Here is a 137,758-nt window from a genome sequence, read left to right on the forward strand (position 1 = left end):
GCAAAGAGAACAACATAAACAACACGAAGAAGAATTTGAAAAGGTCGTGTTCATGCACGACCGCAACAAAGAGGGTCACCCCGTCTGCTACAAAGTACGAAATTATTTGTTCTTTCTCTAGCATCTCTAGTACTCAAAACTATATTTGGGAGACATATTTAAGAGTTAGAAATTAGATTTTATTTTCAAGTTTTGCTTTTCTTTGGCTAAATATTATTATGCAATATTACCACTAACTATACCACTAATCCACTAAGTATGGAAATTAAATAACCAACTAACAAAAGCCATATTTAAGAGTTAGTAATACAATTTTTTAATAAGATGACAGTTACAAATATTATAATTAGGAATATTAAATATTTCGAATTGATTACAAATTAAATCATCGACAGTTTCATTTTATTGAAGGCATAACAAACTAATCCACATATTGGCTTTTCATATCTATACGTCTATTCCTATAATTTGCAAAATATTTATTTTTAATTTATTTAATATCTATTTTAAATGGCCATTTCCCTAAATACCCCCAAAACTCTCATTTTATATATTGTATAGATTAAGATATACTCCGTCCCATAATAGGAGTAATATATTTGGTGTGGGTATGTGTTTTAAGAAATGTAAAGAATAATGGGTTAGAAAAGTTAGTGGAATATGACATCCATTTTTTTATATTAGTTTTATAATAAAATGTGAGTGAAGTGAGTTAGTGGAATGTGTGACCTACTTATTATTTATGATAAAAGTGAAATAAGACTCTTCTTGTGGGACAGACCAAAATGGCTAAGAGCATTAGCAATGGTTGGCCGATGGGAAGGCCTTCCCCATCGGCTTCATCGGCCAACCATTGCAGCGAAAGGGTCGTTCAAGGGCTCCCTCCAATGGGCCGATATATCGGCCATGGTCGATGAAATGAGATCCCATTTTCTTTCATTTTTTTTGAATTTTTATTCCATATTTTGTAATATAAATACCCCATTCCCTTCATTCTATTTCCCACACCATCATCTTTTTCTTCTCTTATTTTTTTAAATAATTTTTCTCTCTCTAGTTTTATTTAAATTTGCATTTCGTTGTTTTTTTCTTTTCAATATTGTAATACAACGAATATTTTTGCGAATTAATATTTTTGCATTTAAATTTATTTTATTTGATAATATATTAAATATAGAAGTGCAAAAATATTTAAACAAAATAGTGATGATGTAAAAATTAAATGGAATGGGAGGGCCCTATGGGAAGGCCCTTCCATTGCAGGGAGATAAGCCATTTGGCAAAATGCTGATGTGGCATGGGAGGGCCGTATGGGAAGGTCCAACCATTGCTAATGCTCTAAATGTGACTTTTATTATGGGACGAATGGAGTATAAAGTTATATGAATCCAACATAGTACAACATATATACATATCTCTTTAACTTGCATGCTCATAGAATTCATATCAGTAAAACAACTCCACTGTTGCACATTGGGTCAGTGGAGCCAGCAAGACTTCATCCCAAGCCTATACACCACTAAACTTATCATTGGCATGCTTCTAAGATTTATATAGGTAACGTCATGGCACCATTTTGGTCATAGTTTTGAGAAAACAAAAGAAAATGAGGCAATATAACCTTAGGAATATGTTCTTCATTCAAACCTCCAAGCGTATATTAATTCCTTGTTGATGCCAAATCCTATACCAATTCACAATGAAACATGAGTTTTGTTAGCTTGTAGCCGTGTTTTTGGTGGACTATTGTAAACAGTCATATAGTACCATTTATTTCATAAATTGAAAACCATATAATTGCACTTAATTTCACTTTGTTATTTTCGTCGTGTTTTTCAGCATAAAAGTATGGTTAATGTACTCGATGATCCAAATTTGAATTAGCCCACTTTTTTGTACCTAGGTATGTGTTATTGTAAGTTACTATATTATTTGTTATGAATGTCATCCTTATAAATTGAATGTTAATTATATGTAGGTTGATTGGTGTTTCATTCTGCAAAAGCCTCAATGCATTCTGAATGTGCGAGACTAGGGATACACATGTAAAATTCTAAACTACGCCGATTTGATTAAGGTTTGGTTTTCGGTCGCCCAATAGTTGAAATTTTTGGTTTTAGTTTGATTTTGAGATTGTTTATCTGTTATTGATCATTTTAACCAAAATAACTGACAAAAGCCAAATTTTAGAATTCTATTAAACTATCAACCAATAAATTAATAACTTAGTTTATGGTTGGCAAATCCTCCAGATTGGGTCGTTATCGGTTTAACTTAATATTGACCCAATCCAATAAGGCCAAACACTAACCCAACCCAAAATCGTCTAGTTATCATCTCTGACATTGTTCACCTACTTAAATTACTTGATGATCAACCAATAGTTATTGTTTTCCAAGTGTTAAATGTGATTGAAGAAAACGTCCAATCAGCATATCTTTGTTCACGACGCGAGTTTGCTCGCTAACTAGTTAAAGACAACAGTTTATCCGAGAACATAACATCCAGAGTTTTACCGGCGAACTACATTGAAAATCATACCACATTATGTTTGATGATATTTCACCCAATGACCCTAATTTACATTCAAGGTTGGCTGAGGTTGAATTTATTGTCAGCAAGCTTTCAAGAAATGGCATGCTCCGCAATTTCTCTCCAAAAAGACCCTTGTCCCGTGAAGATCTCTTGAGTTGGACGAAGGGCCTTCAGCGTCAAATGCTACCCATAGTTGACCAAAATGTTGAGCAACAGGTCACTGGATTCAAAGATATTGAAATGATAAACTCAGATGCACTACCTGCAGTGGTAGCTAGCTGACAGAGAAGCCGGCGATAAGGGCATTATAGCTCGTGCCTTTGGAAGCACAAAATGGTTCCAGCCTTTAAAGTTATATCAAATCCGTACTCTATGTTAAATTCTATAATTTTTTTCAAAATGAGTACGTAAATTGTGGTTATAGAAAAAAATTGGGTAATTGGTCAGAGAAATCATGAACTATTGTCGAAATTTGGTATTTTTCACCACCTTTAAAGTTAGTCGGATAAATCACGAACTTTCATGACTGTGCGAATTTCCCACAATAATTATTTTCGGTCATGGCTAATACTGACGTGAATTAATTAATTTCATGTGATAGCATATGCATCATTTCTAAAATAGAGGTGTATTAATAAATCTCATGAGAGATTATTAATATCCAAGTAACAATCCTACTATTTAGCCTCTAATTCCCAAATATCAGTCGCTATGGGAAATTCACACCGTCGTTAAAGTTTGTGATTTGTTCGACCAACTTTAAAGGTTGTGGGAAATACCAAATTTCAGCAATAATTTATGATTTTTCTAACCAATTACCTAAAAAAATAATTAGAGAAAGAAGAAGAAGATATAATAATATATAAGAAAAAAGTTTTCCAGCTATTTGCCCAAGCATATACACAATTTAGGGAATCAAATATCCCTAATTTTAGGGTTAACAGTTTTTGATCCTACAACATAATCCGACACAAGCATGCACAAAGTGTACTAGACACTAACACAATTTTTTGGGTTTGGGTCATTATAGGGGTCAACCCAATAATATCGGATTGGGTTAGGATCGGGTTAGGGTTATCCATTAAGAAATAAAATTATTATTTTATTAATTAAAAAAATATTAAACTTTTAAATATTATTTAGATTGAAATCCTAGTACAATTTTAATCATTTTATAACATGTTTTAATTGTGTAATACTACTTTAATTGTGTAATATCATGTTTTGATCATTATCGAGTCATGTCAAGCTAAATTTATAGAGTAGTACTCACTTACTATCGTTAACGCTAGGACTGACATTTTATTGCAAGACACGATGATCCGCACGAACATGCATAAAGTTATTGGGTTGGGACCTATTGAGTTGGATCGATATCGGATTGACACGATAACTACTCAATCCACGTGATTTGCCGACCCTACCTAATTTATAAACCATTCTTTAGCAATAAATTGTATTTTAGTCTATAATCTAATTTATAGTATCTGATAGTTTACAGGATAATTACACTATACATACAAAATATTTTACCTATGTTTTAAATTAGCTACAAAATATTTTAAATTTACATATATCATACAAAAGGTTTAATTGGTGTTCCAAATTGATACATTATGTCTAAAACACTTAACACCGCCACTCTTCTTATTTTAAACTATAATTATACCCCGCAGTATAAAAGCATACATTGATAGATAGTATTATCTGATGTTTTTACTCATAGTTGCTGTCAAAAACTAAATTGGCTTAATAAAAAAATGATTGCAACCATGTTCAACCATGTTGTGACTTAGTTGGTTGTATTTATTTTATTTAAATTTGACTGCTGGTGGATGAATTAGCCATAACAGTAGAATACATCCTTAATTCGATTCATCCAGTGCCTTACGTCAATTAGTCATGACCAATTTAAATATTTAGAAGCAACAAATAATTATTTTACTGTTTAAATAGTAAATTCGACTTCTTGCTTGCTTGGTTGAATAAATAATTTTCCAATATCTAAACCAATCTACTGGAGTATTATTTAGACGGAATAAATAATTATATTTTTGAAAAAACAATTATTTATTTCTTGCTGCCATGAGTTAAAAGAAACAACGGTAAAATAAATAATTAATACAAAAAGAAAACTACCGGTGTTAAGTATTTTAGATGGAATGTAACAATTTTGAACACTAATTAAACTTTTTTTTATGATATTATGTAAATTTAAAATATTTTATAGTACTAATTTGAAATATAGGTAAAATCTTTTATATGTATTATGCAAATACCCCACAATTTTTTTTGTCTAAATTTGTAAAGGTAAAGCGCATTAGGGTTTTCGTCTCTTCCCTTTCGCAGTGCATCGAACTCCATCTCCATTTCGACTCTTCTTCCATCAGAATTTCAGCTAGTTTCCCTCCTTCATAACTCGTAAGTATTTAAGCTTTTCATGGTTGAATCGTTGCGTTTTTACTTGGCTTTTTGAGATGGAATTTGAATGGGAATCAGATATGTATCGTTTTTTTGTAAGAGTTTACTTGCGCCGTTGCTGGAGTCGCAGGTTTCTGAAACAGAGCAGAGAATGCAACAATTTTGAATATTGATTGGCATTTGCTGTAATCAAGGATGGTTTCTGCTTATTTGTCTCTCTAAGTTGGCACAATTGATGTTGGATATTGTAGTTTGGGTGTTTTCTTTCCATTTCTTAGCTCTTGTAACAATGCCATGCTAAAAAATTATGCTTCCAGAAGTAGGCTTATTGTGAGGATTGATGTATATAAGCTAAATTTAATACTATGTTGGAGAAAGGGTGTTATGCTTACTTTAAAGGCTTGTCACTGCCATCTTTCTCGTGAATATCCCTTTCTTGTATCTTAATTGTTATGAATACATTGGGCTCGTTTAGTTTTAGTGGCAATTTTTGTACAAGTTGAGAACCATTTACTTGTTTTTGTTTCAGAGTTATTCCCGAGAAGCATTATCGAACATTGAACCTGATGTGGAAGGTGGTGTGAAGTGTGAACGTAAACCCGTTTGATTACTGGTTTAGTTTGGTGCAGGGATGCATGGTCGAGGGAATTACAATATTCAGGTCGGCCAGGATCCTTATGCACGACCGCCTGCATTTCAGCAACACCCTGCAACCACTGCTCCTCCTACATCCCATTATGGCCCAATCCCTCCACAGCTGCAAGTTACTCAACACGGGCACCCATCTTTTCATCCAAGACCAGGTGCTGTTCCATATCAGCACGTCATGACGAATGTTCAACACCACGGTGGATCTGCACCAGTTATGTCAGGTGGAATGAGTACTGGTCAATCTTACGCACATCATCCAAGACCTCCGCAGATAAGCAACCAAATCTCTCATCCCTATTCAACAATTGAGCAACGGCCTTTACCCTGGAGTCAAAATGTACATCAACTTCCTCCTCCACCACCTCTTCAAGGCCAGAGTGCTTTTCAATTGACTTCCTCACAAGGGAATACTCTTGAAAGAGGGCATCCTTCTCATGCTCCCCCACCCCCGCTGCCACATTACTCTTCTAGTTCTAATGTTATGACGTCTGATCCGTGTGGGTCCTCTGTGAACCATATGCGGGAACATTCCTATCAACAGTCGATGACACCAGTGCTGCCTCTCCCTCCCCCTCCACCCCCTACAGTCCCACCTCTTCCACCATCTTCACCATCATCAAATTTTCTGTCAATGAGAGAAGGAAATCAGAGCCAGAAGGGACTCCCTGATGAAGAAAATTTGGAGTTAGACTGTCCACCTCATGGGAAGTCTATGGATGATCCAAAGGTTCAGTTTCAACACACTGATAGTGAATTCAAAGTGGGATCAGTGGATGCTGAGGTTGCTGATACCCACACTGATTCTGATATGGACATGGAAGGTTAGCCTAATGCTTTGCTGGATAGTTGCAATATACCATGCCATATACTACCTTAATTGCTACAATTTCCTTTTCTACGCATCCGCAAAAAAATTGCCACTTTCCATTTATAGTAGGAGGATCCACACAACTCACCACACTTTAAAAGTGGATCCTTACTCCACTCACACACCACCAACTGTTTTAAAAATCCCATGCTGTCTACAATGTGGCATTTTTTTTGTGGCCAGCGGGAGTATTGTTTAAAATTAATGTAATGAACTCTAGTATGCATACAAATGGTCTATATAGTAATGAACTAATGATTACTTTCTATATTGGCTTTTAGATGATATTACTTACCCTGATGAGGAGAAAAAGAATTGCCCACATGTTAATTCAAATGATGAGTGTGGTCCAATGTCTCAAGAAGATTATACAGCAGAGAAACTACAACCGCTGCAGCATACTAGCGGACATGGACTTTCTGAAATTTCAGTACATGGAAATTTATTGTTTGCCGAAGCCTCTGTAGCACATGCCAAAGAAGGAGGTATATCTAATCCTTCTGTAATTTTATGGCTCTGATGACTAACAGAATCTCCGTGCCTTTGCTACCTATTTTCCTTCTTCACACAATAACAAAACTGCATGTACCTTACTTGCTCATTTCACTGGTCTTTTTAAGCTGGTATTTGGCACACACTATTGATTTCTTGAAGTTCTTGGCAATCTATCCTGCTAATTGGCTGTTCTTTCTGTATTTCAAATGGTTGGGTTGTTCGTTTTGACTCACTTAATCTAAGATTTGTCTGCAGGTTCTGAAGTTGCATCTGATTGTAACTTACCCGTCACCATGAAGGTATTTTCTAGAGCTGAGTTAGGAAAGCCAGGAAACGGACATAAAGAAATCTCCTTGGATGCTAGCGTAAACAAGTCGCCCTCCAAGAATAAGTATTTTGGCGAATCTGGTGGACCAGTTATTCATCCAGAACCTGTTTATGGGGAACTTCCTGGTCAGGCCATGAATGAAGCAAATCCTGCCAAAATTGTACAGGACTATTCTTCCAACAGTACTTCTGAAAATGAGGAAGAAAATCTTGGAGACGTCAGCCTTCCATCTACAAGTGATGCAACTACAAATTATTATTCTGAGAAGGGGCATGATGTTGGGTCAGCAGACAGTTGTAAGAGTCTGTCAAAGTCTAATAAGCACGTGCTCCCTGAGTCTATTAATAGATCACCTATTAATGTGATGCAAGCTGATAAGTTGGATATTACAACTGGGGTTGTAGCTAAATTTTCAGATAGAAGCCATAAAGGCCAAAAACCTGTCAGCAGCGGTACTTATACAGCACGTCAGTCAAAAGATTCTTCCAGGAATTATGATGAAAGTGCTGGTATTGAGGAGGCCAATGCACACAAGCCAGATATGAAAGCTGAAAAACCAAAGGTAGATAAATTTGGTAGATTGATTAGGGAAGATGTTAGTGACAGTGACTTGAGTGATTCACCGCGTCATGTGCGGAGGCATGCAAGAAGAACTAGAAAAAGGAGTCGAAGTCAAAGCAGAAGTCGGTCTCCTTCTGATAGGAGGAGGCGGAGGAGGAGAAGTCCATGGAGGAGAAAAGAGAGGTGTGACCGATCTCGCTGGTTAGAGTTAGATTATTTGATTAAACACTTGTTTGACATATTTGTTTAATGCCATTTCATTGCTTATATACTAACTTTACATGACATAAGTTTCATATCCTTGCTATCTATTCCCAGTTTGTCTCCAAGGAGAAGAAGTAGGAGTCGATCACCTGTTTCAAGGCGTGATACTGAATTCAGTGGAGATAAACTGAGACGGGAGAAGGTTCAACCTGCAGTATGCTTTGACTTTCTCCAAGGCAAGTGTTACCGTGGAGCTGCTTGTCGCTATTCACACCATGAATCAGGCAAGAGTGACAGATCTAGGTACAGTAGGGGAAAACATCATAATTGGGATGCTCCACCTACTCTACGGAGTCCCAACTTTCAAGAGGAGGGCAAGGTTCTAACTGAAAAAGAAGTAAATGATAAGGGTAGGAGACTCTCTCAAGATGTGCCTGCTTTGTGGGAAGCAAAAGATGCAAAAAGACTGCCAGTTGTTTCCACTAGTCAGTCTCCTGATAAAATAGATATCGTTTCAGGTTATCCTGCTGATGACATACCCGCAGGTAAACACAATTATCTGATTCCAGAAACAGCATCAAAGCACTCTGACAAGATCCCCCAAATCCTTGATCAACAAGTTATAAGGACAGATGACAATTTGCCCTCCGAGTCTTCACTTGCGCAAGTATTAGCTGGCGCACAAACCCATCATCCAGCCGATGGACAGGACCCTAGTAGTCAACTTAGGTCTGTTGAAAGTCATTTGCTGATACCCTATTCCAATCAAGGAGTCCCATCCTGGTCCTTCAATCCACCAATTGTCAATCATCCTTATCAATTATCCATTCCTTTGCCTTCAGCATCTCAGCCCGTGAGCGCTTCATTTGATCCACCCATCTTGCAAAATTACTACTCAAATCCACCTACTTCACAGAACCATTTGACTCCTAAAAATTACTCCAGTTATGAAGCACCAGTAACATACCAGCACTCTCATTTTCCTGGTCCATTAAAATCTGTATCAAGCTTGCCTCCTCCACCTCCACCTCCACCTCTACCTCTACCTCTACCTCTACCTCAACCTCAACCTCTACATCTACCTCTACCTCCTCCAGCAGCAGCAGCAGCATCTCTAGAGCATAGCACTCCTTCACAACATATGCAGCAGTCTTTACTGCCTCCTTGCAATGACCTGTACTCTCATACATCTTTGAGAAACCATCAAACTGAAATGCGTAATCGATCTCAGATTGGTGAGTATCAGGCATACTCCTTTGCCCGAGAACCTGATCAAATGCTACATAGAACTGATGGTTCTGGATCAAGCAGTTTGCAAGTGAGCAGTCTAACAAGTCGAGAGGGTGGTCCCCGCATGATGGATGAAGGCCATTTATCTGGAGAACTAGCACAGGGCATTAGTTCTTCAAAATCATTTACTCAGGCTCAAACTAGTCCGTTATCGAGACAGTCTGCATTTAAGGGAATCCAAAGTTCTCTTGGTGCAGGTCTTCCTGCTGACAGTAATTCTTCTCATAGTCATTCTCATTTCCAGCAGGCTTCTTATGGCATGCAATATTCTGCTAGTGGTGATGTCCCCCCAAAACTTCCTGAGCCTGGGATTATGGGTTCCTCTGCTTCTAGAATTAGTCAAGATTTTCTTGAAAGGAACCGCTCTTATGTGCATTGCTTCGTTGGGTCAAAAATTTCAAATCATTTCAATCCTTATGCATCAACTTTTGATCTGCCCCTGAGCTCCAAACTGAGTTCAAACACTTTGTTACGGGAAAATGATGCAACCGCCAATACTACATATGTCACCCCAGTTGGTTTAAGCTCAGCCCCGGTTGATCCACATAGAAATCAGTGTGCTGGCTCAACAAATATGATGTCTTCTAGTTCTTTACTGCCACCTGAGAGTGTTTCAAGACCAGTCGGCGATCAGTATGATCCACTATTTGATAGCATTGAACAAAACTCAAATTCAACTAGTAAAGCTGATCGTCTAAAACATGAAATTACTGGTGATTCTGATGATCTGAAGTTTTATGAGTCCAGAGGGTCGTTAAATATGGAGGCTAACAAGCAGGGAAGGGAAACAGCTGTATCAGCTGATGATTCTTTAGAAAAAGAAGAATGCGGGGAGACAGCTGATGTGGCTATGGGGCCTGTCCTGAACAGTGACCCTAGTACTCCTAATGATGCACTTGACATGAATGTAGGAGAATTTGAGATTGATCAGGTTAAGAGTTCTGGAAAAAACAAGAAAAGCAAGGAGAAGTCTTCAAAACTATTTAAGATTTCCATTGCTGCTTTTGTGAAGGATGTTCTAAAGCCGTCATGGCGGCAGGGTAATATGAGCAAGGAGGCATTTAAGACCATTGTCAAGAAAACTGTTGATAAAGTATCTGGAGCAATGAAAAGTCACCAAGTACCCAAATCCCAGGCAAAAATAAATCACTACATTGATTCTTCAAGAGGAAAATTAACAAAGCTTGTCATGGTAGGCCATCTTTGAAACTAGTTCACTTCTGGCGTGATGTTTGCCAGTTACAGTATTCAATGATTATGAATTTATTGCATTTTCTTAAAAAATTGGTGGATGAGACTATCTATGTTACCAGCTCCTTGGCTGAGTGTATGCTCTATTACTGTTATTTAATTATGGCTTATCAATTGATTTTCTCTAACTATTCTTTCTATGTTTTCCTTGTAGGGATATGTTGACAAATATGTTAAGGTGTAAGATCTGACTGGAGTCTGCATCAAAGGTTCGACTTGCCTGCCTGGACCTCTAAATCATGCCCCAGATTTGCAGGATTAAGATGACTAGGCCTTTTTAATTGCATTGGAGTTCTGGTGGCTTGAAGAAGATTTGTAGACCGGAGTTCTTTGGTCAATTAAATCAAACATCTCCAACAGTTCTTAAGTAAAGCCTACTGCAGTGTAAATATCAGAATGCTGATATGAATGTAAATTTAGCTGTAAGTTATGGGGGAGTTGCAAAATTTGTACGTAATGCATTCCTCTTCTTGAGCTAGGTCTTCTAAATTTTTAGTTATACCTTAATCTGTATCTGTTTCGTCTTTCATGAGATATTTATTGTTTATCTTTCTTGCTTTAGTAATGTACATTATCCATTACAAAATCTCGTTAAAGAAATTTCTAACTTGCAGTATTCTCCCTCTCTATTATCCTAGCTGTCACATTGTCATACATTTTCTTTTTACTCTGTGCACCAGTGTCAATATATGCATAGTCTGATTCTGTTTACACATTGCTTTCTGGTTGAGGTATGGTATTACTTGTTAAGGGCAGGGCGGTCTTAGATTATTCTGGTTCCGTTTGCATTTATGTTTATATCAGTATTGCATGTTGCGATAAAACATTTACTACAGGGATCACTTACTCTGCTGGTGTGGTATATATACTGCAGGCTTTGCTGTTGCAACTTGAGGCTCAAGGTGCTTAAAGGGCTAGTGCCAAACCACTAGTTCGGGATTATGAGGTAATTTTGGTTAAAAACATGTCTAGATCTTGAAATAGCTACTTATTTTATGCCTAAGTAGTGTAAAATTTGATAATGGGCATTTCTCTAGGTTAGATATGTTACCTTTCACATTGGGAAACTGTATCCAGAGTGAGTATGCTGATATATACAGCTGAAGAGTGTACCTCTTTTGAATTTGAGGTACAATTTTAATTTCTTAGGTTTGATGTTAGAATTATATCCAGTTTTATGTTATAAATTTCGTTTGTAATATTTCCTCATGTTTAAGTATTACTGATTTTTTATACTTTTATTCTTATTCACCAAGGTTTTTGTACTATTCTTATTTCTGTTTTTTTTGTTAGCACAGATCATTAGTGAATACAGGTTGAGATATTTACCAATGCTTCTGTTAACTGCTAGAACATTTCAAGGTTTTTTTCCCCTCTGTTCCGTGTGTATAATTTTTCATATTGTCAACCTCTTCAACTCAGTATTTTGCTTGTTGCTATTGGATTGTTGTGCAAACTTATAAGATCTTATTATTAATAATAAGATTGGTAATGATAATTTTTCAGGATTTGTAATTAAACACTACTGATATCGCAGATGAATCACATCCAATACAATTCAAGTAGTACTAATTTTAATTCTTGATTCAAATTATAAGAGGATAAATATATAGTTCCAAATTTCCAATTATCTGAGCACAAATTCTAGAAATGTAAATTTAGAGTATCATACTAAGGCACCTAAATAATCACCAAGATTGTGATCTTTGTGCACTTGTAAATGATTGCTTAACCAAGGGGCCGGAGTGACTACAAATCACCGAGTTTGTTAGAAATCATCGACTTTGCTTCGAAAAAGCATGCGTGACGAGGGGATGGAGTGACTGTAAATCATCTTGTTTGTTGGAAATCAAAAAGGAATTATGGAAGCACAGAGAAGGGAGGACTTCTCAGACACCACAGCCAAAAGCTACGATGGGTGCAGCATAGGCCGAGACTGCATTCCTTTCCGTTTACAGAGAGATCGAGAAGAGATTGAAGAATCTCGAGTTCACACAGTCTTGGAAGCAATGCGAACTACAAAGTTTCTGCAAAATCCAAAACTAGAGCATGAGGAGAAACAGTTGAGGCCCAAACACGAGGCGAGATCAGTAGAGCATCGGAAGCCATGCTCAGGGGGCTCTTGCTTCCACACAAAGTCTTGACGTGCTGAGTCTCAAATAGTGATCATGAAACCTGCTAAAGATCTGAGCTTTAAACATCATTGGAGAAATTCCTTTACACAGTTGGAAGGAATACAAGCTTCAAAACATCGACAACTTAGTCGAGAAGTTCAGACGACTCAGCTCCAACCACGACGAGGAAGGCACAGACTACGTAGCCTCCACGAAAGAGAAATATATAAAAATCCAAGAAATCTTCTAAGCATATAAATCTAAGATGTTTGCTTGGGTAATTTGCAAAAAGAATTTATTCTATTTGGAATGGGAAATGAACAACTGGCTTCCATAGCATAGTGGTATTGCGTTCGCTTCGTAAGCGAAAGGTCGCGAGTTCGATCCTCGCTGGGAGCTTTCCTTGTTTTTGAATTCTGTGTCAATTTTGCTTAATTCTCTACTGTTTTTTTAATACGAAAAATGAGTTGGATAGTTGAAAACTTAAAAATTATTGGTGATCTCACGTGATTTCCCTCTTTCCTCTTGTACCCAAAATTTGAAAAAACGGATAATCATCAATAGGTACTCCCTCCATTTCTTCATAGTTGAGGCGTAACTTTTCGGCACGGAGTTTTAGAAAGGAATGTTGAGTGTGTTAAATAAATAGATAAAAAAATAAGCGAGATGAAAAGGCAAAGAGAATAAAGTATAAAGTGAATAAAGTTGAGAGAATAAAGTAAGATAGAGTAAAGTAAAAAAGGGGAAAAAAGTTACCATATATGAAAATGACTCAACTATGAGAAATTTTTCGAAATGGAAAAATGATTCAACTATGAAGAAACGGATGGATTACTATGCATGTAAAAAAAGTGATGCATTAGGGCATCCGCATCGCGTCTCGATGCGGGCGATGCGGGAAGCCATCTCGTCCCCAGCTCGTCTCCAGCCCGTCGCGCGTCTCGCACGGAAGAGGAAGTTCGCGAGCTGTCTCGCCACACGCCATGGCGACGTGGTGCTCTCCCATTCGTCTATGACGCCCACTCGCCGGCCCGCAAGTGGGCGTCGTTTATATCCGTTAAAATTGTTTTTTTTTATATTTAGAAAAAAATCAAAAATTAAAATAAAATTTTTTAAAAAAATCCCTAAAATTATACTCCCTCCGTCCCATAGAAGTTGAGTCGTATTCTTTTTTAGTTCGTCCCAACAAAGTTGAGTCATTTCCTTTTTTAACAAAAGACAAAACATCTAATCACTCTTATTTTATTCTATCATTTACTTTACTCTCTCTTATCTTTTCTACTTTTTTTATCTCTCCTATTTATTTAATATAAATTCTTAATATCCGTGCCCAAAAGTTTTGTCTCAACTTTTATGGGACGGAGGGAGTACTAGTCGTTTATAGCCATTTTTTATTCAAATTTATAACTTTTTTTCAATTTTATTAAAGCCTCCAATCACTTCTATAAATACCAAATCATTCCCACAAATTATCCACCATAAAAAAACTCTCTATTCTCACTCAAACACTCTACATTCTTCATCTTAAAAACGTTATTCTTCTTCCAAATTTAATCCATTCATGGATCCATTTGAGCAAATGCGTCGAATAATGGAAAAAACGCTAGAAGAAGATCGACGTAGGAAGGAGGAAGCCGCGACGCCTCCTCAAAGGCGATCCCAGATTTACATCCATCGTGATCGGGAGGAAGCCGCCGCAAGGTTGGTACGCGATTACTTCTGTCAGAACCTGGTATGGATAGATACATACTTCCGTCGCCGTTTCCATATGCGGAAACGACTATTTCTGCATATCGCAAATACATTGGCGGCCCGAGAAGAGTACTTCCAAGAAGGGTTCGATGCTATTGGCCGTCCTAGTCACATGACCCTCCAGAAATGTACTGCAGCAATCCGTCAGCTTGCTACTAGACAATCGGCGGATTTGTTCGACGAATACCTGCACATCGAAGAAAGCGCTAAGAGACTTTGTTTGATGAACTTCTGCAAAGGCGTCCGGGCAGCCTTCACCGACGAATTTTTGAAGAAGCCAACCACCGCAGATTGTTAGTTTCTGCTCCGACTTCACGAAGACGTGTTCGGGAGCGTCGATTGGATGCATTAACAATGGAAGAATTGCCGCCCTGTGGCGTGGAAGGGATCGTACACGAGCGGCCACAAAGGCACCCACCCCACCGTTATACTCGAGGCCATTGCCGACTTCCGGTTATGGATCTGGCATGCGTATTTCGTGGTCCCCGGATCGAACAACGACGTCAACGTGCTCAACGCATCCGACCTCTTCAGCGAAGTTCTGAATGGTAAAGCACCGGCCATCAACTTCATCGCTAACAACCGCTAGTATAAAATGGGGTACTATCTTGTCGACGACATCTATTCGAAGTGGCCAACCTTCGTGAAGACGTTCAACAGGCCGATGAACGAAAAACATGCTCTTTTTGCGCAGAAGCAAGAGGCTGCTTGCAAGGATGTGGAGAGAGTGTTCGGGGTTCTCCAAGCTCGATTCAACATTATCAAAGCCCTGACTCGTTCGTGGTTTATCGACAATATGGTCGACATCATGTATACGTGCATAATCTTGCACAATATGATTGTCGCCGACGAAAGACCTGAGGCGGGAAATTGGTTCGACCCTAAAACCACGAGAAGCTCTGCCGCAAGTAGTCCGCCTTGAAGTCGAGTGCATCCGTCTTTGCAAGAGCGGTTGTGTGTACAGGCAAGGACACGTGATTCTACCGCCCACGCCCAACTCCTGGGCAAAATTTGTCAATCGTTAGGTGATCGTCACTAGAGAACTCCTTCTTCTGCTTCTTTGCCTCCATTTTTTTATGATTTGAGTTTTAAGATTTTGAATTTAAGTATGCAATTTTTAATTTCTACTATTTTAAATTATGTCTTTTTTATTTTTTTAGGATTTTAAATTGTAATTTTCTTTTAATTAATAAAGGGTGTTTTTATTAATTGAATTTGTTGGAAATAAAAATAAAAAATGAAATTGAATGAATAGTTAAGGGATGAGATGATTAAGAAATGAAGAGATACAGATGTTGTCTCTTAGTTAAGAGATGAGATGAAAAATATAATGAAGCTCATGAATAATGAACAGATGAGATAGTTAAGAGATGGATGAGAGACATGGATGTGGATGACCTTATAACGTACCATCATCATCAGAAGTTAATTATACTCCTACAATATATGTCTGCAGTCTGAAGAAGAAGTTAATTATACTCCTACAATGTATGTCTGCGGTCTGAAGAAGATCGATAATCAACTGGTATATATGTATAGCAACAATTAAGTTTTCAAGCTCTTGATAATGGGTTTCACTTTCATATGTATCTATATTTTAGGTTTAATTCTTCCAAATTATTGGGATCCCAATTAATTTTGCAATCATAAAGCGCGCAGCCGAATTTATGTTCGTCTTATTTTCAGTTTTATTATCTATTTGCAATCTGGTCGTATACAATTAAGGCTTTAGCTAAAGCATCTGTAAATATTTTCAAATCCATTACTTTAATATGCATGCTTTTCTGTTATAAATTCGAAAACTTGCAGCATGGGATCTGCGACTTAATTAATTCCATACCTTAATTTTGCAGTCTTATATTTTTAATGCAAAATGACTAAAAATATACTTCATATGTAATGTTCAATAAAAAGTAGTGGTAATTCTGATTTCTGACCTTATAAGATTTCAAATTAAAATGCGATAATTTTTGTCCTAAATGATACATTAATTAGATATATATATTAAGCTCCTCATTGGTGTACTCTAATCACTTGTAAGTTGTAAACTTCTTTGGTAATTCCTGCATATATAAGTATAGATCATGAATTATATGCTACTCACGTTATATGGGCTCCTTATGTGAACACCACTTCCGTTTGACACACGTTTAACATTGTTCGTTTCGATTTATATATTTAGTTTGATTCTAATTAATATGTTAAAAAATGTTATTGAAGTTTTTAATTTCACAAAAAATGTTATCAAAGCTTGATTTGTTATTTTATTAATTTATTTGAATTTATAGAGAAAACGAGCAAATCAAGCTTTGGTTTTTATGAATTTTGTGACATTGAACATTTCAATAACAATTTTTAATGTATTAGAATCAAACTAAATATATAAATCGAAACGAACAACGCTAAACATGTGTCAAATGAGAGTGGTTCTCACATAAGATATGTAGCATATCATTACTCTATAAGTATATGACTTTTCTCCAACTACATTACTCGAAACTGAAACATTAGTAAAGACCATATATATGTGTGACATTGTGAATTTATCCGCACAAACATTACAATACTTCCATTAATATCATCAAGTTCTGAAAGCATTGTTGGAAGAGTAATGAATTCACCCGTAGATAACTAATTATTTACTATACATACATCTCCTGCTCAATAAAATTCTCTAAATCAATCCACAGTTATACATATTCTATAATCCAACAATTATACGAAATCAAGTCATAATTAGTCAATACAAAGGGTATATATGTATTACCATAATACCCAAAAAAATATATATATATACAGCGAGCTTGCTTTACTATAACAACTCTCATTGTATATATGCTTTTCACTTATTCAACGATATAATGCTAAGTCTCATTGTTTTTATCATTCTCAGTTGAATGAAAAGATGCATTCAAACTGAAAGATCTCATTGGGGTTACTGATGAATCCTGCCATTGCAAGTGATCATTATTCTCCACAAAGTAAGGCTGAAAATGAGGAGTATAATTCTGTGAACTCGAAGCTTGAGACGACGACGAGAGCTCTTTCGAGAAGGGAAACCCTAAACCTCCAAACTGAGACAATGACAAATTTGGAGGCTCCATTGATTGGAAGTAGTTAGGATTGTTGTAAGGTGTTGCAAACTCACTACTGTTTTGTGGGAAGAAATTCTGTGCCAGAAATCCACCAAAACCCTCTCTCTCCTTTAACAAATGTGGAGAGAGAAACTCAGAAGCATATGCTTGATTAGGAATTGATGATATTGGTGCAATTGGCTGATGAAATTGGAGGTAATTTGTAGGCATGGTTGGGAGAGGAGGGAGTTTGTCAATCTCAAATTTTGTAGCATCAATCAACCAATCTATGACCTTGCTTGGCTGGCTAAGGCCGAGCTTTTCTTGCAAATCATAGAGCTGTATTGCAGTAGGCACCGATAGCCGGATCCTCCTGTCCCTCAAGCCCTTCACTGTGAACACCTTGCTGTGCCTGTCCTTGCCTCCGAAGCTGTTTGACACGCGCACGATTCTAGGGTTCTTCGAGGCCGATGATGACCAGTGCCTTGATGAAGGATAGGGGGAGAATAATGGGGCCATTTTGGGGATTTTGATGAATTCTCCCTCCTCTTCTTTCTTTCCTCCCAAATCTCTATCTCTTGAAATCTTTGGCATGCTTGCTTCTTCTATTCTGCATTCAGAAACATGAAAAGATTTGATTGATTCTTGCATGATTGTATATATGGGAATTGATTAATTTAGGGATAAGGGAAAAACATATATGGATAGGTCTAGGATAAAGTATCCTTTTTTGTCACTGAAATTAAATTAACTTAAAATATGCTACAAAACTGTCTGGTTAGATAAAGTAATAACAATTGTTTTGCATAAAAATTGAATCTTTGTGAAGATAGGACATGCAGTTTTCAATAATTCAATGAACAAAAACCTAATAAAATGATTAGCAAAGAAGGGACAGAAGACAAGATATAATATGTGCTGACAAGAGTGGGGAAAATACAAACTTTGTCACTTGTAATAAACAAGTTCCAATCTTTGTCTGCAGAAAGCTATGTCAGTTTTGGTCAAGATATATAGTCAAGTTTAATAATGTGAGAGGCCAAAAGGGGAGGAAAGAGAGTAAAATAAGAGGAAATGAAAAGTTATGTGTGGCTATAATGAGAGAGGAGATTTAGGAACTACTTGTTGAATCCTAGTTGGCTGAATTGAATTCAATTGGTAATGTTAGTGTTATTTTTAGAGGTAATAACAAGACTTTTAAATACAATGCTTGGGACCAACACTACTTGCAATTGCATGCTATAAAAGAAGGGTAACTAACTAACTACTCTATTGACAACTGACAACTACAAGTAGCTAGCTTTGTTAGCACAACGTTTCAATGACAGTTTATGTTAGTTAATTGGTAATAAATTGTTGACATTGTGTATAGTTCCTGGTACTTAGAACACATCGAGTAATCAAAATTGGATAATTAAAAATATGAAATGGTGATTAACAATTTAAAACGTGTGAATGTACTGTAGAAGTGAGGTAAGAAAATTGAATTAAGTAGTAGTACTAGTATTAATTAATGAGATAAGGTAGGAAAAGAGTTATGGTTATATGTAGATAAAATAGGTGATTGAGATGAGATTATTATAGGTGAGGGACCAATATTCGTATGCAGCTTCTTTAAAGCTATTTGCTTATTGCTGAGGACCACTCTAATATTTTGTACTACATCAACAAATTTGTTCTCTCTTAGCAATTTTTCTGTACGATCGAAAATTTGGATCCTTGATATTTGTATGATCTACGGTTGTAATAAAAGAATGCATTATTAGTAGTACTTAATATTGGTAATTGGATTTTAATTTTAGAAGGCCATAATTGCGACACGTGGCACCGCTGAATATTTTCATTGAAGAGACTGGGGAGATTTATTAAATTTGTGTTGTGTTGAAGTATGATTCAAAGTTGAGGGAAAATATGCTTTCTTGTTGTACTGAAATTTGAGTGTATTAATCTTGCTTTCCGTTTCTGTGATTTTGCACAACTGAAGAGTATTTTGTCAATTTTTTGAAGATTTGTTTTTTTAAGTTCTCTCATTCATCATGGAATTCATATTGACGGCATAGATGTTTCCACTGATATCATTGAGTATTGGCAAGATGAGGACACGTTTGTTACTTTGAGACCAGATGAGGGAAGTGCAGTCAAAATGTTAAGAGTTAATGTAGTAAAAATTTTTACTCACTTAATTTGATCCATTAGTCAATATTTTTACACTATTTTGTGTCTGTACATTTATGTCATGCATTTATATTTATAAGCAAAAAAAGTCTAGGTTTTTTGCATTGTAGACTAATAGTGGAACATGTCATCATATTCGGTGACATAGTCAATTCCTTGCAGAAGAAAAACAATACTATTTCACAACGTAAACAGATTTCACAATAATAGAGTTTGGCTACGTATCGCAGAAATGTTGTAGTGTTATCCGAAAGTTTCCTTACCATGAGAAATTAACTTCACTAGTGTGGTATAATATTGAAAGGACTAACAATGAGATTAATGTTTAGTGGTTCTAGGATTGTTATTGCACTGAATCGCGTCTCGAGAGAGTCTGTTCTGATAATATCCTTCAGAAAATTATTTTATTTATTCGAAAACCAAGCCGATTGAAATTTATTCCAGGAATAATAAATAATGGTTTTAAGCTAGAGCACTCTTCAAAAAAAAACTCCATTAATTAAAGTCAAATATCATACTTAAATTATTTAATAGATATTTATGTGCTAAACACATGAAATAATTAATTAAAGAGAAAGTCTAGATCACTTGTAAATTCAGGAATTGAATGGACCGTCAATATTATTTGTTGTAGCGACCGAGATAATACTTTGTTAGAATCCTAACCTCCAACAGAAGGATTTTGAAAATCTTGCATATGTAATTGTCAAAAAACTCTTCAGTATTCAAGAGAGAGTTATGTCCCTTTCTAGATATCCAGTTGTCAAGTTTGATAAATCTGTCACTACAAAAATTAAAAATAGAAAACAAAATTAAAAAATGACCTTCATTCAAGGATACTATGATATGTACGGAAAGCTTAATCTCTCTCTGATAAAATTGCATAAATATGTCATTTACAGAAGAGAAGTATATATGTTAGTTAGGGTTAGGGCACGCATGTACTATTCATAACATATATAAACATGGCATTTATTTGTATAACTCATTAACAACTACCTTCATCAAAGCCTGTTAATTAAGGGGAACAAATAATTATGTATATAGGGTCTGGAACTGGTTTCTCAATTACTAATTTTTATTACTCCCATTAATTCTCATCAATTTTCCTGCAACACCACTTCTCTATATGTCTCCCAACACACGCACATGACATACATACGTTCCAAATTTTTAATTATTTACCTGGTTGGATTGGTGACATTACCATGTATGACCAAACCAGCTGTCACATTGTGAGGGCAATTTAAAACTCAGTAGTGTTTAATTAAGTTTTAAAAATTTAAAATCTTACGACATCGTTTCGTGTCTTCTTTACTTAATAAAAACTGCAGGTAGGGGTCGTGACCATAGGGTTTTCGACCGATCCTAAAGAAAAGTTAAGCCCTCCAAAAGGGTTTAGGACGAGTGGACGACTTAAGTCACATTTCATAAAAATTTGTACTTTGATTTTTGATAGGCTCTAAATCGAACGCGCAAATATAAATAAGAATTAAATCCAATATAAATGAATGTATGAATGATAGCAAGTTGAGAAAAAAATAGTTAGTTCTCCGTCCGCGAATAGGAGTCCCAGTTGTTTCCGGCACGGGTTTTAAGAAATGTTAAGAAAAGTGGGTGGAAGAAAGTTAATGAAATAATGGTCCCACTTATATATATTAGTTTTAAATGATACGTGAGTGAAATGAGTTAGGTGAATGTGGGGTTTCTTTACTATTTATGGTAATTATGAACCGAAACTCTTATTCGCATATGGACCAAAATGGAAAAACGGGATTCCTATTCGCGGACAAAGGGGTATAAAGAATACTGATATCACTTCAAACGAAAAATAACTAACATTGATATGTCTCTATCATCATCATCAATTCACTCTCACCAATCACAAACTTATCATCATAAGTCTTAAGTAGGTATGTGTAGCCATCTTCACCTCTCTCTCTCTCTCTATCTCTCAAGAATTACTTTAGTTGGAGTGAGAAAATTAAACAGTACAGAACAATTGCAACTACTATCAATTACAGAAAATTATTGCATCCAGAAATGAAATTCTGCAACTTTGGATGATGTCTTTTTCTGGCAAAACAGCTATTTTTCTTACCTTTTGCCCATATGCATACAGTTATTTTGGCTGCTAGTTTAAATTCTGAATTCAAGAAATAATGATTGAAATTGGAAGGACAAAAGTTGAAGTTTTATTTCATTTCTTACTTTCATTTATTTGCAACCCTTTAATTTGGAACTGAGAATTTTTTTTGGCAATTTCAGGATTTATAATTGGATTTCTATTTCTACTGAATTTAATTCATAGTATAAGACTAATACCTATTTTAATGCATTTAGTGGGGCTTTATATAAAGTATGAATATGAATTGTGGGATAAAATAGGTAGATCGGTATTTTTTATTGTTAATTTTAAGGGGTTATAATAAGTAAAATGGAGACCATAAATAGAATAACCTGTAAACCTATTGATTCTTAAATACAAAATTAATGATAAAAAAGTACAGAAACAGTCCATACAAGGTTAGGTCACATCACCAGTTAACTTATATAGTGATAGAAAAATTATGGAGAGACAACTAGGTCAAATGGGCCAGTTTCCCTACCATATTTAAGAATAAAAATAAGTCTCCAACCCATTCTATTAAATTCATTTATGTTTGGGCCAAAAGATTTAAGACTAGTACTAATGATTAAATTATCGATAGACTATAGTTAAAAAGGATCTAAATATAATATACTAACGGCAAGCAGAATGCACTCCACATCTTATTTTGATGATTTAATCATTGATTAGCATAGAAGACAGAACTGTTGTCTCTTTAATTTGGATTTAAAAATTTTTTAGTCCTTTTCTATTCTTCCTGCTATGTCGTGGGGTTAGAAAAAAATGTGACATGACGTAATTAAATCGTAAAATAAAAATAATTCTAAATATATTTATAAGTATAAAAAGAGATAATTACTTCCCCCGTCTCAAATAAGTGTTACATTTTGCTATTTCAGTTCAGTCCATCTCATAATAAGAGTCATATTTTACTTTTACTATAAATGATAAGAGCATCCGCAATGGTCGGCTAGCGACCGGCTAGCCGATTCGTCGCGCTGGCCGATCGGCTAGCCGAACCATTGCAGTCGGCGAGCGCTTCGGCGTGGGCTGGCCGATCGGCTAGCCGCCATTGTGGCAGCCCGATCGGCCAGCGCCGATTTTTGTTTTTAAAAAAAAAAAAAAAAAACTATATAAACGCGATTTTCGTTTCATTTTCATTTGCACCACTTGTTTTAACGAGTTTTCTCTCTCTTTAACTTTCTGTACAAGAGCATCATCGAGCGATGGATCACAACAACGAGTCCAGTCCAGCGACGAGTGGATCTCAGACTCCCACGGTACCTGTGGGATCTGGATGGGGGCAGATGGGCCCGGGGTTTAACATCCCTTGGAATCAGATGATGGGGATGATGGCCGGTGCGCCGGGGGGGGGGGGGGGGGGGGGGCACAGGGGGGGGTATGCCGTGGGGGATGCCGGGCGGCGGGCAGTCAGCGCCCGGGTGGGGGGATATGCCCCAGATGCAGCAGCAGATGATGGGGATGATGTGGCAGGGCGAGATGCAGGGGGGGTGCAGGGGTCACCGGGAGGGGACACGGTATATCGGCCCTCGCTTGATTTTTTGACGGCTTCGTCTCACACGTCGACCCCAGTGGAGACGCAGTTCACTGGCGATGACCTTCTGTCATTGCATGATATGAGGATCGATCTCGGGGAAGATGATACTCCCGTTCCAGCGAGGCGGGCCGCGCCGAAGAAGAAGATGAGGGGGAAGGGGAAGGCCAAGGCGGTCGGCGAGTCATCGCAGCCCGCTGTTGATGACACCCCTGGCCGGAGGAAGTGGACGGAGGATGAGTATGTCGGGGTGGCCAGGGGGTGGTTGGAGGTGTGCGACGATCCGCTGGTTGCGAACAACCAGCGGATCGTCAACATGTGGGCGAAGATCAGAGCTGCCTATAGGAGGCACTGCCCGCACAGGAAGAACTTCAGGCCGGAGGAGGTCCGGAAGGGGTGGGAGCGCACCAGGGCCGCGGTGGGCCGTTTTTCGAATTTGTACACCAACGCCCTCCGTCAGCTCAGGAGTGGGCAGAATGAGGACGACGCCCGGAGGATCGCCGCGAGTCAGTTCCCCTTGCAGGGGAAGTATAAGGAGTTCACCTTCTGGGAGTGCTTCTTGTTGCTGAAGGACTCCAAGAAGTTCCGGGCGGGGTGCGACGCTGGGTGGCCGAAGAAGCAGCGACTGAACTATAGCGGCGACTGCAGCGGCGGATCCCACGACCTCCCCCCGGATGCTGAGGAGTTTCCATCCCCTCCTTCATTTACTGGTCGCCCCCGCCCGGTTGGACAGAAGCGGGCGCAGCGGGCTGCGAGGGGCGGATCCCCCCTATCGCCCCGCGAGGTCCAGTCCTCCGCCCTCCCACCCGCCCCACTCGAGTACACTCTCCATTCGCGTAACCATACGCGGGATCAGATGTACAAGGTCTTCCAAGAGTGGAAGACCGCCACTGACCCCACGGAGAAGATGTTTCTTCACGAGATGCTCGAGAGCATGCGAGTTGATTTGGAAATCGCGAGGGCACGGCTAGCGAGTTCCGACGTGGGCTCAGATACCAGGGGTGGAGGCGGCAGCGGCGGCGGCGGCGACGACGAGGACGACGGCGACGGCGATGAGGAGTAGAGAGTGGCGGGGCTCGTGTGTTGAAGCCCCTTTTTTTTAAAAAAAAAATCATGTACTTTTTTTTAAAAATCTTTGTATTTTTTTTTAATGGAATGGATTAATTTTCCCGTATATGTGTCGTAAATTTAATTCCGTATTTTAATCGTAATTTTCATTCCGTAAATATAGTATATTTTGAATTATTTTTATTGCGGCTGGCCTATGGCTGGCCTAAATCTGATGTGGCAGGTGGATTTTTTAGTGTTGCTGACGTGGCCGGGGAGAGAATGGCTGGCCTATTGCTGGCCTAAGCACCATTGCGGATGCTCTAAATAGGTTTCACATTCCACTAACTCACTTTAGTCACATTCTATTATAAAATCAACATCATATTCCTCTATCTTTTCTAATCCACTATTCTTTACATTTTTTAAAATTCGTACCCACAACAAATGTGACTGCTATTGTCACACCCCAACCCGCCTGACGTATATTCTTATGATAATTAGTCCAAAACAATTAACTCACATGTCAATATACGTAAAAAGACTTATCAAATAGGTTAAATAAACAAACCAACATTATTGGGTACACCTATCCAAACATTCTGAAATGTAGTAGTCTCTCATCACTCTATATGTTATACATCTATCCATAATACAAAATTATAAATTTCACACTTAATTTCAATCCCACAGCAAACATATTCTTTGGACCAACAAGTTGAAGTAAACAATTCACGTATCAATTACATCACCGTCCGAATACTATAGTTACAAAATCCACATTTGTTAGCTTATTTATAAATATTATAAATCATCGCACGTAACCATAAACATTAAATATCATCAATATTTTCATATCCATATGCATATGCCTCTCTATTCCTTTTTATTATTCTATGACAGATCAAGCCTTGTATCTGTTCGGGATTCCGCTATGACCCGAAGGTCCCTCTGTAATTGGACTCATAGATATTGATCTTATAGGTCCCTTTGTAATTGGCTCATAGGAATTGAATTGAAAGGTCCCTCTGTAATTGGCTCATACGCCACTTTGTATTTGACCCGTAGGTCCTCTGTAATTCAACCCGTAGGTCCCTCTATGATTTCAGATTCAGGGCATTACCGTCACAGATCTTCTTTAATCATATGATTCACATACTTTCAACACCATCAATAAAACATATCAATTCGATCAACTACATATCCATATTATATTCAATCAAATAATTTCAATACGGTATTTAAATATATCATTTGCACCAATCATATATAATATCATATTCCACCATATCCATATATTCACTTTAATTTAAGACATAGACATTAACTATATAGCACATGTAAAATTAAAAATATGATTTATACACACCTTAAATAGTGTATATACGCGAGTTCTGATAAGCTTTTCCTTTCCTCTCAATTTCTTTTTTCATTATTTTCTCATCTCTTCAACTGTATTTCCCTCTACTATTTTGCACGTACTCTTTTTTCTCTCCCCTCTTCTTCTTCTTCTTTTTTTTTTTTTTGGTTACTATGCTGTCCATGTGTACATATAAAAATGAGCATACTCCTACGTGGGCTAACTAAACCACTTGTAAATGATTTCAAATAAATACACGTATATAGGTGCAAGACATGCACTGTATTATATCACTATACCTGTCCTCTCATATTTTATATATAAAAAATGCACTTATTATTTTAAAGTAAAGAAAATACAAATAAAGTCAATTTATAAATTCACATATATCTACTTGGTACACATATTCTATGCATGTAGTTTAATGAAAGTGTACACGCACTTCACTAATCTTTCTTTTCCTTTTCTTGGTACACATATTCTATACTTGTAGTTTAATGAAAGTGTACACGCATTTCACTAATCTTTCTTTTCCTTTTCCTTTTTGATTTACATTCTTGAAAGAAATGAAACATTACGGATATCAAAAGTAGTACTCCTATTTTTATTGTTTAAAAATCGACGACACGCATTTACATGCTTATATATATTTAGCCATTTAAAACTTGGCGCTCATACGTACACAATACCTCTAGCATGTACTTATATTTCTCTGCTACTTTCATTTGATTATAAAGTCTAATAAATAACTATATTTATATGCTTTACAAATATTAATCTTACGTGTGTATATATATACCTTTTTACTATACTCATAGTAATTTATTAAATATTTCTTATACATTATTCACTGACTATAATATCAATAATAATATCTAATGATTAGAAATTATAAAATTATACAAACTGATAATAATTTGAGTTAGGGATATTACAACTATTGTTGGAAAGAGGAAGTACTATATTTGAAAAAAGAAGTTAAGTTTTGATATAAAATTTTACAAACACTTAGTTTGGTAACCTTTTGAGAAATTAACCATATATTATATGAGTTGTAGACTTGTAGCTAAAATAAGAAAATAGCTTATAATCTGCGAGTTGGCTAAGTGGCAGAGAGGTTAATAATGCCTGAGGTCAAAAGTCTTGGATTCGAGTTTTCTGCGTCACGACCTTTAAATGAACATAGCTTAGAGCATCCCCAGTGGAGAAGGACTTCCCATAGCCTTCCCGACGAACTTCCCAAAAGCACCTCCTGCCACGTCATAAGGACTTCCCATAGCCTTCCCAGCACTGCCACGTCATAAGGACTTCCCATAGCCTTCCTTGCACAGTGGCGGACATCCCATAGCCTTCCCGCGCGGACTTCTCGCAATAAAAAAATTCACAAATTCACCAAATAAAACAATTTACGGAATTAATAAACAATATACGGTATTAAATTTTCGGCACGAATACGGAATTAAACAAAATGCAAAATAATTTCATTAGATAAAAAAAAATAAAAAAAATCATAGGACGTCCGCCGCCGACGCCCGTCCGCATGCCACAACGGCGGAGGTCCCGTAGGCTTCGCGACGGACGTCGCGCCAACGCCGTGGAACTCCCGTGTCCGCACGGTTCGTCCGCCTCACTTCCTCCCCCAATGGCAGACGCCGGGCACGCCTGACCGACGCCCGGCGAACGTCCAGCGGTGATGATGCTCTTAGGAACTCACTCGTTGATTGTTGGTCTTGAACATACTAAAGGTTGATATTCTTCATATTCTATAACAAATAAATTGAACATAGAATTCCCAAAACTGTACTGAGAAAACCATTTTTTTATAATTTATTTGATTTTCCAAGAAATTGAAATCCATAAATTTGAAGATATCGAAAATTGTGTGTACATGATTTAACTCTGCTAGAGCGATAATCGATTATATTAATACAGGGTGTGTTAATTTTATTCAAATTTTTATTAAAGACTTTATAATTTTATTCAAATTTTAAAATATTGGTCAAGGGTGATTCAGTAATTTACGAAACAAGAAGAGCAAAACAGAGGTCGAGCACCATTTGACAATGTGCGCTTCTAGGGTTTTAGAAGTAGTCTTCAAACCTTCACAGAGTTGTACTCAGTGGATATTCGGTTGTGCGTTGAAGAAACTCATCGACAATGGACAAAAGTATGCTTGGAGATTTGGACGCTCTCCCCGATGAAGACAAGCTCCGAATGTCTTCCATGATCGACCAGCTCCAAATCCGCGACAGGTAATTTACATTTGCTAGTCTACGCGCGTCGATTTACGATTTTATGAAGTAGTATTTCGAAATGGAAAACGATTTCGTGGTGTTTTAATTTAATGCTATAGGATCTTGCAGATTATATTACTAACTGTTAACATCTCATCAGAATCGAAGTTTGCTTGAGATTTAAATATAAAAAATGTGTATTGTGTTAAATTATTGTGGATTTACTGATTGATTTTAGTTTGACCGAGCTTGATCTTGATATGGAAGTAATTAGTTAGTTGAATTTTGCTTAATGCTTCTGAATTTCCAACTAATTAAGTGGACTTGTTCAGCAGTGGTATCAATTCATTTCGGTTATCCCATTTTGCGAACTCAAGGCTAGATTATTTGCTCTTTTCATTTATTTTGATTGCTGAATGGGGTTCGATGGCTGATTCATCGTCGCATATGCTAGGGATGTTGGGGAGGGTTTGCTAACAATAATTATCGAATGGAAGTCTAGATCTATCCTTATATAATATTAGAGAATGTAACTCTGACATATGTTAGTAACTGTTCTACTTGATTTTGATTGAGATGGTTAACTCTAATTGATTTAAAGTCATTGCATCTGTTATGCAGCCTTGATTTAAGAAATGCTGATTGCTTGATGGGTGATAATTGTATTAAGTATTGATTCTAATGGAGTGGGACTGTGGGAGTGGTCATGACTCATGAGCATTGTGATATGGTTGGACGGGTGAGAGTTGTCTAGTATGCAAGCCTTATTTGATCAATCAAACATACTATAATCATTTCACCAAGTATTCGAAAATGCATATCTTATCCCTTTCTTTACCATGCATTAGTTACTTTTTTTATTACTATCCCCGGCATCCCGTTCTACAATCTATGTTTGACTACTTGAGTTTCTTCATTAATCCTCTTACATAGTTGGCCCTGCTTTATTCTCATTTCTAAATGTATATTATCCTTTTGTCCTGGATTTGATGTTAGTAGAAAGCCCATTTTCTTTCTATACCATAATATGGATGGAGAGCCCTAACTTGTTTTAAAAAAGCTGCTTTAGGGAGCAAGCAATGCTAGTATTAATGCTCTGTTTCAAGCCTATTTGATAAGCCATCCGGCATCCAATTTTTTAACTTTATTTAGTTGTACTACTCTTCTAAGGATCTAGTTTTATATCATTATGTTTATTACCGGTTTATGTAGTAGAAGATGTTTAGATGTTGCTGTTTTCCTTGTGTAACTTAACTCTATACGAAGTGTGGGAATCTCTCCCTACAATCATGCTAAAATGACTTGGAAAATTTCATGGTCTTACAGATCCCACATTGTTTTCACATAAAAGTGTGGAATGACATATAAGTGGGACTCAAACTATTACCTTTGACCATGGTCTTGAGTTGAGTTATGGCTCCCTAATTTATAGACTTATGAGGTTGGGACATATTTGTTGATGATTATGCTTTGAATCCATTGGGAACAATTGTGATTACAAGGACTTGAGAGTGATCTCTGTCATTAGCATAGCATCAAGGAATTATAAGAGGGTTAATTACAGTTTGTTGGATAAGGATTGCCTAGTTTTATGGTACAGCATCATATGTATGTATGCGTTTTTGTAATGGGAGAGGATAAATTTATTGCTGCTAAATAAATTGTTAAAGCCACTCTTTTCAAGCTATATAATTTACTAGCTCAAGTATTACTATTGTTGTGCCCATGTGGAATCTAAAAAATAAATAACACTCCCTCTGTCCTGCCTGCGATGACCCAAGATTTAAGAAAAGGATGTTTAGAGGGTTAAGTGGGGTGATAATAAAGCAGGAGAAAGAAGATAGAATAAAGTAAGAGAGGAATTGTGTCATATTTCCATTCCATTCACTTGCTTGGTATGTTGGAACGAATGAGGGAATTGAATGAAAATGTAAAGGGAATCCAAAAAAAGTTGTCATTTTATTCCCACCTTCATTCCATCATACCAAGCATGGCCTTAGGCTTTTAGATGAGGTGTTCACTTGGCATGATAACATTACTAGGCCATACATTATGTTTAAGTCTCATCTCATCTCACATCCAGTCATATATTTTAACACTTTCATGTGCAAGGGTTTGACAAAGTTCTCATATTAGGTTTCCACCAAGATTATTAGTAGGATTTTAAAATTTATCTTAAATTTGCAACTTAGGTGTTCTTTCATTTCTGAATAATTGGCTTATTTATAGATTAGTATGCAATAATAACCCATCTTTTCGTCCTGCAGTTTAAGGATGTATAATACACTGGTGGAAAGATGCTTCACCGACTGCGTGGACACATTCCGACGCAAAACTCTGGATAAGCAAGAAGAGACTTGTGTTCGCAGGTGTGCGGAGAAGTTCTTGAAGCACTCTATGCGCGTCGGCATGAGATTCGCTGAGCTGAACCAAGGTGCTGCCACACCAGACTAAAATGCGCTTTCTAGATGTGAAGTCGAGGGCATTCCCTTTAATAGTTTTGAAGATTTGTTTTTGTTAGAGTTGTTACTAATGCTACTATATTTGGATGCAATAAGGTGAAGATATCGTTCCCTTTACAAGACTCCCTGCAGCTTAATCTTTGCAGTTTTTGTTATGTCAAATATTGGTTACGACCATATAAATTCATCTATATTTGGTTTTTAGGTGCATTTTTTACAGCTGGCACAACCACTCTCAAGTCTTTCAGAGTCCTTATTCATACGATATTTTTTTATTTATCGAACAATAGTAGTTTTCTCTAAGATTTGAAATGAGTTGCAATTAAAAAATTCATTATTATTGACAATAAACAACAGAAATCCATAGTTTTCTGTGTATCGTAAGCTTTCAAGAATAGATGCATTTAAGATGTGGAATACACTTGAGCTTTTTTATTTTTCGTAATAGTTTGAGGTTAAAGTTGAGCTCATGTTTTTTTTTGCAGTGCCAGTGATATTTAGCTATTTAGCTAGGAATGTCAAGTGGGTCGGCCCATCGGGTTTCAGGCCAACCCTAGACAGATTGCAGGTCACTCGGGTGCCGGCTAAGTGGATTGTGATTTTTTCTGGTTATAAAATTTCAACCCTAACCTTAAAAGCTTGGGTTTCGGGCTAGCTCAACGGGTTAATCGGGTTGCTATTGATAAAATTAACTTGCGATCAATCCAATAAATAATGATGAACATTAGTTATATTTATAAAATGTAAAATATTTCATTATGATAAATTTGAGATAAATGCTTAAACTCAAACATAAATATGATCAAATACTAATATTTGAGATTTGTGCAAAATGAAACATAATATTTCGAGAAATATTAAAGCATGTTTTAGAAATTTATATGTAGTATTTTTTTTAGTGAACTTAAAGTTTTCAATTTATTTGTCTTATTATATTAATAAAAGTTAAATATATAATTTGTATATTTAATATAAAATTGAAAGTTATTTTTTAGTTATCTATATTATAAAAATAATCAATGAAGTGTCGAATTAAGAGTCAAACAAATAGAACATTAAAAATTTATTGGATTTTTTGGCCAGCCCATCGAATTTTTGGGTCTGGCCCTAATGGATTGCGGGCTGATCGGGTTGTAATTTTATCGGGCTATACATTTTCAATCCTAATGCTATAAGTTTAGAAATGTAACGAAAATTAAATTTACTTACTGATTCAATTAAATTTATATTTTTGATAATTTAGCTTTACATTCTTAACTCTCTTCATTTATATTTTATTACAAAACTAATTTCATATATAAAAATAAGATCTATATTCTATTAATTATTTTCCAGTTTTTAATTTATTAAAATCTGAGTAGATTCCGAGACAATTAATTAGCAAAGGAGTGAATATAATTTTAGGAAATAAGAAAATAACTTGCTTTTATGTAGTACTACAGTCCCGAAACTACCCCTGCCCGCCGTCGTACGCAAACGCCACAGCACACCCGGGCTAAAGGATATTACCGGTATTACTGGAAATTCTATAAAACCTCTCCCTTCAAAATTCCAAAACCCAGAGCAACTTCACAAGTCCAAACCCTAGCCCCAAAATCCAAATTCAACTCATTCGATTTTCCTCTCAAGAAGAAGATTTAATGGCGGATAAAGCGATTTCTCTGGACAGTATCAAGGCTTTTTGGAACTCCCAGATTCACGATCCTGCTAAGTGGGATCACAACGTGGTAATTTACTGCAATTGCTTCTTTTTTCAATGTTTATCTGTTTTTTCAATAATTTTTCTGCTACGCTGTTAATGTTTTGATTGCATAAGTGCATTTACCGTAAATTTCGTTGTTATTTTAAATTTTTCCTGATTCGATTCCTCCCGGTAGGTGGAGAAATGAGGTTCATTGGTGAATTTGATTCTTTGAGTTCAGTATATGTCGATCAGTATTTGGGGTTTATTGATCTTGTTTTTAAATTTTGTTTAAGTGTTGAATTTGGCATTTTAATGATTCTGCATTTCTGCTAGTGACTTGGGCTTGACTTATGTGTTTCTACAATTAGAATTGGTTGGCTGGCTTGTGCAGGGATGAAATACAATTTGGAATTGGGATATTGTATCTTAGTGTTCCCAATATATAGATTAATGAAGTGATAGTTTGACAATTGAAGACAGAAAGAGAATGCATTTGAGTTCTAAATATGATCTTTATGAGTTGTTCACTTGCTTGCAAACGACCATATCTGCATTTATATCAGCTAAACATAAAGGGAACTTTATAAGCCACATTATCTACGGATGCATAGTATTTTGTGTATGAGTTTGAGTCTGGAAATAATGAGTAGACATAGTCTTCTGTGTATGAGTTTTTCTTAGAATTATGAGAAGGTATCTGTAGATACACTGTTTCATTTCATGTATCAGTTTTAGAGTTAGCATAATGAGAAGGTATAACTATAGTTAGAGTGTTTTCTGTATGAATTTTGGATTATCCTGTGAATGTGAGAGGTCAAGTGAATCTGTGAATGGAATTTTGCGGTTAGTGAGTTAATATTGCTCTTGTTCAAGTCCTCGCCTTTCTGCAGCTTAATCTTAGGCCTTCGGCTGTAGACCTTTATGCTGATTAAAACTTTGTTCTTGTTAGTCTTGTTCTATTTAGACAGCACTGTTTCATTGCTTATGCCATTTGTGTTACAAATTGCAGAAATTACTCCGTGCAGTAGGTATTTTCGCTGGATCTATTGTGTTGATGCGCCAGTATGGTGATATGATGGGTATTTGAGAGATCAGGCAAGGAGTTTGAGCTTCTTGTTAGTAGGATGGAGTAGTTGGGCGCATGTTTGCTTTATCTTCACCGTACCCCTCTGTTTACGATCTTTGAATGGATCGCCTTTTAGACTAGCAAATGCATGGAAGAAGTGCTTCACTTGTAAAAGTTTGATTCGTCTACTGGGGTTTTATGTGACATTGTAGTATTTTCCTTGCATTTACGTCCTCTCCTCCATCCAAAGAGAATGAGCAAAAAACAAATTTTCTACTATCCCTTTAATTTGTCTCACCTTGGGTAAAGTATTTATGTCATTGAGTCAATCCATTCACTAGTTGGTTTATGGTCAATCCACGCACTGCTTCATTTATATGGTATAGTTGCAATGTCGCCTCCAACCAACATTTGAACTTGCATTTAATAATTTAATTCTAGTTGATGAAATAGTTAAATTTATGTATTATGAGTACTTTTTTCTTCCATACCACAATCATCTTATTTGATGCCCACAATACATTCTAGTTCTAGGATAATTACCCATCACTCTTCTTTGTATAATAACCTTGTAAATACTTTTCTTTTATAAAAAGTTTACATCTTCTTTACGTAGTTCATTTACACACCCACCAATTCTCACCAACTATTTTCTTAAAATATATGTTGATCAAACGTCATATAGTACTTATCATGGATTGGGGAGTATCCTTATGAGAAGAATCGGCAATGACGTGTTGTGACTTAAAATGTGAGTATAGTTAAATGTATTAGTTGGTGTCACTACTTGGTGGTTCAGATTTCTCATGTAGTATGATTCACAAGTTTGCTTAAAGTAATTGCACACCCTCAATAGTAGATGATACTAATTACTCTCTCAGTTTCATAATAGATGTCAGACTTTCCTTTTTAGTTTGTCCCACAAAAGATGTCACATTTCTCTTTTACTCACATCAATTATAAATTAATTTTCTCTCACCACCTAACATACAAAATAACATTTTCTAAAATCTTATGTCACATCTATTATAGGACCGAGAGAGTATTTTAAAGGAGATGCTAACTAAAAATGTGCTAGTTTGTGTAGAAATACTACTAATTGTGTATATACGAAAACGGATTATCCCATTGTGAATTGTGGATGTAAGGATAATCCAGTCGAATAAAACAAATTGAAGAATTAATCACCCATGAGTCAGCATTACTCATTATTGGAGCCTTATGGTAGGTCCCACACAAATCTTATCAAAGTCAAACTCACACTATAAAATGATTATGTATCCCAAACGACATGATTAAAGTCGACTATAAATCAGAGCCGTTGAAATCAATCAACGCCCTTCAATCGCACGGTCAGTCCACTCCAGTCACCTCAATAGGCATCGTTGGATTATCGAAACAAAGAATATTCGGATCGCCTCGTGTAAATCGATGCCTAATTGCCTATATCTGGGTGAAGCGCGATTAGCTAAAGATTTGAAATTTAATGTGTGCGGTTGAAACAGATCAAATCCGAAAAACACGCATATATTAATGAGGTGAAGGAAAGATTTTCCCCTCATTAATTCATTTGGATTGCAGAACAAGGTGCTGGTGTCTCAACGGATCAGCACCCCAATGGCTTCTCCCCGTCAGTCTCATCAACAATTCTTCCAAAGATTATGTTTTTTTTTTTTGTTTTATCACGAATAGATATTGCATGGATTTCGATGTGCCTCTTTGATTTTTCATTTTTTTTATAAAGATCAGCTTTTTGTTGTTTTTTTTGTGAAATGGTATGGATAATGTTGTTTATGATATTATGTAGCTGCAGAGGGAGGTGGATTGCTGGTTATCTGACTAAATGATTCTGATTTTTGGGCATGATTTATTTGCATATGTTGTTGTTTTATTGCAATTGGCTGTTTTACTTCAGTTTTAGCATAGGGCACTAGAAATGATGCAATTTCAATGAGATGGGAGAAGGAATCATTGAGCAAGATATTGTAGTTCTCCATTTGATTGCTGTTTGTAATTGTGAATGAGGTCTAGGTTTTTCCCTAGACAAATCACATTATGCTAGTTCACCTAAGATTCATTATAGGAGTATATTGTTTTGATCTATACATTTTATTTTAATTCCCACAGATATACCATAATAACTGTTGTAGCTTTCCGTTTATATGTAGTAGATTCACCCCGGATGATCTGTGTATTCTCTCATTTATTACTCTGATGCTTGTCTTATGACCTCTTTGCATGCCATAAGTGTTGATCTTTATTGTACGTGTGAGATTTAGGTAATGTTTTTGGAATTCATGCATCGTATGCACGTGTCGTGCTTTAATACTGAAAAACGGGAGAAATGTGTTTTTACTGTTTTAGAATGTTGATATTGGTTTCGTCTATGCTTTGCAGGCCTTGTTCCTTTTGTTTTTCTGCTACTTATTGTTGGGTGCTCTGCTAGAGCTCTTTACCCACTCCCAAGCAGGAGAAACGATAGAAATAGGCAACCATTACAAACATTTCGTGCATATAACATTGCACATCGTGGTTCCAATGGAGAAATTCCTGAAGAAACCACTGCCGCCTACTTGGTATGGATTTTCAGTGTTATACGCAAATATTTTATTAGTAGTAAGTACTTGATGCTGCCTAGCATTTTACTCCTGCAAGATTTTATTCTCACTAGAATAATCAATACTGCAAAATGTGTTACTTGAAACAGTAGTATGCTATGTTGCATCCACGATATTGACTTAGAATGGTTAAGTAATGTTTTTTTTTTAAATTAAAATTGCATTGTATTTACAGTGCTTGAATGTTGATTACTGAATTGAATTTGAAGTCAGGCTCATTTCCTGTCCACCTCCTTATTCAATGTGCTAAAATAAACTTTGCAGAAAGCTATTGAAGAAGGTGCTGATTTCATAGAGACAGATATTTTAGCCTCCAAAGATGGTGTTCTTATATGCTTCCATGACGTAGTCCTCGATCAAACTACTGATGTATTCAATCATACAGAGTTTGCCATACGTAAAAGGACCTATGAGGTTCAGGGGACCAATATCACAGGCTTTTTTCCAGGTATAAATACCAAAAACAGGCTTCTTAGCTGTAAATGGCATAGAAATAGTGATGATCTTCATCTACATGTTTTTGTATTGCTTCGCTTTATTTCTAACTATCAATATCAATGATTAAAAATGCAGTTGATTTCACTTTAAGAGAGTTAAAGACGTTGCGAGTGAAGCAGAGATATGCGTTCCGTGATCAGCAGTACAACGGTTAGTGCTTGACATTCATGGCTTCTCTAATGATCAGCTTCTTTTATTCAGTCCAAAGCTTTGAAATATCCCTATAATTACCTCTTTTCTGCAACCGCATAATGCTCATATAAATGAAGGATTACTATCTTTGGATGCTGGACAAAGAATAAACCATTTGTTGTCTGATCGAGCTTTTATTTTCTATTACAATGCAGGAAAATTTTCTATTATCACATTCGAAGAATTCATTAAGATTGCTCTGGATGCACCCAGGGTTGTTGGAATATATCCAGAGATAAAGAATCCAGTATTCATCAATCAACGTGTGAGCTACCCACCTCTTGCTGCTCACCCAATTTTGAGAATATTTCATCAATGATTTTTTATTATGAGACAAGTTCTACGATACAATATGTACAAGACAGCCTGTAATTTAATTACATGTGTTTTTCAACAGGTGAAATGGCCAGGTGGCAAAAAGTTTGAGGATGTGTTCGTTGACACGCTAAAAAAACATGGATATGAAGGCACTTATTTGTCCAAGCAATGGATGAAACAACCTGCTTTTATTCAGTCATTTGCTCCCACATCCCTTACCTATGTATCAAAACTGACCAACCTTCCCAAGATATTTCTTATCGATGACACAACAGTGCCAACTCAAGACACAAATCAGGTTTGTAGTTTCAGTATATCCATCTACCATAGCTTTCTATAATGTTAAACTAACTTGTTGCTGGAATGCAGTCATACTGGGAGATCACTTCGGATAAATATCTCGAGTATATCAGGGAATATGTCGTGGGAATTGGGCCCTGGAAGGATACCATTATTCCTGCATCAAATAATTACATGCAAACTCCAACTGATCTTGTAGCCAGAGCTCATGCCCGTAACCTTCAGGTATCCTTGTCTTTTTTACTTTTTTGAGAAACAGTTGTGATCTCTTAAATTAGTATTTCGTCTCAACAACTGATGATGTTGGTTACATAATTTGCTTCATGTTACATGATTATACATAGCACATGTCCCTTCTTCGAAAAATCAATGATAAATTGCTTCCCTGCTCTTGTTCAAGTAGCTTACGACAACCTGCAGACAGTATGTACGGATGTGTTTGTGTCCAGTACTTAACAGTATTCCCAGTTTTTGTGCATGGAATCGTCACGTCTAGTTTATTTATGGTCTCAAATTCAACACATAGAAATGTCAGGAAAATGAGGATCAAATCAATTGCATCAAAATTCTAACTTTATTGCTGCACTGTTGATCAGGTACATCCATACACTTTCCGGAATGAGTATACGTATCTGCACTTCAACTTCAGCCAAGACCCATATAGTGAATACGCGTACTGGATAAATGAGGTCGGTGTTGACGGACTCTTTACAGATTTCACAGGGAGCCTCCATCATTACCAGCAATGGACTAGTCCCCTCTCGGTAGGAGAAGAGGATGCATATAACCTGCTCGATAAAATCGTAGCTATGATCACCAAGTTTAGACACCCATAGTGTCTCATTCTTTGGATTGGCTTATCTGCCATGTAGATTTTTCTGTTTCTTTGATAGAAAATTAGGAAGGGAGAATTTGTCATTGCCAGAGAAAAAAATAGTTGGTTAATGGTTTCTCTTTTAGAGATGGTCCCTTTTTAATTTCATTGTATATGTATACTAGTGTGTAATGCTTTGACATTATCCTAACGAACCTTCATCTCTCTGGCAAGTAAATTAAAATTTGAATTAGCCTTTTCTGTTTCAAGTTAAACTTTAATTCATACAAAATGTGAAGATACTTCCAAACTGAGCTTTGCTGATCAAAACAAAACTTTGCTGATCATAATATATTTATATTACAATAATTCCTAACCACATCTCTCTTCATTCAAGCCTTGACAAATATAAAAAACAAGCTCAAAGGCAGGCAGGTCATCAATTAAGCAGATTCTTAGATATTTTGATCTTTGTCATGTCTTCAACCAGATACTTGGATTCAGTTGCATAATCAATTGGAGCAACAGCCCTGGCTGTTATCCTCTGTCTCTTCTCATTGTTGTACTCATTTGTAGTGACACTGATGCGGAAAAGGTGAGGAACCCATGTTGCCTCCTTTAATTTCTTCTGATAACTAGCTTCTCCATCCTGCAAATATATGCATCAACAAAACAAATTTATCAGATGTTATTACTGCAACCAAGCACATATATATGTGAATGGTTTTTCTAAATGGATGAGATGCTGACATGAAGCTTTATCTCGTTTAGTTCATCAGCCGTGCATCCAATCATTTTATCTGCTTGATCATTGAAAACTGAGATAAATGCTTCACCACTTGCATCAGAGACCTTTACTGCCATTATGTATCTGCACCAAGCAAAGAATTGATGTGTGTGAATAAATTTGGTGAGGTGACTGATATTGCGATGAAATGTATTCAATGTGCAGACCAACCTTAAACTGCAGACATCTTCATTCTTCTGGCATCCTTCGCACCAATAGCCAGAGCCTACAGCTTCAGTAACCTTCTTGCTGCATGTCTTGCAAGCACGGTACCACATTGCTTGATCGGGTTTGATGGCACTGATGTATGCTTTGATGGAGAAGTATGCAGGCTGTAAAGAAGAAACATACGCACCATGTTAAATTAAGATGATAGATCAAGATTAACATGTTAAAATATCAGAATTGCAAGATAGATACCTTGTCCTCTCCCAAGGAAGGGTTACTGGTGATATGAGATAAGGAAACTCTGTCAGAGTACATGGAACGTGCTCCATTTCTGTTGGATGGGCTTGGTCCAATAGCAGCCAAAGAAGTGTCTTTGCCTTCAGAATCATACCTATTCACCAAAAGATCAGAATATCACATAGAGTTAGATAAGCTGAGTTGTATGTACAAGTTTTCAGATTGAGATAGTTACTCTTCCTTACCAAAATCTCAACTTTTTGGCTTCTGGCATGTCAGGGTCGACTACCATAATGCTTTTACTCAGTGCTGATAATGATACACCTGAATAGTATAACCGAGGCTGGTGATCAGATGACTTTATCTAAGATAATAAACAACAAAGTGTGCATTACTTTCAGTACCTTGAAATTCACCAACTTTAAGAGATTTCATCGCAACTACAGGAGATTTATCAGCCATATCAAGAAGTTCCTGCCCAAAGCTCGTGGCAAGATCGTTCCATAGAGACACCACCACAGTTTTCTTCCTGAAATCGCAAAAGATGGCGCAAGTTTAACTATATGTATACAAATATATATGACTAAACTTCGATAACACATGGTTGGAGCATACGTCTCATCAGCAATGACTATATCACGCTTTGGGATAGTCTCATTGTTGCTCTTCCGTCTAATACTCATTGTAGGAGACACACTCTGAACCACGCCAATAACATCTGCAACAGTTAAAACTTACATTACAATGCTGACATTAGAGCATCAAGCATTCATTAGATTTAATATAGTCACCTACCAACAAGCTCCCTTCCATTGACATATGGACCTAACTCATCAATTGGAGTAAAACTGAATTTTGTTTCAGGAAGAAAGGTTGCCTCATTGTTGTCTTCCTCCACTTCCGAATTTTCATTTAAGGTCATCTCATAATCATTTTCTACAGTTTTGAATTGCTTGTTTGCTAATTTCAAGGTTCCCTTCGATATGAAGTAAACCTTCCCCATCTGAAACGTATCAAAGAATTTCTTTGCAGCATCATTAAACATCGTTGCTTGTATTTGAGTGCCCTGAAAAAATCGACAATCACAACTCTCAGTTACTACATAACTAACACTATTGACAAAATCTTAACATTTTCAAGTAACCTAATGCTTTACTTACATCTTCATCTGTCAACTCTACATTGAATACACAGCCTTCTCCCCTAGCATTCCTGTAAGACCGCATGTTTCCCTTTCCTGTAACCCGGACTTTAATGGTCCAGTTTCCTTGATAAGGATTCAAAGAAGCAAGTGGATGGACTTGACGTGTCATTGACATTCGTGCAGCTGGCGCCATACTGCCATCAATCACATTTCACACATAAGATACAAATCCCTCAAAAAGACATTCCAGTGCTCTTGTAGTTAACAAGGACATTATATCTTACTTTCCATGCTGATCATTAACAATTTGAGCAGCAGATTTAGCCATAACTTCCTGGTTTGGCTTCAACAGAATACCAGCAGATATAGTTTTCACATCAACATCCATTGCCTGGTTCGGTTTCAAATCAGTCCCACTACCCTCAACCTTCACCTCGACCTTATACTCAGCCTCAAGCGCAGGCGACTCAGCATCACACTTGGACACAATCAAGAACCTATAGCAAAACAAAAATCATTTTTACATTAAAAAAAAAGGTGTGGCAGGAAATTAAGCTAAGCAGAGCAACAAGCAAAATCAATACTTTTCCTTCTTCGTTGGGATATCATTGAGAGTGTAATCAAGAACACGAATGAGCCCCAAATTCTGAATGTTTCCAGATATCACTTCAGACGCTAGAGTTGACTGCAACAAAGCCCTCACCTTCATTTTGCCATCACTCGCCATAAACCTGTAACAATTCCACAAACCAAACAAAATTCAAAAAATTTCGATGATCATTTCTACATAAATCCTAACTATTGACTCAAATCTAAGCATCAAAAATCAAACCATACCGAATAAGATCCAGTCATATGCTTAAACACAAAATAACATTTGACAAAATATAAAATTGAATCAAGGGTTTGAATGCGGTGCGATCCACAAATATGCAAAGATAAAAATGAAATCTGAGGGCGTACATGTATTTGTTGCCTGTGGCCTTGAGATCGAGGACTTGTACAATGATTTCCGGGAAATCAGAGGAAGAATCTGGGCATGGATTTGCCAGAATAACTGATACAGCATTTGGGGTTACCGATTTAGCCATTTTATCCACTCTGGGCAATCGTTTACAGCAAAAAAACAAGGTAGGTGGCGAAGCAGATCACTGATGTTGGGGAAAGGGTGAGAATTAGATAGGGATTTGAAGAAAGAAGGAGAAGAAATGAGGGTTTTGTAGCTGTTGAGAAGTGAAGCGGGAGAGAGTTGTCATCAACAATAGGAAACTTTTTTGATTTCAATGGCGCCAAGGATTTAATGCTATAATTATGATTTTAACTAATTTGAAAATAAATATGTATGATTTTTATTTGTTTACTTTATTTCTTCCTTTTCCATTACAATTGAGTTAATGTGATGCAAATATCAAAACATTTAATATTTCTTATTTTACTTTCTCTTTAATTATTTATTTTATTATGTTCCCTATCTTATTGTTTCTCTCCTTATTTGCTTTGTTTTCTCCACATACTTTATTCTTATTTTACTTTAACTAATTAAATATGTATTCTCTAATTTCCATGCCCGATATAAACACCTCCGCCAATAAATACATTTAATTTCAATTTGTTTTTTTTTTCTTATTTTGGGATTACAATATAATTTTACTCCCTTCATCCCATAGAAATAAGGACATTTTTTCCATTTTGGGATGTCACATGAAAAAATCCTTTCTATTTTTGGTAACTTACTTCTCTAATAAGGTGGACCTCATTCTCCACTAATAATAGTATAATTATTTTTTTCTTTCAATCTCCCTATTACTTTACCAATTGTGTATATTCTCGTGCCATCCCAAATGCAAGATCTGTCCCTCCTTTGCCAACTGCGCTGCTCCGGCGGGCTTCATCCCAAATGTCCATATTTTTATGGGATGGGGAGTGTTATTTTTAATTATATATTTTTTGCTTTTTTTAATGATAATCAAGTTTTTTCATAAATAAATTTGATTTGAACTGCAAATATTTCGTTCTTTCATTACTAAAGATGATTTCTTTTACATGTTGAGAGTAGAAACCATACAAGATATTTGCAAGTAACATTTGAAATATGAGCAACCAACTTAGAAAAAGTACTTATTTCGATTTATAAAGATAAACAGATGCACTGAAGTTTTTATCATGATCGGAATTAAACAAGTACGCAAATTTCAATTTAATTTATGATAACAAAATTTGTAAGTCCTAATTAGTGGAGTAGTAAAAACCTGTGACTAAATATTTCGAACATCCAGAGTTCAGCCTTCATGCAATCATACAGCATGACATCAAATCATATGGATTAGTTAGGTACCCTTCTCCAAATATTACCATGCATTTTACAACCATTTATATAAGCAATGTTGAATCATATTACTGTCTGTGTACTCTTCCAAAACAACTTAATTAACAAATTGAATTTCAAAACAATTCTGCCAAAATCTAGGTTAGTAAAAACTCATGCCACATAACAAAACTTGTTTAAACGAATAGCTTGCAAGTAGTAAACAGCATTGAGATGATTGATCCATATGTTGCAAACAAAACTTAGAGCTTTAATCTAATGTTTAGCTAGATCAGCTAAGCAAAAGTTAAGACGAAAATAACAGCAGAGCAAAGCAGTAAACACAAGAATCCTTCCAAATCGACAAGCTTAGAAAAGCGATGTTCCTTTGCCCTTCTTATCTCCACCGATTTCAAAGTGTTTGCACCTCTGCAAAAGAAAAGGCACAAATCATTTTTAAGCAAGGATAGGTGATATTGCTGCCATAACAAAAAAATGCAACAACAAAACACCAACCTTGATTGGGTGCTGGGAAACATGTTTGCAACCCTGGCACTGCAACCTCAGCACAATCTTCTTCGTCGTTTTAGCCTAACCAGAATATGATAAGAAGTCAGCTATTTGTGAAACTCACAGTACATAACCACCACTAATTGATTGCTACACCGCATTCACTAAACTGACATTAATTTGGATAATTATTTCTACCTTCTTGTGGAAGACTGGCTTGGTCTGACCACCATAACCTGACTGCTTGCGGTCGTAACGACGCTTCCCCTGAGCTGCCAAGCTATCCTTACCCTTCTTGTACTGAGTGACCTTGTGCAAGGTGTGCTTTTTGCATTCCTTTGACTTGCAGTAAGTCTTCTTAGTTTTTGGAACATTCACCTGAAAACACATAACAATAAATAAGTTAGCATCATCCAAGAACAAAAACAAAATGTAGTAGTATAATCAAAAACACTACATCCATCTCGAAAGCACAACCTACTACTACTCTAAAGTAACAGCCTCACACCAAAATAATTGGAACTTTAGATAATACAGCATTCATCATGTTCAACAACAAAGAACGAATGAGTTATGAATACCCTTAGATCGTCAATGAAATGTTATATCACCTAGAAAGAAATCAATGCACTAAACTGGCATAACCTTTCTTTCTCCTCTAAGTGTAAAGAGCCAAAAATCATACAGCCAACTAAACATGCTGACATCTATCATAATCCAATTCCAAGAAACCTCGAGATTTTCCTTCCATTCACACAAGCTCTCATTTCAGCTCGAAACACAACACAAATTACAAAAGAAAAAGGAAACAGAAGTCGAGCACAGAACAAGGGTTCGTGAATCAGAAAAAAAAAACAGAACAAAAAACAATATAGTATAATAAAAAAACGGCAAATTCATCACAAAAATCTTAAAATTATCACCTACTACTTCATTAGTAATAGCCCAAAAATACTACCTGCCTACAATCTCGAGATAATACAGCATTTATCAAGCTCAACAACAAACAACAACGAATGAATTATGAACATCCTAAGCTCATTGCTGCAGCGAGATTAATGGAATGTTACTCTTAACCATAAACAAATCGATGCACCAAACTGACCTAATCCAGGTATCAATTACACACATTTGCATCCACACACAAAATCACCACTCCCTAAAATCAAATAAATGACATCTATCCAATTCCAAGCAACCTCGAGATTTTCCTTCAGCTTCCACAAATAAATACAGCTTTAAATTGAGAGTGAGAAAATTACCCACAAAAAACCGACGTTGGCGGCAAAACTAGGGTTTATCAATCAGAAATGTTCACAGAAGTATGCATATAAAAATTCTAGAGGTGAATCAATTGGGGGTTTTTTCTGCTGAAAATAAGCGACAGTAGAAAAAATCATCAAAACCTTAGTATCACAATGAATCCATAAATCATGCAGAAAGCAAAGCTAGTTGTAGAGAGAATCGGAGAGATTACCATGGCTGACGGCGGAGAGAAGAGCTCTGGGGATATGTGATTCGGTTTCTGCAAGTGCCGCGTCTGTTAAGGAGAAACTAGGGTTAGTTAATGTATAGCTTTGTCTTAATGGGCCGGCCCAGTTCCACCAGGATTTATTAATTTATAGCTCTACCTTAATGGCCCGCCCCAATTCCGATACATGAAACGAATAATAACATTACCTTTCCTTTTTGCATGCCCAATACCTTCTTGGCTGGGATGCCATTGCCAAGTTTTGATTAGTATATTGTTCTATTTATTAACACAATTTTAGTCATATCAATCCAGCTATAAAAATGGTGTATTTGTTTTACAATTTTAGTGATATCAATAAAAAACATGGCAACACAATTTGTATTCGCGAACTTTCAACATTATCTGACTTTTCCCAAAACTTTCTTATATCTAATTACATGATCTTTTAAACTTTTTAATTTTAGCAATTCCTAACAAATCGTACTTAATTCGTGTTGTACGAACTATTTCACTAGTTAGAGGAGTGAGATAAAAGAAACAATTGTCGTACGTACTTTCTTCCACGTTTACACCAATGTAATTTTCTTGCAAGAGGTAGCAAATTTAAGAGCAATTTTTATTTGGCTACTATATAATAGTAGTATTATTAAAACTAATATCAAACGTCCAAAATCGCACGAGGCCGCCGCCCCTCCTTTAAATTAGTAACATTATTATTTCTACAATTGAACATAATAAACATACACTAATCATTAATCATTCCAGCAAAAAATACGATTTTGTCGTCTTGGCAGCCCCCATACTCCGGTCCGATATCATATGAGAGAGTTCAATCAGGATATTCAATAGTCCGCTAATGGAGAGACCTTAACCTACTGACTGCTAGAAATCCATCTCCCAATGACGCACACGTGTACCTGAGAGATGGAAACAATGTACACTTATCATATTAATAACTAAAGGGTAAATGGGCCACGAAAAAACTAAAGTACTACTCCCTCCGTCCCCGATTAATTGTCACTATTTTCCATTTCGGTCCGTTCCTCAATAATTGTCACACTCCATTTTTATTATAAATGGTAAGTAGGTCTCACATTCCACTAACTCACTTCACTCACATTTTATTATAAAATCAATATAAAAAAGTGGGTATCACATTCCACTAGCTTTTTCAACCAACTTTTCTTTATACTCTTAAAACTCGTGTCTGGTCAAAGAGTGAAAATTAATCGTGGACGGAGGGAGTAATAATTATGGAAATTATGCGTTTTTTCAGTCATGTATGTTGGTTGTAGGATCAAACATATTCTCACTTCTAATAAAATCCTAATTGTATATATCAAACTATCGGCATAGCATTACAATATATTCATCATTAAATAAAATATAAAACTACATATATGAAAAGAGATATGGTTGACGTATTGAAAATAGAAATTCTATATATCTCATTTTCTCATTAGAATGAAATATTTATTATAAATAGATAAATGGAGTAATAATTTTGGTGGGTGGATTAAAATGAAAAATTATTATATTTGTATCTAATTAGATAGATTATTTTTGTGTATTCGCCGTATGTAACATTTCCTTCAGTTAATAGTTGGTCTACTTAATTTCTTTGAAAGCGAAGGTGTATTTGATTTAAATCGCTTCGCAAAATGAATGGTTGGTTATAGTGCGTTGGTGAATTTGAAAATGATATTTAGTTTGACTGAAATAGAAACTTGTTTTCGAAATTAATAATGGTTTTGTGACTTTTGTCGACGTAGGTGAATGCAAGATTTTGATTATATTTTAAATCTATGGTAAATACTAGTATTATGCATTAGTTATTCATTTAGCTATGTAGATTGCTATTTAATCATATTATAATAATTATATTGTAACATTAAGATGAATATAATGTAATGTTACGTAGAATTATTGGTTAAACTATTCGGATTGTTACTTATACTATATTAATTATGACTAGCTAAATAGTAAATATTTATTTTATCTCGTATCGCATTTATAATTAGGTCCAACAAATTATGCGGATTGGATCATTATCGGATGAATCCAATATCAACTCAACCTAATAAAGTCAAATCTTAATACCTCAATAGTCATAGATCTCAAATTCACGAGACATAGAGTCTTTAATTAGCTCTGTTCTCCGTTATGCCACCAACCGAAATTATATGATGAATACATTTTAAAGCAAAACTACTTATTTAACTATGCATAATGTACACATATATTGATTCAAAATTATGATTTTGAACTATTTCTTTATTAGTTATTAGTATGAACTTTTTAATTTTTAGAATAATTAAACAATACATTATTTCTCCATGTCATTATATTTACAACTTATAATATTACACTACACTATTAATGATGTGGAGCTTACTCTCTCCACTAATACTATTTACACTATCCTTGATCTTTCTTATACTTTACTATTATATTAAAATTCATGTTGAACCAAATGTTCATATTTTTTAAGAATGGAGAAAGTATATATATTATATGAAAAGTAGTTTAAATCAATAGAGTTACACGATAGGACATAATGCTTTGAGGTATTTTAGTAGACAGAAAGTAGATTCCACAAAATGATCAATGATTTAGATTTACTCCACGTAACTTTCAACTAATTTAATATAGAACTAAATGTCATATCGAAACTTAGTTTTAATAAATAGTGTTATCAATTGTTTTTATAATAAATGAATATGCACACTCTCCATTAATTTCTTATTTTCGGAAATCATCCAAAAAAGAATTGTTAACCCCTAATCTGGAGAAAGAGAACTAATTAAACCATCATAATATTTCAATTAAAGAAAAAAGAAAAATAAGAAAAAAAAGGAAAACTACTAAACTAAGTAAACCAAGTAATAATATACAAATAATTGAAACTGGTCAGTGGTCAACGTAGAAAAATTGTTGATTTCTGTCCAATGACTTACTAGTCTTTCTCTTACTTGGTGATGGAGTTTTGCCCCTTTTCCATTTCCCCTTTTCTTTTTTTCTTTTTTTATCTGTAGTAGTATTAATTATAATTAGGTTATCGGTGAACGACATTAACATGGTTGATTTCATGATTTGCATTGTGCAATCGAAATTAGACCATGAATGAGTGGAAGACAAATGAAAACATAAGGGTGATGGAGTACTTTATTAATAGGGGTGTCAAAATGGATATCGGAAATTGGATACTCGATATCCAAACCCGAAATATCGGGTAATTGGATATCCGATATCCGATTTTTCGGGTTTCGGGATCGGGTTCGGGTATAAGATTTTTTGGATTATCGGGTATCGGGTTATCCGATACCCAATCGGGTATACCCATATTACCCGAATTACCCGATTTTTTAATTAAATTTAATAAATTATGTATTTATTTTAAAATTTTAATTAAAAGTTTATAGTTAATTTTCTTAAAAAATAATAAAAAAAATTAAAATCCAAAATCGGGATTGGATACCCGATTTTTCGGGACTGGATACCCGAGTCGGGTATTTGGGTACCCAAAATTATTTTCGGATCGGGTATTGGGTATTAGATTTTAGGAAATTCAGGATCGGGTACCCGAAATTTTCGGATCGGGTACCCGCGGGTATCCAATTTGACAGGCGTAATTAATATTATGGTCGTGTAATATATATTTTGAGGATGAGTAATTCCTTTTCATATTCAGATTAGATTTCTTTTTTATATTTTGAGAATTCAACTAAGAAATTTAATAGTGATGAGTGTTAGCAAATTTGTAAGGATGATGCATGGGATGGAGGAATAAGGAAAACTGATTCCCTTATATATTTAAAGAGACCATTGTGATATTTCGAGAATTTAAATACTCCATAAATAGCATGATGAAAGAAAACTCACCAACATAAATAACAACTAAACCATAGCCTTAAACGGCATCAGTGATAGGTTTCTGAATTTAAATATGTTGTATGTATGATTCTAGTAGACAAGAACTAGAGCATTTAAAAGTGAAAATTATTTAGCCAATTTACTATATATATCGATACCTAAACCCTGAACTAGGCGGCGGCTGATCAAGATTTGGCGGCGGGGGGTCTATGGTGATTTAACGAGATTGAATTTTGCGTTAGTTAGTTTGAGGTCTTTAGGAGAAACCCGAAATCAAATCCATGTGGACTCAACCCAAAAGGAACATTATCACACTAGTATACAGTCGACAATTCTAACATCGTGATAGTTTTTTTTAGGTTAGAAAAATAAAATAATTTAAAGAATGTGCCATAAAACACTCGAATTACCACTCTACCGATATTAATATTAAGACGGATGCCTGAACCTGGGGAAAAAAAACATGGATCTGAACTTTGACCGTACAGAAATTGACATATCCGAATATTAAAACATTAATTAACAAGTCAAAGTCAAGAGTCATAAAAACGAATTGAAAATGGTGAAAAAACACCAATAAAAATGGGGAGAAAAGAGAGGAAAAGGAGAAAAATCACCAATAAAAATGGAGAGAAAAGAGAAATAGAATATAATCAAGTTGAGTCTTTGACAAGAAACAATTAATGTAGAGAGAAGTGGTTGTAAATAAAATACATGTACCAATCCCAAACAACCTCATTTTCTCTTCCCCTCTCAAATTTCAACCTCACTTGATAGTTCAGTTTACAATATCTTCTCCCTCTCTCAGTGTTGCTAAAACGCGTTATAAATTTTCTCCATTTTTGTATCTTCATCAAAATAATCCCCCTTTGTTCATGTCCATTTCTGCTCATGATTATACAAGTATTTGTTGCTGATCATCAAGAGAATCACACATTCAATTCACTGCAAAAACATCTAGATTCTCTGATTCTTCTCTTGCACAAGTCTTGATTCTCCCATCAACAAAAGATTGAATCTTTGCTCTCCGATCAAGAACGACCGATGGCAAACATCACGGAAGCCGAACGCCACCTCGTTGCTGCGTCGTATCACCTGCTGAAGGCCCTTCAAGCATCAAGGGTCATAGGCAACGATGCCGGGGGGATTCTAGACGAGCTCGGCCTCCGTTTGTCCACGGTGATCAAGCTCAATGATGATCAGGCAGAGAACATCAAAGAAATCGAGACGAGGCTCATCACGTCCCACCAAGCCATCACCTCTCTGCACTTGAGCTACTCGAGGATCTGGGCTTCCGGTCCGGTGATAATCTTGGAATACTTGCAAGCGGTCCGCGAGGTGCAGGGATTGACCGAGACTCTCGAAGGTATGGCGCTGAATCGGACGAGTAAGGGAGTTCTTGATCAAGCGAAAACTACTCTGTATATGGCTATGGAGAGGCTCCAGAATGAGCTGATCCAGATACTTGTGCAGAACAGACAGTGCTTCGAGCACGAGTACACGTCCTCGCTCCCAGTTTTCGAAGTGTATCCGATATACGAGGAGTCTGTCATCTCCAACGACGATGATTCGGCCGAGGACGCGTCTCTCAAGGGACGCAGCAGCTCGGAGACCGAGGATTGCGGGATGGATCTGATCCACCCGGACGTTGTCCCTCAAATCAAGTCAATCGCGGATACGATGTTCTCCTCGGGCTATGCTCCAGAGTTCTGCTTGGCCTTCACCGCCTTCTGGAAGGATGTATTCGCGGAGCACTCGATGATCCTCTACGTGGAGCAGCTCAGCATCGAAGACGTGAAGCAGATGGAGTGGAAGCAGATGAACTCGAAAATCAGGAAATGGCGTGTGGCGATGAGGAGAATCATCAGTGTCTATCTTGGCAGTGCCAAACGGCTGTTTGACCAAGTTCTCGGAGAATACGGCCATGTCAGCTCAGCTTGCTTGCTCGAGGCTTCAAGGGGGCCTCTCTTCTGTCTCTTGAATTTCGGCCACGCTGTTGTGATTGGACCCCACAAGCCCGAATGGCTCTTCTGCTTGCTCAATATGTACGAGGTTTTAGCTGATCTCATCCCGGATTTGGATGCTCTGTTCCCACAAGAGGCGGAGTCGTTGATCAGGATTGAGTTCCACGAGCTTCTGTCGCAACTAGGAGAATCTGTTCGAACCATTATCGAAGAGCTAGGAAACCGCATTGCAACATGCACTTCTGCTACCCCTTTCCAAAATGGAGGGATTCACCACTTAACAAAGTACCTCATCAACTACATCTTGTGCTTCGCTGAATACGAAGATACGCTTCATTTCCTTCTTCAAGATCAAGAGCACAACCGAGAGCATGGAGATGAAGAGCGGAGCACGGTTGCCCGGGTGGATCCCAATCCCTCTTGTGCCTTGGCAGCATACCTGCAGTCACTCACATCGATTTTAGAAGCAGCCTTAGACAAGAAATCGAGTTTATACAGAGATTCTTCCTTGAAGCATATTTTTTTGATGAACAATATCCACTACATGGTTGAGAAGATCAAGAATTCTAAAATCTGCCCATACTTTGGGGATGATTGGATCAGAAAACACATTGTGATGTTCCGGCAGCATGCAATGTACTACCAAAGAACGACGTGGAGCTCTTTACTAACCTTTCTTCGTGATGATGGGAAAACCGGGAAGGCAGCTCTAAAGGCGAGATGCCAAGAGTTCAACGCTGCTTTTGAGGATCTGTACAAGAGCCAGACAAGATGGGTTGTCCCGGATCCTCAACTCCGTGAAGATGTGACAATAGCATCTTCCAAGACGGTTATCCAAGTGTATCGCAACTTTGTCAATAAGATCATCAATTCTATTGGCGAAAAGCACATCAAGTACACCGAACAGGAGTTGGGAATGTACGTCATGGATCTTCTTGAAGGATCATCGAAGTCATTGAGCCATTCTTGGAAGAGGTGACATGGATGGTTTCAAATGCTTACATTCTTCATAGTTTTTACAAAGCTTTTGTCTGTTGTTCTGTAGTATGCATGTTGTCTCGACTGCTAACATTCTGCATTTTGTAACATTAGCTGTGCATTATATTCTGTCGACAAAAGATTTGTAGGGAAATAACAGCATAGAATTACCATCATGAGCTTACTCTCGATATGCTTCTGAATGAGATGGCCTTCTGACTATCGTTCTGCTCCATCGCCAATCAAGTCTGCAATATGTAATTATTTGTCGAGTGTTAAAAAACAGAATTCGTCAAAAGAAATGGGTGAAGAATCTCCCACTCTTCCAACATAGCAGAGAAACCATCAGAATCAAATCTACATACCTGAAAACATCAATCAATGGACCATTTCCTTGCAGTATCAAGTTACAAGTACAAGGTGAGATGTATTAGCATGTGTATTAACATTTAAACATCATTCTTAAAGCAAAGCATAAGTTCCAAAGTTTTCATTCCTAGTTAATTCTAATTTGATTGTTCCTGCACCATTCTGTAACTTCATCCCGTTCATCGCCATGTCACAATTATCAGTCTTCTACAATATTGGGATTCAATAAAGAAAAAGAGCCAATAATGAGAGTGGTCTCGCATTTCCTGATTCTGACGAACATGTCCTAGATTGATCGTTTCATTTCAATGTCAAGGAAGTATAGCACAGAACTCACAACCATTAAAGTCAGAACATTATGCTACTAATTCGAACGTCTCATATGTTTCCTCATACCACATATCAATTATATAGAAAGGGTGTTGAATTAATTGTTATGCGGCATTACTAAGATATTATCACCATAATTTGATAAGACAATGTCACGGTACCATAAATTTATTGCACCTCAGCTTCCTGGCAACAGAACTGGTCATTTATAATGACAAAACCCAAGCTATGTATAACTCAGTAACTAAATATGCTAATTGTGCATATGGTAATATTTCACAATAAATTTTCATATAGCAACTGCATACTCATTGTCAGAAACATATATTCTTCAACACCAGCAAAATAAACAAGAGAAATGGTTCGTTTATTCAGAAACTACAGTGCACCTTACCACCATCAAAAGAGGTACTGAAATATGAAATTTATCAGTTTTCTTGAGATTCGTGTATCTGGACAACCTTGTAATAAAACGTATACGAATTATACACTCGATGTGGACAACACACCGCTGGTCCTTAGCACTCACATAGAACTTTTCACAAGATAGCATTTAATGCAAAAAGGGTATTACTAACATTTCCTGAATGGATCTAGAAGAGGTGGCACCGAAATACAAAATGTCAATATTTTTGAGATTCATGTATCTTGACAAGCACGTTGATAAAACGTACCACGAATTATATACTTGATGTGGATGACACACTATCGGTCCTTAGTACCCACATCGAACTTTTCACAAGATATATACTACTAGCATTTAATACAAAAAGTGTATTTATAACATTTCCTGAATGGGTAGTAGATTCTAGAAGTGCTCCAACCATATGAAGCTGCAATCCATGGCATTTAATGCAATAAAGTTACCAGAGGAAAAGTATGCAAACTGCTGCTAAAAATACTTGGATCAAGTTGATGCAGTAGTCAAGCAGTTCAAAAAGGTACATAAGATGTTATACTCGTACACAAAGAGGATAAGGCTTGATAATGAGACACAATAGAAAAGCCCACTGGTCAATCAGCAACACGAAAAAAGGGCTTTTAGTGTTCACTGTGCCAGATACGGCCTAACGTATATTTAGACATGGCCACTTTCTATACATATAGACAGCAGCAAGGAATCAATGTCCGTTATAGAACTTCTGAAGATAGTTTATATACTATAATTTAGCTACTAATAGAAACAAAGAAAGTTTATTGAATATAGAGATCCCAATGGTGCCTGGTGTTGGGGCTGTGTAAAGGTAAAGAAAATTCAAGCAGGGCGTATTTAAAGTTTGAGATAGAGGAATTCTATCTCTGAACGGTGAAATGATTCCCATGTTTGTATAACCCACATTGTTCCTCCTTCAACTTAATATGATTATCGTGTAACAGCTGATGTACACAGCACACAGATGCTTTTGAGTGAAATAAAAATGAATTCTCGAGAGGGGAAAAGAAGCCTGATGGAGTTTGGATAACCAGATTCTTATATAATGGTATTAAACAGAGGAAAATGTGAATTTAGATATTTTCTGCTAGTTCCAGGATTGGTAGTAATCTTATTGGCTGAGTGGACGATGCGGGGGCTCAGTTCCAAACAGAAATGTAAATATGCTAGGATAAATGAGTTGCAAAGTTTTGATAGAGTTAGAAGAAAGAGGAATTCTATCTCTAAACAGTGAAATGATTCCCGCGTTTGTCTAATCCATGTTGTTCCTCCTTCAAATAAACATATGGTTATCTTGTAACAGCTGATGTACACGACATAGAAATGCTCACGAGTAAAATGATAATGAATTCTCGAGAAAGGAATGAAGCCTGGTGGAGTATGGAAAATCAGATATTCACATATAATGGTATCTAAACAGAGGAAATGTGAATTTAAATATTTATTGCTAGTTTCTGGATTGCTAAGAATCTTACTGCCTGAGTGGACAACGCGGGGGATCAGTTCCAAACAGAAATGTAAATGTGATAGAATAAATAAGTTGCAAAGTTATTATAAATAGAGTCGACAAGCTAAATTGGTATTTCATTTTCAGTATTGCTTCTTCTCTTGTTTTTAGCTATATAATAAATCTAAATCATAGCATTAGTAGGGGAGTCCGGTGGTGATGTTTCAAGTAGGATAGTATTTGAAAATGTAGTGGAAAACAGGTTATTTTGTTCAATCTCTTAGTCGAAGAGAGAAAAAGCGACTTAACAAACAAAAAAGTTATCAGGCAGTTCCATTCCCAAAAACGACTTACATTACCAGGTAAATACTTCCCCAATAGCCACCATTCTGATCTAGGATCTTTTGCTATGACACCATCAATTCCTGACTAGTCGGAAATATGTTAAATTCATGTCCAAGCAATCTATTATAGATACTTCTATGCAATGTGACTGCGACTAGTTTGTTCGAATAGTGCGGCCTTAAGATCCATACATACTACATCAGGAGATTACCAGAAGGTGTTTGCCATTAGGCATCACCATTAAAAGTATGATAGCGCGCTAGTTAGCAACATCTACATTCTTCAATTAACCACCAATAGGGCTTTCAGTAATGGCACACAAGGGGGAGAAATGATAAGACGACACAGCACTAGTCTTACTAAGGAATCTCAGTTTGTTTCTAATAACATATACGCCAATGTACTCGTAGTGAGAGCGGTGACCGCCTCACTTGCAACCAAGGTGATTTCACTTCAGCTTATGTACAATAAAAGAAATCACAGAATCAACAAATAAATGTTCTAATTGAACACAAAGTCACAAACAAATATCATAGACAATGTCTTATGAATCTAAAGCATCAATAGGTTTATAGAACATTGTACAACAAAAGTTTCAAGCAACAGCCTCGTCAATAAATAAAACAAGACGCCTAAAAGGACAGAGAAGGGAAGAGCAGGTAAAGCCTTTCGATAAAATGCAAGGAGCATCAGAGTTATACCAAGACCAGCTATGACAGCAAGGTAGCAAGCATACACCGTCATGAAGTCGTACATAGCAGCTCTTCCAACTAAAACGCTGTAAAAGATAAAATCACCAAGTCCAAGCTTGATTGCACCAGATGATCCCAAGCCAATTCCTTCAAGCGCCAAATTCTCACTCGAAACAGCATTGTCCAAAGAATTCATTCTAATATTAATATGTTGTATGAGAGGAGCAGCAAGCTCAGAATCCCCTCCCAAGGCCCTTCCCTCTTCAGCATCGACAATATTTCTTTCACTCCCACTCTCACCATAAGTCCTCAAACTAGAATCCGAAACAATATCAGACCTAAGCCTTTGATCTTCAACCAAATCACCCCTTCCCTCTCTCCAAACCCTTCTCCTCACCACACCATCACCCAAACCAGCATCACTAATAACTGGCCGCGCCTCATAAACGAGAGCAGGGATATCTTCATCCCTAGCCATGGCAAGCTCCACTAACAGCCTCAACGGCCCGCCAGGCAACAAAACCGCAGCTAGATCGTACAACGACATAGCAACCAAGAGCCCCCACGTCGTCCACTCGGGCAACAAGGTAAACCAATAAGCAACCAACATCCCAATCACAACCAAGTAAGCCTGAGTGACAAAAATAGCCATTTTGGACATGAACACAGCCATAACACCAACAACAGTGAAATTGTACAAGGAGACAGCAAAAGTAAAGCAATCAATCGGAAAGTTCCAAACTTTGATCAAGAAAATGGCAATCTCGCCCCCCATAAACCCCAAAACGAGCAGAGAAGAGAAACCCATGTAGTATTTCAAGAATTTGGTGCAATTGAGGTAGAAGAGGAGCACTAATAGGAAAGTGGCGACCGTGACAACAGCAACGAAGACGAGAGAGTTCAAGAGGGCGCCTTTGAGCTTGTCCCAGATGGAGTCGGAGCTGCTCTCGGAGTAGGCCATGGTGCCCATGGTTGCAAATGAGAGGCCATCGTCCAAGGAGGAACCGCCGTTGAGAATAGATACGAGAATTACGACCAATAGCATACATATCGAAACTGGGGTTACGATTCTGATGATTTCTTCGCCGCATGTTTCGAGGATTGTTCTGGGTCTGGGATTTTGCTCCATTTCGGATCGGTAATTAGAGAGGTGAGAGAGAGTGATGAAGCGTTTACTCCCGGAAAATTTTACCGGATTTTATGGAGCCCCAATCGCATCATTCTTGGGTTCAATACCAACAGTGGTAAACGTAAAAAATTTGAGTATTTTTTTTTTGCGATTAATAATCAATTTATATTGTTTTTATGATCATAACACATGAAATATGTGATATAGTATTGTTTAATAAATTTAAATTGATAATAATTTAAATTATACTTATCAGTCTTAACTATTTTTTGCTAATTAGATTTTAGTTTTCAGTTGAGAAAATAAAATTATACTCCTAATTCTATTGATGTTTTCAATTGAAGAACTATTATACGTAAAAAGTTTTGTGTGGGCTTAAAAAACTCAAAAAAGAAAAGAAAATTACGATGCAATTCAACACACTCAACTTTGACGCAAAATTCCGCTTTCCACATCCCACCTACCAACATAGTTTCATCACGTATGTTATTTCGGAACATAAACTTGTTACTTTTTTGTTATTCCTTAATTAGACATACATAATATATCAACATTATTCATAGCTGTCTTCTTCTACACCATTTTTCCCTACTTGAAAGATGCAAAAAAGTCGATGGTGTCGGAGAGGGCATTGATGAAATCATCCACGTCCTCCTTTGTGTTGTAGAAATGAATGCTAGCGCGAGCACTCGAGCTCACCCCAAGATACCGGTGAAGAGGCTGAGCACAATGGTGACCTGATCTAATTGCGACGGCATGCTGGAGAGAGTGGAGAAGGAAAACAACTAGTACAAGGTAGAAGAATGGAGATATATAAATGCAGGAGAGTCGAAATACGACAGTTTAGAGTGTCTGTACCTGTTGGTCGAGAAAAGTTGCAATGTCGGTTGGATGAACACCTTCCACATTGAAAGAGCATAATGCTGCTCTGGTCACGCTTCTAGAAGGTTTAGGGCCATAGACACGGACGCTGGGTACTGAGCTCAGTCGATCATACAGATAATTCGCTAGCTCTACCTGCAAAGCGAAAACGAAAAACTTAGTGCTCATTGTTGATGGTGCTTGCACTTGGGTCCTAGTAGTCTTGAAGACATGATCAACTTGAAATGAAAATAAAATACTCGACTCCTAAATAGCGGAGTTGAAGTGTGTAGCTCACGAGTCACGACGATAGCTAATAGACAAGGCTAAGCACTCATGTGGTCGAATATTACTTAGTGAGTCTTTCAACCTGAATGGCGTGGTAAAGGATATGCAAATAAGTAATACTTAATCAAGTATTCCAGTGCGAGTGGGTTTTTACTTGTGGAAGAAAACAGCGAAATCAGCAAACGTGAGCAAGGTGATGGGAAAACAAATGGCCACTTTTACCTCATATGTATGAATCTTTTGCATCCCAATGGCTGACAAATAATCGATTGCTGCCCCCAATCCAATGGCTTCTCCAATAGCAGGAGTTCCAGCTTCAAATCTATCACATTGGGAAGTAGATTAGGTTAGTAACTTATGTAGTAGTGAATAAGCATGCAAGTACGATATCAAGGAGTTACAGACTACATCTATAATATTAATCTATCGACACATAAGACACTCACTTAGATGGAGGTTCAGCATAGGTTGAGTGATCCAAAAATACATCTGATATCATTTCACCACCACCTGATATTATTGTAAGAAGTTTAGAGAGAAATTCTAAAAATACTAAAAGAGAAATTCATGACTCAATGGAAAGGGAAAAGAGATAACTCACCTAAGAAAGGAGGCATGGAAGACAAGAGCTCACTTTTGCCATATAAGAACCCAATGCCTGTAGGCCCACACATCTGAAGCATGATTAATTCTTCATTTCAAACACTGACTTATAAGACTGAGAGCTACTCTAAATTCTAATGCAGTGGGAAGGTCTGAAAGGACTTCACCTTATGGGACGAAGCAACCAGAAAATCAGCATCAAGGCTCCTCACGTCAACCACCATATGAGGAACACTTTGACAAGCATCAACAAGCACTTTGGCTCCAACATCATGAGCCCAGCTTACCACTTGATCAATTGGGAGAATAGAAGCTGCGGGAAAGGCGGAAGCAAGAAGAATTAGGAGAAATTATCATGCATAAGAGCTGTTATTTAGGCTCTTGAACAGAAATAGCATCTTGTCAGAGTAAACTTTATACTATAATTTTAAGTATTTAAAAAATGTCCAGATGCAAACAATTACAAAATCTGGCCTTGATTTCAGTATGCCATGTTGACTCCAAGGAAATAGAAGTGATCCTAGCTGACCAAAATTTTTAAAACAGGACCAGAAATCAAGGAGACCAAAAAAGTTGCTCTAGTAAGAATCCTACATTAGCAAGCAAGCCAACAGCTATGCATTGATATTAGAGGTCTAATGTACAAGCACAAAAAATGACACTACAATTAGATCAAGATCATGCAGACAATTAAAAGAATTCTGGTCATAACACCAATTAAAGGTGGTTTCTTTCATGCATATGAGTTGATGAAGTCCAAAAAATTCCATGAACCGTGCAAACACAAAATAGTGGAGTCAAGGAAATAATTTATTTTACTAGTTAAATAAGCTCCACGTCACAGTCGACAGTTATTCCCTCTTCACATGGTAGCAATTCACTAACCCAGCACATTGGAGACGTGATGAACAACGACAAGTTTGGCCCGCTTTGAGATCATTTCTCTTAGCTTTTCTACATCTGGAACTTCATCCTCTCCTAAATTTACAAACTTCAATACTGCACCAGTCTTTTGAGCAACAAATTGCCAAGGAACAATAGCACTGTGATGTTCAGCGATGGTAAGTATAACCTGAAAATTACGAATCATTAGTACTTATTAGCTAGTCTAAATAATAGCAAAAAAATAAATAAATAAAAGGTTCTATTAACGAGAAAAAAAGGGTACGAGCAAAAAGGTAAACCGGCTTATGAATTGCAATATTTTGATGTAGTTTCGCAAGCGTATCTTACTTTGCTTATTCCATTATTCTCAATGTTTCTATTCCTTCCAAAAAGAAAATGACAAACAGTTCTAAAAGGTAAAAACACACAAGGATCAAACCTTTATTACTTTTCGAAAGCCTGAATAGACTACATGATAATAAACAAATGTTTTACCCCACTTGATATATTTGAACGAGTAATTCTCAAGTGCTACAAGCCCACACATACACGAAACTTGCTGCAGCACCTATAAAGAGTCATTCTCAAATGACAGTTCAAGGCATTGAGATGAGAAAATAACAACATAATCTGGGAATTTAACAATTCCAGCACTCAGTTCCTATCTATAGGAGTATAAATTTTCAGTCTAGCAACCATCTAAATCAACTCAAATTCACAATCATCAATGTGCTGAATTATGAAAAAGGAAACAAACAATCGCAGAAGAAAACTTGTATACCTCATCTCCCTCCTTGAGATTCGAGAGCCCCCAACTATAAGCCACCAAATTGATCGCCTCAGTCGCATTTCTCGTAAACACAATCTCTCTACAATCAGACGCGTTTATAAAATTCGCCACCTTCTGCCTCGCCAGCTCATATTCATCCGTCGCCTTCGCACTACACAACAACACCAAAACAAACTAACTGAAAAACCCCAAACAATCCACACACCTCCGCCGATAAAATTCCCCCAAAAACTCACCTCAGATAATGAATTCCGCGATGAACGTTGGAATTATAGAATTCGTAATAATTCCGCAGGGCGTTCACCACCGCCGCCGGCTTCTGCGACGTGGCGGCGTTATCCAAATACACCAGCCTCTTCCCATTCACCTCCTGCGCGATAAAAACGAAAATTGAAACAAGTGCTGATAAATTGGGGGTTGAGGAAGGGGAAGTAGTACCTGGTGAAGGATGGGGAAGTCGGGGCGGGTGAGGTGCGCGAGGGATCCGGGGGCGAGGTGCGGGTCGGCTGAGAGAGGTGAGGGAGCGGCGGAGGAGGAAGCGAAGGGGACGGTGCGGAGAGTGCGGTTAGGGTTGGGGTGGATGGAGCGGAGGGAGGAGGGGAGTTTGATGACGACGGCCTCCATCGATATCATTATCATCGCCGCCGCCGTCGAAAGTCCCGGTAGCGGTGGTAGCAGTTAGCACCACAAAATGATAACAAAAAAACAACCAAACAAAACATAAATTAATTTAGCCCAATTTCTAATTGACTAATTTTTCAGCACTAATCATATAATTTTAGTGGATTATCTACTAAAATCATATAATTTTAGTACATTAAAAGTAATGTTTCCAAATCAGGTAAGATTTAAGTTATTTAATCGAATTACTAAGCGGCAACAAAATTGACTGTTAATTAAATAATGGACGGACTGTCTTTTATAATTAATTTGATGATTTTCACAAAACCGTTATAACACATATTTTTAGTCTTTTACTACTTACTATAGTTAATTAAGGTTATAGGGCATTCCCGTTATAAAACTGTGACCTTCTTACTATTACAAGCGACCATACTACTATAAACTTTGAGTTGAAGCAACAGCTATATTTTCTAGTCAAAGATTTAGTCATACAGTGCATTAATTAATCTCACAAATTATCAGGTAATTTTATGCTATTACTTTCCATACTTACTAATAATGAAACCCTATATATACACCTTATTATTCGCGGGATTGATCAAACTAACATTCCCGTGTCTCGAAACTTTCCTTGTCAATCATCTCCTCTCTTTTCTCAGAAATCAACTCGATGGGGCGAAGAAAGTTGAAAGTGGAGTTTATTGAGAAGCAGAAATCACGGCTCCTAACTCTGAAGAACAGAAAGGAGGGGTTGAAGAAGAAACTCCACCAACTCACTACTCTCTGCGACGTCCCCGCCTTCATGATCGTCCGCGACCCCACCACCGACTCCACCTTCCTCTGGCCGGAGGATTCCGCCCAAATCCGCCGCCTAATCGACTCCTACAAGGCCGATCCCGGCGCCGTTAGAACCTACAGGGTTTCCGATTTCTTCAACGAGCGGCAGGGGGAACTCGCGAAGCTGCAGAAGAAGAAATTGGAGACCGAATTAGGCACCTGGGACGATCGCCTCCACCTCATGGACGAGTCCCAGTTGCGGGAATTGGGCGCGGCGGTGCGATCAAGAATCGCCTTCGCGATGATCAACAAGGAGAAGGAGAGCAATGAGATGCTTTATTTGGGCGAATTTGTTGATCAAGATGGAATCTTTGAGATTGCTGATGGTATGGCTGGGATAAGCGCCGATGATCTACTTCCGGTGCCGGAATTCTACTGCCCGCCGCCTCTGAACATCGACAGCAACAATGTGGTGCCTGATTTGGAAAAGTTTGAAGGCATTGTTGATCAAGATGGCGGATATTCTATTGCTGATGTTATGGATTTTGCGATGAGGGCTAATGCTCCTCTGAATCTGCCTCAAGATGGAAACTTTTCTGTTGCTGATGTTATGGATGCGATGAGCGCCAACGGTCAGCTTCCGTTGCCCGGATACTACTGCCCGCCGATGTTCATGGATCACAGTTATCTCAACCAAGGCTACTGCTCTTCAATGGATCAGAATGTGGATTGGTTTGGTGGGGATGATGGTGGTGACTTAGTTACCTAGCATAGATTTCTCTGCCACCAGATGCTGCTACTTTGGAATTTTGTCATGTAGTAACTGTTTATAGCCAACAATTCTTTGGAGTTTTGTCAATGTAATTGTTTATGTTTTTGAGGGCCATGAATTAATTCTTTGCCCCTTTGAAATTGTGTCAGTGTAACTGATTATGTTGTTAATCCTTACTTTGGCTCAACTTTTGTCAGTAAACTTTGTTTCTACACAATTTCTTTGTAAATTCAGGCCATTGGTAGTCTGCAGCAGTTTCTGTAACCATTTTCAGCTATTCTTCTTTCAACTTATTGAATAGCCCTTGGTTTCAGCTGTTCTCATCAATGGGTAGAATTAGCCCAATAATTCTCCTAATGATAATGATAGTGATTTTTTCCAACTTGGATTACTACAGCTTGTGATTAGGTGTGTGATGAAGAGGCCATCATTTTCCTCAATCTCTGCTTCTCACACATTCCAGAGGCAGCTGCATGACTCCGGCCTCGACCAGTCTCTGATCGATGCTCTGCCACTTTTTTACCACAAAAACATCATAGGATTAAGGCGCCATTAGATCGTGTAGTACATGTTTGTCTATCTGAATTCTCATTTCTTGACAAGCTCAAGGTTGTGCCTTCGACATCCACAGCATTGAAACATGGCTGCTGTTGAATTCGACAAGGTTATTTCTGCAATTTCACTGACACTGATAAATCTGAATCTACATATCATAACAAAGTGTACAATCATAAGCAAGAAAGATGAGTAAACATCCTTCTCTCATCGATCTAAAATGAGAAAACATATCAGTAATGCCAATGTGCATCCTAGTCTAGTCTGAGAGATTAGGCTTATTTGAAGCCAAAGAAAAGAAAAAAGTGACAAAAGATAAGAGGAGAAAAAGCTTTAATCAAACGTTACAACTGATGGATTCCTGTGAGTTATAGTATAACTTAGTGCACTTGGAGTGTGTACTCAACATCAAGCTATCTGCTCCTAGTCTACAAGTGTACCTCAACGTTTCTACTACCAACGTCATACTCAATGTTTCTACTATCAACATCAAATTCTGAGACACAGACCGACCAAATATGTTTTAGGACATGAGTTGCATAGGGCCTTTCCCAGCAACCATGATTGCCATGCTTTCACAAAGTGGGAGAAAAGATCTTTTAGAGCTGAGAAAATCAAGAACAAGTTTCCCATTAGCGAGTAAAACCAGAATAATATCGGTACAAAGCATTTAAATTTTAAATTGTAATTTTCCATTTGAAGCTACATGTTGTGACTTGTGAAGGCATGCACTGCAATCCATAGTTGTAAAAAGACAGCATAAATGTGAACAAGCATTTGAAGTGGCATATGAGAATCAGAGAGAAATGAAGTTAGCAGCAACATTGATGGTAGGAGATGTTATTCTGTAGGTACTTTTCAATATGTTGTTGGTGACACCAACCTTAAAGTGGCGTTGCCAAGAAAGACAAGTTCCATTTTTTGGCAACAGGCATGCCAATTCACAAATTAGGATTGTAATTTTTTTGAGATATAAATATAATTGGGGTAATTTGTAAGTAATAATTAACAAAATTGATAAAATAATAAAATCGGTTCAGTCTAATTAAAACTTGAGGGGAATTTTGTATGTATAGAAATTATATGTGTTTATATTTATTCTATTACTTATTTCAAATTGATAGTATATTTTAATAATTTATAAAAAGTTCTTAAATTACAAAATTCGAATTAAAAAATAATCTAACTTTTTTTAGTGTGGACGATATCTCTAGATCTGCATGAAAATTCATATTTTTGGGTGCTTATACATTAATTTAAAAGATGTTTGAGCTTCCTAAATGTTTGACATACGTAAGAGTACTAGTTAGCAGAGCAGGTGTGGGTGTGCTACAATCACTCAAACAATCCTTTTATATTTCAAAGACCCTATAAAATATAAGTGCACAAAATAATTAATAATGATGCGTAATAGTATGAGATAAATTAATTAAAATAGAGTTTGTCTAAAATTAAATTCTATAGTCATAAAGATCAGGTGAGATGGTTAATCATGAAATATAAATTTTAATGTTATGGAGATAGACCAAGATATATTTCCAGGTCAAGCTTTTAAAGAAAAAAACAACTGAACAAGAGATAAATTAGACACGATCGACATTTAGTTACAAGTAAACACTGATCCCATAATTAATCATAAACCCATGAAACAAAAGTACTAAGAAACAAAAGTGCTAAGGAAATGGACAATTTTCGAAGCATTCCAATTAACTAATAAGTGTCAATATATACATCAATCTGCTATATATGCATACATATTCATACCTAGAAATGAATATCCCAAATACTGATTCAGTGAAAATAAAATACAAAAAGCTTAGAACATATATTTACAATAACTTACAACATGTTGAACTAATCATGGAATATCTCCTTCAGAAGAAGACTCTGAGAAAAACCTAACCCCAGCTTTGGATGTACAAGAATTAATGGTGTTATTATTCACTAATCCCCATTGATTATCCGAGTAATCTCCATCAACAACACCACTGCTCTGCATCAAACTACTGTCACTAAAATATGATACTAATTGCTGCTCATTCCCATACTGCTCCACCATTTCACCTGCACACCACAAATTCATCAATCTAAATTAAAAATTCAATTATAGAGTCGTAGTCAAAAGAGAAATTAAAATTCAATAAATCAAGGGATTTAAATTACAATCTGAGTCAAGTAGTCGTGGCACTTTTCTTTTGCAACACGGCCAAGTTGACATGAAGTCAACTTGATTTTCGTAAGAATAAATTAATATTAATACATTTATTTAAAAATAAAAAAAAGTTGGAACACGTCAATATACGTAAAATAAATACACCTGGCCCATGAATCTACGCAACGCGAAAATAAATAAATGAATGTCTCTTGCTATTTGACTCGAAACTATACCTATAATAGATTATGACTGTTGAATAAGTCCAATGTTTGATTCAACATTAATGAAAATTTAATCTGAAAGAGAAGTGTTTCATTTAGTTAAACAGATTCAGTTAATAATAATATCATCTAGCGCCTAATCCCGTAAAAGAGGCTACAAAAGTTTGATTGTAATTAAAATAAAGAGTTAAAAAATATTGAATGATTAAAATGATATAGGATTGTACCTTGGGTTAAAAGTGGGATACCCTCCAATTCCTCTAAGGAATTCCATTTTGCATATGCATCTTTCACCAAGCTTTCAATATAAGCCTGCATCACACCCATATATAATAAAACAAATCAATATAATGAAAATAATGCAAATCACCTAGAAATGCAAATCAAAATAATGCAAATGAGAGTGTCTCGTTTGTGCGCGTGCATAGCTAATTAAACGCGCAAGATGCGCACCCAAGAATCTTCTTGTATAAGTGGTAATGATCGAGTAAAAGTATTGTGAAATTTGTAGTGATTTTAAGACTGTGAGGTCATACGTTTCACAAAGGCAGGATGTATAAGACGTATGTAAATAAGATCAGATCGTTGTGAAAAATAGACGGTCGTATAATTTATACCATTTGCATAGTCTTGAAGTCGGACTGGTGGTAGACGTTGCCATTGAACTCAGCCTGGATGAGTTGACAAATAGGATTGAAAATGAGAGTATAGTTGTTGCCATGGCATCTATACACTTTGGTGCCCATCACACAATTCTTAGCATGCTTAAGAGTCACATTCCACATTTTCTCCGACATCCCATTTCCAAGTATCTGCTAATCACAACAATATTGTTATTATTTGAAGTTAATATTCATGAAAAAATATGTACTGGAGTAATATATACCTCTACTATACCTTTTTAAGTTTGGGAGAATCAACAATGTATAGCTTGAGGAAATCTTGAACGGTGTTGATTCCGTTAGATGAGAGTTTCTGATGGAAAGCTCCCGATTTTCCGATCTTCTCAAGGCGCCACACTTCGTCGTCTAGGGCAGGAGGGTGGTGCTTCTTGTACACTACAACACCATTGCAGAACAAATTAATTTACTATTTTTCATTCATAATGCTATATAGTAGTATTAATGAGTTTGTTTAAATTTTTGTTTAGAGTAATTGAGTTTGACTGAGAAACTGGATCTTAATTAAATCAATTCCCAAGTTGGCTTGATTCTACTTCAATGATTGAACACCTTAGATTAACTTAATCACTTCCTTTTGTGGGCGCCAACTAACTTGTCATAAAATTTATTGCCACCAAATTCTGAATTTAAAATTTATTGCCACATGTGAAACGTAACGACAACCTCCCCTTAAATCTTATTCTATGCCATGATATATTGGTATTAATATTGTAATAACGATTAGTTATTTAGGTCAATCTGTAAGTGTCTCAAGCGTCGAAAGAATGTTTCCTCGTCATCAAGTAGAACACTATACATAGTAATATTAATATTAGTAATATTCCATTTTCAAATCTTACTATCTGAATTTAATCAAATTTCGTGATTTAAATTACTATTATCCATTATAATTATATCCACAACAACCTAAGTTAAAAGATTATAATCCCTACCCTTCTATTATCATAGAATTAAGCAACATTTAGCTAGAAATATTATGATATAAGTAGAGAGAGAAACTCACATTCCCCACGGTGATCTTTAACGACGAAGGGTTCGGTGACAGCCTCTTGTATGACTTGCGGCTGAGCTTGGCCGTGCTGCGCTACCACCCTTGCCGCGAGCCGGAACTTCCTGCCTCGAATCCAGCTTGAATTGTCGGTGAATTCCACATCTCCGACGAAGCAAACCCCATCCCTCATAGTGATGCTCAGCTGATCCCCGGCCAGTAGCGGCCTCTTCCCGGCCCTCTCCTTCACGATGCTCGATGAAAACTCGTCGCTGCTCCACGCGTCTTTTCCAGCGTGGAAGTCCCCGTCCACGACCAAGATCTCCACCTTGATCGGGTACGCGAGACAAGTGGGGACCTATTGGCAGATAAAATAAAAAATTAAATATAATAATATCCCGAGTCGATGTAAAAAGAAAATATAAATTATTTTTCTATTACCAGTTGGTTTTAAGATAGAAACTATTGTTGGGTTTGTCCAAATATAAATTTGCACGTCTTAGCCTAAAATAGACAATATCAAACTAATATGCAGTCGATGATACTAACAATTAACGATTTCTAACTAATGGACCTTGTTGTGATCGGTGAGCACGATTTGGAGGGGACCGCCTTCCTTGTCGACGATCTTGGTGCCGGTGAAGATGGGGAGGCTGAGCCTCTTGACGAAGGCGAGGCGGAGGGCGGGGGCGTGGCCGTGGCCGTGGCGGATCATTTTGAGCGAGGGAGAGCGCTGGATTGGGCCCATGCAACGCTGCTTCAGCCCATTTTCCACTTCTTCACTCACCTATAAATAATAAATGTAAGTCTTGATGTTTTTACATTCCCTAATAAATTAATATACTACTAAAATATAAATGTTTTACCACTCTACGAAGCATTGGCTCCAAAGATGAGCAGAAATTCTCAAAGAAATTCACCATAACGACTTCTTTTATGACACTGCAAAGAAGCAAAATCAGACATCTTCATTCATATATATAAACACGAACACAAAAAATCTTACGAAGCAAAAGACGGCCTAGTTTTTATCCGTTTCTGGTTAGGTTGATCCTCCTCATCGCCGCCGAAAAACCGTTTAGCTGCCATTTTTGGAAAGGGTTTTTTCTGATTGAAGATCTTCCTATTTTTATAATTAATTTAGTTCTTTATATATAGATATTAATATCTTATTTATAGATCTAGCTAGAGATAGAGAGAGGGAGAGAGAGGGGTAGTGTGTAGATTGGTTAGATGGAGAAGGAAATGAGAGGGTTTGAATTTGGAGAAAAAGAGAGGTGGAAAGGATTCCTTATATAGAAAAATTAAAGGTATGTAAAGTAGGAAGCGCGTAAGAAATTTCATGGAAAGATGTAAGAAGCAACGCGGTAAGGGAGTTGTTTCATACAGTGATGTAATGGTTTTGACGTCAACTATGTGTAAATATATGTAGGTCAATTTATATTACTTTTAAACGACATATATTCGTTTTAATCTTGTTATCATGTTATGAAATTATTCTATAAAAGAGATTAGAGTGAATTGTTTTTCTCATCTCATAATATATTTTTGACTTCGTCGTAGGACTAATTACTAATATACAAAATTTCAGCATCTTATAGTTTTGTCTGAATTTTTAATAGAAATACATGAATTTTGAAATATTTTGTCTATTGATAAAATGTGGCTTGGCAATATCACATTTATTTGCCTGTAAATATACGGACTTTCATTATTTTTTTGGGTAGTGATAAATGTACATAATTGTACGTGCATAATCGAACTTTCTTTAATATATTACACTGAAAATTGATTTATAAACATTAATTGATTTACAATAAATTTCATACTAATCCCTTTGCAACACTTCAAAAAAAAATCTAACTTAATATTTGTAAATTTAAGAGAAAAAATATTTTTTATAGAAATATTGTATAGTTAATTCTAATCAAGCTCGAAATAGATAACGCAAGACAAAAAAATAGAAAGAATAAAGTAGAAAATTGAATAAAGTAACTGATAAAAAATAATAAGAAAGAAAAAGTGAGTTAATGAGCCTATTTAAGAGGAACTTCCGGGAAAAAAAATTATTCAACTATGAAGGGACATGGGAGGCAATATCATCTTATTAAAAGTAGTACTATCATTTAAGTGATTATCATTATTTGCCACACTAGTACTTTGCAACTTACATGTTAAGACTTTAACTTGAAGAAAAATCAACAGATGGAGAAGATTACGAAAGACTACAAAATTGATATATACTTATAATATTTAAAAATAATTTCAAATATAAAATTACGAAATATCAAAAATTCATGTATCAACATGCATATAATCCTTTTATTAATCGATTTTATTTATTTTATGGTTGCAACTGGAAACCGATTGAAGCATACCGGTATATATATCATAATCTAAACGGTATTTATACACTATTCTTTATGAGTAAGAGTGTTGTACTATGATGATAGCTATCTATGTCAAAACTAATAAAAAATTGCATACTAGTAATCATTTTTATAAAAAAGGAGAAAAATAAATAAATATTGGTATGACTAATATATACGCGTTAAGAAAATGGTACTTGTGACACTGACCCTATAGTTTTCGCGTAGATGTTTGTATTTATAAGAAGATAAATCAAACCACAATTAAATACTCCCTCCGTCCCACATAATTTTATCCAATATTCCATTTTGGACCGTCCCAAATAATTTTACCCATTTCACTTTTACCATTTTTGACAGTGGACCTCATATTCTACTAACTCATTCCTACTCACATTTTATTATAAAACTAATACTACTTTAAAAGTAGGACCCACATCCCACCAATTATTTCAACTCACTTTCCATTTCTTAAAACCCGTGCCGGATCAAAGTGTGTAAAATTATGTGGAACGGAGGGAATAGCAGTAAAACTGTAATTGTTCTCTTTCTTGTTTTACGTGACACCTCTGTATATATCATTGATTTTAGCCCATAAAATTTGGTCAAATTCTAGTATTTCCCACGAACTTTAAAATTTATCACAAACTTAACATTTTGTTTGTTATTTCTTATGGCAGCCCAAATAAGATATTTTCGGCAAAATTTTATTATACGTGGGCAACCATAAAATGTTTATGATATTTTAGATTATTTTGTAAGTTCGTGACAAATAGGATAAAAAGCTACGTAGAAAATTACGTTGATTGAGTAGTCTCAAGTATGATTAAAAATGCGCAGAAGTTGGTTGGATATGGTGAAATTGACTTGCCATGGGAAATAACAAACAAAATGTAAAGTTTGTGATATTTTAGATCAATTTTAAAGTTCGTGGAAAATACCAAAAGACCAAAGTTTATGGTTTTAGAGACCAATATCCCTTTATTTTAATAAGCCGTAGACGCATATAATTATTACCACTATTATTATTGAAATATAATAAGTTTGGGAATAAGTTTCGATAGTTAAAAAATTGCTCCAATACGTTATTTGAAATGATTGTGACTCAATAAAATGTTTTGCAGAAAACGCAAGTGAAGTGAAATTAAATATCTGTCATTTAACTCCATACAAATTGGAAAAGAGGGGTTAACGTAATTGTTAAACCAACATTCAAGTCATCAATCTCATTCATCCAAACAATCAGAAACCAAGCAGTTCTACACATTGTAAGATAAAAAATTCCTACACATTGTGATGTAAATCAAAAGAATTATTTTACTACTACAAATCTACAACCAAATCCAGTATGGAAAAAGCAAAGATGTTAATAATTACAATTTACAACAGCAGAACTTAACATTTTGTAATGGAAGACCTTGCTATAAAAGAAAATCAGGAATGACTGGTGCTTGAGCTTCCAATGCTTTATCTGCTCTGTGCCGCGACCTGTGCTTACCATGCCCCGCGCTATCACTTTTCTGATTGTCTTTGCGACTTCGACGTTTCCTCTCTTTACCATGACCATGGTGTTTGCTACCAGCTTTACTGTGCTCGGATTGATCAATTTCAGCTATGCCAGCACTTGACTCATCAGTCACCCTTCTTGATTTCGGTGGTTTTCTTCTTGATGACGATGAAGTTGTGGCTTCATCGCCTAGAAGCACTTTATTGACAGCACCCGATATTAGATCTGCCTTAATCACAGTTCTATCTGTCGTGACATTAGTTACTTCCCCATCATCAAACTTCACAACCACTGGCCTAGGCTTGGATTGACTAGGCTTTTTCCCAGTGCTGAGCGATCTCTCTGTTAACTTCACAAGATCTTCAGCCTCATTGGTAACCTTATCTTTGGGGTCATGAGCAGGCGGGTAGTCATTGGGAGTCACCATTGTATTTCCTGGAGCAAGGTAATACAAACCGTGCCTCTTCCTATGCTCTGCAAGTAACGATGTTGATTCAGAAGATGGTTCGGACTCTTCCTTCGCCTGGGAATCCGCATTACTAGAGGCTTCCGTGTATTGAGGTCTGACGAGGGAAAATGAAGTTAATAATGGCAATTTAACATCACCACAGATTTCTTCCAAATCATCAAGATTTTCCTTGAGCACCAACCCATCGGGTATCAGTACCCTCTCTTGTGCATTAACTGAGACCGGACCAAGATCTTCTGAACATGAATCAAAAATCAGCTTTACTGTTTCAGAAGCTTTCAGTTCTCCCTTAGTTTGGTCTCCTTCATCATCGCCGAGGGAACCAAGAAGCATTGGTTTTATCAATTTAATCAATCCAAGGACATTGGTCGATCTCTCCAGCACTTCTACTTCATTACTTCCAGCTAAAGGTCCCAAATTAATTTCAGCAAGATTGACTAGAGCCAAGATGGATTCTTGAGTAAGATGATCCATTACTGACGAAGCTGATGATGGCTGGCCATTGGTAACAATCATATTTCGATCATCCAATTCAACATCAGATACTAATTCTGAATCTATCAATGTGGAGGGAATTGAAGAATCATCTCCGTTCAACCTGAGATACGAGTACATACAGAACATCAACACCTTAAATGCGGAGTGTATATAGACAGCTCGCACGGATGGACTAAGGAGACTAGTCCGTGGCTGTAACAGTGCTTCCATGATCTCAAAAGGGTTTCTTGAAAGCTTAATGTACTCTCCTGAAACCCAGGCAGCAGCAGCAAGCACTGCATGCATAAAAGGATTGCCAAGTAATGCAGGATCAATCACCAGGTCACGAGTAACGTGAACAAGCTGAGATCTAGCATCTTTAACCCTGATGCCAATATCAATAAGTTGGGTTGCAATTTCATCCCCCTTTTGACAATGTGGCAACCTTGCCATTTCCCCAAGAAACAACACATACCAATCGAAGTCAAAAATCACTTCATAATAATTCCTACCACAAGTCAATAAGATGAATCCCAAGATCTCATTACAGAACTCCGGGTCAGATTTCAGAGAATGGCTGATCAAGATCCTACAAATTTCCATCACATTATCCTCAGAGACGATACACATGACAAGCCTCAAGGCCTCAAGCCTAATATTTACATCAGAATCACTCAAGGCTTTAACCACTAAATCCTTGTTCTCAACTACTGCCGAAATATTATTCTGTGCAACAATAGCAAGCGCTTGCAAGCCTAGATACTTAAGATTTGGATCATCTTCTAAAAGAAACTCCCGCACCTTGCCCACTGCTAGCTTCACCGCCGAATCATGCTCACTCAAACTAGTCAATATCGTCCTCACACACTCAAACACCAGCGACTTTGCTCCCATCGTCCTCATGATCTCACAGATAGGCTCCACCACTCGCTTACCCAACCTCGGCTCCAGAGGAGCCAATTTCGCAAATATTTTAAGCACTTTGATCAGAATCCAATTATTCTTGCAGTCCACCAAAATCTTGTAAAATTCAGGCGCCAATGGCAAATATGACCTAGGCTCATTTTCGGTGAGCTCACAAAACAACCCTACAACCGCGGACAAAATCCCCAAATCCGAATTCTCTATATTTTCTACAACTCTCTTGAAACAAACACGCACCGCATCAGGATAATGTTCGAAAACCCCCAAAACCGTGGCGATCGCCTTCTTTCTCACAGTAATTTTACTACTACTAAGCAGAGTAAACAGGTCGGGCGTCAAATCACGCGCTAAATCGGGGTTACAAATGGAGGAGAGAGTGGAGAGGGCGAGACTCACATCGTGGACGTTCGGCGAGGAGAGATCCTTGCGCAGCTGGTGAGTGAGGAGGAGGATGACGTCGGTGGTGGCGGGGTTGAAGGAGAGGGCGGCGGAGAGGTAGGCCGTGCGCTTGTGGGAGTGGGCGGAGGAGGAGGAGAGCTCGACGGAGTGGAAGGCGGCCCACGACATGTCGAGGCCGTGGAGGGAGTGGAGGTAGGTGAGTTTCTGGAGGGCGGAGGATTTGGTGTGCGGGTCGGTGGATTTGATCTCGCGGCGGATCTCTTCGATGGATTTGGCGATGAAGGCGGGCTCGGTGCCCGGCGGGGTGAGGCGGAGGGACTTGATTAGGTCGTCGATGGAGCGCTGGAAGAGAGAGTCCATCAGTGAAGGACCTTTCATTGGATCGATGTTGCGATTCTGCGATTCGATGTGTGTGAATTCATGCGGCGGGTGAATGAGCCTCTGTGAAATTTTGGAGAGAGAAAATGGTTAGGAGAGAAGATGAAGATGAAGATGATTTTGGGGAAACTGCCCTGGGCGAAGGGGCGGAGGCCGGCTGACTGTGCAACGCACGTAATGATTTTGTTGTAAATTTAATTTTTAGTTTGGGCTAACTGCCTTAAAAATCATTAACTTTCGCATTTTTCGGTTTATTGTAGCATACAAAATCATAAACTTTATCGGAGTGTGCAAATTTCCCTTTCGATCCAACCCATAAATTTTCCGGCTGAAATAACGCGGACGTGGCATGCCTGAGTTCTTACGTGGAATACGCCGGAAATTTATAAAACTACGTCGTTTTATACATACAAAACGACGTCATTTTACAGATGAAAACCTTCAATATCAAATCCCCAAATTAAACCCGAATTGGGGATTAAAACCTTCAATTTCAATTTCATTTTTATTTTTAGAAAATGGAGATGTACTGTATATCATTTGAAAAAAGAAGTGCTAAATAATTTTTAGTTTTATTGCCAAACAATTTTATAACTTCCCAATTTTATGAATTAATTAATACTTCCTCTCTTAAAAAAAATAGTCTCCGGTATGAATGATGAGTTTTTAAGAGAGAGAATGCAAAAATTAGGTAAAGTAAGAAAAATAGAGAGAAAAAATGGTAAAGTATATAAAAGAAATTTTTCATTTTTAGAATTGAAATTATTTATTGTGGATATATTAGAATAAAATAATAAAGTTATTTTTGTACTAGTAAAAAAGAATACTACTAGTAATCCCTCCGTCCCAAGGTATTAGACCAATTTTCCTTTTTGAGATATTCCAACATATTAGACTCATTTCCTTTTTTAGCAAAAAAACATTCATCTTATTTCATTCTCCACCTACTTTTTTCTCTCTTCTCTCCCCTACTTTTTCCCTCTCTCATACTTTACTCTCTCCACTTTAACTATTTAAATATCAATTTCTTAAATTATGTGCCCAAAAGAAGTGAGTCTAATACTCCGGAACGGAGGGAGTATAATTTAATTGCAATTCGCAATTATCCTATAAAACTAAATTTTTTTGGTGAATTGATGGTGACGTGGATGCCAAATTTTCCAACATAAACAAATTGTATGTTCTTCAAATCATAGAGTTGAAACGGGGAATGGATCACCTGCTGTGCTTAAAAGCACAGCAGCAAATGCTGTGGTCAAAACGCAGGTTTTTTAACACAAAACGCAGCCCATTTCTTCCTTTTCTCTTGTTTTCTATTTTCTTTTCTTTTTATATTTTCATTTCCTGCTCACAAATTGACAGTTAGTATTTTTAGTTTATAATTCACATGTTTTTTATTAATTAAGCAAATCATGGTGATTGAATGGAGTATATATGATCCGATCATAATCACAGTTAGTATTTTCATAATTGAATTTAATAACATTTATATAATATGGATATATAATACAAAAAGAATATAAAATAGAAAACGAAGAGAAGAGGAAGAAATGGGCTGCGTTTTGTGTTATAAAACTGCATTTTGACCACAACATCCATTCCCGTTGAAACGATGCCATTTTCATTTTTTAAAATTAATTTTATAATTTAGTTTCTATTTATATTATTGGCATTTAAATAAATAGAAGGTCTTCAGTTGCTGTTTCGATTCATGAGGTTCAGAACTTATTACATCATGAAAGTCGATGTAGTCCACAACTTCCAAATAGTGATTAAGGCATTCGCAAATTTGGCAATTCGCCTGAATAATTGCGAATTGTATTAAAACCATGATTTAGTCCTCAGATTAATTACGAGTTTGACAAAAATAAAGAAACTTTATGAGTTAATAGCAATTTCGTGTAGCAGTCGCATCTATTTACAAAAAGAGCTTAATTACAAAAATATATATTGGTGTATGGATTTCATTGCATCATGTGATTTGTATCTTTATATTTACGTGTTTCTAAAAATATTAATAAATTAGCTAATAGGGTTAAAATCAATGTCGAAATAATTTCTAGTGCCGAACTGGAATATGTCATTGTTAGTTTGTTTTAGGTAATTTTAGAACATTATTAGTTTGCTTTAGGTAATTGTTCGTTTATTTTAGGTCATTTTATAAAATCCAAATTTGAAAAATACAGATGTCATTGTTAGATGATTTTAAGTCATACTTACTATCATGATCTAAATACGGACTAAGAATGACCTCCATATTATTTAAAAATTATTTACTAGTGTGGTTTTTTTTAATTCTGCAATAAAATTGAATTTTACGTATATCAAAACTCCTTAGTTAATGAGTACAAGTACCATATAAATTGGAGTATTTACTGTATAACATTTTCACTATCAATTATGTACCAAATCTATTAATAACACGTATTGATAAGTAAATTAATTGGAGTATTTACTGTATAACATTTTCACTATCAATTATGTACCAAATCTATTAATAACACGTATTGATAAGTAAATTAGAGCTCATATTTCAGTGTATAAATGATCACAACTTTAAATAAAATTCTTATTATTACAACTACACTACAGTCTACAAGAATACACTTCCAGTTTCGTGTGTAGTCTAATGCAAATAAACAAAATATCAGTACAAAATATTTTACAAAATATTTTTGATTGTGTTAAATAGAATATTATGTTGAAATTCAGGGAGATTTAGGCCATCCGCAAAGCTGTCTCTTATCCGTCTCTTAACCGTCTCATCTTTTCACTATTCATGGACCCCACTGTACTTTTCAGCTCATCTCTTAACTAAGAGACAACACCTGCATCCCTCCATCCAATGACGGACGCAGGAGTAGAAACTCGTGGGGTCGAATATAATAGAAAATCATAATTAATATAATATTTAAATAATTATATTTTTAAAAAATATCTACTTTAAATAGTTTATTTTATAGCGTAAATATTTGTTTTTGAAGTTATCTATAAAATGTTTATCAATAATTTTACAAATAAAAGTTAGATAAAAATAAAATGAAATTATCATTAATATAATAAACATTATAATTATAACTACTCTTAATTTATCTATTAACTTATTTTAATCTCGTAACTTTTTTAGAGTAGGCCCAATTGTTTGGCTCATTTCATACAAGAGTAGTAGTAACAATTAGAGCAGTCTTCTTCTCCATCGTTCTTTCCACAGCGTCGACCTCTCCTTTTCCTCTCCGTCTCTCTCATCCAATGACGGACCCAAAAAATATAGCTCGTGGGGTCGGACCGAAAATTTAATACCACTATATAATATTTAAATAATAATTATATAATATATATTAAATAATTAATTTTATCATTTTTGTTGTCCTTATTATGTTTTGTTACAATTGAATACAAAATTTATAAAACTTGAATTAAATCAATTAACTATGCTAGTTAAATTTTTTTAATATTTAACATAGGATCTACGAAAGCTAAATTAGTTACACAAAATAAACAAGCACATAGTATTAAATATATTAATTACTAGTTTACAACATAAAACTAAAAAATAATGAAATAAAAATCATAAATAAAAAATTATTCCTAAACTTACTAAATCACCGCCCCCTACCTTCTTCCAAGCAACCCCTCTTTTCTTCCAAGCAACATTTTTACAGTTTTCTTCAAATTCACAATTCATGGAGCTTCCTCTTCTCTAAATTATTGCAGTATCTTTAAATTCATTATTCTTTTCTAAATATCCTTCCTATTATAATCCACAACAGTTTGTCTATATTTTTCTACTTTCTTCTCATTTATTCTCTAATTTTCCGTAGAGGCGGAGTTGTCGGACGTGGGGTCGGGAGGCGGAGTTGCCATGGGTCGTAGGGCGGATTATAGAGCTTAACAAGCAGTACTCACGGACCAACGGTGGGGTCGGCCGACCCCGCCCGACCGCACCTGGGTCCGTCGTTGCCTCCATCTCTTAACCATCTCTTAACTATTCATTCAATTTCATTTTTTATTTTTAATTCCAACAAATTCAATTAATAAAAAACACACTTCATTATAAATAAAATAAAATTACAATTTAAATACCTAAAAAAATAAAAAAGACATAATTAAAAAACTAGAAATTACAAATTGCACACTTAAACTCAAATAAAAAAAATGGAGGCAAATAAGCAGAAGAAGGAGTTCTCTAGTGACGATCATCTAACGGTTGCCAAATTTTGCTCAAATGTGCTCCATTAGATCCTCCTGGAGTTGGGCGTGGGCGGTAGAATCACGTGTCCTTGCCCGAATAGACAACCGCTCTTGCAAAGACGGATGCATTCCCGTTAGAGGCGGACTACTTGCGGTTGAGCTTCCCGGGGTTTCAGGGTCGAACCAATTTCCCGCCTCAGGTCCTTCGTCGGCGACAATCATGTTGTGCAAGATTATGCACGTATACATGATGTCGACCATATTCTCCATAAACCACTGTCGAGCCGGGGCTTTGATAATGCTCCATCGAGCTTGGAGAACCCCGAACGCTCTCTCCACATCCTTGCGAGCAGACTCTTGCTTCTGTGCAACAAGAGACTGCTTTTCGTCCGCAGGCCTGTTGAACGTCTTCACGAAGGTTGGCCACTTCGGATAGATGCCGTCGGCAAGATAGTACCCCATTTTATACTGGCGATTGTTAGCGACGAAGTTGATGGCCGACGCTTTACCATTCAGAACTTCAGCGAAGAGGTCGAAGTTGTTGAGCACGTTGACGTCGTTGTTCGAGTCGGGGACACCGAAATACGCATGCCAAATCCATAGCCGGTAGTCGGCGACGGCCTCGACTATAACGGTGGGGTGAGTGCCTTTGTGGCCGCTCGTGTATGACCCCCTCAACGCCACAGGGCAATTCTTCCATTGCCAATGCATGCAATCGACACTCCCGAGCATCCCGGGGAATCCGTGCACTTGTTCGTGAAGACGGAGCAGAAACTGACAATCTGCGGTGGTTGGCTTCTTCAGAAATTCGGCGGAGAAGGTTGCCCGGACGCCTTTGCAGAAGTTCAACAAACAAAGTCGCCTAGTGGATTCTCCGACGTGCAGGTATTCGTCGAACGCATCCGCCGTTTGTCCAGTAGCAAGCTGACGGATCGCCGCAATACATTTTTGGAGCATCGTGTGGCTAGGACGGCCAACAGCGTTGAACCCTTCTCTAAAGAACTCTTCCCGTGCCGCCAATGTACTCGCGATATGCAAAAATAGCGGGCGTGACATACGAAAACGGCGACGGAAGTAGATATCTCCCCACACCGGGTTTGGACTGAAGTAATCACGTTCCAACCTTGCGGCGGCTTCCTCCCGGTTACGGTGGATGTATGTTCGGCGTCGCCTAGGAGGCGCGGCAGCTTCCTCCTCCCTACGTCGATCTTCTTCTAGCGATTCTTCCATTATTCGACGCATTTGCTCAAATGGATCCATAATTGATTAAATTTGGGAGAAGAAAAAAATAAAGGAATGATTTTATAGAAGTGATTGGAGAGGAAAGAAAGAGAGATGAGAGAAAAGATGTGTGTTTGTGTGTAAAATGGAGAATGGAGAAGAGTATATATAGAATATAAAAAAAATAAAAATATGACCGTTCAACGGTCATATTACCGTTTTTTTTTTTTTCGAAAAATCTGTTTTTTTTTTTTAAAAAAAATTGAATTATGACGTCATAAATCCGACGCCCACTCGCGGGTCGGTGAGTGGGCGTCACGCCAGCCGCGCGCGCGCGCCACGTGGCGCCGAGCGCGTGTCTCGCCAGCTCGAGGCTGGCCTCGCCGGGACGCGTCGGGCGTCGAGACATCTCGTCTCGTCGAGACGAGACCGAGACCGCAATGAGGCAGCGTTGCGGATGCTCTTAGCGTTGAAGATGTTGGCTCGTCCCTTGAGAAACTACAATTGATGTGAAATCTTCTTCACCCTTGAATATTCCATCTTATTCCCCAGTTTCTCTGTAATTTACGTCTCTTTTGTGTGTGGAAAGATGTGAAAAAACGTTCCAAAAATAAGATAAAAACTAAAATTCCTATTAAATGCTTTGTTCTTATGTTTGGGTACCACATAGGAGTTTTTGGACAATTTACCCTACCGTGTGGATTATCATGACAATTTCACCCGGCCACGTAGTTTATTTACTATGACAATTTCACACAAAAACTTCTCTTTCTTTTTCTTCCAATTTTGTTCCAGCTCTGTTTTCACTTTAATTTTTGACCAGCAAAAGAAAAATACACAATTAAGAAACTATGATAAAAAAAAATGCTTGAAATTCATGGAAAAGATGGAATATTTGATTGGCACTATATTAAATTAATTGTATTATATGTTTAAATAATATGATAAAAGTTAGAATCACTTTTTTTTGCTTTAAATGGGTTCATCTTTAAAATGAGCTACTAGTAAGACCAAAAACAACATGAGCAACCTATAGTGATGAGTATGTATGTTGTAAATTTATGGGAAATGCAAAAATGTACGCTACGTAAGTACATTACTTTTTCACTATTAGAGCATCTCCAAGGGGAGGAAGAGGTAAATAAAAAGGTAAATTAATATAATTATTATATTTATCTTTTTTTTTTATGAAAAATCATTCTCAGGGGAGAAGTATTTGAGAAGGTATTATACCTTTTCCCATTTTAAAGATGTATCTTTACCTCACTATCAATGGAGAAGTAAAATCTTATAATTACCATATTTGCCTTCTTTTCTTGAAAAACCCTTCTCCAAAGGAGAAGGTATCACACTTTATGTTCTTTTAATGCATTTTGTACTACTCCCTCTGTCCCGCTTTAGCAGTCCCATTGATTTTTTTGTCCTCTTTTTGTAAAAATGATAAAAAAATAGTTAAAGTGGAGAAATGGTAAATTAACAGAGACAATAATGTAAATAAGACTCTTCTCTATATTATTTTCTCTCTTAATTTACCATTTCTCCTCTTTAACTATTTTTTATCATTTTTACAAAAAGATGGCAGAAAAGTCAATGGGACTGCTAAAGCAGAACGAAAGGAATATTATTTTATGTTTAAAAAATCATCTACCCTTCTATATACCCTTTTCCTTTGGAGTATATTTCTTTATAGAAGAGTATATTTCACTTTTTGAGAAGGTATATAGATGATATAACTTTTCTATATACCTTCTTCCTTGGAGATGCTCGGATCTCCTCGTATAAACCAAATCATTGAATCTTTTATTAAAATAAAGAAGTCCGTGATGAGTTCCGCTCCTGCTATACGCTAGAAAAGTTTATAGTTTAATAATTCAAATTCAATCAAACTTTTTAATCCATCTTTCACGATTCAGATCTTGAATTGACGATGATGCTTTGTCAATTTTTATGAACTAGAATTTAGAATGTTTTGAAAGTTATATATAGAGGTACATTAACATTTTGGTAATAATGATTTCAATTTTCAACTACACTAGAAGTCTATATATTTTAGTTAACATGAAAATGATGTTCTTCTCACACCGCAATAAATATTTCTGTTAGCAAAGCATACTACTATTGTTAAATTTGATGGTATTAGAAATGTAAAGCCTCTAATAAGTTTGGTAACTTTTATGTTATATGTCAGATATTAAAATCGTGATAAAAAATTAAGAAAAAACTAATACTATTTCTTATAGGGAGGTGATCAATTGCTAACTTTCTTAAGTTGTTAACTTGCTAACTCATCACGCAGTGTATTAAAAATGTCAACACGATGAGTCGATGACATTAAAATATCAACACATAATTTTGTTAAACTTCAATATTATGCGTTGACATTTTAATGTCACCGTGTTGACATTTTTAATACACAACATTGATGAGTTGACAGAATTAACAATTTAAATAGTTAACAATATAACACACCCCACTCCTTACATATGTTATTCTATGATGAATAATATTGAAATCATGATAAAAAAGCGAGTTGTTTGGTAGTACATTAAAATGAATAAACGATTGAAATAAGGGGAGGGGTAAAAATTGGCAGCCTAAGCAGAGTTTGATTTTTGAATGGTGATGGAAGAATATTATTTATAGCAACTTAATGAACAAATTCTCAAACCGTTTGAAGATTCTAAAAATAACATAAAATAAAACATTATTAAATAATCCATTTAAATGACTAAATTCATTGGAATTGTCATTATTAGTTTACGGCTACAATATTTTCGAAATTACTTGAAATTTTGGCTTTCATAATTTCACACAGCAAGACATGAGATTTAAAATAGCCGTTGCGCAATTAAAGTAGCCGTTGTATGTTTTGAACTCAAAATCCAATCACCACTTCTCTCAGTCTCTCTCTCCACATTAGCCCAATCCCTCTTTCTCTCGCTCTCATTTCGCTTTCCATTTTTATTTCTTCATTTCTGGATAAACTCAGGTATGCGGACTTTGTTTAGTTCCTCTATTTTTGTTAAATTCGCTGTGTTTTGGTAACAATTTCATATGCGGCTCCGCATCTACGGATCTGTGTGATTTTGCTTCGATTGAGTTGGGGCAATTTTCCAAAATTAATATGAGCGTGGTTTTGTTAAGTTTTATTTATGGTAAGATGGATCTATGATTGTGCTCTGATTCGGTCGGCATTCTTCTATTTGCGTTGATTTGATTGAGTTCGTAATATTTGGGCTTTTTGTAGCTTTCGTCTTAATCTGTCTTGTTAACAGTTCCATGCTTGCAAATTTCATCGTCTTGCTCAAAGATCTCAGTCTTCATTCCATTTCTGCAAAATGAAAATCTCATCGTTTTACTCACAGCGTCCAGCTTGTTGCCTGAGTTTCATTTCAGCATATCCAAATTTGAATCAGCTTCTGAAATTAAGATAAGCTGATTGATATGATTTATACAACGAGATGCCGATTTTAATTAGATGATGTTAATTTTATTTCAAATTGAAGCCGACCTGGTAAATAACTGGAAATTAGTGAACACTGGACTTTGTCAATAGGGAAAATCGTTTTTGGTCTATAAGCTTGGGGTTTCAGCTTCCTTTCCATGAATTTTCTTTTTGATCGAGTGACTGTGAATTGTTCACAGACTAAATGGTTCATTTGTTGGCTCAATCCACTCATTCACCTTATGAATATCAATATCCTTATTCCTTAGGTTATGTCATTAATATGGCCTCCTAATATGCAGATTGTTGTGTGTGGATCTTTTCAATCAAGGTCTGACAAGGACTACAGAGCAGCTTCAATACAACAATCTATTATCTATTCTTATAATATTATAGAGCCTCTGGTGAGGGGGCCTTACTTCGTGCTTCAGGTGGTGTTAGAAATTTATTCGGATAAGATGACTGTTAGAACACCAGGCACACCCGCCTCAAAAGTGGACAGGACACAAGCAGCCGCCGCCACTCCAGGTGGAAACACAAATAGAGCAAAGGAAGAAAAAATTGTTGTAACTGTAAGATTAAGGCCTCTGAGCAAGAGAGAGCAATCATCTAAAGATCAGATAGCCTGGGAATGCATTGACGATCATACAATTGTGTACAATCCTAGTCCGCAGGAACGTGCAGCTCTACCTGCATCTTTTTCATTTGGTAATTACTAACCAAAACGTGGTATCATTCTTGCACAAGATTTTGGATGCCCTCTCCTGTTGTTTATAACTTAGTTGACAGCAAATACATGTTCTTTGCAGATAAAGTGTTCGGTCCTGATTGTTCGACTGAAAATGTCTATGAGGATGGAGTGAAAATGGTGGCATTATCTGCACTCAATGGAATCAATGGTAATTACTTTTCCTTATTCGATAGGAAATTTTATTTGCATATCTTACTTAATTTTCGCCTGATAAATTTCTGCAGCTACAATATTTGCATACGGACAAACTAGCAGTGGGAAAACTTATACGATGAGAGGAATCACGGAGAAGGCTGTTAATGATATTTACATGCATATAATTAATGTAAGTTTACACAACATTTTCTTTTAGCTATTTCATAACTGGTAGAATAATATATACTGTATCACATACTTGCCAAAATTGGAGCTCAACACAAATTGGTTAGAAACTAAAAGAAGTTGAAAATTTCACCGAAGAACTAGTTTTAATCTTTTTATGCTTGGCTAACTGTTCTAATGAGTATTCATGAGTATTTGACTACCATACAGACACCAGAAAGAGATTTCCGAATAAAGATATCTGGTCTTGAAATCTATAACGAGAATGTCAGGGACCTGCTGAACTCTGAATCTGGTCGAAGTCTTAAACTACTAGATGATCCAGAGGTAAAACTCTCTGCTGTTTTCACTATATTAAGTCTTACTAAGATTCAAGTGCATACTTCCTCTATTGGTTCCTGATGTCAACTTATTTGCAGAAAGGGACAGTGGTTGAGAAATTGGTGGAAGAGACAGCAAAAGATGATCAACACTTGAGACATTTAATCCATGTCTGTGATGGTATGAAAAAATTCTCTTATGTATACAACTTTATGTGGATTAGATGAAGTACATTACTTACGAAATACTCTACTCCTTGCAGCTCAAAGACAAGTGGGTGAAACTGCACTAAATGATACTAGCTCCAGATCACACCAAATCATAAGATTGGTATGTTTGCTTTTGTCATATCTATTGAATTAGAACAGATATTTAGAAGGCACTATAATTTTTCTTAACTGGAAATATTCTCACCTTAATGCAGACAATCGAAAGCACTCTCCGTGAAAGCTCAAATTGCGTGAGATCATATGTTGCCAGCCTGGTAAAAACCAAACACCAGATTTTCCTTATATTTTAATTATGTTTTATCAGCAAACTGCAAATCGTCTGATTTCTTTCTCTCATTCTACAGAACTTTGTAGATCTAGCTGGCAGTGAAAGAACCTCACAAACAAACGCAGAGGGTATCAGGCTTAGGGAAGGGTGTCATATTAATTTAAGCTTGATGACCCTTACAACAGTAATCAGGAAGCTAAGGTCGGTGTTATCATCTGCTTTCCATCATTCCCCTAGTTACGCTGCTTGGATAGTTATAACTGCAACTAATCCATTTCTATGCTCATCTTGTATCTTTGAAGTTTAATGCAGGAATTTCTGGCATTAGTTATTAAATAGTACTCCATAAAACTTGAACACCATTTATGTGTGGAACTATGTTTTTTTTTCTGTAATTTACTTTTCCTAGCCACTGATTTTCTTTAATTTTTTGCATCCAGTGTGGGAAAAAGAAGTGGTCACATACCCTACCGAGATTCAAAGCTCACACGAATCTTGCAGCATTCACTGGGAGGAAATGCTCGCACTGCCATCATATGTACATTGAGTCCAGCAACAAGTCACGCTGAACAATCTCGTAATACACTTTTATTTGCTACTAGGGCGAAGGAAGTGACAAACAACGCTCAAGTGAACATGGTATTTATTTTCTATTATCATATGTTATACAAGTAAACATAGTTGTGCAGATGCATAATAATTTCTTTTTATGGCACAAAATCATTCAATTATATTACTTGTTTGAATGATTCCATCAGGTAATTTCGGACAAACAGCTTGTTAAGCATTTGCAAAAGGAAGTAGCGCGACTTGAAGCAGAGTTACGCACTCCAGAGCCATCCAATGAGAGAGACATAAAACTTCTGCAGGTTAGCTAACACTTATTGCTGTATTATAGTTCAAGTGTATGTCTACTACGGTAATTCTCATACTTCGTTTTGTTTAGATGGAGAAGGAGATGGAAGAATTGAGACGCCAAAGAGATCTGGCACAGTCTCAAGTAGAGGAGTTGCGTAGAAAGCTCGAGGATGAAAAGGTTTGCATTTCTTCTCTCCCCCCCCCCCCCCCAACACACACACATACACACACACTAATCTATGTTCTGTTACACTGCATCAAAACAATTTTATTTACCTGGGTTCTCCCTTTTTGTGTGCAGAAATTAAAACCATCTGATTCACATAGCCCTTCTGTGAAGAAGTGTCTGTCATTTTCTGGTACTTTATTACCCAAAATTGATGGAAAGGAAAGAGTACGAACTCTGGGACGGCAGTCACTGAGGCAATCATCAACTGCCCCTTTCACGTTGATGCATGAGATCCGGAAACTTGAACATCTTCAGGAGCAGCTGGGTGAAGAGGCTACTCGAGCCCTTGATGTACTACAAAAGGAGGTTTCTTGTCATAGACTAGGCAACCAAGATGCAGCAGAGACTATAGCTAAGCTTCAAGCGGAGATAAGGGAAATGCGCTGTATTCAGCCTTCTGCTAAGGATGTAACTGATGTTGAAAATGTCTTACCAGTCAACAAGAGTATCAGTGCAAACCTGAAAGAAGAGATTACAAGACTTCATTCACAAGGAAGCACCATAGCCGATCTTGAGGAGAAACTAGAGAATGTCCAGAAGTCAATAGACAAATTAGTAATGTCTCTTCCAACCAAGAGAGATCAACCATCTACTGATAATAGTCCAAAGACAAAGAATCCCGACAAGAGGAAGAAAATACTGCCGTTGGCTTCAAATAGTGGTTTGAACATGCAAAACCTCATAAAGTCTCCATGTTCTCCCTTAACTGCTTCTGACCAAGTATTGGACCGCGATATTGAAAACAGACCTCCAGTTTCTGATGCTCTATCCGGTGAAACTCACTCAGTTTCTGATAAAGATACTCCCACCAAAAGTGAATGTGGAGATGCCTCATCAAAGGAAAACACCCCATATAGACGTTCAAGTTCTGTCAATATGAGAAAAATGCAGAAAATGTTTCAAAATGCAGCAGAAGAGAATGTAAGGAGCATAAAAGCGTATGTCACTGAACTTAAAGAACGCGTAGCCAAGCTGCAATATCAGAAACAGCTTCTTGTGTGCCAGGTACATTAACTCTCCTTGGTTATATATAGTGGTCTACAGAAATAGTATCACATGCGCCCCCGCCCTCACATTTGAATCTTTATTATCCCTTCAGGTGCTTGAATTGGAAGCAAACGAGGCAGCGGGATATAATTTGGAGGAATGTGAGGATATCCCTGAGATCGAGGAGGAGCCACAAGCTCCATGGCATTTGGTTTTCAGAGAGCAGCAGCAGCAGATCATCGAGTTATGGGACATATGCCATGTCTCCATCATTCACCGAACCCAATTTTATCTGTTGTTCAAGGGGGACCCTGCTGATCAAATATACATGGAAGTGGAGCTCAGGCGCCTGACATGGCTGCAACAGCACCTCACTGAGATGGGAAATGCAAGTCCTGCCCCTCAGGCAGGAAACGAAGCCGTAGTCTCATTATCTTCAAGGTCTGATCTCTCTACAAAAAACATGTTCAGTTTTTTTACTTCATTGGGTTATCATTTCCAGATGCCTAACTGTCATTGCAATCTGTGGTGGTTCAGTATCAGAGCTTTGAAGCGTGAGAGAGAGTTTCTTGCAAGGAGGATGAACACACGCATGACAGCTGAAGAAAGAGAAGCATTGTTCATAAAATGGGACGTGCCATTGGATGGAAAGCAAAGGAGGTTGCAGTTTGTGAACAAGTTGTGGACCGATCCCCACAACGAGATGCATATACAAGAGAGCGCAGCGATAGTGGAGAAGCTTGTAGGCGTTGGTGGAGGAGGAAATTTGACAAAGGAGATGGTTGAGCTCAATTTTGCACTTCCAAGTGATAGAAGGCAATGGCATATGGACTGGAACCAGATACTCAAACCACCATCTTTTGTGAAGAATATTCTGTAAGTAAAGATAATTTGATTACTCCATTTATTGTTTGCAGTTGCGGGAGACTCCTATTTCTTGGAGTCTCTCTCTGTCTGTCTCTTAGTTTTGTTGGATGTGTATAAACGATGTGACTGCAGATTGTTTTGCTTCACTCACATTGTGATGCAATTTGTAAGAACTCAGCTGCTGCTCGCATTGGCTATTTTGTTCCAATTTTAGCTTTTTCATATTGTATTACTTTGTCTTACTGGAGATTTGAAACACTGTACAATTATTGAATGCTAAACATCATTAAATAGGGAGGTAAAGAGATAAGTATTATACCTCTTCCTCATAAAAACTTTCTAAAATGGGAATGACATTTGAGAAGGTATTATACCTTTCTCAATTTTTAAGAGGTGTATATTTACACCTCTTCTCCATACAAAGAGGTGTATATTTATATCTTCTTGTTGATACTAAACATCATTAAATAGGGAAGTAAAGAGATAAATATAAATTTCTCTCTCATTTGGAAAAACTTTATCTGATAGGAAAGGTATTTGAGAAGGTCTTATACATTTTTCAACTTTGAAGAGGTGTATATTTACCCTTCTTCTCCACACAAAGATAATATGGCAGTTATTTAACTATCATATGTACCTCTTCTTCATAAAAACTCATTTTCCGATGAAAAGAGTATTTGAGAAGGTATTAATATCTTCCTCAATTTTAAATAGGTATACCTCTTCTCCAAACAAAATGTAATATGGAGTAGTTATTTTGTAGGAGTATATTTTTTTTCAATTTACCTTCTTCCATTGGAATTCACTAGTTTTTAGTATATTTACCTTTTTGAAGACCCAAACGAGAAATATACATTTTCAATGCATTTTTAGAGAGATATATATAGAGGTAAACAAAAATAACCTACCATATTAAGTTTTTGTTCATAAAAACTCATTCTCCAATAAAAATAGTTTGAGAAAACATTATACATTCTTCAATTTGAAGAGGTAAATATACCTCTTCAATTTACTTTTTTTCCTATGGGGATGAGATCAAACCATTGACATCGGAGAATAAGAAAATGAGCAAGACATGTATATAAGTGCAACAATCCCTACTCAATGTATGGGCCATTTTGGAAGGTTTCCCAAGAACAAAAAGCAAACTCGTGAGAGTTTAGCCCAAAGAGGAAAAATATCACACCAATGTGAGTTTAGGTGTGTATCGTCGACCCTCGCAGTACTATCAGAACCGAAGTTGGATGTACGACGGACTTTTGTCCGAGGTTTGGTCACTTGCATGCATGTTCCGTGATGTTTTTGTATTAGCTCCAAAGTTCGACGGACTTGTGTGGTCCGAGGTTCGGTCAATTGCTTGCACGTTCTCGGGTGTTTTTGTATGAGCTTTATCAAGAACAAATATATATTATAAGTTTTACTATGGAGGTCAATTGCTTGCATGTTCTCCGGTTTTTTGTATGAGCTCGATCAAGAACACATATGAATAATGAGTACTAATATGGAGTTCAAGTGTATTTCGACGGACCCTCACAATCTCATGATAGAATCTTTTGTCTAAACGATTGAATATCTTCAATGCTTGTTTGGTAGCTTAGATAAGCCCTAGATAGATGAGTTATTTGTGTTTATTTGAGTGTTTGATAGATAAGATAATTTATCTATATGGCCTATGTTTAAGCCTTAGGCCCGTCTTGGCCTGCCGGGGCCCGAAGAAATTTAGTTCATCTAATCAGCTATGTTATCAGCCCAAAAAGGTGAGTTAACTTATCAGCCCAATACCCATCACCCAGACAAAACATAAAATTACCAAAATACCCTATTCTTACCCATGATTCAGAAAAGAATTGAGAGAAGCGATTTTTCAGCTCTAATTTATGGAAAATCTCCTATTCTTCCACCTAAATCGAGCTCTAATTTCTGAGAAAGCATATCCGACTTCAATCTCGCCGTCGATCAACTATCTCCGACCTATTAGCACGTCAGCTCGCCGCCGCTGCTGCCGTGTAGACTACGATCTCCTTCGGCATTCACTCATTCAAGTATTTTTCGATTTTGAGTTTAGAAATAGCGTGTGGCTGTGTCATCTTGAAAATGGCATGTGAATAGCTTTCTACCTCTATTGCTCTTCTTTCATCACTAAATCTACTTAATAAATTCATTTTAGATTTTACTTTCCTCGTGAGTCGTGAGGAGCGATACTATTTTCTTTTCTTTTTCTTCTTCAATTATGGCTCTTGAAGTTGTCAGCATTTGGGTGGGAGTTTGGGATGTATCTTCTTCTATCAGATACTTGCATTTCTTTCAATTTGATTTATCTTTTATTTTTTTTGTTATGTTCTTGATTGTGTAACTCGTTGTTTTGTGGTTTTGTCATCGTTTTACTTCTTCTTCAGCTTTGTTATGATTAGCAAGAACATCCTATTGTAGTGTATGTGAATGAAATGAGAGAGAAATAGCATAGGTGCTTTAGGGATATTTTTGAAATAAAATTTAATTTAATAGGGTTATATTAGTAATTTTAGTTCTTTATCCTAATTTTTATCTTAGTTACCAAACATACTCAATAAATTATTTATACCGAATTTTATTTTAATCCTTATCTTAAAGCCCGTCTTACTTTAGTTATCTTGGATTATCTAAATATCCTACTAAATGGGCACATTAGTATTATTGAATGTAAACCACACAAGCAATTTTTCTTAAAATACTATCAAATCTTAATCATCAGGTTCAAAAGTTATTAGATTATTAAACCGACTAAGTTTGAATGTTGTATAGAGACTTCATCAACTGAACTTTTAAATTCTCTCAACCATAAACTATACTCCATATCTTTTGTTCAAGTGCATTTAATATTTATCAAAAGCAAGGCTAAATGCGAACTCTCAACTCATCAAGTTATATATATAGCCAAAGTTACTACAGTGATCATCGTCATCATTCACAGCCCATTCCTGCTACTACACAAATGGAAATTCCATACATTAACTATGTCATATTACATATTTATGTATTCTAAAGTTAACAACACAATATTACTAATAACTATCCCACCATCCAACCAAGGCCAGAGCAGTGAGCTTCATCATCTTATCTGCAACACAAACACATAAACTCAAATATATGTATGTGTAAACTCTACTCCGTCATGCTTTAGGGCAGTGCAGAATTCAATAGTCCTCCAACGAGCTGTGTGTCTCGTTGATTGTGCAATTATATTACGACCAAAATGTCGAAAAGTGAAACCTACATGGACAGTCTGTTGTATAAGTAAAAGTAGTTGAGTTCAATATAGTAACTTACCAGCAAATATTGTCCCAATGCAGAAAACCGCCATGACCTCTAGTATTAGTGAACTTGTAAACCGGGCCACAAACTAAGCCAGGGAACGCATTGAGTTAGTAATTCATTAAGAAATGAATCCGTGATGCTAACTACAAGCACGAACTAGAAAACGATAAAGTACCTTCATAGCCTCCGAGAACAGGATCCTCTGCTAGTAAGAGGGGAGTGTCGAGGTCAATGAATCTGCAAACAAATGAGTGAAGATATGCTTTTTTTCACATAACATTGCTTGAATTAAAACACTAGTATTGCTTACTTGAAACACCCGAGACCAGCTGCCAAATGACCGGCAAAGCCCATAGCAAGCCTTGTTTCGACCATACCACCGATCATCAAATCCAATCCGGAATCCCTTGCTAGATCAATGATCTCGAGAGCCCCAATCACTCCCATTTTGGCGAGCTTGATGTTGACTACGTGTGCAAGGTCTTCCTTCACTATTTTCTTCACATCATCTAAACTACGGCAACTTTCATCAGCAGCAACAGATACCCCATACTTGGTCCTGGCAACGCGACTAACGTGACCAAGGCCTTTCCAGTCATCTCTGTGAACTGGTTGTTCGAAAAGAATAGGCGTCACCTCCATTTCTGCAGGAAAAGAGAAAGGTTACGATGATCTTTCAAGAAAATATATGCAGGTAGACGGAACATATATTTACCGTGTAACTTTTGGAGAACTTGAATGGCTTCTTCAGAGCTATAACCTTCGTTAGCATCTAAAATGAACAAGCAGTCGGGATGGACTGTGCGTATAGCTTTAAGAACTTCGATGTCAGCAGACAAGTTCTTCCCCACTTTGAGCTTCAAATGCTTGAAACCTTGAACGCGATACTTTGAAGCCAGCTCTGCTGCTTCGGTTGGGGAAACTATTGGAATCTGTACGTGTGATAATAGCTATTACTACCTGCTAATGATTTTCTTCACATGAACAGAGAAGTATGTATGAACAGAGAAGTATCTAACTGTTATATCTGTTGTTATCGCGTTTGAGAATCCACCGAACAGTCTCCATAGAGGTACTCCGATGCTGTTTGCAACTGCATCGATCAATGCCATCTCGATCCCTGCTCTGACCTTCATCAATCAGATGTATACATTCAATTAGCATCCGACTCATGTTGGGTTGCAAATCCATCCCACATCGAAGAATGAGGGAAGGTGGGAGTAGTATATGTTGAGGCCTTTTAGCAGTGACACAAAAAATACAGAATCTTCAAATTCAAAGACTATTTAACATTGTAGTTTGTTAAACAACATGAAAACAGAGTGAAAACCAAGAAACGAGGATAGTCACAATCAACATCACCAAAATAGTGTCAAATTGGGATTATGAACCCTAATTAACAAAATCCCAAATACACCCCCAAACATGATTAATTCAGTATTAAGACAATTAGAATCCAACAAACCATCTAAAACTATGTCAAATCCAAACCAGATTTTAATTTATTTATCAAGTGAGAATTACAAAGAATTGTATGAAACTCACAGAAGCAAAAGAATGGCCAGGAAGCATCCCACCAATCTCAGCAAGAACAATGGCCAAGCTCTTGCCAGGGCTCTCAAGCAGAGCCCGGCAAGCCACGGCCACCGCGGCCAGGGCCGCGGCCTGATCCTCCGCCGGCGACTCCCCCCACCCGACGCAGCCGTTGCGGAGCTCCACCCGCACGGCCACATTCTCCACGCCGTCCAGCCGCGCCGACGCCAGCAGCGGCACGTTCAGCGCGCGCCCCTCCGCGCGCTGAACGCTCACCGCATACGTCTCCAGCAGGTTCTTGAACCCCAGGCACGCCGGCGCCGCCGCCATGCAGGCGGTGGGGCTCTTGGAGAAGCGGAGAGGCGGCGGTTGCAGGGACAGGAAGGCGGCGGAAGGGACCATTTTTTTTCCTCTGTTTTAGTGAGTGTGAACAGAAACAGTTTGCTTCAAATTTTTCAATGGTGATTTGAGGAGAGTGAGAGAGAAGAAGATGCAGCCATTTTTATTTTGTTTATGTTGATGAGAGAGAAATAGAAACCCAGTTGTTTTTGAAACGTGTTTGTATTCAATAATTAATTATTTGCATGTGTGATGTATCTGTTTATCTTCAACCTCGCCAAAATTTCCATTTCAGGCTATTTTTCGATTTTCACCCATGCAATATTTCGACCAAAATTTCCATTTCAGGCTATTTTTGAAAAGATAAAGAAGAGATTAAATTGTTATGATTGCAGTATCCACCTAAATTTGTGGCAGTTCAAATTTCAAGAATTGTTAAACACGGAAAGAATTACTATGAGTCACATTTTTTTCTGCTTCTTATACTATAAAAACAAAACGAATCTAAAATAGGACAATGGCAAAATGAGAAAGGTGTTGATTCTGTATAAAATTTACTAACATAATGTGAGCTTTAATTTGCTTATCATATATATAGCATATCTGCTTATTATACAGTAAAAACAAAATGAAACAAAAATAGCAAAATGCTAAAATGGGTACTCCGTTAATTGATGCCGGAGATAGTATTCAGCTTTCTTATTCTTTTGCTACTTTGCATTAAAATACTAATTAAACAATTAAATCAAGGATGTGGTCGAGTGGCACGTGACTCGTCCATATTTAATCAAATAACCATGTCAGTTGTCTCACCTTTCGAGATACCTATAATCAACACGGAGAATAGTCACTTAGTCCGCCGATGGATATCTTTGGTCTAACAACAACAAAAATTAAACTTGACATAATTGCAATATCCACGTGATTTATCTTTTCGATTATAATATTTTCGAAACTCCCACTAAATTTTCCGGCACTTTTAATGTCGAAATCTTTATATTAATATTTTTACTGTAGTTCAATTCTTACCCAATAAGTTGTCTTAATACTATTAATTACCCATTGCTCTCTGTATTTTGGATTTTGATCTTTTAAATTTATGTTTCCTACTATTATCATTATAATTATTAGTATTATTTTTGTGATGGAGTACTTGTTTTATGGCAGTCTTTAATTATTAGTGTAATTAAATAAAATTTCAGTATATGAATGTAGCAATCCATTTACTCAATTTAATAAAAATAAAAGTCATTGTTTTGTCGAACGTGCTTATAAAGTTGTTTCAAATATCAATTTGTGATGATTATTATTTTATTAATGTCAAATAAGCTTTTTTGGCAGCATGTGTTAGCGTAGATAAATACTACAAATTAGAAAACATTGCTCCTATCAATAATTTATTTCTATATATTTGGTCTCTACCAAAATAGGTAATGGTTGTTAGATGAGACTGTCATTTAGTTTGGGAGATTCAGAACAAGTTGTTATCATTGAATGACTAATTAAACAGAATATATATGTCTTTTCGAATATGCTTAGTGACCCTCGAATGCCCCTAATGGCTGCTTTTGGATAACAAAACTATTATTAATAATTTAGGCCACAAAAAGTTCATGTGTGATGCTGCATTGGAGATGTAAATGTTGACATGAAACGGTATATGTTCACATATTCTCAAAATGCACTGTTTTTTTTAGATAAATACTTACAAAATACACCTAATACTAACACATCGAAACGGCTTCTTGTTCTTGTATTAATGTTAATATATCACTAATGTTAAGCCTACTTAAATTCCATACATCAGCATAGAAAATCTAAAGTAAAATAAAATCGACATTTTTTGTATTTGATTGTTTTTTGTCTTATTCACAAAACATATTTTTATTTGGAAATATGATTAACATAAATAACTCCAACAAAACATGGGCCTACGTTCAGGAGGAAAACTCTCAAACCTGTGTGGGCCTGAGTGAACACCGGCCCAGGACTTGGTTGGACTGTTTTAGATTATCCAAATAATAATTTCTTCTTTGTTATTACTTGTAAAACACTTTATAGCAATTTTTTTTTATTTTGAGTTGGCTGCCTAGTAATATTTTGGTTGACAATTCTAGTTCTGAGTAATTCACTAGGAAAATAAGTTGTTTAATAAGTAAAAAGTGAAGAAGATAAGATAATGTTTGGGCAAAATCTTGAAACTTTTTACATGGATAGCTTTTCTATACACAAAGTTGCATTAATTAACTTTTTCTTCATAATTTTTTAAAAATAGTTATATTTGTTGAGTCATTGGAGTCTCTTTCAGCATGATAAAAGTAGCAAATCAAACGCCACTCTCCACTACAATTCTATAGCTTTCTAATTCTTTCAATATATGAGGATGATCACAATTCAGTAAATAAATGATTTCTTGCTCACTAATGAAATAGGTGTAGTAATTGTTTTCTTCCACATTATCTACTATATATGTGGTAGCATAGGCCTCTTCACAATCCATACAAAAATGTAGCATTAAGTGGGATTTTAATGGAAATCACACTCAAAACTCATACATTTGTGGATCTAATGGCTATAACTTTCATGTCCAACATTTCAATACTTTTTTTTACCCTTTTTGTGATCATAATCCATATATGGAGTACTATAGAAAAGTGGATCAAGTTCATAAGGAAATCAACCTTCAACAATTTCATGAAAAATATATTTATCTTCCTCATTGGACAATATAATTCATTCTATCAATTTTGAAGATTGATAGTATGAATTATATTGATATTTGAACTTACCACTATAAAAAACACACTGACAGATTCTTATCGATCCGTTACTGATTACAAATGGATTTAAAGACTCAGCCAAAGTAATTAAACATGATTTCTATGTAATACTAATTTGCTAAATATAGAATAATGAAAACCTTATACTATTACATAAAATTGTTAAAGAGGGAAACAGTGGAATATGATAAGCAAAATGGTTTTGGCCCTTGGAGGAGGTGGGGAGTCGACGACTTTTACTGTAACACAGGTCAATTTAATCTAATTCTATTCTTACAAGTGGGAAGAAGAGAATAGATTCATTTCATTAATCTCAAACACAACCAAACACACTAGCAAGGATGTTGATAAATTTGAAAAAGTTGATAGGTGATCAAAATGAATTTCAAGTTCAACCCATATTTTCAATTTCAATGGTGTGGCTAGTTTTGGCCTCAGCTTCAATCATGTCTCTCATTATATGGAAATGTGCACATGGTGTTCAACAAAAAGAAGCCGACGCCGCTGAAGTCTACGGCGGAAGCAGTTGCGCCGCCGCCTGTGGTGCTGGTTGCGGTGCATGATTATCGTATTGCATGTTTTCATAACATTGAAGGGTTAGTTTTGTATGAGTTTCGACTCATAACATTAACATATTAAAGTTGGGTAATAATGCACTAATGCTAATGATTTTGATCCATCTCTTAAAAATAGCTAATCTTTAACTATTTTATTCGTTTAATTAGAGTTTAATTCCCCACTGCGCGTTGGTTTATTTAATCAATTTTTCATGTTTGGATTTTTTTCAGTTACATTCTCAAATTCAAAAGCTATCAAAATACAATTGTGTAGTCCAAGGATCAAGCTCCTAATTTTGAGATACAAATGAACATTACTAATACACGTATGCATCTTCCTACTATTAGCATTTAGCACCAACTTAATTTTATTATGTTTCTTTTGATTTTGAAGCATTAAGAATCAGAAATTTATCACTAGTGAAATTAAAATTAGGTCAAAATCATTCCTGTCTTAATCCGTCAATTTTACTACAAAATGTGAGTTAAAGATTTTCAGTAATGATTACACATTTGATTAAATTTTACGAGTTTGGTCATAAATATTTAAATAGCGTGGATATTATAGTATTTGAAAAAAAAAGAATTTACATTAGTTCAACTTTTAACGCTATGTCAATGTGACTATATCCGCGCATGCCATAATCCTAATCGACTTGTCTTTACATTACACAAGAAAAGGGAGTTCAACAGAGCTGGCTCACTATTGAGCACACGTAAGCAAGGTGAAGCTTAGCTCGGTGCTGCAGATGCACTTCGTGAGCTCGCGGGCTTGAAATAAATGCCTGCACATGCATTAGCACGAGCACGACTAACACACACGCTGCTGTTACCCAATGGCATTGCACCATGTGGCAATTAGGTTGTTTTTTAAAATTTGAAAATCGGGTTATTGTGTAATGCAATGGCTCTTTTTTAAATTCTCAGCGGATACCTCTTTTTCATCTATATATAATATATATGTCCACAGTCCACATTCCCACTCTATTTTATTTTTCTCTAAAGTCACTCTTAATCCTCTCAAAATTATCTTTTTTTTCTCTAAATTCACTCTTAATCATCTCAAAATTCTCTCCAAGTTGTACAATGGATCCAAACAACACAACCTGCCCAATCCAACTAGAAAAGTATCTTAGATATATTAAAGTGAATCCTAATATTTTCAACTTCGAAGATAATTTTCTAACTCTTCCAAGCCCCGTAGTTGGAACACAATCACTACGCATTATGTCTCATAGGACCAATAGAACATATAACTCATATGCTCTGACTTTGTGCGGGATAATATGAAGTCCATAAATTATGCTTCATCTACAAGGCTACAACCATGTCGAATCATAATAGAAGATCAGCTATAGTATAAGATCGAAATGATAACGTCTATCGAAGTGAGAACGTGTGATCCTTCGAGATCCTCATGCCTAGGAAGAAGGTGAGCATACAAATGGGCAACAAAGAGGCACCAATGCACAGAAGCGATCTAAGAATACCTCCGATCCAATGTAAGATCAGACGGGGTGAATAATAACTCAACTAGAGCACATAGTCATATGGGTCACAATACCATTTTTTGCTTTAGAGATGAACAATATGAGAGTAAGTAAAGGTAGAGCGAACGGAAAAGCCAATAAGAATGGATTATTGCACTGTCATATTTTTGCTTTATCTAAAAAATTCTAAAACACATACTAGTATTTAAAACAATTATGAAACTATAGTAGTACTAGTAGTACACTATATTTTAAAAAAAAAATTGGCTTAAAAATGTATCCAAAATTAAAAAGAGAGTGACTGAGTGAGTGTCCATTGGCGAAGCTTCAACAATGGCTGCCTTCTTCTACTCATCTCTCAAACCCTCCACCATTCCTCTCCATCACCTCCCCTTCTCCCCCCAACCACGAGCTGTCTCCACCGCCGCCACCTCTCCCGCCCAAAACCTCCGAATAGTATTCGCCGCCGGTGGCACAGGCGGCCACATCTACCCCGCCATCGCCATAGCAGACCACCTCAAAACCCTCCACCCCAACGCCCAATTCCTCTTCGTCGGAACCCCCACCGGAATGGAGGCCACAGCCGTCCCCTCCGCCGGATTCCCCTTCACCCCCGCCCCCGCCGTCCCTCTCCGCCGCCCCTTCCTCTCTCTCCACAATCTCTTCCTCCTCCCCTTCATCCTCGCCAGCTCAATCCTGCACAATCTCAGAATCCTCCAACAATTCGACCCCCACATCGTCATCGGCACCGGAGGCTTCGTCTCCTTCCCCACTTGCCTCGCCGCCGCCCTCACAGGCGTCAAGCTCATCATACAAGAGCAGAACTCCGCCCTCGGAATCGCAAATTTGGTTCTTTCCTTGTTCGCTCACAAAATCTGCGTGGCCTTCGATTCCAGCGTCGACTGTTTTTTCAGGGTGAGCAAAATAATCAAAAACCGAATCAAACTGAAATTTAAAATTTGTTTTTTTGGGGTTTGGATTTCAATATTTTTGTTATTTTTGAGACATTTATGAAATTTCGGTTTTTTAGATAATTCAGTTCGGTTCGGTTTTACATTTTGACAAACCGAACCAAAAATCGAATACTCACCCGTAATGCTTTTGGCAGAGGGATAAGTGCGTTGTCTGTGGGAATCCAGTGAGGTTGTCGTTGATGAATGGGGCGTCGAAGGAGGCGGGAAGAAAGCGTTTCTTCCCGGGAGCGGAGGTGGAGAAGGTGGTGGTTGTTCTTGGAGGGTCATTAGGTGCTTATGCGATCAACGTTGCTATGGTCAATGTGTATTGCCAGTTGTTGTCTGAGAATGATGGACTCTTTGTTATATGGCAGACGGGGATGGACGCCTTCCCGGAGATGGAGAGCCTTGTGAAGAGTCATCCTGGGCTACTTCTTTCTCCGTGAGTGTCTAATTTTTGCTTCTTTGATTGTTTGATTGCTTTATTGTTGCATTATGTGTTCAGTTTGGAGGTTTTGGACAGTTATATGCAGATTGATGATAGTGGAGAGTTGGGATATTTTTTTGAATAGGTGGAATGTTGTTAGGCTGTTTCTTGATGCTCTTATCTATTAGTATGTGTGTTTTTCAAAGGTGAAACATTTTTTGGCATTGTGCAGATTCTTGAATGATGTGGATTTGGCGTACGCTGCTGCAGACCTTGTTGTTTCGAGGGCTGGGGCAATGACCTGCTCTGAGATCCTAGCGACTGGGAAGCCTTCTATCTTGGTATTGAATTGGCTAGCTTAGTGTATGAGTCGGTTATCTTAGTATTTCTCCACTTTAAGAGGTCTTATAGTTGATCAACTTGATCTAAGGAAGTTGATCATTTGTTACCATGATGCAAGTTGAAAATGATACAAATCCTATTTATAAGGTTTAAAGTGCCCTCTTTTGAAGAAATCTGGAATCATTTGCATATCTTTAGCTGCTTCTCAATTTGGATGCTGTAGATACCGTCACCACATGCTGCCGAGGGACACCAGTTAAAAAATGCTCAACTCATGGCCAACGTAGCTGGTTCGAGGGTTATAACGGAAGATGAACTCGACTCAGCAACCCTTAGAAATGCAATCCAAGGAATTATCGGTATGAGATGCATTTCTAATACTACAAAGAATCATTGCTGTTTTTTCATATGAAACTTGACTCGTAACCCTTTTTTCTTTTCTTTTTAATTGCCAAACTAAAAGGAGAAAACTTATCCGAGAGTCTTTCTCAAACTGCTTATGCCAGCTCTTGTGACTCGCTATGATCTTTGACAGATAACGATAGTTTGATGGAAGAGATGTCTGAGAGGGCTTTGAAAGCTGCCAAAACAAAGGCCTCTGCTGAGATAGCCGAACTTATCATCTCCCTAACCTCTGAAGTAACTTGAGTTCTTGAAGGACTACTGAAAATATATTCACCTGTTTTCAGTAAACAGCAGGTTGCTGAGTTTAGTTTTAACATGCTGATATGATTAGTGTTTTGAACTGTTTAATTTCAATAGACTGGTTGAAGTAGCAAAAAATCTTTGATGGTTTATATATGTACAACACACACACATCAATTTCACTCTGGTTATGTAGTTCTTTATGATTCAGTTCTGTGCAGGATTTCCTCTCTGATCATTGTCATTTGCTTCCCTTCTTGATGTACTTGTGTAGCATCAAGTGACATGTCACACCATTTCTTGAAGAGAGAGCACGAATGCGGATCACCTATACTTGAATCTGGGAAACACTGGCCTCTGATTCACTTTTTTGACAGTTCTGTGGCACGAAACTGCAGTGAAACATCCTTCTTGCAATCATCCAGTAGCTTCTTCTTTTGTCGAAGAGTTGTCGGGAAGAATCTGGGAAACTAAGGATGTGCTTGTATCCGGGTTCAGGGAAGTGGTTGAAAGCCTCCGGCCATTGTACAAAGACACATTGAAGGGTTTCAGTTTCTTTATGAGGTATATGCTATCAGACAACTCAGTAGGAAAAGTGTGCGGGGAGACGCGTTCTGTGTCATACAAACGGGCATGTTGGAAGGCAGACAACGCTTGTTTGAAAGGTGTCATCTTCAGCAAGAACAGAACCTGCAAAATATTGGAACATGGAAATCATTCCTTTAGATTTATCAATTTTATCCCAATTTTATAAATTGTACTAATAATTTTTAGATAATTATAATTATAAAAATAAAAATAATTTCAAGGGAATATGTATACAACCTTTTCTTCCTAGTAAAAATTAGAATAAAATTGTTAGAATGAATTTTCTCTCATAAAATTGAAAAAATAGAATAAAAAATTGATACAATTACTAATCCTGGGGAGTGATCAATTGCTAACTCATCATTTAATTGCTAACTACAACTAATTTAAGGCCATATGATTTTAGAAAATGTGTAGTCTACAATTTGCCACGTGTAATTTTCGTTTTTATTAATTAAATCGAAAAAGATAAAAAAAACTCCAAATTAGGGTTTTAGATGAAAATGTCAATATAGTGTTCCGAAAATATCAACACAATACTTTGAGAATGTCAACACAATGCTTTAAGAATGTTAACCCATTGCTTATATTGACATTCTACATATATTATATTGACATATTTTATATAGTATGTTGACATTTCTGCTTGTACGAAAAAATTAAAAAATTTTGAATTTTTTTTTCAAATTTTGACGTCGGAACATATGCATGTATGATATCGTTGGAATCCTTATGAAATTATCTTTAATTTGATATATGTTATATGAATTTAAAGTTTTGGGATTTCTTTTAAAAGTTAGTTATAACTAAATATGTAGTTAATTGATACTAATACCCCTATTGATATTTTTTGAAATTAATCCTATGGCCGAATTAATCCTATGGCTTTATTGACGTTTTCCGTTGATCGTATTGACATTAAGAAATTAATGATCTAAACCCTTAATTTGAATATCTAATAACTATTATTTAATTGTAGTTAGTAATTAAGTTATTAGTTAGTTTTATAACACTCTCCATTATTGATAAATTATAAAAACTATAGAATAAATTACAGTGTTATTAAAGATTGGAAATTTTCAATTAATAAAAAATTGTAAACGTATCAAATATTCCAAACCTATATTTTTGTCAATATATAAATACCCGTCGCCTTTGTAATAAGGTAATCCGGCTGCTTCTTCTCCCTCGAAAACCCCTAATCCAAAACCCTAGCAGCCATGGCAATGGGGCAGGAACAGCTCGTCCTCCGCGGCACCATGCGCGGCCACACCGACTGGGTCACCGCCATCGCCGCCCCAATCGACAATTCCGATACCATCGTCACCTCCTCCCGCGACAATTCCCTAATCCTCTGGACCCTCACCAAGGACTCCTCCAATTCCTCCTTCGGCGTCGCCACCCGCCGCCTCACCGGCCACTCTCACTTCGTCCACGACGTCGTCCTCTCCTCCGACGGCCAATTCGCCCTCTCCGCCTCCTGGGACGCCGAGCTCCGCCTCTGGGACCTCCAGACCGGCGAAACCGCCCGCCGCTTCGTCGGCCACGCCAAGGACGTCCTCTCCGTCGCCTTCTCTGCCGACAACCGCCAGATCGTCTCGGCGTCGCGCGACAAGACGATCAAGCTCTGGAACACGCTCGGCGAGTGCAAGTACACCATCGAGGGAGGCGAATCGCACTCCGATTGGGTCTCCTGCGTCCGCTTCTCGCCCGACGCCGCCCAGCCCACCGTCGTGTCGGGGTCGTGGGATAAGACCGTCAAGGTCTGGAATCTGACCAATTGCAAGCTGCGCGCCACGCTGACTGGACACACTGGCTACGTGAACACGGTGGTGGTGTCGCCGGATGGATCGCTGTGCGCCAGTGGGGGAAAGGATGGTGTGATTTTGCTGTGGGATTTGACGGAGGGGAAGATGCTGTATTCGTTGGAGGCTGGCTCGATTGTTAATGCTCTCACGTTTAGCCCTAATAGGTATTGGCTCTGCGCTGCTACTCAATCGGGAATTAAGATTTGGGATTTGGAGAGCAAGAGTGTTGTTTCGGATCTCAAGGTGGATTTGAAGCAGGAGAGTGAAATGGCCAGAGATGAAGCTGCCCAATCTGCTGCTGGGAAAAACAAGGTTAATTTAGATTCAAGTTTTGATTTTTTGATTATCATGAGTCTAATCTGAGTATTCTTTTTATAATTGAGAGTGCAATTTAGTTTCTTTTTATACCAAGTTATCTTAATGTTTGTATAGTAGAGTATTTTAGAATAACAGGATGCAATTTTGAGTTGTTTCATTTCTTAAAATGGCGAATTTTAGGTTTAATCCCCATTTTTATCCAAAAAATGCTTCTCTTTGATTGTGTGTTTTTTTTTTTGATGAATTTGTCTGGTTGAACACTGAATTGTTATTCCTCTTGTCTTATTGTGCATTATGATTCTGTTAAAATTTGATGATAATGGGAAGTATGTGTAACCATTATATTATACTCCAAGCAACCGTAGTCACTCTGTTCCCATCTGCGATTCTCAATTCACACTCCTTGAATCCCAAGTGTCTGTTTGGTCAAGCCCCTTTGCACTTAAATACTTATATTAATATGATTATAGGTTCGTTTAGGGAAACAGATGAAACTTTCATGTTTGTTTTTTATTTTTTAAAGATCTTTAATTTGAATCAAAATTTGCACAGATAAAGCAGTGTTCGGGTCAGCATTCTTAAGTTGCTTGGATATGTTTAGTAGTTCAATATTCTTGATTGTCCATCTCTGGATCTGACTTATCAATGAAATTCTATGTATTTATAGTTTTGATTGTCAGTTATGCTTATTCATAATTGTTTGCTGCAGGTTATATATTGCACCAGTCTCAGCTGGAAAGCTGATGGAAGCACCCTTTTCAGTGGCTATACCGATGGTGTCATCCGAGTTTGGGGCATTGGCCGATACTAGGACTGTGATTCAACTCTCGAGTGGAAAATTTTGACAATGTTTTTTGATCACTTGGGATTTTTGTCTGCTAGGTTTCAGCACAATTCAATTCTAATTTTATATACATAATCATATCTCTGTATTTCTTTCTATGTAGCTACTCGTTTTTTGAGTTTTCATATTTTGTACTCTTAAAGATTCACACATGTTCCATTTTATCATATACTTTCGAGTTTAAAGTTTGTCAAGTGTTTTTCCAGAGAAATCAGTAGCATTTGTGCTGTGTAGATTATGCTTCTATACAATTGTTTGTAGTTTACATGGAAAAAAGTGTTATTCAACATAACAGTTATCTGTAATTTCAAGATTACTGATCAAATTCTGCAATCATGCAATACCTATTATCATAAGTTAATACACCAAAGTTGAACTTTGAAAGTGCAATTTAGCTAGACCGAAATAGGTCACGTGGCACGAGCAACGACAGGCTCTGCATCTTCAACAATGGTTTCCTGCTTGATAGAATGAGAGTGCAGATCTCTGGTGAAGTTGGTGGTGGTGTCCAAGAAATAGAGAAGGAACGACATGGCAAAGCAGCAAAGGAACATGGGTATCGGGCCGAACACCCAGAGGAAGAGAGGAAAGGACAAGTAGAAAGCTCTGAGTCCGAGCGACCAGAAGAAGCTACCCCTGTTCAAGTTCCTGGCCACATACTCAATGGCGTCTATCTTGCCCTGAGAGGTGGGCACGGTGGCTAGGAAGCTGACGTGCGCGTAGTACCTTATGGACTGGACGTTGCAGAGGAACGCCACGAGAAAGCAGAGCAAAATGGCAAAGAACTTGAGCGAGGACATGAAGGAGGATTTGTTCCCGTAGATCAATTTGGAGGAGGGGGAGCTGGACTTGTTGCTGACATACACGCTTATGAGCGAGCTCAGAGTGATGGCTGTCGTCGCCAAGAGGGTCGATGCCATTATGTTGTTACGGATCGTTTGAACTGCCAGTACTCCATTTTTTAGAGGATCCTGCCAATTATCAAAACAAACAACCATGAAAACTGATTACAGACAGAAAGGGAAAAGGAATACTAACAGACATCAAGCAGAAGAGCCATTTATGGCGGCTCTGAGAGTTGATGCCGATGACAGTTCTTGTCGGATTTCGTATGATGGTGAAGAGAAGCCAGAGGTGGTAGCCGAGAAACATAGCCATCCCCAACGGCACCAGCACGTAATCGAGCTGCTTCTCCTCCATCAAACTCCAGATACAAAGGCTAGAAGAGGAGAGATGGGAAGCATTAAATAATACTACAAGGCTTCAATTAAGATTTAAGAGTAACAAATGTTAAGTAGGATTTGGTGTGTAAAAATAATGATTTGCATTGTGAATTAAAGAATCTGAATTGCTTTTTAGGACAAAGAATCGCATGACAGTGTACAAAATTTGAAGGTGTTTTCCTCGTCATCTTAGCAAGCACACGTTTTGTTTACCATAACTATAAGCATCTACACACATTAACAAAATTAGGATCCCACTATGCATTGATTTTTGTATGCGAGTGTACAATACAATTGAAACTTTAATACAAAAGTTAAAAGAAATAGACATATGACTAATGATCAATTGAGAAATAAAGTCATTATATTATTAAAACTTGTATCGTCCACTACCAAGACTATTTTTCATGGACGGAGGTGATAACTGATAATGATTTCGACAAAGCCGTTTCTCATAAGTTAGTGACGTATTTCTTTTAACTAGCTTGATTCTTCCTACATTTTTGAACTCGTATAAGTAGTTATTTAATTAATTTCCATGTTACCGGCTATTAATTAGCTAAATTAGTTTATTTGAGCATCACCTTTGAATATATTGAGATGTTTTTTTGAAAATCAATGGGCCTAATTACGTCACCACAACAAATTATATAAAGGCCCATTCATAAAATGGGCTGTTCGCAGATTAATCTTGTAGTTGTAAATTAAATTTGAAAAAAAGTAAACACCTTCATTTAAGTACTGGTTTAACATTCCAGCTTTATTCAACTCATAGAGAGTCTTTTCTTCATATAAATCCTACTTTGAACGATACAGAAAGGTTATTATATATGCAAAATAAATACTCCTATACTAATGCATATCGTTTCAAGCTTGACAAGATACGTCATGTTAAAACTATTACTCCCTTCTCTCACAAAAGATGTCTCACTTGTGGGATGACACGAGATTTTAGGAAGTTTTATTTTGTGTGTTAAATGGAAAGAGAAAATATAATTTTTATATTTATGTGAGAGAGAACTTTTTCCAAAAAGAGAAATGTGATATCTTTCTAAAAAGGAAAGTGTGACATCTTTTGTGGGACGGGGGAGTAAATCTTATCCCACATCAACTTGGTGGTGATACATATCTCATCTATATAAGGATGGATAACCCTCCCCCTTACAAGACCCTTTTGAAGGGTGAATGACTCATTTCTAATATGGTATCAGAACGAGCCCAAGTCAATGATGCATTATATCTCTTTATCTCTTCTCTTGCCTACACACGTGATGAAAGTCCAATATGTCATTCCGGCCCATACGTGAGGGGACGTGTTAAAGAATACAAGTTATAATATGAATTGGATTATTGGAACTTTTTATTTCAATAACTTTCCTATAATTTGATTGGTATTACTATCATAATTTTCTAACGAGGTGTAATTTTCTCAATTTTTAATACTCCCTCCGTCCCCTATTAGGAGTCACTCTTTGACCGGGCACGAGTTTTAAGAAATGTAAAGAAAAGTTGATTGAAAAAGTTAGTGGAACGTGAGACCCATTTTTTTATATTGATTTTATAATAAAATGTGAGTGAGTTGAGTTAGTGGAATGTTGGACCCACTTACTATTTATGATAAAAATAAAGTGTGACTCTTAATTGAGGGCGGATCGAAATGGAAAAGTGTACTCTTAATGGGTGACGGAGGGAGTATCAAACAATCATTCTAAAGAATACAGGGTCATTTGCTTACAATTATATAGGGACAACTGATGCTGATGCTGAAACACCGGAATTGCTTTTTCAGCATAAATGGTCAAATTTAATCTGATAGTAATAAATAAGTACGATAGTTAAATATCTAAATAAGTCATGGTGTATATATAAAATAATACAGTAGCTGTATAAAAGCGTGAAATTACGAGTCAATTTTATTAAATTGTAAAACATGTCTCCAACAATCGCTTATTTTTTTCTTAATTAAATATTCTGAATTGTAGTGTTACGTGTGAAATATTCCCATAGAAATGATTTTATCTTTGATGAAATTGATGCGTCACCCTTCACCATTGTATATGTCCAACAATATATGTTTAATTAGATTTTGCGCCTAAAAACAAAAATAAACCAAACACAGACGCGCGCACACGTTTGAATAGAGTAGATTACTTCACCAACTCAGCTTTAGATAATGAAAAAGCTTAACAACTTTTTCGGCTTAAATAGAAAAAAATAATCCATTTAATTTTATCATTTGATCTCTGTATGCTGCTGCAAGTTCATATTCAATTTAATCATGACCTTAATTTTAATTCATTTTAAAATAGACTGAATTTGACATAAATCAAACCACATATAGAGTTCATGCATGCAATAAACAGCAATTAACTCTTTTTTTCTTTTTTTAACCATAGGTGTAACGAACCCCGCCTTTTTTGCGGAATTCGACTAATCCTATTCGACCGGGCTTACGAATTAAGGCCGAAAGTTTCCCAGCGGGTGGCAGGGTTTGAATCCGTGACCTCAAGGTCACCACAGCTCTGCGTTGCGACCCCGTTGGTTAGCAATTAACTCTTTCAATGATCAACAATTCCAAAATTACATTTACAATCAATATTTCCACGAAGAACACATAGTTACACAAAATGCAACAAAACCTATCCAAAAAACAAAGATCAACGACGCAAAAGCTTGAGTGCCTTAGCTAAAGTGGCTCTAAACCTCCGTACATCAATGGTGACGTTCTGATTATTCAAGTAAACATTTCTGAGCTCATTCCATCCCTTCCTGTGTATCGAAATCGGATCTCTAATCACCGGATGATCCGCCGCATATTTCTGAATCAGAGAGCTCTCCTTCAATCCAATTTTGTAATCCAGATACCTAATCCCCATCCCCGCCGCCGGATCCCCAAAATCGAGCTTCGCGAACACGTCAATGGCGCCTAATGGCACAATCTGTACCAGCACCGCCTTCTCCGGCAGGAAAACCATGTTCGTCAGCCCCGCGCCGTGCACCCCCACCATCACGTCGCACGAATTCACCAGCTGCGCGAATTTCGTCAGATTTGTCGAGTGGTCGCCCTCGGCGGAGACCACCTCGAACCCTAGCTTCTCCGCCGCTCGTGAGATCCGATCCTCGTTCGTCAGAATTCGCGTCCTCTTCCTCGACACGATCATCAGGCGAGGCCGCGCGTCACCGCGGATCGCTTTTTTTCTATTCAGAGAGTAAGTTTTCCAGAGGAGCTGCCGGAATTTGAGCATGCTCGCGCCGGAGGAAGAAGCGGAATCAGCCGCCACCACTAGCTCGCTGTCGAATTTGAGGCCGGCGATTAGTCTCCCGTAGCAATTTGTGGTGTTTTCGCGGTCGATGTCAAGGATTTCGCTTCCGGTGAGGCGGCTGAGGAGGGGGCGGAACTTCCCCGGCCACCACGGCTTGTAGTCGGTGGCGAGAAAATGCACGTTTCGTTTGAATCGGAACGACGTCGTAAACAGTGGAACTAGTAAATCGGCGAAATCGTGGAAGTGATTTCCGCTGAATCCGCCGATTGAGAAGAGCAATGCGGGAAGAGAATGAAGCCGGTCGCATTTCGGAACGGAGGCGTCGTCTTCCGCCGCTAATTTAACCGTCCATTTTTTAACAAATCCGGTTCCTCTTCTAGGATACGGCTCTATGATCCAATCAGAAGCCGCGTTCGTATCCAAAATTTGATACGAACGCGGCTTCACGACAAAAATCGTAGACGAATTCGCGTCGACTCTAACGTCTCCTTCGATCTCGCAGTAATCTGCATTTGATTTTAAAACTCTGCACAACGGCTCCACATTCCGCCATTCTCTAGCTAGTTCCGTCACTGACTCGTTCGTTACAAGCATGCTTTGCAAATTCAACGGCTCGATTTTGGCTGTTTCGTTGATCGCAACCATGCTCTTAGCACTATCTTCTGAGAAACACAACCGCATTATTTTGTTAGTGTTGTTTTAATCATCATATCAAATTCAACAACTGTTGAGTTGCAAACTCATCTCATATCAGAGAACGAGTGAAGTAATGAAGTTGGAAGTAGTATTGTCCAACTCCAATTACTAGCTAGTTTGAAACCTTTTGAAAGTGACTCAAAAACAAACACGTCCAGACTTGGTCAATATCAAACTAATGTGCAGTTGATATTCCTAACAACAACATCAACACACATATACCTGTTTGAGCAGTGATATTGTCGATAATGGCATCATCGATGAGCATGGTTTCCATCACCGACTCATTCGTCACAAGCATGCTTTTCAACTTCAACGGCTCAATTTTGGCTGTTTCGTTGATCGCCAGCATGCTCTTAGCACTATCTTTTGAGAAACACAACAACATTATTTTGTTAGTGTTGTTTTAATCATCATATCAAATTCAACAAATATTGGGTTGCAAACTCATCTCATATACTAGTTGAAACATTTTGAAAGTGACTCAAAAACAAACACACGCAGACTTAGCTAATACTACTATCAAACTAATGTACAGTTGACGGTCCTAACAATAACAACATCAACACACATATACCTGTTTGAACAGTGATATCATCGATGAGCATGGTTTCCACAGCACTGATCGAGAGTTGAAAATTGACAGCATCGCCAACTGAGATATACAACGAAACAAAGCCTAATTTTGAGTACTTAATTTCTCTCTCGAGAATGCAAAATGAAGAGAAAGAGAGGCTACGTACTAAGTGTCAAGGGATGCAAAGTAGGCTTGAATGCGGAGGAAATGCTTAGCGCGATGAAGAGAGCGAGGACGAGAGCGAAACATCCGAATCGTTGGCGATCGAAGCGGCTGAAGCTCTTGGCGAAAATAGGATCATACATCTTAATTTACTTGGAAATGGAGCTCCTCTTTTCTTCTTGCTTGGAGATATGAAAGAGTAGAGATCTTTGCTTAAATGGAGTGCCACTAAAAGTCAAGGAGAAGTAGACGGTGTCGAAATAATTAATTAATTCAATAAGTTTATATGTAGCTTATACCAACTTAAGTTTTCGTGCTCCCCATTTCAATGATTGATTTATAGGTTAGTTGCAATATTACTTTTGGAATTTGACTTATAGATTCTATATATCTTTTCAAATTGTGTAGGTATTTGATTGAGTTCTTTGCAACGTTCGTATCCAGTTATAATTAGACATTTGTATTTTTTTTATCATTATCTTCGCCCATCCCACAAACGACAAGGTTTCTAAAAAATAATTCACTACTCCGTATTTTTCATGTAAAAGATGAATTATAATTTATCGTTGGTGTGATCGTTGTCGAGTGTATATTTATGATGTCATCTTATAACATTGCACATTTATAAGAGTATTTGTAGTTTTTAGATGGACGATGAATACAATACGCAAGTAGGAATACTTCATAATAGAAAGGATTTTCAATTAAATTAGATGCACTTATATATATGTATGTAGGTTGTTAAAGTGTATTCGTAGGTTTTTGGGTGGAAGATGAAACGTAAAATAGTACTAATAGAAAAGATTTTTGATTAAATATTATCAAGATAATTAATTTTGTCTGTAATTAGCGCATCTTTGGTACATGAATTACCTAAACTTAATATTAATACTTTAAATAGGAATAATAATAAATATACTTTTACATGTCGAGGGACAAACCAATGGTATGTCAATACTTGACCATTTATATTGTATTTTAATGAAATAGAAGACGTCTGCTACTCTATAAAATAAAGAAAACTTATTTAGCTAGGATTTTACAATCAAATAACGTGAGAGTTTAGGGAGATTCTCAAATCTGCCAATGCCAATTTATAAATCATATTCCTTCGATTATAGGTGGCACGGTCGTTTGTTCGGAAAGGATGACTTCAACTACAGCCATTAGAAATTAGAGAGTAAAAATTATTTGTGAGGTCAATTCTAGAATATGTCACATCCCCTATATGCAGTGGTAGCTAAAGAAATAATAGTATAATAATAACATATTCAATTAGAGTATAAGTTTAAAAAGTTGTTAGTCCCAAATTTGGAGTTTCTTGCGGGTATATACTAAACCATGCCCCATCTTAATTTTAATTTCATTATAACGTAAACAATGTTGAGAATTAAGAAATTGTAACAACTTAGTGTCGGTAGAGAAGTCCGAAGCTAACTGTTAAGCAGTAGGCAATGAGTTGCATTCCATGGTACATAAATTATGAATTGTTGAAGAACACACTATAAACAAATATGCTAATTGTCAAATAAATTATGAACGATAATCATGTTCTTGTTTGCTCCACATTTTTCAAAATTAGAAGAATATAATATGGAAGATCAAATTTTTACAATCATCTCATCCTTCCTTTTTCCGTCGAGTTACGCGCTAATATGACAACATGTTTAAAACAGGTGGATAAAATGGGAAAACTGACTGCGTCTACTTAAGTTTGGAACAATATTTTGTCCACGTGTTTTGAATCGGCTATCACATCAGCTCGTAATTCACCAGAAAAGGAATTACATATCAAAATTTAACCATCTTTTGTGATTTATTTGGCAATTTACCATAATTTAATTATAAATGTATTTTTGTACATATGTTATTCAAAACTTGTTATTTAACATCAAGTCATAAACATCCAGAAGATAAATAAATATACAAAACATGTTATTTAACATTAAGTCATAAACATCAAGCCTCATAACTTAATTAAATCTACATAAAACTTGTGTCAGAGATATACAAATGTAATATATGTACCCTACTATACAAAGACGCTCAAAACTGGGGTATTATTTTCTTTGAAGCGTATTTTAATCTCTTTAATTCCACCATCAACAATGGATAGCTCTCCATGTTATGGTGGATGATGGAGTATTATAATTTATATTTCCAATTTTTAATATAAAAGGCAATGGGAGACAAGCATACTAGAAACCAGTGAATCATGTACACATATATAATCAATTTTATTCAGTATTTCAGTTGATATGAGTTGATCATCATATTCATACCCTAAACAAAGACAAATTATTAGTTTAGCGTGGAAAAAAATGTTGCTTGTGTACCTGCTCTAATGACTTGAAAAAGTGCAATTGTGAGGTAGAAGGCACTAAGGGGTAGGTTGAATTAAAAAGGGACATCTTAACAAATATTACAAAATATTCAAATATTATAGTAGTACTTGATTGCATAATTTGCATTCATTGGAATCTAGGATTTATTTGGGACAAATATTGATGACCCTCGTTATACAAAATGGAACTATTGTCTTTTCAGAATTACAGTATAATTCTTTAAGGAATAGTGCAAGATTTTAGCCAGAGTAATGTTTGCCAAAACTTGCAAAAATGCCCACAAAGTAATCACATTTTAATTTTTCTGTAATCACATTTCAATAAAATCATATTGCAATATTTCACTGTATCAGACAAGGGCAGTACATTTCACATAATTGAGTAAAATTATTACAGGTGAAATCCAGTCTACAACAAACAAAAACGACCTAGAACGTGCTCGAAATTTGAGTACATGGTTTCTTTTAACAAATAGATGTAAACTGCCGCGAAACATTCATATCTCTCACAACTTAATACAAGAATTAATGGACAATTTGAATGTTGAACTTTTGCCAACCATCAATTAATTAGAACAAGTGAAAATGAAAGAAAAACAAAAATTACCAGCACTGAGATTTGTCTTCCGTATGGTCGGTTAAAAAGTACAGGGCTACACAATCATTAGTTAAATCCATTCAGCCTGTGGCTCCTCCCCGGGACAGAATCGATTTCCAAATCTGCGAGGGTAATACTGATTTTTTGGTAAAGAAAAACACCGATGTGAACTAAAAGATGCAATGAAAATATGATCATTGTGGAGGGCTAGTACAAACCTTGGGTAGGAAGCTTTATACATTGTGCAGAAATCAGATATCCATACGTGCTTGTCTACAGGTTATTCTTCTTCTTCGGGTAGTTGAAATTCAAGATCAAGTTTCTTCTTTAGATGTGATCTGTCAGCACTGGAAGGAAATATGTCAGTTCCAAACATCACATAAAACACAATTGACAGCCCGTCATATGAGCTTTGGATAGATATGCATTTACGGTCAGATGGTCTAAGCGATAACCATTATTTTTAGTAACAGAGATTGACTGGCAATTTCGTTTACTCACCCCCCCCCCCCCCCCCCTCCCCAAAACAAAAAACAACCGCAATTCTCTGCAGAGGGCCAACCTCAGCCCAAATCAACCCTCCCTTGAAAGTACTGACAGAAAAAAGGATCAAAATACAAATCCCCTCTCAAATCCAATATGTACACACACTTAACTCACTTATCCAAGCTAGAACTGAACTAACCAATTTGTCTCGATTAAAATATAAATTGGGCTTGCTTTTACATCCAAAAGGAACATTCAGCATTAGGTTAGACCAGGAGGAGTCCTTGGCTCCTTGCCCCATTTATTACAAATACGATTTGATGATGACACATATTTCCAGGGAAGACAAGGTTCAGTACCCTACACCCTTTCCTCCTCAAACCACTACGATGAAAGAGACAGGCGATAACAAGACTAACAATGGAACATAAATCAAGTCACTTGTACAAACAATCCCAACTAGAACTGAGAAGGTATACCACAACTCTCACATGCCCTTCAGGCTTTAGCAGAACTAGAAATTCCCCTTCTACTACTACAACGGTATCCACTATTACTCTCTAACCCAAGTTCGACTGGTCATAGGTTTCATCTAACAACCTTGGGTTGAAAGATTTCTTAAGAATTACCTAGAGTATCTTGCCGATAAGGAAAAAGATTACATTTGACAAAACGAGTTTCCAGCTGTAACTTCACCCAGCTGATTATACTATGAACTCCTCCGCTCCCTACTTTTGGACCCTACTTTTGCAGTTATATGAACATCCCCTCTTTAACTTTCTTTTTTGTCGTAAAAAAAAAGCGCATTAGATTGGATTTATTGATTAAATATTCTAACCTAGTTCAAAAAAAATCTACTAGGCTACTATGCAAGAGAATCTTTGGAACCAATATTCATGGCTCAAAACTTTTGGCCACTAGTATTAACGAGAGTTGAAAAGTAATGTATTGTGTGAGTGAAAAATAATCAAATGGAGTATTATGTAAAGGTACCCTAAAAATGACACAGCCCGTGTTACATGGGATGGCCCAAAAAGGAAACAGGCACGAATATTGGGACAGAAGGAGTACTATATTGTTCAAGATTGGGAGTTCGTACATATATTTCGTTTACATTGATTCTTTATCGTTGTCAATTCAAAGATTTTAAAAGAAAGGTGCGATCCATTAGAGATCCACAATTCTTTTATATATGTATCATCCAAGAGATTATATTTAATTGATAAATATGACACTGTCATATTTATTAAACTCACCATCACCTTCTCCACAAATACAAGGGGATATTTTATAAGAGCTACCAGCAAGCAATAAGAGCTCATAAGTTTATCTTGGTACTAAAATGACCATTATAAGAATTGCCCTTCGTTTAATTTTAATGCATATTTTATTTTATCTGAATTATTGACCTAAATACTCAAATGGGCACAACATTTGATGCTGCTCGAATCAGTTCCAAACATCAGCAGCAATTTTCTGTAGAACCTAAAGTATGGTTGGCAATTCATTGACGAATAACTTAAAAGTTTTATAGGAATATGTTTTTTACAAGTTTTTTTAAAAAACTATACATGAGTTTTCTAGTGGTACTAAATGTAATATTTTTTTCACAACTGTCTGCTACTTGATAGTTAAAAATGAGAGTGTATAAAAGGACATGTGGCACACATGTGAATCTTTTCTTCTAGGTTAATTACGGGGTAGGCTTTTCAATTGCTTTACTTTGGTCGAGTGGTCTTGTTATTATTAAAAAAAATTAACTTCAGATAGTAACAAGAAAGTCTACTCTTTCCAATACAATGTTAAGTCTCTTCACTTTCTGAGCTAAAATATGAGCATAACCCTAATCTATTCTTCTCTCATTGGTTCTCTGCAGCTTTCTGCCTCTCCGCCCTCCCTCTATTTATCTTTCTGAAGAAGTGAAGTATTTATATAGTTTGGCATTCCAGGTCAAGTTTCATGGGATACTTATTTCTCCAGATAACCATCAAATTGAGGACACATCCCAAAGTGGCCCAGGGGTATGAGCAAATTTGACAACTATGCTACAGTTACGATGATTTTATGCCGTATCTGAGGATCCCTACTTACACAGTTCGCTAAATTTCCACATTTAAATTTCAAACAAACAGTGGGTATGACTTTTGAGCATTATCTACTGTAGCTGCTCCTTTTTATCAAAACATATAAACAAACAACTGAACATTCAAGGAATCTATATTGTCATTAAGTGTACAGAAAGAGCCTACCTGTTAATAGTTGGTCTATTTGGTGGCCTCATGCCAAAAACTGAAAAATCCAAAGACATTGGAGCGTGCTCACTCCTCTCCCCGGCTGCCTGCTTTGTCTCATTGCCATGGTCGTCCATCTTGATCGTATTGTGAGCATTCACATCAAAGCCCTCCCGTTGAGGCATGATTCTTCTTTGTTTTCTAGGAGGAGACAGCACTGTTGGTCCATCCAGACGATTAAACTCTGAGGCCTTTGGATTGGCCGATTCCTTCTTTGGCGGAGGTCTTCGAAGCAAAGCAGGTTCTGTAGGTGGAGGTATGGAAGAAAAATACCTAAAGGAAAAGCAAAAGATAAATTTAAATGTTTTCCGACTAACTTCAGTACAGTTGAATAAGAATACCTATGCTCCAGAGCCTGCTGAGCTGAAATTCTTGCTTTAGGATCATAAATGAACATCTTCCCTAAAAGGTCCAAACAATCATCACTAGCCATGGGAAATAATGTGCGCAGTGTTTGACCAGGCACATGCTGATATTCCACATAATCTGGAAGATAGACCATATCTGACCATTGGGATGCCTTTGGCGTCCCAAAAGCCGCAAATATCTTTCCTAGTTGATCAATATCACTGTTTCCCTGCAGAAAATCTAGTTTGAGCCCCACATCTCAACTACCGCAGGCATCACATGCTCAAATTTATCACACATGTATGGCCTATAACACGTGTGCCTTGATCATAGCAAGAAAAACTGATAATTTAGGACGATGAAAAGATTTGAGAAGTACACTGCCTTCCAGAATTCCACTTAGCAAATATGAATGAGAAGATGACATAAGCAGATTGAATTGCACCTGCAGAAAAGGTCGACGTAAAAGCAGCTCAGCAAATATGCATGCTGCAGCCCATACATCCACCCCTGGACCATATTGTTTGGCACCAAACAGAAGCTCGGGAGCTCTGTACCATCTAGCAAAAACCTAACACGACACTACAAGGTTCAATATGATATTTCCATAACACCTTTATAAACAATTAATCGAATGGTCGGAGTAAGAAATACTATAAGGTTCTAACAATATTTCATGCAACAAGTTTGAATTTAATCGGAGTCAGAATCCCGATTACCCAAGACACAATACCTGATGTGTGAACCTTCGATCAGGGCTTCCAAATATACGAGCTAAACCAAAATCTGCAAGTTTAAGTTGTCCAGCAGGTCCAATCAGCAAGTTGTTCGGTTTCATGTCCCTGTTCAAACTAATATAAGAAACCAAAATAAATGAAAAGTTGAACTTGATTAGCTCTAAGAAAAAGAAAAAAGACCTATGCAGGACCCATTTTTTATGGCAAATGGAAAGCCCCTTCAGTGTCATCTGGATGTATGATTTGATGTCAGCGGGCGAAAGAACAATATTTCTATCACGAATAACAGCTTCGAGATCTGTCTCCATAAACTCAAACACAAGGTGCAAGTTCCCCTTGTGAGGGAATGCATCAATCAACTCAATGATGTTAGGATCCTTAAGCTCTTTGAGCAACTTAATTTCTCTTAAAGCTGTGAAATTGACACCTTCCTTCTGCTTCCCCAAACGAATTTTCTTGATAGCAACTACTTGCCCAGTCTGCAAAATTATATAGCTGAAATCAGAGCAGCTCACAGAAAATTGCCACAAAATGATATCGCTTATATGAAACCTCCATCCCCAAAACCCCAAAATAATTGAAAAACATCCGTATCTTTCCCCAATTTCAGAAACTTCAATAGATGGACGAGTGCAGCAATTACTAAAATAGAACACACAAAATTCAGAAAGGGTAAAAGCTGCGTGATGACTCAAACCCCGCAAAACCCTAGAACAATAATTAGCCGGTAATTTCGAAAATTGGCAGGATAAAATTGACGAGCACGTCTGAGAAGTGGCGTAGGGATGGATGGTACCTTAGTATCGATGGCTTTGTAAACGACACCATATGTACCTTCACCGAGAACTTCGCGTTTGAGATAACGATCGGCTACCTTCTTGGTCAACAACTGATCCATGTCCGCCATCTTTCTCCGCGTCTCCGCCCTCCCTTGTCAAGATTCAAGAACTTACTGCTCAAATTCGTGGGTTTTTCGATAAATCAGTGTGAATACAAGTTGTCATCCTGCGTTAAAAGTGAGGTGTGAGTGAAGAACATATGACATACAATGGTGTGAAGATATATGCGGATGCAATTGCGATTGGGGGAATGCCGGAGGGAGCCTAGTGTGTGAAGCTGCGTGTGTTTCAACTTTTGTTTAATGGGTTTTTGCACTTTTGTTGCTAAACAAATCAAGTCATGGAATTTCGGTAGGGAATAATTTCCCTCTTAACTTTCTTAGAGCACTCCCAATGGCGACGGCGAAAATCCGGCGATTTTTTGCCGGATATCGCCGACTTATCACCGGCTATTGGGAGGATTTCAGCGATTTTTCGGCGAAAATCCTACTGATTTTACGTCAAGCGGCGTTTTAACGCCGGGCTATCGCCGGATCATCGCCGGCCACTGTGGGGAGCTGTTCGGCGATTTTTCGGCGATGATCTTTTTTTTTTTTTTTTTTTTTCCTCAACGGTCATATTCTAATTTCCACCCCTATAAATATTTCATCCTCTTCCTCCATTCATCACCTACAAACTTCATTCACACAAATTTTCAATCTTTTTTCTCTCCATCTTTATTAAATGAGTTCTGATTCATCGTCTCGTGCTCAGTCCGACGAGGAAATATCACATTCTTCTTCCGAAGAAGAGGTACCTCCCGCTCCCACCGGATGGGATGTAGCGGATTTCGCCAACAACCCAATCAACAACTATATCTCCCGTTGCATACAAAGCGAGATCACTCGAATGCAGCAGCCACCCCCCCAACGGCCAATCCGCCGGCGGCGCCGATACATCCCTCGCAACCACACTGGTACGCACGATCGGCTGTTCGCCGATTATTTCGCGGAGGAACCACGTTATCCGGCAGATGTATTTCGTCGCCGGTTCAGAATGCGCCGCTCCCTCTTCCTGCGCATTGTTAATGCGTTGTCCGCGCGTTACCCCGAGTTCCGGCTCCAGCGAGACGCAGCAGGGAAGCCCGGACTATCGCCCCTACAGAAATGCACTGTTGCCATCCGGCAGTTGGCATACGGAGGGTCCGCCGACATGTTCGATGAGTATCTGCAATGCGGCGAGACGACTGGCAACGAGTGCCTGAAGAATTTCTGTCAGGGCGTGCGAGAGATATTTGGGGAGCACTACCTTCGCTCGCCGGACGCAGCTGACTGCCAGTTCCTACTGGATTGGCACTGGAGGACCCACGGCTTTCCGGGGATGCTCGGCAGCATCGACTGTATGCACTGGCAGTGGAAGAACTGCCCAACCGCGTGGCGAGGCCAGTTCACCACCGGCTACAAAGGTACGCATCCCACCATCATTCTTGAAGCCGTTGCCGACCAACGGCTTTGGATTTGGCATGCTTATTTTGGTATAGCCGGGTCGAACAACGACCTAAATGTTCTCAATTCCTCGCCCCTTTTCAACGAGCGGATCAACGGGTTAGGCCCCTCCATCGAATTCACGGCCAATGGCAATGTGCATAACATGGGGTACTACCTGGCTGACGGCATCTATCCGCAATGGCCCGTGTTTCTGAAGACGATCAGATGCCCACTCGGAGATAGAAGAAGGTATTTTGCCCGAGCGCAAGAGTCTGCGCGCAAGGATGTGGAGAGGGCATTTGGGGTGCTCCAATCGCGATTTGCACTGGTAAAGGGCCCGACGCGCTTTTTCTACCAGGGGGATATTGCCGATATCATGTATGCGTGCATCATCATGCATAACATGATCATCGATGATGAACACGAAGGCGTCCTCGACGTCACCAACGACCCAAGTGTTGCATCATTGAGTCACGGTGTCTCAACCGAGTCCGCCCGCCAGGGTGTACCGCACAACGAACATGAACGGTTCCAGGCGTTCATGGACATACACCAGAAGGAGGCCCATCAAGCACTACAACACGATATCATCGAAGAATTGTGGGCAAATAGAAACCGCGCCCACCGCCCTTGAATTTTTTTTTCTTTGAATTTTTTTTTTGATTTTTTTTCCATTCTTGTACTTTTTTTTTTTTTTAATTTTCTTCGTTGTAATGTGTACCCGTGTTTAATACAACGAACTTTATTACTATTATTTGTTTTATCTTATAAATTAAATAAGCTAGCTTTATTATATATAAAAATAAAACAATTAAATTAGTGATGATGTAAAAATGAAATGTTGAGTTAGGGAGAAATAAGGGAGAAATAAGGGAGAAACCATTGCAGAGGTTGGCTAAAAGTTGGCTAAAAACTGGGGATAAATTTTGGTACTGATGTGGCGCTGATGTGGCAGGAGTTAGGGAGAAATAAGGGAGTTTATCCCCAAACCATTGGGAGTGCTCTTATATAATTTCTCCATACACTCCTCAACCTAACTAAACGTCCAAAGTCCTATTTAATGTGACATAATATAAATTTGTTATTTAGTTATTAGGGATGTAATCAATTGCTAACTAATTATCAATTTCAAATTGAGACCAATTTTTAATCATTAGATTAGAAGATTTTGTGGTTAATATAATGTCAAGTGTAATATATTTTAAATTTAAATAATTATTAATTAAATTAAAAGGGTATTAATGTCAAATCCTATATGTAGTAATTATAACTAACTATTTTCTCTCTCCTCAAAATCATCTCAAATCTTTAAATTTACGTAACTCTTTCAATTTAAATTATTTTTTCACAAAAAATATATCAAATTAAAGATAATTTAATAAGGATTCCAACGAGATCTCAATTGCATATGTTCCGACGATGTTCGGGTGATGAAATTTGATAAATTATATTTCAATTTTCGTACATGTTGATAAGCAGCTATTTTCAACAAATACAATAAAAAATCTGAATATATTGTAGGCAAAATCTCAATATTATGCATGTCCAATCTCAATAAAAATATATTTTCTTGTCCTTATGTTGATATTCTAATGTCATATTGTTGATATTTGTAATACACAATGTTGATATAAAAAAACACTCGCGAAAATTATCATATGATAACATAATGACGATATTACCCTTTTGTTGATATTTTGTCTACTATTTATTGAGATTTTGTGAGCTTTAATCTCATCCACTCATTTTAAAATCCAAGGGTGGAGATTTAGTCTTGATTTTGGATTAGAGTGCTATAAGCATTAGAATAGGACCCCCAGTAATTAATTCAACTTATGAATATATATAAACAGTGGTTTAGGACGGAGCGGATCCCCTATTCCACAATCCTACCACACTTCTACAGCTACTCCACACTCATACCAAAATAAAATAATCCATCTTCATTTATTAAAAATTGTTCATGATTATAATATTATTTTATTTTGTTGTGAGTAGGTGGAGTAGGAGTGGAGTTAAAATTATGGAGTAGGAGATTGGCTCTGGGTTTAGGGTGTTCGTTCAAATGAATTCAACTATTTGCAACCCTAGATTATGAGCATTATATAAAAAAAAAGCATGTTTAATGAATCTGTGGTACAGAGAATTTTATATTTTTTTAATTTATACTACTACTAGTATCTTACAACAAATTTATAATGTTTCATTGAGAGTATTTTGGCAGACCTATCTTATAAAATACGATATACTTATAATGTGTACATACTACCTCAACATTACTCATATGTATCTATGGTCCTAGGGCATCTACAACGGGTGCAGAGGAGAGGTGTCAACCGTTCACAACAGTGCGGTACATAGTCCATTGTGTTGCGGACGTGCGGCAATTTAGATCACTTAATACTTTTCCTACTTCATCCCCTACTCCACCCTTCACAAACATAAAATATGATGGTGGGCCCTTCACTTATGTTTGTGAGAGGTGGAGTAGGGGATGAAGTAGGGAAAGTATTAGAGCATCCGCAACGGTTAGTGGAACGCCGTCCGTCCGTCCTTGCCGCTGGCAAGGACAAGCTCGTCCGCCAATGTACGTCGTTCGTCTGTGCCAGCGGCACGATGCTGCTCTTAAATAAGAGCACGTCCATGGCACCATGTGATTGGCCAACGGCTAAGCCGTTGGCAAAATTGATTTTTCTTTTATTTTTTTAAATTCGGAAATAATTCGAAATAATACCAAAAATTATAAAAAAATATATTTTTAGATTCCCAAAAAATAGAGCCGTTTATGGACGTTATTTTTGGATTTTTTGGATTTTTTTAAATCCCAAAATCATCTATAAATACACACGTTCATCATCCACTTTTCACATCAAATTATCTATCATTCATACTTTTTCATTATGAAATTTTATGGATTTTAATTACGTAATTTTTAATTTTTAGGATTTGAATTATGTAATTTTTAATTTTTAGGATTTGAATTATGTAATTTTTAATTATTTTGTAATTTGTAAGAGTATTCCGGGTATTTTTAATGCATTTTAATATTGTAAAAATGTTTTTATTTAAATTGAATAATAGAATGGTGAAATTCTTGAGTTTGTTCTTAGCTAAGAGGACGGATGTGAGTGTTGTGCTCTTAGTTAAGGTTAAGGAGTAAAAGTGGATCCAGGTCCACTTCCGTGTCTTAGCTAAGAGCATGGATGAAGATGCTCTTAGGTGATCAAGTCCAACATAGGGAAAGGTGTGGTGCTGGCTGAGTTTGACTTGAGACTTTTCAGAGAAATTGGATCTGGCACACCCAAACTGCCTATTGCGGTTCCTAAGTTTGACGTTGTAGGGTGGGGGTGCGAGTATTCAGGTCCAACATAGGAGGGGTGTGGCATCGGTTGAATGTGGCAGGAGACTCCTCGAAGAGGTTTGATTTGCCACACAAAGACGCGGCTCCAAGTCGGATCGTTATGGGGGTGGGGATGAGTTTTAGAAATTGGTTGGAGCTCAAATTGTATTTTAAAGTAAATTTCAAAGTTTATAAATACAACAATTTCATTAAAAAAAATAATCATCTGTCCATGAAAAATAGTACTCCTATCATTTTCCCAATTTTTCTATGGTCCAAAAAACTACTACTTCCGTCTCACATTAAATGTCACATTTAGTGTGTGCATAGATTTTAATAAATGTAAAGAAACGTGGTTGAATAAGTTAGTTGATTATGAGTACCACTTATATATATTAGTTTTATAATAAAATGTGAGTATAATTGATTGGTTGAATGTGGAGTCTAATAACTCTCATCGTGGGACGGAGGTAGTAAATTAGGGACTCAAGCCTCGTAATGAAAGTTCAATAGAAAGTACATCATATTCGATTACAATTGAAAATAAAAAATTTACGATTTACAGTAAAAAAAATTTTTTTTTTTGGGGGGTGGGGGTGGTCTTGGGTTATTTCATGGAGTAATATTATTTTTCAAGGAAAATATAGGAGTATATAAATGGCAGACGAAATAAAACAAATGCGAGGGAAACAAAAACAAAAATTTTCTCAGATGGAAGCTGAAAGCAATAGTTGCGAGAGAGCAAGAAAGAAGACGCGGCGAGAGGTATATTGGTTTATCCATCAATTAAACTGAATTATTTCCTGTAATCATTGTTTCCTAAGCTGAAAAATTGAGCGTTTTCGATTTAATATCGGTTTCGCAATCCATATGCTAAGGCAGATAATTGAGAAGAAGAAAGCAATCGAGAACAGGATCAAAGCCGCTTCTTCGGTGAAAGATCATCTCGATACTTGTCCGCATTTTCGCCACTATCGAGGAAACGGTTTGTCTGCATCTCAAGCTTTGTTGTCTCTTACAGTTTTTCTGATACTATTTGGTGAAATTAATTGCTAATGTGGCGGCATTGTAATTGAGAGATTCATTTTCTGTTGGCAGGACACTTAATGTGATTTTTCTTTTTTCTATTATAGTAATTGTTAGTAGTAACACTTATATTGTTGTTGTTGTGGTTTTGGGGGTTGTAAGAGCATAATGTGCTAAGTAGTACACTGTGGTTGTTATGTGACCTTTCATGGCTGTATGGTGGCTATTCAAGTACTGAAACTGTAACAGCACTCTATGTTTGGAATAATGGATTTGTGATTGAAAAAGAAATCAAATGGACTTTTTTTTCTGCAAATTTTTATTAGGAATCCCCGAGAAATGCAAGACTTCCGATTTTTCCTGTTTTTAATCTATGTATCCTGTAATTGATGTATCATACTGGCTAAACAGACATGCTCTTGTAATGGTTACTCTTTCTTGATTCCTGCATTGGACGCCTTCTGTTTTAAATATTCACAGTACTATCTAAATCATGTCATTACCAGGATTGCATGCGCATTTGGAGTCAGGACGTGGCGATAGGCTCCCTGTTCGGACAAAACAATACATACAAAACCTTCTCAAGGTAGCCTTGATGTCATATAATAATCCTTCTGCTGCGTTTCTCAAAACATATGTTTTGATTTGTGTTTTTTCTTTGCCAACCCTGGATGTATTTTCTTATTCAGCTGAACATGGAGGCACCTTTTGGACCAGAGTGGTCAGATGAAGAAAAGATCAAGAGACGTGATATGGTTGCACCTGAAGCTCGTTACATATTTGTGCATGAGGTATCAGATGAGGATGCTGATAAAGCGTTAGATCTCAGGGATGTGGAGAGGCCATGCAATTGTAAGGGCTCTATTGTAGGTTTTGTACATTACCGATTCACTCTGGAGGAAGAGGTGCCTGTACTTTATGTTTATGAATTACAGCTTGAGCATCGTGTTCAAGGAAAGGGACTAGGGAAATTCTTAATGCAACTAATTGAGCTAATTGCTTCTCAGGTATGGTTGTATGTTCCTATTTTCATTTAGCTGGAATATATTTTTCTTATCTAAATTTGAGTGAGGCTTATGGGGGTTAATGAAGTGGGGAATTGGAATTAAAAGAAGAGGGTTGTTTGGTGTGGCAGAATCATTCCATGACACTCAAGTTCATTTCGAAAAGTCAGGAATCAGTCATTTTGTTTTTGTTTGGGGGTCTGGGTATGTGTTAGCCATTCCCATTCCCCATACCCATAGATTGCTAAATACCCCCTTAAAGTACCTATGCAGAATCTGGATTTTGTGTGAGAAAAAAATCATTTGAACAAATTCGTTCACAAATGCCAACCCACCAGTGATGTCTATACCATTAAAGAATATATTACTGGTCTCTTTGAATTCTCTCTCCATTAATTTCACTAAGATGGCCCATGAAATTCAAATGCCACTCATTGAAACAATTTCTCCTAATGCCTAATGGCGAGGTTCCCCTGTTCAGAGAAACTCATTGCTTAAAATTGCTTCTATTTCAGAATGGAATGGGTGCTGTGGTTCTAACCGTACAAAGAGCAAATCCAATGGCAATGAACTTTTATATATGTAAACTGAGGTGGGTCATTGTGTATACACTGTTTGAAATGATTTATATGGTAAATACATCATTTATTTTTTTTTTATGTAGAATCGTAAAGAGAATAAAAGTTCTGAACCGCCAACTGCCAGCCAGGGCAACGTCTAGTTTGAAAAACATCACAGTCCACTAGCTAATCCAGATTGTATATCACTTAACTGGTTTTTATTCTGCGTATTATGAAACAAGAGACTGAACATAGCCACATGACTTGTATCCATGATATTTGTAATTTCTCTTAACTCTGGTCTGCAATGCATTACAAAGAATAGTAGCGGACATGATCTTTGACACTTGACTCCTACCTGTCTGATGTGTGCAATAATTCATGCCAACTAACTACTAAACTGAGATTTGATATTTCTGTTTCTCACTACAAGCTCTATAGAAATATTTCTCAGACATCACTTTTTTAGCAATGGTTCGCTCAGGCCGACACTTTCAAAACCAGTTTCAAGATTCTTTTAGTGATGATCCCAGCAATTTACTTATAGGAGAATGTAAAATGTAAAGTACGATTAGTAATTGCTTTGCCTAAAATTGCTTATGTAACTTTTGTCATCAGCACATTAAGTCATCACATTCTGGTTGAAATGTTACTCATCAGCAAACTGCAAATCTTTCTCTTATGACGACTTTCATGTAAAAAAACAATGTCTTGTCTCATAGTTTATTTTGTTTCATTAGAAATTACTGATTAACTCCATTATAAAAGGGACTCCGATATTATACCATAAGATATTTTTTCTGTGAAATTTGTTTTTTGGCCTCCATTTCCTGTGTAGCTTCATTAAGAAAAAAGGAAATATCTTTCTCGCAATTCATGTATACCGTCCACCTGCAATATCATGCTTGACAGGCCCCAGTTGCTTGGGCAGAACCATGACTCTAATGCTTCATTGGTTTTTTTGGTGGGGCTGGTATTTGCGTGGCTTCTCAACTACTCTTTATTGCATTTTAATCTCTTTCAGGTACACAATTGCTGCAATTTCTCCCTCAAAAGTAAATCCGGTTAGAACACTCTCGATACTGTCAACTTTTATCCAACTTCCCCAACATGGTGAAAAGTTAATATTTTAAACCTTGGAATTCCCATATTCATATTGTTATTATCTTTTTTCCTCTTGCAGTTGGGACCAGAGAAAAACTATGAGATACTTTGTAAGTCATTAGACAATGAAGCTCAGGCAGTCTTGGAGGTGTGTTTATAATTTAATGTGTTTAACATGTAAACATATGATATTTTCCAACCAATTAAACCACGTAAAACAGCCCCGAACTCGAATTATTTGATTGAGAGGACTGCTGTATAGCTTAATGAAAACACTTAAAATACTCATGAATTTTTTTGTAGAATGTTTTATTGCGAAGCTCTAGCACTCTTGGAGGTTCAAGCTCTATACTAGTGTGTCCATATCAATCTAACATTTCTATCTAGTATGCTCACATATTATCTAGAGATGTCAAACATTGCTGACCCACTCAGCCCAATTTTTGGACGAGTTTGACAATCTTTTAGTCCACGCCGATCAGTTTGACTCATCTAACGATATCCAAGAGAGATAAAAGAAATGGTTAATTTATCATAACAAAAATTAATGGATAGTTTTTGTCAAAAGAATAGATGAAATTCATTCTTGAAAATAAGGAATATGAAGGGGTGGGGGGAGGGATGACTAATCCCATCCGCATGGATTAGTAATTCCTTGGAGTATGATGATATCCAATTGTAAAATCATGCCAAGTCATGAGATTATGAATTAACATAGATTCCAGCCACTTCCTAAGCTTATTGATTTGAAAATATCCTGTTTGAGTTTATATACAGAGATTCCACTACTCTTATTTAACTCTTCCTCCCCCTCCACATTTAAAACTGATTTATGTCATGTAAGCTATAATAAGGATGACAAACTTAAACAATATATATTAGTGATAGTAACTTACTACTAAACAATCTCCATTTTCATGACAGCTTTTATTTTAGTCAACTGATTTGTACTCTTTTTTTCGTTTAGTAGCCCCATTTTTGCTCTTTTATTTTTGAATTCGTTATTCACTTCTGCCAAAGTTCAACTTGAACTAAATAAATTTCAACAATTCAAAATTTTGGTTGTAGATGATATATCTGATAATATCTTTATATGGTGCATCTCATTGAAGCTCCAGCACTCTCTGTACATTTGCCATCATAAATATACAAATCTGGCGGCGGGGAGTGGTGGAGGTGGTACATTAAGATTTGCTTATATCCTCTAGTAGCTACAAAATATAGGAATTAGTCATTCAGATTTACTTAATATAAATCAGTTTCTGAATAAGCAGTTCAGCTTGACAAGGCGCTGCTTTGCATTCCTGGGAGTTTAGACACCTCTACATATGCAGTGAACCTTGCGTAAACAGGTCTATGATCAGATAATCTGGATTCAACTCTGTTGTACTGGATCTGCTTCAGTCCTTTGCCAAACCAAATTATTCTATCACACCTGCACAAATTCTACTTCTATCACATCTGGGAACAGTTAGTTGAGTAGAAAATTTAAAGGGGAAAATGGCTTACCATGCCGGAGCTCGCATTCTCTTCACTTTTATTTTTTGACCAGATCCATAATAGTCATCCGAGTTCTGGTCATATTTATATGTAGGTGCAAACTCAATTAGTTCCTCATGCCATTCCTCAAAGGCACGTCCTTTGTTCATCTCAGCTATCAACTTTATTTGAATTGTGCAGAATTAAATTATTAGAATAACTGACTGTGGCTATTCTAGGTGAAGTACGTTTTTAATACAATCAAAAGTTTTCCTATTTTTCTTTACCTGATCATTTTCTAACAGTAAGCTCCATTCTTTGTTCTTCACCAAGGATCTCGTCGTATCCTCAGGCAGGTGAATCCTGTAATTTAAGTCTCCTAGCCAAATCACCCGGCTGTTGCAAAACAGGAGCAACTTTTGAGCATTAGAGGCTACATGAGTGAATCCAGTATTGATAATAAGTAATGTTTTGAAGTTATTCAAAACAAGTTAGAAATGCTCTTATGTTAAGTTCAAGTAAATTGTTCATATTTTCCATGTATAAGGGTATTAGCACTGCAAGTTATCAAGTGACTAGTGCTTTCAAGAAAGCAGTACTTATGCTTAAATTTGCATTAAAAAGGTTCAACTTCAGTTCATCTCCCATAAAATAATAGACAGCATAATCACTATGTGATCTGAGCGATATATCTGATATACGTACTCATGGTCTAAAATTTTTCTGGGCAAATGCCGGAGGGGTTCAGGCAGAAATAGGGTGCGTGCTAATATATGTGCTGCATCTGCATTTCGGTGTCTCTCATCGCCTTCTTTACCACCTGAAGCCAAATGGCTGCATACAAAACAAAAGCTTGTTTCATGCAAGCAAAATCTGACGGAGACTGAACCCTGTAATATCGTATAGATCCAGTTAGTTACTACTGGTATATCAGTATACTTCAAAACAAATTTGGAAGTAATATCACATGCAATGTACGACACATTACCATTAAGAGTAGGTTATCTTCATAATTTATCATTAACATTCATCAAGTCTGATTCAAACTTATTACCTTGTTTCCCAGGCGCCCCAAGATACCACATCCGACGCATGAGACACCCAGATTGTTGATGTACTGGTGTAGCTCGGTTCTTGCCCATATGGTAATATATATTCCTACCATTTGTTTACTTATTATGCATTTATAATCTGTGGCATTAGACTTGGTGGAACTCTGTGTTCTTAGGGGATAAATTCTTTGTGACTCTCCAATTTCTGTCTTTTGTAATGTATCTTCTGCCGGTGTCCTCTTGTTAAGAGCTGCTTTAATTAAAGAGTTCCACTTCACTGAAACGTCACTATTCTCTGTCGCCAAAATATTTTCAGCATTGAGAGGGACAATTTCTTGAAACCTTCCAGGAGTTATTAGTTAATAATAAAAAAAAAAGCTGATTCTAGTCCCTTTCATTTAGCTAGACATGCTCATAATAGTTAAAGATTACCCCAAAACATATATATCTGCCATGGTGTCTTCAGTGTTGAGCAACTTGTCGAGGTTCAAGTTGTCTGGAGGTCGGACGCCTCCTACGTTCCAAGAGCCTACAAAGAGCCTTTTTAGGGGGAAAAAGAAAAAGAAGCAGACATATGCGGTTAGAACTTAGAAACAATAATGGTATATTTTCTATGCCTCGTAGCATATAGAAGTTGACCGTACTTGAAAGATTCGTGATGAATATAATACTCTTGGGAGCGGAAGTAAGCTTGATTTGAGCTTTGTGCTGAAGCTTCTGACATATTACCAGAGTGTGGAATGGAAGTATCATCGTTCACTCTTTTCCTAAGGATATTACTTGCCTCCATGATAAGCTCAGCGACCATGGTGTCAACGGGAAAACTTTTCTTTCTTAACTATAGAGAAGTGCATGCTCTCACTTCCCTCGTGGGGTATCTGTGTTGTAGAGGAGTGTTTTTATAGGTCGAAGTAAACCACGCTAGTGCAGAAAATAGTGAAGGTTAGATACAGCTTATAAAAGGATTAGATATAAGGGTGGTGGGTGGGTGAATATGTAGGCCTGACTGAATCCAACATCGATAGTGGAGAGTAACGAAACGGGAAAGGGATCGATTTGGCTCGTTGGAAGGGGCTTTTATCGGTGGGGTCTACTGAAAGGAAAAGTTAATCTTGTTACAGCAAATTACAAGATAAATTAATGCTGAAAATGATGTAGAAGAAAATGAGACAACCTCAACTTGGAAGTAGGACTAAGTTGCATTCATTGAAAATGAGACAACCTCAACTAGATTAGAAGACTTACTCTTCTTGTTGAGATCATTATGAACTTTTTACTTTAGATAATTATCATTCTTGGCCACCCTTTTTCTTATCTGCATTTCCACTTGATGTTGAGTCAACGCCGCTAAACATTTCCAGAATTAGGCAGGCGATCTTTGCTGCGCCATAAATCCATACCACAAATTCTTGTAATTTAAAATTCATGAATTTCATTTGTTTTCAGTGAGGTTCTTGTCGTATGTTTTGTTTGCCTCACTTTTTTAACTATTAGGTGCTTCTCTCTCTATCTTTTTTTTGAATGAACAAATAATTTTAAAGATCCCATGTGTGATGGTTTTATTAAAACCTGAGAACTTTAGCTTACTACTAGACATACCTGTACACAACACAATCCTTTTTGGTTGAATGAATGAATAATTTTAAAGATAGTGGATTCAGACTTGAGATTTTTAACCCCAAGCTAGAGTTAACCACACTATTACTAGATCATGTATATGCAACACAATCTTATTATAAGAGGCTACTAAATCTTCCTTTTTTCACCATGTTCGTTTATAGCTTAACTTTTTTCTTTCTTTGGATTGCGAAATATTAAAAGGCTATTTGCGCCTAAATTTAGTTTAGCTCGTAAACTTTGAAAGTAAAAAAAATACGAACTTAGTTGTTGTAGCTATTTTCCATAAATTTAGTCTTCACCGAAATTAAACTCGATGTGGCAAATTAGAACGTCAATGTGGGCATTGAGAAGGAAATAATGCATAATAATTAACGTTGTCATTTTATTAGGACTTCAAATTGAACAAAAATTCTCGAGGGTTAGTTCGAAGAAAGAATTTGAAATTGTCGACAACTACTTTGAACGATTTTTGTCTGTCACATGGATTTTTCTATGCTGAGATTACACAACAAGGTTCATTGACACTAGCTCATGAAATGGGAAGTTCGGCTCTACCATCAAAATTATGAAAGTACATAAAATAAGAAACCCTTTCTCAGCTTCTAATTGGTGCAAATTATTGTGAATTTGAATTTTGTTATTTCACTTTCAGCTACGACTCTCATTCTCGTATATGATGTACTGTGATTTACTCCATTCGTCCCATAAAAATATGACATATGATATGACATGAGAATTAAGACAAAAATAGTCTAGTAAGAGAGAGGAAAAGAAAGATAGTTAAAGACTTAGAGAGTTAGAGCAGTGACAGTGGACAGTGAGATTCCATCATTATTAATATTTTAATGATGATATTAGTTGTAAATAATTTGATTTATAAGAGTAAAAAGTTGAGGTAACTTTTCACAAATGGAAATTTTTGGACGGATGATAGTTGATTTTACTTTTACACATATTTGTATGCACGGAGTGAATATGTAATTATTCAAAATAATGTACGACCAAACAATAGTAAGTACTACTACTATTACAATAAAAAGTAAAGAAAAAAGACAATGAACGACCAATCAACAATGGACAAACAAGCAACTATTAAGCCAATCAGATTACTCTGTTTGATTTGTGTACTGTTGAGCATTATTTGTTACTTTACGTAGTCCTCGCAATCTGATTGGCTGGCCGGTAATCAAATAAGAATATAAACATTATTGTTTCATTAGAATTAATGATAGTGGGATTTATTTAATTATTGGTCTTGGGGCGACGTTAAAATTTTCATTATAAAATTATAAACCAATCACTTTCACCACTAGTGAAACAGTTGTTGCAGCGTCTACTAAGATTATTATCCCTTTTTCCTATTGGCTATCATCGCAGAGATCAGAAAACTTGGAGAAATATTAGTAGTAAATTCGAAAGTTTATGCACTTTTTCGATAAAAAAAAAAAATTAAAGTAGGAAAATTGCTACTCCTAATACCTAAATAGGATGGTTCATGGAGAGGGGACCATGTTTAAAATACTACTCCATATTAAAGTTGGTTATAACGACATATGTCAAGTCAATATAAGTTAAGTGAAAGGTTTAAATCATGGAATATGATATTATGTTGTTTTCACATGGGGGCATGTTTCATTATTTCAATAAGCCAATTTTACAATGGGCTGCAGGCCATCAACTTTGGCATTTCCAAAATGTCATTCTTAGCTTGATTTTTTTATTTTATTTTTACCTAGGGTCAATTTCTATGTAACTCAACCTATCAATTTTCTTTGAGCCAACAAAACCACTTAGTAAAACAAGAAAGTTTAATCAGTAAGTTTAAGGGCATTCGAAGGTCAAATTTATTTGTACATCCATGTTTTTTATTAAAAATTTTAATTACATCTATACATCATGATCTTCTAATCGAAAAAATTATCTTGACTTAGGATTAAAAACTCATTTTCTAGATATACCAATATCAGCATGTACAGAAAAAACTAGAATTTCACTTGTATACTCCCTCGTTCTATAAAAATATGGGCAATGAATGAGATTAAGACAAAATTGATTAAGTAAAAGAGATGAGGAGAATTGTATGGTAAAGTAAGAGAGAGAAGGAGAATGGTAGTTAACGTAGTGTTAGTAGATAATGAGACATACATTATTAAATTGATATAATTTTTTAAAATGGAACGCACATATTTTTGTGAGACGGATAAAAATGGAAATTGCACATATTTTTGTGGGGTGGAAGGAGTATATAAAATAAAATTTAATGAATGTTGAGTTGGGAATAGTAATTATCTTACTCCTTTTATGTCGGAGAAAAGGGATGCTGGTACATTTTATGGAATGTTACTTCCTTTTCCTTGTGACTTGAAAAAGGTTAACATACATTCTTTAAGAGAAATATAATAATCTCCATTTCATAATAACTTGCTTCAGTCTACACAATAATAATGTCAATAGTTCTCTTGCTAACAATTACAAGATACCTTGAAATTTGACAATATATAAAGATCTAACCTCTTCGAAAATTGGCTTAAGAGTACATTTGAAATCATAATGTATTTCTAAGTAATAGGCAAATGCATGATTAATTTCAATGAAAGCCATATTTCTTAATTTGGTATTCGTTATATTGAAAAGAGAAATTTCCAATCATGTACTTTGATGATAAGACAATATTTTACACAAAATTTCAAATATTTGAAAATATTATAAGAATAAATTTTTTTTAACGGGATTCTAATTTGGATCTTCCCTTATGAAATAATGTTTCATTTCGTAACTAATTACTACTCCATACTTAATAAATATTAGGGGTGGCAAATCGTGCGTGTTGTGTCGTTATCGTGTCGACACGATAACAACAAACACGAACACGACCCGTTAAGAAAACTCCAAACACGAACACGAACACGACCCGCTACCCTCAGACACGAACACGACACGAACCCATTAACGACACGAACCACTTCGGGTCAACTCGACACGATAACAACACATATACGACACAACACGATAACAACACATATACGACACAACACGATAACAACACTATAATAATAATATTATAATATATTAATATTATTTCTAATATGAAAAATTTTAATTTTAATTTTAAATTTTTAAAATTTTAAAATAAATAAAAATAAAATTAATATTATATATACTTAACGTGTAATACGAACACGACACGAACATGACACAAAATAATATTATAGTATACTTAACGTGTAACACGAACACGACACGAACACGACACGAAATTTTCGTGTCCTTATCGTGTCGACACATAAGGACATGAACCCAATAAGCTTTGACACATACCCATTAATTCCGTATGGGTTCGTGTCGTGTTATCGCGTCGTGCCAAAAATTGTCAGCCCTAATAAATATGCATAATTACTTCATCAATCCATTTTTTAAAATAAGTGCAATTACTTCTCTTTGATAAGAAGAGTTTGGACGCAGATTGGCGACAGCATACTCACCCGTCATTGCTTACCTAATTATCAATTATTTTGGATTTTTAATTAAAAAACCTAAATAAAAAATTGCTCCTACTTTGTATGAATGGATATATTGTTTCAAATATACCATATGAAATGTCAAGTTGCAAAAAAATAGGTTGGGAGGAAATGTGAGGACCATTTAATAGTTGGGATAATAATGTTATTATAATTGCCGAATTCTCAAGTCATCCTAAGTATTACTCCCTCCATCCCAGATAATTCGTCCCAGTTTTCCATTTCGGTCCATCCCACATGATTTGTCCCACTTCACTTTTACTATTTTTGGTAGTGGACCCCATATTCCACTAACTCATTCTTATTCACATTTTATTATAAAACTAATATATAAAGATAGGACCCACATTCCACTAACTTTTTCAACCCACTTTTCATTACAATTCTTAAAATCCGTGCCCGGTCAAAGTGACCCGAATTATCCGGGACGGAGGGAGTAATTACTAATAATTAAAATTATTAATAATTAAAATTATTAGTGTTGTTTTTATGATTTTGGTGATATACATGTTGTAAGGTGGCATTGCATAATTTGTTGCGAATGTAAAGTATGTGCGCTTCGTCGCTGAGTGAAGTGATGGAACTCAATTTAAAATTTTAATATAAATTGCTATCGTTTGTTTCTAATATTAGAATTAAGTGGACTACTTGTATTTTTTATGTTTCTTTTTGCAATAGCCAATTAACATCTTTCAACTTTGAGGAACCTTTCCTTTTACGAATTAAGATAATGTTTTTTTAGAATTTGGGCTGTGCCTACTACACTTTACTGTATTATTTATTTTTTTCACTTCCTATTGTGAAAATTCTCACTTTCTATTTGCAGTGGATTTTTTTTGGATTGAGCATTACAACTCAAATCATTAAATTGCAGTTGCCAATTTGCCTTTATTAAAGAAGTGAATAGCGACGTAGATAATATTTTTAGATTAACTCAGACACTTTTTGACACAAAATTAATAAATGTAATTATATCTATTTTATAAAACATGTCTGAAAATGACATTTAATTGACCGCAAACGGGAAATTTCAGTTTTTAGATTAAACTAGTATCACCCACGTGCGATCCACGACCCATTCTCTTTTATTTAAACTTATTTTATACTGTAAAATGATTTCATAAATTTATAAAAATGTCATTGTATGAAATCTAAAATCATAAATATATAAAATAAAAATAATTATTAAAAAATATAAAATCAAACAAAGAAAAAAAAGCACATATACCGAATGAGAAACAATATTATTATTTCAAATTCTAAACTCATATAACCAAATAAGTTTATAAACTAAAAATTGCACACAAATCACATATCATTTAAATCACTTTGATCTATAATACAAAAGATCAATCACGAACACATGTCAATAAAAATAATGTATAAATATATATTAGAAGATAGTCAAATCGATCAAAATTATCAACAAAAATACAGCAAAATAGCATGGAATATACAACCGATATGCATGCATTTAGCCGAAAAAAAAAACTGGTTGCACACCCTAATAGTATTCCCGCATCGCCTACTTCCCGTGTAGTTGCTACTACCCATACCACGTCCAGGAAAGACAAATGAATAAGAGCTGCCACCAACCTAAGTTTCATATAGAGCGCTACATGAAAAAATTATACATTCGACACTTCACAATAGTACATGAAGAAAAGGAAAAAAAATCACATAATTAAGCTCGACACTTCAAAACATAAATCACTTCCACCATAAAGACCTGCAAAGAGAACAACATAAACAACACGAAGAAGAATTTGAAAAGGCCGTGTTCATGCACGGCCGCAGCAAAGAGGGCCACCCCGTCTACTACAAAGTACAAAATTATTTGTTCTTTCTCTAGCATCTCTAGTACTCAAAACTGTATTTGGGAGCACGGCCGAAGAGTATAAATTGTAACCCTCCAATCTTAAACTCCTGCATCATTATAAAGCATGAAACATATTTAAGAGTTAGAAAACCAATTAGATTTTGTTTTCAAAAAGTATAAAGACATTATACAGAAGTCCTACTCCTAAAAATACAACCTAAAAATGTAGAGAGTTTGAGAAAAGGGAAAATACTTTTGTAGTTGTGTAATTTCATCTACAATTCTATGTCATTTATAGTCACAAAATGAGAACACAAGGAGTCATGGAATTAACACGACATAAATTACAAAATTAAGATGGTGGAAGTTATAAGACAGGCCATGGAAAGAATTAAAATGGCATAATTGGAATGTAACTCCTCTTATTATTAAAGAAAATGTATTAAGTGCAACATTACCACTAATTATATCACTAATCCACTAACTACGGAAATTAAATAATCAACTAACACTTAATCACACGTGTTATATATTTTTAATTCATCTAATATCTATTTTAAATGGCCATTTCCCTAAATACCTCTAAAATTCCTCTTATTTTCCTAAACACCCCCAAAACTCCCCTTATATATATGTATAGATTGGACACCATTACATGATTTGAGATCCAATTTACATAATTTTAAGAATACGAGATCAACGCATGAGAATTTTTTCATTTTAAGAGATTTTTTCTTGTTTTTCTTCTTTTCTCTCACAAATTACGTGAACCGACCAAACTGTCTATTACCTTATCTTCTATTATTCCATCGCGAGACGATCGGGAGATCTATCCAATCACCGACTAGTTGATACTGAGTTCATAATTGTCCACTGATAGAGAGAGGACCAAGATGAGGACGAGGAGAAAATTGTGAACTCGCCAGTGATTGGATCGATCCTCCGGATCTGTCTCGAGGACTAAGAGATAATAAGTCTAGTGCCAATTTGGTCAGTTTAAGTATTTTGCAAGGGAAAAGAGGAGAAAAAAGACAAAATTTCGTAAAATGTAGAGTTTGCATGCCCCGGTTCGATATTCTGGAAAAGGGTAAAAATATGTAAAATATTGAGAATGGAATAGGACGGAGAAACCTCCATTGAAGGAGGATGAATGAGAAACTGATACGAGAGGGAGGAGAAAAGGGAAAATATCTTTATTGACTACATTATGAAAAAGTTGACTACAATTTACAATAAAATGCCTTTTATATATAGGCCGAGAATAAAAGCTAAACTAAAACCTAATTATATTTTATTTTCTAATTCTAATAAAATATTAAAAAACGGTCCAATTTAATCCAAAAACCTGAAATCTCCCTTGAGGTATTGACTTTGTATCAAGAACAAGCTTAATTTAGGTGGTCTCAAATAGAATTAGACAGAAGCTGCTTTCAATGCAAACATATTGATAATGCAAATCTACGAATTGGGTTAACAAATTATAACATTTTATTTTTAAAACTGCGAGTCCAAACAATCAAGCTTGATGAATGAAGCATCATTGATTAATCTACACCTTTCTAATATACAAGAGAAATCCAGTTTACATTCCCTGCCATTCCTATCCAGGAAAAAAAATTATGAGCAGAGATAGCTTTGCTCCTCTACATACAATTAACAATGGAGGAGAGCTCTGTTTTTCACCAAGACAAGTGTTTCATCGCCTACTTGACTCCCAAATTCCTCTTTGACTGCTCCGTATCCGCCTTCACACTCTGCTGTTCAGCCACGAAATTATGTTCTCCATGATCTCTTCCTTCTCTCGTTCGAAAAGCAGATCGTGCAAGAGCCCTTCGTAGAGCATGATGTTTTTGTCGCTCGATGAAGCCTCCTTGTACAGCTTCTGAGATGCTTCGGGGTCGGATACTGAATCGTCACTCCCGTGGAGAACAAGAAACGGTGCTGCCAGCCTGCTCAAGTTCTGCTGCAAGTATGCAGTTATCCGAAGAATTTCGTAGCCTGTTCTTACTCTGATAGCTCCAGTGAATACTAGCGGATCTGAATATTTTGCCACTAGTGCGTCTGGATCCCTTGAGACCGCGACGCCCCTCTTGTTTGCTGCACTGAATTGGAAACGAGGAAACAGGAAGGAAAACACCGGAGCAAGCACCTGAAATTAAATAGGTATAGTGCTTCATGCTAAAAGCTACATGAATATGTTATCATATTTCGTTTTGAAGAATAGGTCTATTAGGATTGATGATTAAACCAAGATTTGAACTTACAGCAAATATTGGATGGGATGGCTGTACTCCTATGGCAGGTGAAGTGAGTACGATGCCTGCTAGGTGCTGTTTCACTTTCGGATCAAGTACGGTCTGCTCGTCATGTAACATTCATCAATTAGGGGTAAGATAAAGGGACTTGTAACTGTGACAGTGTAAAAATAATTAATAACATATTCAAATACTACCTTCAAGATTATAGCTCCACCAGTTGAATGTCCAAAGCAGAAGCATGGGAGTCCTGGATTTTCAGCTAAAACCTTGCTGAGAAACAATTTCTGTTGACAGTAGAAAATGGGGGAATCAGAGAAAAAAATATTTGGAGTTCTGTACTTATTCGCAAAACTTAGTTATATCTGTACAAAAGAGAAGATAATACCATATCATTAACTGCATCATCAAGAGAATGAACATAGGCGTGCAATCCATCGCTGCCACCATGCCCTGGATCACGCTAAATTATTAGATCTATCTCATATGCAGTGCTTGTGTCGTATAACAAGTAAAATATCCAGCATAAAGTTCTGCAAGCTCTGCACATCGAAGTGCCTTACTCACAATAGACACTGAGTTATTAAAACCATCAAAAACACATTTATGCTTATGAATCAAAGCCAAAACCAACTACACATAAGACCAAAATCTGATCCAAAGGCTGTGGAGTACCATGAAGGTGGTTTTTGAACATGGAAAATTTATTCATCGATGATTCAGTGTCCAATTTCTTTCCCTCTAATGCAATACCTTATTTGAAAATTTTCCTTAACTGGGGCAATTGTAATACCTTACTTGACAAATTCACTTAACTGGGGCTATTGTTACATCGCTACATGCATTCGCTAGTATGGAGGAATTATGAGTGTATAAGCAGATATCCATGTCATTTTTCCCTTTTGTTAAAAAGTTTTCCTTGTCCAAATTTCAGAAGCATTGGACGCTTCTATCAATTATCACATTTAAGGTAGATGTAAAGACTCAAATAACAAGCTTACTCATGAAGGAGGCTTTGCATGGTACTTTTAGGCACCAAGTGCATCCACATTGAAAAATATTCATCCCCTGCAACATCCAAATAGATATGCATGGTTGAATTCTATCACATCTAGACTATAAAATAGTAAAACAAACAGGGCTTTCACTGACGTGATCATCTAGTATTTGAAGAAGGCAAAGGATGCTTGTTGAAAAGGATCGAGGAAGACTAATCTCCACCTAGCATTGAAATGATCGTATCTTCTCAGAAAATATGCTGACAATTTTATTTGTAAAACAGCAAGGAAGATTTTGTCAATGCCACGCTATAACAAATGAGTTCTCATCCTGCAATGCTGTCCTCTCTCACACACACACACAAAAAAAACTTCTTTCACAAAGATAAACATATTCTTCTTTAATTGACCAAGGTCCATAAAATGTGCGGTGTCTGGCTAGGAAATACCAATTCGAAC

At 36.6% G+C, this 137,758-nt stretch overlaps 22 protein-coding genes, 1 non-coding gene and 1 pseudogene across 44 annotated transcripts in view; 11 read left to right on the top strand and 13 right to left on the bottom strand.

Annotated features, from left to right (window-relative positions):
* The first annotated feature begins 4,827 nt into the window (after positions 1–4,827).
* On the top strand, positions 4,828–11,980 carry LOC148930444 (uncharacterized). 8 transcript variants are annotated; one of them, XR_016136946.1, is made up of 9 exons: positions 4,828–4,956; positions 5,486–6,428; positions 6,757–6,960; positions 7,226–8,060; positions 8,178–10,545; positions 10,759–11,026; positions 11,479–11,550; positions 11,642–11,733; positions 11,903–11,980. XR_016136946.1 is itself a non-coding variant. In XM_089068039.1 (6 exons), exons 2-6 carry the CDS (start codon positions 5,588–5,590, stop codon positions 10,786–10,788), a joined length of 4,278 nt encoding a protein of 1,425 aa, XP_088924165.1. In that variant the 5' UTR covers positions 4,828–4,956; positions 5,486–5,587; the 3' UTR covers positions 10,789–11,220. The 8 variants fall into 8 exon arrangements, 1 of the variants encoding a protein (XP_088924165.1); XR_016136949.1 differs by having other exon boundaries at positions 11,647–11,733; XR_016136945.1 differs by lacking the exon at positions 11,903–11,980 and having other exon boundaries at positions 10,759–11,053; positions 11,642–11,869.
* Positions 11,981–13,045: 1,065 nt separating this feature from the next.
* Positions 13,046–13,117, top strand: TRNAT-CGU (transfer RNA threonine (anticodon CGU)). The gene has a single exon. It is a non-coding gene; the product is annotated as a tRNA-Thr (tRNA).
* A 4,023-nt stretch (positions 13,118–17,140) lies between these two features.
* On the bottom strand, positions 17,141–18,682 carry LOC148930446 (transcription factor TCP13-like). The gene is made up of 2 exons (XM_089067899.1): positions 18,489–18,682; positions 17,141–18,154 (listed from the first exon to the last, which is right to left on the bottom strand). The coding sequence occupies exon 2, from the start codon at positions 18,136–18,138 to the stop codon at positions 17,335–17,337; it is 804 nt and encodes a 267-aa protein (XP_088924025.1). The 5' UTR covers positions 18,139–18,154; positions 18,489–18,682; the 3' UTR covers positions 17,141–17,334.
* Positions 18,683–27,842: 9,160 nt separating this feature from the next.
* Positions 27,843–30,691, top strand: LOC125212248 (mitochondrial import inner membrane translocase subunit Tim9). Its single transcript, XM_048112356.2, has 2 exons — positions 27,843–28,043; positions 30,293–30,691. The coding sequence occupies exons 1-2, from the start codon at positions 27,949–27,951 to the stop codon at positions 30,477–30,479; spliced, it is 282 nt and encodes a 93-aa protein (XP_047968313.1). The 5' UTR covers positions 27,843–27,948; the 3' UTR covers positions 30,480–30,691.
* A 1,347-nt stretch (positions 30,692–32,038) lies between these two features.
* On the top strand, positions 32,039–33,516 carry LOC125212144 (mitochondrial import receptor subunit TOM5 homolog). The gene is made up of 2 exons (XM_048112223.2): positions 32,039–32,214; positions 33,181–33,516. Exons 1-2 carry the CDS (start codon positions 32,128–32,130, stop codon positions 33,256–33,258), a joined length of 165 nt encoding a protein of 54 aa, XP_047968180.1. The 5' UTR covers positions 32,039–32,127; the 3' UTR covers positions 33,259–33,516.
* Positions 33,517–34,651: 1,135 nt separating this feature from the next.
* On the top strand, positions 34,652–38,230 carry GDPD5 (PLC-like phosphodiesterases superfamily protein). Its single transcript, XM_048115837.2, has 8 exons — positions 34,652–34,867; positions 35,635–35,813; positions 36,120–36,303; positions 36,429–36,503; positions 36,701–36,810; positions 36,943–37,161; positions 37,233–37,388; positions 37,760–38,230. The coding sequence occupies exons 1-8, from the start codon at positions 34,855–34,857 to the stop codon at positions 37,997–37,999; spliced, it is 1,176 nt and encodes a 391-aa protein (XP_047971794.1). The 5' UTR covers positions 34,652–34,854; the 3' UTR covers positions 38,000–38,230.
* A 58-nt stretch (positions 38,231–38,288) lies between these two features.
* On the bottom strand, positions 38,289–41,583 carry LOC125214706 (replication protein A 70 kDa DNA-binding subunit B-like). Its single transcript, XM_048115836.2, has 12 exons — positions 41,277–41,583; positions 40,898–41,044; positions 40,598–40,810; positions 40,330–40,507; positions 39,965–40,235; positions 39,785–39,887; positions 39,574–39,698; positions 39,415–39,493; positions 39,185–39,323; positions 38,936–39,096; positions 38,728–38,848; positions 38,289–38,626 (listed from the first exon to the last, which is right to left on the bottom strand). Exons 1-12 carry the CDS (start codon positions 41,402–41,404, stop codon positions 38,417–38,419), a joined length of 1,875 nt encoding a protein of 624 aa, XP_047971793.1. The 5' UTR covers positions 41,405–41,583; the 3' UTR covers positions 38,289–38,416.
* A 1,219-nt stretch (positions 41,584–42,802) lies between these two features.
* LOC125211185 (large ribosomal subunit protein eL42) lies at positions 42,803–44,715 on the bottom strand. The gene is made up of 4 exons (XM_048110891.1): positions 44,606–44,715; positions 43,327–43,506; positions 43,135–43,209; positions 42,803–43,047 (listed from the first exon to the last, which is right to left on the bottom strand). Exons 1-4 carry the CDS (start codon positions 44,606–44,608, stop codon positions 42,988–42,990), a joined length of 318 nt encoding a protein of 105 aa, XP_047966848.1. The 5' UTR covers positions 44,609–44,715; the 3' UTR covers positions 42,803–42,987.
* Positions 44,716–49,101: 4,386 nt separating this feature from the next.
* On the bottom strand, positions 49,102–56,284 carry LOC125213480 (presenilin-like protein At2g29900). Of its 4 annotated transcripts, XR_016136754.1 has the most exons (4): positions 55,043–56,283; positions 51,603–51,665; positions 51,112–51,512; positions 49,102–50,878 (listed from the first exon to the last, which is right to left on the bottom strand). XR_016136754.1 is itself a non-coding variant. In XM_048114053.2 (3 exons), exons 1-2 carry the CDS (start codon positions 56,160–56,162, stop codon positions 51,637–51,639), a joined length of 1,149 nt encoding a protein of 382 aa, XP_047970010.1. In that variant the 5' UTR covers positions 56,163–56,283; the 3' UTR covers positions 51,474–51,512; positions 51,589–51,636. The 4 variants fall into 4 exon arrangements, 3 of the variants coding, with proteins under 3 accessions (XP_047970010.1, XP_047970008.1, XP_088923923.1); XM_048114053.2 differs by lacking the exon at positions 49,102–50,878 and having other exon boundaries at positions 51,474–51,512; positions 51,589–51,665; XM_048114051.2 differs by lacking the exons at positions 49,102–50,878; positions 51,112–51,512 and adding an exon at positions 51,783–51,810 and having other exon boundaries at positions 51,599–51,665; positions 55,043–56,284.
* On the top strand, positions 49,520–51,639 carry LOC125213479 (exocyst complex component EXO70E2 pseudogene; annotated as a pseudogene).
* Positions 56,285–56,555: 271 nt separating the features above from the next.
* On the bottom strand, positions 56,556–60,294 carry LOC125211376 (cysteine desulfurase 1, chloroplastic-like). Its single transcript, XM_048111131.2, has 10 exons — positions 60,028–60,294; positions 59,826–59,959; positions 59,581–59,740; positions 58,800–58,986; positions 58,082–58,227; positions 57,913–57,985; positions 57,758–57,821; positions 57,534–57,633; positions 57,021–57,179; positions 56,556–56,921 (listed from the first exon to the last, which is right to left on the bottom strand). The coding sequence occupies exons 1-10, from the start codon at positions 60,226–60,228 to the stop codon at positions 56,751–56,753; spliced, it is 1,395 nt and encodes a 464-aa protein (XP_047967088.1). The 5' UTR covers positions 60,229–60,294; the 3' UTR covers positions 56,556–56,750.
* Positions 60,295–60,804: 510 nt separating this feature from the next.
* On the top strand, positions 60,805–61,979 carry LOC148930447 (MADS-box protein GGM13-like). The gene has a single exon (XM_089069392.1). It carries the CDS (start codon positions 60,884–60,886, stop codon positions 61,757–61,759), a length of 876 nt encoding a protein of 291 aa, XP_088925518.1. The 5' UTR covers positions 60,805–60,883; the 3' UTR covers positions 61,760–61,979.
* A 2,012-nt stretch (positions 61,980–63,991) lies between these two features.
* Positions 63,992–67,627, bottom strand: SARD1 (Calmodulin binding protein-like protein). The gene is made up of 8 exons (XM_089066905.1): positions 67,371–67,627; positions 67,231–67,306; positions 66,939–67,151; positions 66,380–66,722; positions 65,591–65,751; positions 65,311–65,505; positions 64,921–65,005; positions 63,992–64,381 (listed from the first exon to the last, which is right to left on the bottom strand). The coding sequence occupies exons 1-8, from the start codon at positions 67,451–67,453 to the stop codon at positions 64,176–64,178; spliced, it is 1,362 nt and encodes a 453-aa protein (XP_088923031.1). The 5' UTR covers positions 67,454–67,627; the 3' UTR covers positions 63,992–64,175.
* Positions 67,628–70,005: 2,378 nt separating this feature from the next.
* Positions 70,006–73,062, bottom strand: LOC125216028 (AP-3 complex subunit delta-like). The gene has a single exon (XM_048117630.2). It carries the CDS (start codon positions 72,885–72,887, stop codon positions 70,155–70,157), a length of 2,733 nt encoding a protein of 910 aa, XP_047973587.1. The 5' UTR covers positions 72,888–73,062; the 3' UTR covers positions 70,006–70,154.
* Positions 73,063–81,156: 8,094 nt separating this feature from the next.
* LOC125215191 (kinesin-like protein NACK1) lies at positions 81,157–86,808 on the top strand. The gene is made up of 15 exons (XM_089068247.1): positions 81,157–81,288; positions 82,047–82,452; positions 82,554–82,643; positions 82,720–82,820; positions 83,027–83,143; positions 83,236–83,317; positions 83,400–83,467; positions 83,562–83,621; positions 83,712–83,836; positions 84,076–84,274; positions 84,394–84,504; positions 84,582–84,671; positions 84,795–85,727; positions 85,822–86,150; positions 86,247–86,808. Exons 2-15 carry the CDS (start codon positions 82,203–82,205, stop codon positions 86,587–86,589), a joined length of 2,898 nt encoding a protein of 965 aa, XP_088924373.1. The 5' UTR covers positions 81,157–81,288; positions 82,047–82,202; the 3' UTR covers positions 86,590–86,808.
* A 2,643-nt stretch (positions 86,809–89,451) lies between these two features.
* On the bottom strand, positions 89,452–91,934 carry LOC125215192 (L-Ala-D/L-amino acid epimerase-like). Of its 2 annotated transcripts, XM_048116536.2 has the most exons (7): positions 91,416–91,933; positions 90,890–91,000; positions 90,586–90,802; positions 90,181–90,514; positions 90,046–90,107; positions 89,883–89,955; positions 89,452–89,673 (listed from the first exon to the last, which is right to left on the bottom strand). In XM_048116536.2, coding segments are annotated over exons 1-7 (1,188 nt in total). In that variant the 5' UTR covers positions 91,806–91,933; the 3' UTR covers positions 89,452–89,672. The 2 variants fall into 2 exon arrangements, with proteins under 2 accessions (XP_047972493.1, XP_088924374.1); XM_089068248.1 differs by lacking the exon at positions 89,452–89,673 and having other exon boundaries at positions 89,879–89,955; positions 91,416–91,934.
* A 2,905-nt stretch (positions 91,935–94,839) lies between these two features.
* LOC125211349 (UDP-Glycosyltransferase superfamily protein) lies at positions 94,840–99,760 on the top strand. 5 transcript variants are annotated; one of them, XR_016136406.1, is made up of 7 exons: positions 94,840–95,118; positions 95,311–97,484; positions 97,678–97,964; positions 98,182–98,290; positions 98,515–98,650; positions 98,827–98,990; positions 99,148–99,760. XR_016136406.1 is itself a non-coding variant. In XM_089067016.1 (6 exons), the coding sequence occupies exons 2-6, from the start codon at positions 96,903–96,905 to the stop codon at positions 98,937–98,939; spliced, it is 1,227 nt and encodes a 408-aa protein (XP_088923142.1). In that variant the 5' UTR covers positions 94,840–95,118; positions 95,311–96,902; the 3' UTR covers positions 98,940–99,760. The 5 variants fall into 5 exon arrangements, 2 of the variants coding, with proteins under 2 accessions (XP_088923142.1, XP_088923143.1); XR_016136405.1 differs by having other exon boundaries at positions 99,158–99,760; XR_016136407.1 differs by having other exon boundaries at positions 99,211–99,760.
* A 923-nt stretch (positions 99,761–100,683) lies between these two features.
* LOC125215242 (small ribosomal subunit protein RACK1-like) lies at positions 100,684–102,682 on the top strand. The gene is made up of 2 exons (XM_048116605.2): positions 100,684–101,644; positions 102,360–102,682. The coding sequence occupies exons 1-2, from the start codon at positions 100,745–100,747 to the stop codon at positions 102,459–102,461; spliced, it is 1,002 nt and encodes a 333-aa protein (XP_047972562.1). The 5' UTR covers positions 100,684–100,744; the 3' UTR covers positions 102,462–102,682.
* LOC125215243 (uncharacterized) lies at positions 102,679–103,850 on the bottom strand. The gene is made up of 2 exons (XM_048116606.2): positions 103,533–103,850; positions 102,679–103,465 (listed from the first exon to the last, which is right to left on the bottom strand). Exons 1-2 carry the CDS (start codon positions 103,692–103,694, stop codon positions 102,905–102,907), a joined length of 723 nt encoding a protein of 240 aa, XP_047972563.1. The 5' UTR covers positions 103,695–103,850; the 3' UTR covers positions 102,679–102,904.
* Positions 103,851–106,259: 2,409 nt separating this feature from the next.
* Positions 106,260–108,659, bottom strand: LOC125212896 (beta-1,2-xylosyltransferase XYXT1-like). The gene is made up of 4 exons (XM_048113186.2): positions 108,420–108,659; positions 108,254–108,331; positions 107,899–108,042; positions 106,260–107,642 (listed from the first exon to the last, which is right to left on the bottom strand). Exons 1-4 carry the CDS (start codon positions 108,556–108,558, stop codon positions 106,375–106,377), a joined length of 1,629 nt encoding a protein of 542 aa, XP_047969143.2. The 5' UTR covers positions 108,559–108,659; the 3' UTR covers positions 106,260–106,374.
* Positions 108,660–111,105: 2,446 nt separating this feature from the next.
* On the bottom strand, positions 111,106–116,406 carry LOC125215430 (cyclin-dependent kinase D-3-like). 3 transcript variants are annotated; one of them, XM_048116849.2, is made up of 9 exons: positions 116,267–116,406; positions 116,016–116,171; positions 115,400–115,698; positions 115,216–115,324; positions 114,928–115,053; positions 114,476–114,711; positions 114,093–114,407; positions 111,576–111,704; positions 111,106–111,493 (listed from the first exon to the last, which is right to left on the bottom strand). In XM_048116849.2, the coding sequence occupies exons 2-8, from the start codon at positions 116,124–116,126 to the stop codon at positions 111,638–111,640; spliced, it is 1,263 nt and encodes a 420-aa protein (XP_047972806.1). In that variant the 5' UTR covers positions 116,127–116,171; positions 116,267–116,406; the 3' UTR covers positions 111,106–111,493; positions 111,576–111,637. The 3 variants fall into 3 exon arrangements, with proteins under 3 accessions (XP_047972806.1, XP_047972807.1, XP_047972808.1); XM_048116850.2 differs by having other exon boundaries at positions 116,016–116,149; positions 116,267–116,395; XM_048116851.2 differs by having other exon boundaries at positions 111,106–111,479; positions 116,016–116,365.
* Positions 116,407–121,491: 5,085 nt separating this feature from the next.
* LOC125212332 (Acyl-CoA N-acyltransferases (NAT) superfamily protein) lies at positions 121,492–127,372 on the top strand. Of its 3 annotated transcripts, none has more exons than XM_048112462.2 (8): positions 121,492–121,629; positions 121,747–121,849; positions 122,397–122,476; positions 122,580–122,897; positions 123,410–123,486; positions 124,479–124,518; positions 124,638–124,706; positions 127,104–127,372. In XM_048112462.2, exons 1-8 carry the CDS (start codon positions 121,522–121,524, stop codon positions 127,131–127,133), a joined length of 825 nt encoding a protein of 274 aa, XP_047968419.1. In that variant the 5' UTR covers positions 121,492–121,521; the 3' UTR covers positions 127,134–127,372. The 3 variants fall into 3 exon arrangements, with proteins under 3 accessions (XP_047968419.1, XP_047968420.1, XP_047968422.1); XM_048112463.2 differs by having other exon boundaries at positions 124,638–124,668; XM_048112465.2 differs by lacking the exons at positions 124,479–124,518; positions 124,638–124,706; positions 127,104–127,372 and adding an exon at positions 123,559–123,839.
* On the bottom strand, positions 125,606–128,044 carry LOC125212331 (type IV inositol polyphosphate 5-phosphatase 9-like). 2 transcript variants are annotated; one of them, XM_048112461.2, is made up of 7 exons: positions 127,734–128,044; positions 127,522–127,629; positions 127,092–127,431; positions 126,743–126,927; positions 126,325–126,433; positions 126,068–126,132; positions 125,606–125,993 (listed from the first exon to the last, which is right to left on the bottom strand). In XM_048112461.2, the coding sequence occupies exons 1-7, from the start codon at positions 127,895–127,897 to the stop codon at positions 125,834–125,836; spliced, it is 1,131 nt and encodes a 376-aa protein (XP_047968418.2). In that variant the 5' UTR covers positions 127,898–128,044; the 3' UTR covers positions 125,606–125,833. The 2 variants fall into 2 exon arrangements, with proteins under 2 accessions (XP_047968418.2, XP_047968417.2); XM_048112460.2 differs by having other exon boundaries at positions 126,068–126,219; positions 127,734–128,036.
* Positions 128,045–135,586: 7,542 nt separating this feature from the next.
* Positions 135,587–137,758, bottom strand: part of LOC125211158 (uncharacterized) — a 4,317-nt gene continuing 2,145 nt past the window's right edge. The window contains exons 3-8 of one of the 2 annotated variants that reach the window (XM_048110866.2): positions 137,454–137,522; positions 137,303–137,369; positions 136,690–136,754; positions 136,499–136,588; positions 136,311–136,403; positions 135,587–136,195 (exon numbers count right to left, since the gene is read on the bottom strand). In XM_048110866.2, the coding sequence (XP_047966823.1) occupies positions 135,794–136,195; positions 136,311–136,403; positions 136,499–136,588; positions 136,690–136,754; positions 137,303–137,369; positions 137,454–137,522 (786 nt within the window). In that variant the 3' untranslated portion in view covers positions 135,587–135,793. The remainder of the gene's footprint in view (positions 136,196–136,310; positions 136,404–136,498; positions 136,589–136,689; positions 136,755–137,302; positions 137,370–137,453; positions 137,523–137,758) is intronic. The other variant, XM_048110868.2, reaches the window with a different exon arrangement.

This window comes from Salvia hispanica, chromosome 3 (assembly GCF_029641045.1).
Source record: "Salvia hispanica isolate PSC_SH4W2 chromosome 3, Shi_PSC_v1, whole genome shotgun sequence".
In the NCBI taxonomy this organism is placed as follows: Eukaryota; Viridiplantae; Streptophyta; class Magnoliopsida; order Lamiales; family Lamiaceae; genus Salvia; species Salvia hispanica.

Coding starts and splice junctions, on each gene's coding strand:
- LOC148930444 (XM_089068039.1), top strand. CDS start 5,588: ATGCATGGTCGAGGGAATTACAATATTCAGGTCGGCCAGGATCCTTAT. Junction 6,961..7,225: donor AGCACATGCCAAAGAAGGAG/GTATATCTAATC, acceptor ATTTGTCTGCAG/GTTCTGAAGTTGCATCTGAT. Junction 10,546..10,758: donor AATTAACAAAGCTTGTCATG/GTAGGCCATCTT, acceptor TTTTCCTTGTAG/GGATATGTTGACAAATATGT.
- LOC148930446 (XM_089067899.1), bottom strand. CDS start 18,138: ATGCCAAAGATTTCAAGAGATAGAGATTTGGGAGGAAAGAAAGAAGAG.
- LOC125212248 (XM_048112356.2), top strand. CDS start 27,949: ATGGACAAAAGTATGCTTGGAGATTTGGACGCTCTCCCCGATGAAGAC. Junction 28,044..30,292: donor CAGCTCCAAATCCGCGACAG/GTAATTTACATT, acceptor TTCGTCCTGCAG/TTTAAGGATGTATAATACAC.
- LOC125212144 (XM_048112223.2), top strand. CDS start 32,128: ATGGCGGATAAAGCGATTTCTCTGGACAGTATCAAGGCTTTTTGGAAC. Junction 32,215..33,180: donor CTAAGTGGGATCACAACGTG/GTAATTTACTGC, acceptor TACAAATTGCAG/AAATTACTCCGTGCAGTAGG.
- GDPD5 (XM_048115837.2), top strand. Junction 35,814..36,119: donor AAACCACTGCCGCCTACTTG/GTATGGATTTTC, acceptor TAAACTTTGCAG/AAAGCTATTGAAGAAGGTGC. Junction 37,389..37,759: donor CTCATGCCCGTAACCTTCAG/GTATCCTTGTCT, acceptor ACTGTTGATCAG/GTACATCCATACACTTTCCG.
- LOC125214706 (XM_048115836.2), bottom strand. CDS start 41,404: ATGGCTAAATCGGTAACCCCAAATGCTGTATCAGTTATTCTGGCAAAT. Junction 39,494..39,573: donor TAAAGTTGGTGAATTTCAAG/GTACTGAAAGTA, acceptor TATACTATTCAG/GTGTATCATTATCAGCACTG. Junction 38,849..38,935: donor GAAGATGTCTGCAGTTTAAG/GTTGGTCTGCAC, acceptor TGCTTGGTGCAG/ATACATAATGGCAGTAAAGG.
- LOC125211185 (XM_048110891.1), bottom strand. Junction 43,210..43,326: donor AGCCAGTCTTCCACAAGAAG/GTAGAAATAATT, acceptor TATTCTGGTTAG/GCTAAAACGACGAAGAAGAT. Junction 43,048..43,134: donor TTTCCCAGCACCCAATCAAG/GTTGGTGTTTTG, acceptor TTTCTTTTGCAG/AGGTGCAAACACTTTGAAAT.
- LOC125213480 (XM_089067797.1), bottom strand. CDS start 56,162: ATGGAGCAAAATCCCAGACCCAGAACAATCCTCGAAACATGCGGCGAA. Junction 51,811..55,042: donor TGCTGTCATAGCTGGTCTTG/GTATAACTCTGA, acceptor TGATACTGCAAG/GAAATGGTCCATTGATTGAT.
- LOC125211376 (XM_048111131.2), bottom strand. CDS start 60,228: ATGATAATGATATCGATGGAGGCCGTCGTCATCAAACTCCCCTCCTCC. Junction 57,634..57,757: donor TATGCTGAACCTCCATCTAA/GTGAGTGTCTTA, acceptor CCAATGTGATAG/ATTTGAAGCTGGAACTCCTG. Junction 57,180..57,533: donor AAAAGATTCATACATATGAG/GTAAAAGTGGCC, acceptor TTCGCTTTGCAG/GTAGAGCTAGCGAATTATCT.
- LOC148930447 (XM_089069392.1), top strand. CDS start 60,884: ATGGGGCGAAGAAAGTTGAAAGTGGAGTTTATTGAGAAGCAGAAATCA.
- SARD1 (XM_089066905.1), bottom strand. CDS start 67,453: ATGGCAGCTAAACGGTTTTTCGGCGGCGATGAGGAGGATCAACCTAAC. Junction 65,752..66,379: donor TAAAGATCACCGTGGGGAAT/GTGAGTTTCTCT, acceptor ATGGTGTTGTAG/TGTACAAGAAGCACCACCCT. Junction 65,506..65,590: donor ATTCTCCCAAACTTAAAAAG/GTATAGTAGAGG, acceptor TGTGATTAGCAG/ATACTTGGAAATGGGATGTC.
- LOC125216028 (XM_048117630.2), bottom strand. CDS start 72,887: ATGAAAGGTCCTTCACTGATGGACTCTCTCTTCCAGCGCTCCATCGAC.
- LOC125215191 (XM_089068247.1), top strand. CDS start 82,203: ATGACTGTTAGAACACCAGGCACACCCGCCTCAAAAGTGGACAGGACA. Junction 82,453..82,553: donor ACCTGCATCTTTTTCATTTG/GTAATTACTAAC, acceptor TGTTCTTTGCAG/ATAAAGTGTTCGGTCCTGAT. Junction 86,151..86,246: donor GTAGTCTCATTATCTTCAAG/GTCTGATCTCTC, acceptor GTGGTGGTTCAG/TATCAGAGCTTTGAAGCGTG.
- LOC125215192 (XM_089068248.1), bottom strand. CDS start 91,805: ATGGTCCCTTCCGCCGCCTTCCTGTCCCTGCAACCGCCGCCTCTCCGC. Junction 90,108..90,180: donor GCTGGTCTCGGGTGTTTCAA/GTAAGCAATACT, acceptor ATTTGTTTGCAG/ATTCATTGACCTCGACACTC. Junction 89,956..90,045: donor TGTTCTCGGAGGCTATGAAG/GTACTTTATCGT, acceptor TCCCTGGCTTAG/TTTGTGGCCCGGTTTACAAG.
- LOC125211349 (XM_089067016.1), top strand. CDS start 96,903: ATGGCTGCCTTCTTCTACTCATCTCTCAAACCCTCCACCATTCCTCTC. Junction 98,291..98,514: donor CTGGGAAGCCTTCTATCTTG/GTATTGAATTGG, acceptor TGGATGCTGTAG/ATACCGTCACCACATGCTGC. Junction 98,651..98,826: donor TGCAATCCAAGGAATTATCG/GTATGAGATGCA, acceptor GATCTTTGACAG/ATAACGATAGTTTGATGGAA.
- LOC125215242 (XM_048116605.2), top strand. CDS start 100,745: ATGGCAATGGGGCAGGAACAGCTCGTCCTCCGCGGCACCATGCGCGGC. Junction 101,645..102,359: donor CTGCTGCTGGGAAAAACAAG/GTTAATTTAGAT, acceptor TGTTTGCTGCAG/GTTATATATTGCACCAGTCT.
- LOC125215243 (XM_048116606.2), bottom strand. CDS start 103,694: ATGGAGGAGAAGCAGCTCGATTACGTGCTGGTGCCGTTGGGGATGGCT. Junction 103,466..103,532: donor GGCTCTTCTGCTTGATGTCT/GTTAGTATTCCT, acceptor GATAATTGGCAG/GATCCTCTAAAAAATGGAGT.
- LOC125212896 (XM_048113186.2), bottom strand. CDS start 108,558: ATGTATGATCCTATTTTCGCCAAGAGCTTCAGCCGCTTCGATCGCCAA. Junction 108,332..108,419: donor TTTGCATCCCTTGACACTTA/GTACGTAGCCTC, acceptor TGTATATCTCAG/TTGGCGATGCTGTCAATTTT. Junction 107,643..107,898: donor CAATATCACTGCTCAAACAG/GTATATGTGTGT, acceptor TGTGTTTCTCAG/AAGATAGTGCTAAGAGCATG.
- LOC125215430 (XM_048116849.2), bottom strand. CDS start 116,126: ATGGCGGACATGGATCAGTTGTTGACCAAGAAGGTAGCCGATCGTTAT. Junction 115,325..115,399: donor AAAAAATGGGTCCTGCATAG/GTCTTTTTTCTT, acceptor TAGTTTGAACAG/GGACATGAAACCGAACAACT. Junction 115,054..115,215: donor ATCGAAGGTTCACACATCAG/GTATTGTGTCTT, acceptor GTGTCGTGTTAG/GTTTTTGCTAGATGGTACAG.
- LOC125212332 (XM_048112462.2), top strand. CDS start 121,522: ATGGCAGACGAAATAAAACAAATGCGAGGGAAACAAAAACAAAAATTT. Junction 122,477..122,579: donor ACATACAAAACCTTCTCAAG/GTAGCCTTGATG, acceptor TTTCTTATTCAG/CTGAACATGGAGGCACCTTT. Junction 123,487..124,478: donor TTTTATATATGTAAACTGAG/GTGGGTCATTGT, acceptor AATCTCTTTCAG/GTACACAATTGCTGCAATTT.
- LOC125212331 (XM_048112460.2), bottom strand. CDS start 127,897: ATGGTCGCTGAGCTTATCATGGAGGCAAGTAATATCCTTAGGAAAAGA. Junction 127,432..127,521: donor GCAGATATATATGTTTTGGG/GTAATCTTTAAC, acceptor AACTCCTGGAAG/GTTTCAAGAAATTGTCCCTC. Junction 126,434..126,742: donor AGAAAAATTTTAGACCATGA/GTACGTATATCA, acceptor GTTTTGCAACAG/CCGGGTGATTTGGCTAGGAG.